The following is a 144,179-nucleotide window of genomic DNA, read 5'->3' on the forward strand; positions in this document are numbered from 1 at the left end:
GGATAGTACCTCTGATGCTGCATATTAGTTAACAAAATTTATCTAGGGGGATTGTGAAGTACAGTATTTAGAAATAAGGGACATCTTGTTCTCCAGACCTCCATTTTTGTGCTTGCGACGCTATTTTGTTGTTTACAAGTTAAATTTTGTTTACTAGGTGAAAGTTTGTGGTTGTTATGAAACCAGACTGTTCTAGTCAGCACAAGCTATGATATATGAGACCCTGATGAATGTGCTATTGTTATATTCTCTACGTCACGTAGCTAGGGACATATTCCGATTTTCTTGCAATACTATTGGCTTATAAAGTAAATGTGTCACGACGATGCTATTGGTAGCTGAGTACTTTATATAATTAAGCAAAATACTATAAAAAGGTGACATAATAAATGGGGTTAGTGATCTGCCGTGATCCTCCCATACAGAGGCACACGTCTCCGTCTGATCATTCCCAGTTGCTAGCAACATCTTGTGGATTAATTTGGAAATCACTTGGTCAACCATTAAGGGTTAATTTAGCCCTATCTCAATAGCTACCCGACAAATAATGAAGATTTTTGGAGTTATACAGGGGCATATAAAGGGTTGTAGGAACCTAAAGCTAAACCAAAAGAAATGAACTGGAGTATAAGATAACATTTTTGCACTCATTGCATGCAAGGGCAGTTTTAGCTTCCCACAGCTGGGGGGTCCATAGTTGGGGCCTAAGTCCTGCTCTGCCCTTATTCACATTGAGGTCATTTTTGACACATGGTAAGGTTTTAAAACTAGAGGTTATGACCGTCCCAATTTAGTACACCTTGGCGCTGGTGTGATGGCTTTTTAACTTCTTACAGCAGGGTATACGTTCATTTTGTTTCCATCTTAGGTTTTGTCTGTTTAATGGCCAGTGTGAACATGCTCTTAAATGTTACATATATGCCAACCTATACTCCAGTTAATTTCTTTTTGTTTTGCTAAAAAATAAAAAAAAATATATAAATTTTTTTTGGAGTGGGGTTATAAAAGCCTTCATGTGGTCTCAATGTTAAGAATAAGCATTCATTGTCTCCTCTAAAGAGTGGCTGCATACTGTTACTTTCACTGGAGTTCTGGGTCCCTGGTTCTGAAGGGTATTTGGATCAGATTGCAAAGCAATTAATCTCTGTAAACTAGGTAGCTATATCTCGACAGGATAGCTAAACTTTTAAAAGTCTGGGTTAGCAAAGAATGTACTGTGTAACGACATTTATTCACAATTGTGATTTCAGCCTGTTACATTGAGGTGTAATCTCTACTGGGCCTGAGACAATAGTTCAGCGTCCTCAAATCTATAGCGAGATTGAAATTCTCACTAATCCTATAGACACCCTCCACCTTGTCATACACCATCCAATTTCAGCCTGTTACATTAAGGTGTAATCTCTCCTGGGCCTGAGACAATAGTTCTGCGTCCTCAAATCTATAGTGAGATTCAAATTTTCACCAATAGTAGATACATCTTCTACCTTGTTTTACAGTAAGATATAGCTGGTGGTATTTTGGGTACATTTTCACAAAAATGAGGAAGTATGGTGGAAGATGCCATGGAAGTGGGCGGGGGTTGCCAGCTGGTCCCGATGGTGGTGTTGCATTTGTTGGTAGTGGCAAAAGCAAAATAGCACCTAAGGCAGGAGGTGTTGAGCCTGCGTCATCGTCTGGCTCCACAAGGCCTCGAAGGCTCTCTTTTCTGGGAGTAGGTAAACCACTTTTAAAGCCGGAGCTTCAGGAACAAGTTTTTGCTTACATTGCTGACACAGCCTAAAGCTCTCTCGCCTCCTCTTCTGAAATTTCAAAAAATAAAAGCACTGAGTGGTCAGTGGAGGCTCCTGGTCAGGAACAACACCTTTCCTTGTGTCCTTCACCCCTACCAAAAGTGAAGGATGTGGCAGGCCACACTACCGATTACTCCATGGAGCTCTTTTCACATACCATGCCTGGGTTAGCAAGTCAAATCGTGAATTCCCCAGTCCAAGATGAATCTGACATGGAGTGCACTGATGCACAGCCACTGCTAGATTTTTCGGCTGGTACATTCACTCAGAGCACTACATTGTCCTTGCAGTGTACTGAGGCAGAAGCAGACCCTGATGAAACTCTGGTGCCCCTTCCCGCATACTATACCACCTTACACGGTGACACAGAGGAAGGTGCACAAGAAATTGAAGAGGAGGTGATGGATGACCCAGTTGTTGACCCAGATTGGCATCCATTGGAGGAAGAGGGTGCTGCTGCCAATAGCTCAGAAGAGGAGGAGGAGAATCCGCAGCAGGCAACGACATTGCAACAGCTGTTATCTGGCATGACCGTAGCAGTCCAAAAACGTGTTACAAAAACCAAAAGAGTTGCAGGACAGCTTGGCCAGACAGTCAAATTAGCACAGCGTGCAAGGTCTCAAAATGTCTTCCATAGTAGGAAGAGTGCAGTGTGGTACTTTTTTGAACAAAATCCTAATGATCAGGCAAACGTTATCTGTAAGGAGTGAGAAAAGACCTTTAGCCGAGGGAAAAATCTGAGAAATTTGAATACCAGTTGCATGCTTAGACATTTAACTACCATGCACTTGCAAGCGTGGACGACTAACAAATCTCACGTACCACATGTGCACCTGCACCGAATGAAGGTAGTCAGCAACGCTACATCGTTTCCCCCACTGTAAGCCCACCGGTTAGCACACCACCAGCAGCAAATGTCGAGGTGTCGTCGCAAGGCCAAAGCAGTCATGGAATCACAATGTTCTTGCTATGAAAGACTGAATCTAGGCCATCAGCAACACCACCACCAACACCATCACCATCACCAACCCTCTCTCAGTCCGCCATGTCCACCGCTAGTTCCACCATATGCAGCTCTCAAGTCCAGCTCGCCCTGCAAGAGACTCTCAGTAGGACAAGAAAGTACTCATCCTCTCATCCGCGTACACAGGCTTTGAACGCCCACATTGCCAAACTAAACTCATTAGAGATGATGCCCTACCGGTTGGTTGAAAGCAAAGCTTTCCGCGAGCTCATGGCTTACGCAGTACCACGCTATGACCTACCCAGTCGGCACTTCTTTTTGCGAAAAGCCATCCCAGCCCTCCACGTGCATGTGAAAGACCGCATTGTCCATGCACTCAAGCAATCAGTGAGTGGAAAGGTGCACCTCACAACAGATGCATGGTCCAGTACTCATGGCCAGGTCCGTTACGTGTCCATCACTGCGCACTGGGTTAATGTGGTGGATGCAGGGTCCACAGGGGACAGCGGCGGTGGGACAGTGCTGCCTAGCCCACGGTATAGGAAGCAGTTGGCTGTAGGCGTTCGAACCTCCTCCAGAAGCGAAAGCTCGTCCACAGAGCGCAGTCGCACGAGCACTCCATCCGCAGCTGCCAGTGTTGCACACGAGGTGTCCCACTATCGAACAGCTAGTGGTAAGCGTCAGCAGGCTGTGATGAAGATGATGTGTTTGGGCGACAACAGACACACCGCGGAGGTACTGGCCGACTACTTGCAGTGACAAACCGAGTCATGGCTGAGCAGTCTACATCTTGAGGCAGGCAAGGTAGTTAGTGATAACGGCCGGAATTTTGTGGCAGCCATAGCCCTTTCAAAACTCAGACACATACCTTGCTGGCTCACACCTTGAACCTGGTGGTGCAGTGCTTCCTCAATAATTATCCGGAGTTAACATCCCTGCTCCATAAGGTGTGAAAACTGTGCTCGCACATCCGCCAGTCGCCCGTACACTCCAGTCGTATGCAGAAGCTGGAGCGATTGCTCCACCTTCCCAAGCACCGCCTAATTATCGACGTTGCAACAAGGTGGAACTCCACCCTGCACATGGTTCAGAGGCTGTGCGAACAGAGGCAGGCTATAATTCATTTGTGGGAGGATACACGGGCAGGCAGTTTGCAGGCAGACATGGAGTTGTCTGGTGTGCAGTGATCAAAGCTGAAAGACCTCTGTAAAGTCCTTCAGTGTTTTGAGGAATGCACACGGCTGGTAAGCGCAGACGATGACATCTTAAGCTTGAGCATCCCACTTATACGTCTGCTCATGCAAACTTTGACGCACATTAAGGAGCAGGGGTATGCAGCCGAGGAGGAAGAGGAGGAGGGAAACCTTGATGACAGTCAGCCATTGTCTGCTCAGGGAAGTCTCGTGGACGAAGTGGAGGAAGAAGAGGAAGAGGAGGAGGATGATGGGGATTATTTTGATTATTTTGGGGAGGAGGATGCTTCTCAGGGGGCAAGAAAAAATTTTGGCGTGGCAAGGTCAGGTACAGGGTTTGTGCGTGACTGGAGGGATGTTGATTTGCCAGAAAGTGCTCCTCCACCCAGCACTCGCAGTGCATCATTGACACCTGGAACATTGGCCCACATGTCTGATAATGCCTTGCAGATCCTAAAAAGGGACCCCCGCATTGCCAAAATGATGAACGATGACGACTACTGGTTGGCCAGCAATTCCAAAACATCATGCCACAGGAGAACCTAGAGCTAATATTGGCTAACAAACAAGCAACTCTGGTAAACCGTTTGTTTGAGGCATTCCCAGCACACAGCGGCGGTGATGTTTTTCCAACGAGCCGTAGGGGGCAACATGGAAGAGGTATTCGTGGTGCACACAGCCGAAGTGGCGTTGGACACAGGGGTTTCATGACCAGGTTGTGGACTGATTTTTCAAGTACCTCTCACACGAATGGTAATACTGCATCGATCGAAAGTGACAGGAGACAGCAGTTATCAACTATGGTAACAAACTACTTCTCCTCCCATATCGATGTTCTCCCTCACCAGTCATTCCCCTTTGACTATTGGGCCTGTAAACTTGACACCTGGCCTGAATTGGCATAATATACCTTACAGGAGCTCGCTTGCCCTGCTGCTAGTGTGTTATCTGAACGAGTCTTCAGTGCTGCTAGATCAATCCTGACAGAAAAAAGGACCCATCTGTCAACCCAAAATGTTGATGATCTAACCTTCATTAAAATGAACCATGCATGGGTTTCAAAGGATTTTGTCCCACCCTCCCCTGCTGGCACGTAGGTTGCCAGAAAAATGGCTTGCTTTTGTCCTCCTTTTCCGCGGACTTCTCCAATTACTCCATTTGCAGCTGCTGAATGTCCAACATCAACATATGCCATTTTTTCCACCTCCCTAACTGGGCTGCCTCCCCCCACAGGGCCGGGGTTACCACCTGGCGCACGCACCCGTGCGAGTGCCATTGCCCTGGATAGGTGGGTGGGTACACTCTTTGGCAACGGTACTGGCACAAGGTCCTTCATGGTAGAATCAAGTGTCTCTGACGGTGGGGGTGCACACCCGCCGTCAGACACACCGGCGTACTATGAGGGGCCTTGTGCCAGTACTGCCGCCCACGAGTGGGCCCCCCTGCTTGCTCAGGGCACCAGCACTTGCAATACTTACCTCTCCCTGCTCCACCACTGTGTAGTCTGGCCTGTTAAATACTTCACTGGGACTGCCAATACAAATTTGGTGAAATGATAGATGATGGTTAAGACGTAGCTATGCCCTGTCCTGCTGTTCTCTATCTTCAGATGATCAATGGCTTCCATTTGTTATGGACGTCGACTTACAATGAGATGCATTGGTGGTTTATCATCAGCTTTCACGGTTTTCCGACTCACAGACGTGTGACATTCCTGCCCACATCTTTAAATGTGTCCTCTCATGCCAATCAAATAGAATCGCCTATGGCCTGTGGCTTGTGTCTTTTGCACTCCAAAGTTGCCTGACAGATCATGATAGGCAGTGAGGACAATGTCTACATCTGTCCCTGTGATCACAATTTGATGGAGATGAGTAACGGTGATGGGTTCCATGGTACTGCGATACAGTAAACCTTTCTTCACAAGAACTGTTTTCGCTGTCTCCACAGACAAAGTAATTGAGGGTCAGCATTGCCTCTGAGAATTCTCCCGGGAGTTTTTACTGTGATTAGTAAATCCAAAATTTCTGCAATCAGTCGACTTTCCGTCTGTACTTGTATCCATCTCGTTTCCTCTTGCAGAGAGTCTGGACTGTCTTACTGAGACTGAAATATATATGAAGATTGAAAAATACCCCAACAGTGTATACTAGTGTACGCTTCGAATACATAACCCTTTTTCTACTTTTTAGATTCTTATCTAATCCATACTGAGGCCGTGAGTGTCTTTGTTGGACTCCGGAAATATACACGCAGATTTTTAATATTTAAACTATGCTATATATACCTCTTATCTGGTGATACTGTACCCTTTCTCAACTTTGTACAATCACGTCAAATCCATACTGGGCCTGAGACCCTCTGAGTCTGCCTCCTGACATATAGACATAGGTTTTTCAGGTGTACACTATGCTACATATATACCGTATATACTCGAGTATAAGCCGACCCGAGTATAAGCCGACCCCCCCTAATTTTGCCACAAAAAACTGGGAAAACTTATTGACTCGTGTATAAACCGAGGGGTGCACAGTGAGTGGCCCCAGATAATGCTGCACAGTGAGTGGCCCCAGATAATGCTGCACAGTGAGTGGCCCCTGTTATGCTGCACAGTGAGTGGCCCCTGTTATGCTGCACAGTGAGTGGCCCCTGTTATGCTGCACAGTGAGTGGCCCCTGTTATGCTGCACAGTGAGTGGCCCCTGTTATGCTGCACAGTGAGTGGCCCCTGTTATGCTGCACAGTGAGTGGCCCCTGTTATGCTGCACAGTGAGTGGCCCCTGTTATGCTGCACAGTGAGTGGCCCCTGTTATGCTGCACAGTGAGTGGCCCCTGTTATGCTGCACAGTGAGTGGCCCCTGTTATGCTGCACAGTGAGTGGCCCCAGTTATCATGCACAGTGAGTGGCCCCAGTTATGCTTCACAGTGAGTGGCCCCTGTTAAGTGCACAGTGAGTGGCCCCTGTTAAGTGCACAGTGAGTGGCCCCTGTTAAGTGCACAGTGAGTGGCCCCTGTTAAGTGCACAGTGAGTGGCCCCTGTTATGCTGCACAGTGAGTGGCCCCTGTTATGCTGCACAGTGAGTGGCCCCTGTTATGCTGCACAGTGAGTGACCCCTGTTATGCTGCACAGTGAGTGACCCCTGTTATGCTGCACAGTGAGTGGCCCCTGTTATGCTTCACAGTGAGTGGCCCCTGTTATGCTTCACAGTGAGTGGCCCCTGTTATGCTGCACAGTGAGTGGCCCCTGTTATGCTGCACAGTGAGTGGCCCCTGTTAAGTGCACAGTGAGTGGCCCCTGTTAAGTGCACAGTGAGTGGCCCCTGTTAAGTGCACAGTGAGTGACCCCTGTTATGCTGCACAGTGAGTGGCCCCTGTTATGCTGCACAGTGAGTGGCCCCTGTTATGCTTCACAGTGAGTGACCCCTGTTATGCTGCACAGTGAGTGGCCCCTGTTATGCTGCACAGTGAGTGGCCCCTGTTATGCTTCACAGTGAGTGGCCCCTGTTATGCTTCACAGTGAGTGGCCCCTGTTATGCTGCACAGTGAGTGGCCCCTGTTATGCTGCACAGTGAGTGGCCCCTGTTATGCTGCACAGTGAGTGGCCCCTGTTATGCTGCACAGTGAGTGGCCCCTGTTATGCTGCACAGTGAGTGGCCCCTGTTATGCTGCACAGTGAGTGGCCCCTGTTATGCTGCACAGTGAGTGGCCCCTGTTATGCTGCACAGTGAGTGGCCCCTGTTATGCTGCACAGTGAGTGGCCCCTGTTATGCTGCACAGTGAGTGGCCCCTGTTATGCTGCACAGTGAGTGGCCCCTGTTATGCTGCACAGTGAGTGGCCCCTGTTATGCTGCACAGTGAGTGGCCCCTGTTATGCTGCACAGTGAGTGGCCCCTGTTATGCTGCACAGTGAGTGGCCCCTGTTTTGCTGCACAGTGAGTGGCCCCTGTTTTGCTGCTGCTGCCCCTGACTCCCTTACAAAAAAACTGTATACTCACCTCCGTCGCTGCCCCCTGCTCATCAACGTTGCGCTCTGCAGTGACTGTGCAGGCAGGGAGTGATAGCGCTCTCTGACCTGAATGTCACTGCAGAGGACGCAAGACAGCAGAGCGCAGGGACAGGTGAATATGCCTCCAAACCCCCCGTTCATACTCACCGGGTCCTGGCGCTTGTCTCTGCAGCTCCTCTGCTTGTTCCATGTATGTCGGCGCTGCTCTCTTCCTGGTTCAGCGGTCACGTGGTACCCGCTCATTAAATATGCGCATATTTAATGAGCGGGTGCCATTTGACAGCTGAAGCAGGAAGAGAGCAGCGCCGACAAACATGGAACAAGCAGGGGAGCTGCAGAGAAGGGTGAGTATGATCTGACACCCCCGCTCCCCCTTCCCCGGCCGACCCCCGGTATATGACTCGTGTATAAGCCGAGAGGGGGACTTTCAGCCCAAAAAAATGGGCTGAAAATCTCGGCTTATACACGAGTATATATGGTACCTGTTATCCGGTGATACTGTACCCTTTCTCAACTTTGTACAATCACATCAAATCCATACTGGGCCTGAGACCCTCTGAGTCTGCCTCCTGATATAAACATAGGTTTTTCATGTGTAAACTATGCTACATATACACTCACTGGCCACTTTATTAGGTACACCATGCTAGTAACGGGTTGGACCCCCTTTTGCCTTCAGAACTGCCTCAATTCTTCGTGGCAGAGATTCAACAAGGTGCTGGAAGCATTCCTCAGAGATTTTGGACCATATTGACATGATGGCATCACACAGTTGGCGCAGATTTGTCGGCTGCACATCCCTGATGCGAATCTCCCGTTCCACCACATCCCAAAGATGCTCTATTGGATTGAGATCTGGTGACTGAGGAGGCCATTTGAGTTCAGTGAACTCATTGTCATGTTCAAGAAACCAATCTGAGATGATTCGAGCTTTATGACATGGCGCATTATCCTGCTGAAAGTAGCCATCAGATGTTGGGTACATTGTGGTCATAAAGGGATGGACATGGTCAGCAACAATACTCAGGTAGGCTGTGGCGTTGCAACGATGCTCAATTGGTACCAAGGGGCCCAAAGAGTGCCAAGAAAAAATTCCCCACACCATGACACCACCACCACCAGCCTGAACCGTTGATACAAGGCTGGATGGATCCATGCTTTCATGTTGTTTACGCCAAATTCTGACCCTACCATCCGAATGTCGCAGCAGAAATCGAGACTCATCAGACCAGGCAACGTTTTTCCAATCTTCTACTGTCCAATTTCGATGAGCTTGTGCAAATTGTAGCCTCAGTTTCCTGTTCTTAGCTGAGAGGAGTGGTATCCAGTGTGGTCTTCTGCTGCTGTAGCCCATCTGCCTCAAAGTTCGACGCACTGTGCGTTCAGAGATGCTCTTCTGCCTACCTTGGTTGTAACGGGTGGCAATTTGAGTCACTGTTGCCTTTCTATCAGCTCGAACCAGTATGCCCATTCTCCTCTGACCTCTGGCATCAACAAGGCATTTCCGCCCACAGAACTGCCGCTCACTGGATTTTTTTTCTTTTCGGACCATTCTCTGTAAACCCTAGAGATGGTTGTGCGTGAAAATCCCAGTAGATCAGCAGTTTCTGAAATACTCAGACCAGCCCTTCTGGCACCAACAATCATGCCACGTTCAAAGGCACTCAAATCACCTTTCTTCCCCATACTGATGCTCGGTTTGAACTGCAGGAGATTGTCTTGACCATGTCTACATGCCTAAATGCACTGAGTTGCCGCCATGTGATTGGCTGATTAGAAATTAAGTCTTAACACACAGTTGGACAGGTGTACCTAATAAAGTGGCCAGTGAGTGTATACCTGTTATCGGGTGATACTGTACCCTTTCTCTACTTTATACAATCTATACTGGGCCTGAGAATGTCTGAGTCTGCCTCCTGATTAGAGATGAGAGGTGTTCGAGTCGACCTGTTCGCCAAGTTAAAATTCCAGCTGTTTTGGGCGGTGTTCGAACCGTTCGTCGAACTCGAACACTTTGCTTAAAATTCGGCTGTTCGAGGTTCCATTTGAGAACGGTTCGTTCACCAAAAGCGTAACTTCATTTTCACATTAATAATGGTTTTCAATGTTAATAGACTGTTTCACGGCATAGTAGCGGTGTGTGGTAGCAAGCGGTGTAGTACACCTGTCAAGGAGCTACACCGTGTGCGTTTCTAATTATTTTTTACCACACCTTGTCCAGAAAATCCTTTTGGGCCTTGTAGCACTGTCTGCTACACAGCAGAGGAGCCCACCAGTGAACCAAGCTATGCCGCCTGTTTATGTAAGAACTGCATGCTACTCAGCATAGGAGCCCAGCTGTTAAGCAAGCTACAGCACCTGTGGTTTGGACACTTAAATTTTTTCATTTTTTCTGGAATGCCAGTTTGGCCTAATTCTGGAATTCCGGTTGACCTGCACTTACTGGGAAATCCTCGTTCGCGGGGAAGAATTGTAATCCCAGATCTCCATCACTAACGGGGTTCAGCGGGTTATCTGCACCAGTAAGCGACACACGCTGGACCTTTCAGTGTAGCGCGCATGCAGCCCCGGACATGTAAGGGCATGACAGACCTGTTATTGATCGATCTCGCGTGCCAGAGCCTCGCATGTCCTTCTAGTAAGCTTGACGCATACTGCGGGGACATGCCGGAGTCTCGTTCATTAACGAAATTAAGCTGACAAATCGCTAGCACAACTAAAAACTGACATCCACCACCACCCACAGAATCAACAAAGCTTGCAATCTGTCAATCTTTTCTGTAGCTGGCTTTGTTGAGGTTTCCCGGGTGGAGTCAATTTAAGCCGCAGGCTCCACTCCTGGTGGTGCCCTTCTGGACATTCCTTTAAGGTTCAGCTTTGCAACCATACTGCCCCCGGAAACCAAACACTTTGCCTTCATGGACGCTGTTTGCAGGTTCGTGGGAATAACGCCGCCCGATCAGCAGTTGGCCTAATTTATGGTGGGAAGTCCGACGGTATATGATCGTCTTCGATTTCAAATTTTTACTGTTTTTTGGTATTTTACATTTTTATTCCAGCCTTTCTTGACTTCATAAGGGCATGACATGCCTATATCTGTGTCTCCTCCTCCTCCTTTTAGTCCTCCACCTCTTTTCTATATGTAGTTGCCGTTTTCCATATGTTATTTTTGTATTCTGGTTAAAACTAAAAGAGAGCGCAATAGGGTCTTACCCAAGTAAAATGGATATAAATCAAGCTATTATACTCACCAATAACAGGAGAGTTTCAGGCACAACGGAATAGAGGTCAAGCTGCTGCACATCCAAATGGCCACTCAGTGACCATAAATCATTAGATTTACAAAGAAAGAATTTTTGGAATTAAACGTGCGCTGCTAGACAAACGACTCCTTGCAGATAATATACTTATATACTTTTAATTCCCTAATAAGTATATAAGTTGGGAATTAAAAGTATATAAGTATATTATCTGCAAGGAGTCGTTTGTCTAGCAGCGCACGTTTAAATCCCAAAATTCTATTTTTGTATTCTGAGCATTTTGTCTGCTTTGGGACACCTTTTAAGGTGTTTAGTAATTGGTTTCTATGTGTTTGTATGTATTTGTGTTTGCCTGCCATTGTTTTCAATGATGTTCGACGTTGTTCATCGAACGTTCGACAAACATTCGACGAACTTGCCTCGTGTTCGACGAACCAAAACGAACTGGAACACTAGCGGGGTGGCTCAACACTACTTCTGAATATATAGACGTACATTTTTAATATTTAAACTATGCTATATATACCTGGTATCTGGTGATACTGTACCCTTTCTGCCAGGAAGTCCTCCTCCACCCACCACTCTAAGTGTATCATTGACACCTGGAACATTGTCCCACATGTGTGATTATTTCTTGAGGATCTTCTTGTTATATTGTGGTGTGAGCCATCCTGAGCGTGTGACAGTCTGTGGGTTACTCCTGCAATTTAGATGTACATTTAAAAATTACCCCAACACTAGTGTATACAGCTCTACGCTTGTGATACATTACCCATTTACTGCTTTTTATATTCTGGTCTAATCCAAACTGACAAAGTGAGAGTTATTTTCTAACTGTGGAAATAAATACTGAGATTGACAACAATGACCCCTACACTGTGTACAGCTGTACTCTTCAGATCCATTACCGTTTTACGGCTTTTTATATTGTGTTGTAATCCATACTGAGCCTGAGAGCGTCTGTGTCTGCTTCCTGAAATATCTACGGAGATTAAGAATGTTTAAACTATACTATATATACCTGCTATCTGATGATACTGTACACTTTTTCTACTTTTTATATTCTTGTCTAATCCATACTGAGCCTGTGTGCATCTCTGTGTGACTGATGGTATATATAGGGAGATTCACAATCATCCTTTGACTGTATAGAGCTGTACGCTTCTGATACAGTACCATATATCTGATGTTATTTTGGGTTCATGTTCTGCAACGTTTTGAAGTTTGGTGGAAGAGGCCGCGGACGTGGGCATGGGGGGCCAGCTGCTGCTGATGGTGGTGGTGCATCTGCTGGTAGTGGCAGAAGCACAATAGCAGCTAAGGCAGGAGGTGTTGAGCCTGCTTCATGGTCTGGCTCCGGAAGGCCTGGAAGGCTACCTTTTCTGTGAGTAGGTTAACCGCTTTTAAAGCCGGAGCATTAGGAACTGGTTTTGGCTTGCATTGCCGAAACAGACTCCAGCAAATATGCCCTCCTCTTCTGAAGTTTCAAAACATGCAAGCACTGAGTCATCAAGCGCTGGCTCCTGGTCAGGAAGAACCCCTTTCCTTGTGTCCTTCAACCCCACCAAAAGTGAATGATGCAGCAGGCCACACTTTACATTAGTCTATGTAGCTCTTTCTATCATACCATGCCTGGGTTATCAAGTCAAATCGTGAATTCCCCAGTCCAAGATGAATCTGACATGGAGTGTGGGTGGCCAGCCAGGGCAGTGGGGTTAATCGGTACCTGGCCAGTGTCTCAGAGGGATGTGTCACGTTGGTGGTGATGACCTGTTCCGTGGCCCTGGGCGTCCATGCAAAGGGGTGAATAACGTTTATAGGTGAATGATCCGTGATGCCACCTGTGGTTTCTGATCAGATTGACCCGCGCTGCAGTGTCGCTTCTCTTGGACAGATGTTGTGGTGCAGCTAAGATGTAAAAGCCCTGCACAGGTAGGGCCGTAGTCACAAGGCAGATGAAAGAGTTGGTAAATGGTGTGCAGTGCAGGATGTAGCAGAGCCATGCGCCAGGTGCAGGAGAAAGATGACAGACACAGTCGTGCAGTTCCTTTACCTGTACTTGGTAAGTGCCGTCCAGGACCAAGAGTACAGATGGAGAAGGAATTGGTCAGCCTGGAAGCAAATTTGGAATTCTCTCTATGCAGATAGGTAGTGTGGCCTCCGTTCTAGCGCTTATCTGAGGTACTCACAGTACTGAGTTCACTGAAGTTCCCCCTGTTGACTCTCTTTTGGAACTTTCTCGTATGGCAGGCAGCCGTAGCCTTTTCCTTCTGGCTCACACACGTTGCTGATGGGGCCTCCGAGCCTTTGTTGGGAACAGAGCATTTACAGCTGCTACTTCCTCTGGTTTCTGCTGCAGGACAGTCAGTGTCCCTACAAACTCGGAGACCGGAATCCCGACCATGCGCACCAGCTAGGAGTGAGCCTTAACTCTGCTCAACCTCCAGCTCCCCTTCTCACTTTGACACACTTCCCCTTCCCTTCACAGTCTGCCCTAACTTACCTCCTCCCGACCACAGAGAGCAGCTCCTCAGCAGTCAGGTTCAGAGGTCTCCCTGCTGGCCTGGAGTGGAAACTGTGTTGTGTGTTGGTTTAACTGCTAAAGAGATCCTTCGTTGCTCCCAAGCATGACATCACACTCCGTAGGAGGAAGGTAATGCCACTGTGGCGACCGTACTCCTGGGGGCGCCACAAGTGCACTGATGCCCAGCCACTGCTAAATGATTCTGCTGGTACATTGACCCAGACCACTACATTCCCCTCGCACTCTACACAGCCAGAATCTGACCCTGATGAAACTCGGGTTCCCCTTCCCGCATACTATACCACCTTACATGGTGACAAAGAGGAAGTTGCAGAAGTAAGTGCAGGTTCCTTGAGCAGGTGGGGGGGCATACTCATGGGCGATGGCACTGGCACAGGGCCCCTCATAGTACGCAAATGTGTCTCTGCCGGTGGGAGACACACCACCACACACCGCCGTACTATGAGGGGCCCTGTGCCAGTGCCGTTGCCAACGAGTGGTCCCCCCCTGCTTGCTCAGGATCACAGCACTTGCAAAGTTGAAATACTTACCTCTCCCTGCTCCACCGCCGTGACGTCTTCCGCGTTTCCTGACATTCTGGTCAGAGAGCGCAATGACATCACGTCTGTACGCCCTCTGCCTAAACAGTCCAAGTGGAGTGAGATAGAAGATGGGGACAACGAGGAGTCCAGACTAGTACAGGGATTCCCTAGCGAGGAGACTTATTTAATTGTTTTCAATGTTGGGACAGCTATTTTTGTCGAGCACTATACTCTGGAGAATGATACAGTTCGGTCCATATATATTTGGACAGAGAAAACCTTCCAAATGAAAGCACCATACCTCAAATCAACTCCAGGCCTTTTATCTGCTTAATTGAGAATGACATAACGAAGGGATTGCCCACACCTGTCCATGAAATAGCCTTGGAGTCAATTGTCCAATTGCTTTTGGTCCCTTTAAAAACAGGGTGGCACATGTTAAGGAGCTGAAACTTCTAAACCCTTCATCCAATTTTAATGTGGATACCCTCAAATGAAAGCTGAAAGTCTGAACTTCAACTGCATCTGAATTGTTTTGTTTAAAAGTCATTGTGGTAATGTCTAGAACCAAAATTAGAAAAATGTTGTCTCTGTCCAAATATATATGGACGTAACTGTATATTAGGCGCATCATACACTGGAGCATTTCAAAGGTGGACATCAGACACTGGAGCAGCATTTACAGGGCCCTTTATGCACAGGAGCATTAGAAATGGGACCCATTATATATGGAGCATTATTTGGGCCCATAACACAGTGGAGGTTCATTCATGGGGACCAACATATACTGTAGCATTATGTGGAGCTCATCATATACTGTTTCAAACATTATATGGGACCAATGATTCTGTATGGAGAAATATATGGGCCTCATTACTCTGTATAGCGCACTATGCGGTGGCCATAATACTGTATGGAGTAATATACTGTCCATTTTTGGAGCTGTTGGAGAATTTAAAATGGATATCAGTCAAGAGATGTAAGAAGTGAAGTATTTTTCATTGTACTATACCGCTATTTCTCTGCCGTATCAGAGGATCATGAATTGTGGCATGTGTTAAAAGAGCCCAGTGACACTCTTTGGCCCAGGGCCCACGAAAATCTGGAGCCAGCCCTACCCCCCCACAACTTTAGCCAAATAACCCCCAGTTTTCAATGCCTAACTATTATTATAAAGTAAATTAAGGTTGGCAAGCTTAAGTAATAAGAATTGATGTTTTTGGCATTAAAATAGGCACTGTAGGTGTGTTTCCTGTCCTCCGCTCCCTGCCAACCTTGGTTCCCCATTGACTTGCATTGGGTTTCGTGTTTCAGTCGGCCTTCGACTTTTCACGATAATCGGCCGATTTCGTTCGACCCGACTTTTGAGAAAGTCGGGTTTCATGAAACCCGACTCGACCCGAAAAAAGGCAAAGTCGCTCATCTCTACTGGTAACTAGTGATGTGTGAGTGTACTCGTTGCTTGGGTTTTCCCGAGCATGTGTAGGGAAGGTGACCTGATGGCCGGACTGACTGGTCAGATTTCAAAAGGGAAAACAGCTAGGAAAGTGTAGATGACGTGCAGTACTTTGAACTGACATTAGAGGGCAGGGAGGAGTGTGAGCATAGGACTTGACATCAGCTTAGGGCTAAGAAACCGTTGGTCATGGGAGGCGGAGTTATAGGGAATCGGGAAAGCTATAAATTTGACAGGAGGGTTCCAGAAAGTTCCAGTCCCCAGGGGGGCTCAAGTGACGAGGAGACTGTGACAGTTGCTGCACTGTGAGGAAAACCCAACCAGGGGGATTGAGGAGAAAGGAAGACAAGGGGGTGGTCCTGACACGAAGTACCGCAGTATAGACGAGGTTCAGGGTGTGGGACACCGTATTGGAACGACGCTTGACCAGTAACATTACTGTTGGTGTATAGGCCTAAGGCAGCCACAGTGACGGAGCTGTCAGAGCGTCACTGAGTGTAAAGGGGACGGTACGTAAATATACATCCCTGGAGAAAGTGTGTCACCCTGTGTTCTGTAACCGGAGAACTGTGAAGGAAGGTGCGGTGTGCTGTGAGGCAGTCTGGTGGACGGCGAGAGAAAGAATAAACTTGGACCTGTTGCACCCGAAACTTGCCTCCAGCTTGTGTCTGTACATTACTGCGCGGTATCTAGAGGGACCACCCCCCAGCCTGGCCCACCGACCCTACACTTGGCGTAGTCGGCAGGATCAACGCCGCTACTACAATATCTTCTGCGGCAGGCCTGCCTCTGAGGAGTGGGAACGGACTTGGACTACACTGTGTGGATTATAAACACCTGTGGATTACAAACTACCAACCTGGGGATTACAAATTGGGAGCGCTGTGGCGTACCAGCAGAGGATCCGGAGCAAGATGGCGGTGCTGCTTCAGCGCAGAGGAGAGATCCAGGTGTTTGCCGTTGTCTCCAATGGACTGGGGCACCCTCCCACGTACCCTTGGGGACGGCGATATGTACCAGGAGGCCGCTGCTCCCACATACTGGACCCTGACAAGTGGGTGGAAAGGCCTGCCGTCGCCCCACCCAGCAGAGGGATTGGCACAGAGGAAAAGATTGTCTGCGGCTGTTTGGCGTCATTCAATTGCTGCCCACTGGACGGGATGCGACGCTGCGGTTGTAGAGGCATCAGCCGCCTGGAGTGGCGGTGGCGGCAGGAGGTCAAGCTCCGCCAGAAGATCTATACCTCGGAGTCACGAACAGCCAGTCCGGTCTCGGGTGGAGGAGCGGAGCCATGGCGGATCCCACGGGAGCGGCCGCCCAAGATACCAGCAGAGAGCCCCTCCGAGGGACCTCTGGACCTGGAGGCCAGTCTCACCGGTTGCTGGAGTGAAGAGCAGAGACTGCAGGAGCAGCCGCGGGAAGATGTGACGGAGACCGCGATGCCGGGGAAGGTGAGAGTTCCCCTGGCTCTGCCAGCGCCTCCGCAAGCGGCCCCCACCACTCAGCCGCAGCACGCGGCCTCCTGTGATCCCGAAAGGCTGGCCAAGGAAGACCCCACTGTCTATGAGGAGCTGAGTGGGCCCTCCACTCCCATCCCCGAGCCACCCCGCCCGGTGACGCCACGCCCGGTATCGCCGGTGCGGAGCCTGTTTCCAGAAGACGCTGTTGCGTTCCCCCCTGCAAGGGGTGACATCCGCCCGAAACCAGCTGTTACTCCGGTCATGACAGCTCCGGCTGAAGCTCCGGATGCAGCCCACCCTGCGGCCGCGGTTATGCCGGAATTGGAACTGGCTGCAGCCTATTTATCAGGCCCTGTGGCCCAACATCCGGAAAACCTGTCTGCCCCTATCCGCCACCCGGGCCCAGCGGCTGCTGGGCCGCAGACATCACCAGCCGCCTCTGCCCTGTTTTTGTCCCCGGCTAAGTCCCGCCCACCGGACTCCCGGGCTCACATCGGACCCTCCGTTTGGGTCGCAGAAGTGGTGAAAAAGAAGAAAGCCAGGGAACAGGAAGTATGGAACCTGCTTCATGCAAAGGGGGAGGCTGGCATGGCGGCGACACGATCTATAGGACGGCTCGTGTATACGAATATACCCAGGGGGTATGGGTTCATACACGCTCTGGCTACCGGCCAGAAGGTTTATATTAATGTGGCCTCTATTCGTCACGGCCAGGCTCTACACGAGGGGGACTTGGTGTCGTACTACAAAGAGTACTGTCCCCGCGGCTACTATGCGGTAGCTGTGATTGCTGAGTCCGAAGGTCACGAGCCCCCGTAGAAAGAACTCACAGGACACTCCTTACATCCCGGGAGCTCCACGGCTGTGGGGCCCCTCGCTGCCGGCCACTAGGAGGTGGCTTGAACTTTCGAAAATTCGTTGCACTGTTGTGCAAATCACAAGGACAGTTTGCGTCCAAGTTAATGAAAAAAAAGTTTAATATAAAAATTGAAGTTTTTGGTGTGTTAAGCCTGACAAAGCAGGGATGTAAGGAGAGGGGAAGTGCCCATGTTAAAGGAAGGTGGAGGAGAAAATCTGTTATGTTTGTTATTTATATGTTGGTTTTAATAAGCAATAGTAAAAAGAAAAAAAAAGTAAGAAAATGGGGTACTTGTGATATTATAGAGTTGTTCTGATGTATGATATGCACAAGAAAATGCGACAGGTCCGGGTAAGGGAAGGTCTGTGTGACCAAAGGAAGCGTGAGACCGAAGGGGTCTATGAGTTGAGAGGGTCTGGGAGACCGGGACGCTGACCATGAATGGCAATTAAGAGAAAGAAAAAGAAATGGAAGATGTGAAGCAGACAGTAGTCCTAGGTCAGGTCCCAGACACCATGGACACCCCAGGAAGAGGAAGGCGGGCGCCGGCGATGATCTGGTAGGTGTAAGGCCTCGATCATGGCGTACCGGATTGTGAAAAGTGACAGAAGGGTAGAGTAGGAGAGTAAGATTGTCGGGGACGACAATAGACAAAGGAAGGATGAGTGTAGGGAAGGTGACCTGACGGACGGACTGACTGGTCAGATTTCAAAAGGGAAAACAGCTAGGAAAGTGTTGGTGATGTGCAGTACCTTGAACTGACATTAGAGGGCAGGGAGGAGTGTGAGCATAGGACTTGACATCAGCTTAGGGCTAAGAAACCGTTGGTCATGGGGGGCGGAGTTATAGGGAACCGGGAAAGCTATAAATTTGACAGGAGGGTTCCAGAAAGTTCCAGCTCCCAGGGGGAGCGTAAGTGGCAAGGAGACTGTGACAGTTGCTGCACTGTGAGGAAAACCCAACCAGGGGGACTGAGGAGAAAGCAAGTCAGGGGGGTGGTCCTGACACGAAGTACCGCAGTATAGACGAGGCTCCGGGTGTGGGACACCGTATTGGAATGATGCTTGACCAGTAACATTACTGTTGGTGTATAGGCCTAGGGCAGCCACAGTGACGGAGCTGTCAGAGCGTCACTGAGTGTAAAGGGGACGGTACGTAAATATACGTCCCTGGAGAAAGTGTGTCACCCTGTGTTCTGTAACCGGAGAACTTTGAACGAAGGTGCGGTGTGCTGTGAGGCCGTCTGGCGGACGGCGAGAGAAAGAATAAACTTGGACCTGTTGCACCCGAAACTTGCCTCCAGCTTGTGTCTGTACGTTATTGCGCGGTATCCAGAGGGACCACCCCCCAGCCCGGCCCACCGACCCTACACATGCTTGGTGTCCTCCGAGTAGTTTGGCGTGCTCAGAGACTTAGTTTTCGTTGTCTTATCTGCATGATTTGCCACTTGTAGACAGGCTGAATACATGTGGGAATTCCCTAACAAACAGGCATTCCACACATGTATTCAAACTGTCTAGCAGTCGCAAATCATGCAGATAAGATGAGGAAAACTAAATCTCCGAGCATGCCAAAATACTCGGAGGACATCCGAGCATGCTCGGAAAAACCCGAGCAATGAGTATACTCGCTCATCACTACTGGTAACACAATGGTAGTATTCTCAGCACATTTTGTCTTCTTAGAAAAAAGACTCCTGGTTTTCTGCGCTGTGTCCCCACTCCCAAATTATGCACAGCATTGCTCTAAAGAAAAATTCATGGCTAGTTAATTACAACATCTACTGGACAGGTTAATACAGGAGGTGCAGTCAGAGAAAAATCAACAATCAAATTCGATAAATCCCAGTTGACTTATTCTCTATAGTCATTCACTTTCCAAATCTATTTCCATCTGGCCCTGGTCAGCATGAATACTTCTAGCCTATATTTGCCACAGTTTGCTTCCCAGGTTATCAGCTGTTACTCTATATACCTTCCATGACAACAACAATTTCTCTTATTCTAGCCACAATGGCACCACAAAATCCATAATTAATGCCCCTAACAATATGGCTGGAATTTAAAGCGCTATGTAAATCCTCGTCTTGGTTACAATGCAATATTAGTTTGAGAACCATACTTGCCAATGTAGAAATTAATTATGAATGAATTCTGAATAAAAAACGATCACTTAGTTCAACTCCGTATTCAGGGTAGTCTTGTTGCCCTCCATAGCAGTCTTGGTGCCCTACATAGCAGTCTTGTGCCCTCCATAGCACATGAGACATTTGTTACTGGCTAGGTAACTCTGAATCTCTGATAATTTTCAACCTAGTTTTTGTACATTCAAGCTGATCAGACAATGTAAGGTTCCAGTCAAAGAAATCTGATTTATCTCATAAATAAGTGAAAAAAATTGAGCACAGTCTATGCAAATTAATCTTTCCAGGTTTGAGAATGACAATAAACGTTAAGGTTGCTTGACATGCTGGTGGACACCACCGTTTCCCTCATCTATACTATGACTTTCGTCCATGGAATTAAGGAATTTGTGATTACATCCTTAATAGTTTCCATAAGTTTATGAGTTTCTTTCATGTTACACATAACCATGGTGCGCAGAAGGGATGTACTGGAAAAAACAGAGGATTGAGTCTCCAGTGGAAAAACAAGAGCATAGAGTCTCCAGTGACCTCTGCTCCTTGACTCACAGTAGTGATGGAAATCGGTCACACAGATGTAATCTTGCCATTTTAGTTAGAAAAAAAAGGGGACCCTTGTGTGTTGAAAACTCTGGTAACGTATAAGCTAAATCAAAACTGTATAACGCTAATTTCTAAATACAGAATGAACCATTGCTATTAAGCAAAAAAATTCTGTATTTCATATTTGTAATTCAATATTAATTACTGTATACAGTATATAATATGTGAAAAATGTGTGTAGATATGTAGTTTAAAAAAGGTAAGCTCTAAATATGTATATTTAATGTGGTTGTCCACACAAGATACGATATTGATGGCCAATATCCAATACCCACACCGACCGGCTGTTACAAGCTCTGACAGCAGGATAAGAAATGGCCGGAGTGAGCCTCCTGACCCCTGGAGGAGGCGTGGGCAGAGGCCAGCATGACGGGGGGGTTGGAAGTTAGTGAGGAAAGGGGAAGGGTTAAAGGGGAGGGGGAGCTAGGGGGTATTTAAGACAGGGTCTGGGGGTGCCCGCCCTCTGTTCCTGTTTTTCCCAGCTCCAGAACAGTACCACAACTTACCGGGATGTCTGGAGTGGATCAGGCCCTGGACAGCCTGCGGGCGGCAGCGGCGGGGCAGCCTCCCGGCTGGCTGGAGGCGCAGGTGGCTGGCCTGCTTCAACGAGTGCCGGGGCAGGCCGAGGTGAGGGAACGGAGGTCCAGGCGGGCACGGCCTCCAGAGCGGTTATCCCCCGACACCGCTCCCCGGGCCTCGCGTCGCCGTCGGAGCCCCTCCCGGGACCCTCCAGGCCGCGCGACGCTGCCTTCCCCATCCGGGGGTGCGCGGCCTGGGAGGAATCCTCACACGTGGCGAGGCCCTGCGGCGGCGTCCGGACCTTCGCCCCGGGGCAGGAAGGGGGTGGGGCCGGCGCGCGCCCGACATCCAGCAGCACCAGGTTCTTCGGGGGGCCGCGGCGGTGGTGGACATGCCGCGTGGCCTGCCTCAGCCAGCATTTCGGCCGCCGGCAGAGTGGCGGCCTCCAGGCGGCAGGGCCGGGTCACGTCGCGTCCCCCAGCGGTGGGGGGGAACTGGCTGGAGCGGGGGGGCGCTGCTGCGGTGCCCCTGCAGCGGCGCTTGCTTCTGACCCCCCGATTATGTGCCACAGCCCTATGGCTGCAGCGGGACCGGGATGCAGCCCGGCGGAGTCGGGGCCGGCTGCCAGAAGATTGGAGCGGAGGACACTGTCGGGCTCCCAGTTGCCGTGGGGGGCCCCGAGCAACCAGGTGCCTCGCGATGGCTTGGCTGAATTGACTCTCGGCGGGGGGGCAGGAACCTTCGTATGTGGGGGTGCCGCTGCCCAGTTCCGTCAGGGGGTTCAGGCCTCCCACCCCGGCTCAGGCTGCAGGGGTGTTCAGGCCGCAACAACGAGGCGGTGAGTTCGCCGGCCGGAGGCGCGAGGTCCATGAGGCGTCAGGGGATCCAGGATTTCCGTCTGGAGGGCACACAGCCCCCTCGCAGCCCGGTGAGTATGCGTCTATGTCCCCTGTTTGTCACCTGCTTTTGTCGTCGTCAGTGGTGGTAGGGGGCCCCTTAGCAGGGTCCAGGGGCGGTGGGGTTGAGGCTGGGTTGAGCAGTTCAGGGTCGGCCGGGGGAGTATGTGATATGTTGGCGGATGTGCGTAGCTTGCTTTTATGTTTGGAGCAGGGTTTTGTGGGGTCGTCACCGGTAGCAGCGTGGGTTGGGCCACAGGAGGGCGGGTTGGCGGGTCAAGGCGCGGCTGCGTCGGGCCCTTGTGTTGACGAGCCGGTGTCAGTGTCGGTCCAAGCCGACAGGGAAAAGGAGTGTCGTGTGCATCTGGATGATCGGGTGCATGGCGAGGTGTATGTGTGTTTCGAAGGTTCGTTGGGGGCCCATTTGAAAAAGGAGGTGTAAGAGCGGATTTGGAAGGATGAATATGTGGAAATATTTTCGCTATTGCCTCTTGAGAAGTTTAATTTGGATAAAAGTAAGAAGGAGGATAGCAAAAAGGAAGAGGAAGAAAAGCGGAGGTGGCGCTTGATTCCTCAGACATTTGTAAATTGGCAGCAGGCTTTTGCCATTTTGGCCAGTGTTATTGGGGAACAGGCCCCTGACAATTGCTCCGCGTTATTTTGTTATTTGGATGCTATTGGGGAGGCTTATAGAGTATATGGCGGTCAGGCGTGGCTGCGGTATGATGAACAATTCCGTCAGAGGAAAGCTGTGCGTCCGGCTATCCGCTGGGACCAAAAAGATATTGGTTTGTGGATGCGTGTGATAGCACAAAATAAGTCTGGGAGTTCCTTTCATGGGGGGGCTGGAAGCACCAGCCAAAATAGCGGCACTTCCGGCTCTACGAGTGGCGGGGGTCAAGGGCAGTCGGGAACGCACAAGGCGGGGGTGTGCTGGCAGTTTAATGACGGCCAGTGTAAGTTTGGGGCCAACTGTAAATTTAAACACCTCTGCTCAACCTGCAATGGTGCCTCAAAGTGTTTCAAGAAAGGGAAGTCCAAATCGGGTGGGGGTAATTCACAAGGGGGAGACTCCAGTGAATCTGGAAAGGATGGTCCCCTATCTAAATAGATACCCTGATAGGGTAAGAGCGGGGCTGTTGTATTCAGGTTTTAAGGAGGGTTTTCGCATTCCGTGTCCTCCGTTTGAAATCCCGTTTGTTTTAAAAAATTTGCGCTCTGCTTTGGAGCATCCATCAGTTGTTTCGGAGAAGATCCGGAAAGAAGTTTCGTTGGGTCGCATGGCGGGCCCTTTCGTGTCTCCTCCGTTTCCGAATTTGGTCGTCTCCCCGTTGGGGGTGGTTCCGAAGAAGGAGCCCAATAAGTTTCGGCTTATTCAGAATTTGTCTTACCCACATGGGAGGTCGGTTAACGACGGTATTGATCCGGAGATTTGTTCAGTGGTATACTCCTCATTTGACGAAGCGGCAAGTTGGGTCAGAAAATGTGGTCGCGGTGCCCTTATGGCTAAGACTGATGTTGAATCCGCTTTTCGTTTACTTCCGGTCCACCCAGAAAGCGTGAGGTTGTTGGGCTGTTTTTGGGAAGGCAGGTTTTTTGTAGATAGGTGTTTACCTATGGGTTGTTCATTGTCTTGTGCGTATTTCGAGGCTTTTAGTTCTTTTCTTGAGTGGGTCGTGTGCGACGTCTCTGGTTGTGATTCGGTGGTTCATTATTTGGACGATTTCTTGTGCATTGGCCCGGCGGATTCTTCACGGTGTCTCAGGATTTTGAAAGCGATTGAGTGGGTGGCGGATCGGTTCGGGGTTCCGTTGGCGCCCGAAAAAACTGAGGGCCCCAGTACGTGTTTGCATTTTCTGGGGATCGTCATCGATACTGTTGAATGGGAATTTCGGTTGCCGGAGGACAAGCTAGAAGACTTGAGGTCTGAGATGGTTCGTGCACGTCGGTTGCGTAAAATATCGTTGCGGGACCTTCAGTCGCTTCTGGGAAAGCTTAACTTCGCTTGTCGGGTGATGCCGATGGGTCGAGTTTTTTCACGTAGGCTGGCTAGCGCTACTTCGGGGGTTCGGGCTCCTCATCATTTTGTGAGATTGTCGGCGGAGCTCAGGGCCGACTTGGTGGTCTGGGAGTCCTTTTTGGAGGAGTACAACGGTCATTCGTTGGTAATGGCTGATGTGGTTTGTAACGATGCTTTGGATTTGTTTACAGATGCGGCAGGTGGATTCGGTTTTGGTGCCTATTTTGGAGGGCAATGGTGCGCTGCTCAATGGCCCGCTGCTTGGGTTTCGGCGGGGTTGGTGCGTAACATCACGTTGTTGGAGATTTTTCCGATTTTGGTGGCCGTACATTTGTGGGGTCAGGATTTTCGGAATCGGCGCGTTCGTTTCAATTGCGACAACATGGGGATTGTGAGCGCGATTAATGGTCTTACTGCATCGTCCCCTCCAGTGGTCAGAGTTTTGCTGAAGTTGGTGCTATCATGTTTGTCTTTGAATTGCCATGTGACGGCGACGCATGTGCCTGGAGTGAAGAACGAGATAGCTGACTCTCTTTCTCGCTTGCAGTGGGATCGTTTTCGTTCCTTGGCCCCGGAGGCAGAGTGCGAGGGTCTGATTTTTCTGGAGGAATTGTGGAGGGTGGCTTACGAGCCGCGGAGTCACTGATCGTATCGTCTTTGGCACCAAAAACCTGGGAGGCCTACCGGAATGTGTGGTGTATGTGGGAAGAAGTCCTTACGGCTGGCCCCACCAGTGGGGTCAGGCTTGAGCAAGAGGGTCTGTTGTTGCCATGGTTGGGGCAGGGCACAAGCGAAGGTTGGTCTCGTGCAAAGGTGACACGTTTGTTGGCTGGATTGTCTTTCGGTTTTCGGTTGCGCGGGTACAGGGATTTGACGAAAACATTTTTGGTTAGACAGGCGGTAAAAGGTTTTCACCATTTCCGAGGGGGGGGTGATTTAAGGCGGCCCGTGTCGTTTAATATGCTTGAGCAATTGGGACTGGTTCTGGGATCGGTATGCGCAGATGGTTATGAGGTTGCGTTGTTTCGTCTGGCTTTTTCCTTTGCATTTTTTGGGGCACTGCGGATTGGGGAACTCGTGTCTCACAATAAAGAGTCTGTGGGTGGGTTGTTAGCCAGGGATGTGGCTTTGACTTCTCAGGGCGTCGAGTTTTGGCTACGTAGGTCACAAACGGACCAGTCTGGAAAAGGCCGTCGAGTTGTGTTGGGTGTTGTGTCTGGTTCTGGAATGTGCCCGGTTCAGTGTTTGCGTAGATTTTGGGACCTTCGTCCCAGTCTGGGCGGATCTTTGTTGTGTCACGCAGACGGTGGAAGTCTGTCTCGGTATCAGTTTGACGCAGTGTTTAAGAAGTCAATTCGGTGTTTGGGGTTGCATGATTCTAGGTTTGCCTCTCATTCTTTTCGGATTGGTGCGGCGACTGAGGCAGCTGAGCGTGGTTTGGGACCATCTTTCATACAGCGCATCGGCGGGTGGAGGTCTAATCATTATCGTAGTTATGTTCCACCTTCAGGTGTGCAGGAGGTGGGCCTGGTTGGTGGGGTTCATGGGGTTGATTAAATGTTGCAAGGATGGAGCGTTATATTTTGCGATATGCTTTCTGTGAGTGTTATTTTGTGTTTTAGGTACGGAACCGCTGCTGGTCTGGATATTTGGTCACTCCTTTGTTTACTGGGGAGCGGTGAGAGCCGATGTCAGGAACGACGGCAGACAGTTCGGAATTTCCAGAACGGCGGCGGTGGTGCGGTGGATCGGTTTTAGGGGCCTGGTGTGGCGTCGGGTGTTGCCGGAAATTCATGAGTGTGTCCAGTTGGACCGGGCACCGGATGTTCTCGTTATTCATGCTGGCGGTAACGATCTGGCTGTTCGTCCCTTCCGGGAATTGATCAAGGACATTAAGCAAGATTGCTTGCGGTTGTGGGTAACCTATCGTGAAATCACGATTGTGTGGTCGGAAATTGTGCCACGGAGGCGTTGGCGGTCCATGAGATCGTTGGAAAAGGTCAACCGGGCCAGGATCAAGGTCAACAGAGAGGTGTCCGCTTTTATAGTTAAAAACGGGGGAGTTGCCGTGCGACACTTTGATTTGGAGAAGGGTGAGGGCGACTATTGGTTGGCGGACGGGATTCACTTGAATGCAGTGGGTTCTGATATTTGGGCTCTCGCCCTTCAGGAGGGTATAAAGAAGACTGTCGCTTGGCGGGTTGTGGGGGTCTCAGGTCATTGAGGCGTTCAAAGGCCCCTCGTTGTGGCGGTTTTGGGGGAGGTGGGAGTCCTTGAAGTCGGTGGAAATTGGTTTTGGAGACTCTGTGGGTAGGGTCTCCTTCGTTTAAAGGTATGCTGGTCGTGATCTGGTGAAAGGTGGATGGGGAGTTTTCCGTCGGAAGAGGGCGGATCTCCAAGGAGTTTGTGGACAACATCTATTGGTGTGCTGGTGCTCCCGAGTCTGTGGGGTAACGGCTGGGAGCAAATGGTCGGGGGTTGTTCACAATATTTTGGACTATTTCACCATGATCTTGTGGCTTCAAGGACTTCTCCTTCCAAGGTTAAATTCATTGTACTCATGTTATTTATGATACAGTGTTTATTGTTTGTTTATTGTTATAATAAAAGGCTGCTGTGGCCATAAAATTCCAAAAAGTAATACCGGTGTCTGTGTATTAGTTGGCGCCGAGGTGGGGGTGGTCATTTTATGGTCACGGTGGGGTTTTTGGGGGGGTAAAGCAAAATGCTTGTTACCCCTGTACGAGGTAAAGGCTTGACAATACCAACGTCATGAACATTTTGAACAGAACTGTGATGCACAGCTTCATTCAATGTGTAGTGGTCACTGCTGAGTGCGGCACATCAGCGCCAATCATCAGCAGCTTGCTGACAGTTTCCAGTAATCGGAAATTGATGTAGAAAAAAGAAAAACAACGTAAGGTTGTAATGGAACTCCCACTATACAATTTATCCTCAAGACTGGTGCGATAAAATTATAACTGGTTCAAGCTCATTTGGCCATTTTGTTTTAACTCTTATAACCATAAAAAGAGAGATTTGCTCTCCTTTCTATTTAATCTTCTTCTGCAAAAAGGTTGCTGCAGGCCAACTTAGCTTAAAGAATCGGGATCGGGGTATGCCCATTCTCGCAATAAGTCGAGGCTAGATTAACATCTTTCCTATACTCATGGTGAATTATGTTTATTATCATGAAAGGCTTTGTTGCATTTTAGAAAAACTTGCCGGTAAAAAAAAAAATTGAATCACACTTTACTTAGCCTCCCAGAGTTCTCCGGCACAGCTCTGGTGATTGTGAATAGGCTGCAGCATTGATGTCACATCACCAGCACTGCAGCCGATCATCAGCTCATGAAGATAGCACAGATCATTGTGCTCAATGATTGGCTACAGTGCTGTCAATGTGACGCCAAAGTTGCAGCCAACTAACACAGACAGAAGCAGCCATGAACAGTGGGGAGGTTAAGTAATGTGCGGTTTGTTTTTCTATAACAAAATCAGCCAGTAGGTAACAGTCTTCTAACAAAGAACTGTCAGGAGTGCTTCAGCAGCACCGCCACCTCAAGTAACAAGGACACAGAGTGCACATGGAGGACTCTTACCCGCAGCCACGGACGTCCTGGCATCTAACGTGGGTAGGAGCAGAGTAGCTTGAGGACCTGCGGGAGATGGAGCACCAAAGCAGAGCTAGGTGCGCACAGGACCTACGATCATGTGACCGCAGGGGGCGGGGCTTAGCATCCTCCTACTGCAGATGATGTAGTATACTCGCTACAGGAATACTGAAGAAGAGGAGAGGGGAACTCAGGTCAGGCAAGCCAGGAGGTCATACACAGAGCGGCAGCGAGGTACAGGAGGGATAATCACAGAAAGGTCAATACGTAGCCAGGGGTCATACACAGAGCGAGCAGCGAGGTACAGGAGGGATAATCACAGAAAGGTCAATATGTAGCAAGGGGTCATACACAGAGCGGGCATAGAGGTATAGAGTCAGAATACAAGAGACGTTAACGGTGACAGGACCGAATCAAACACCAAGCAAGCATATGAAGAGAGGCATGAAGCACAGACAGAACAGGGTCAGGCACACTCAGCTAGGAGTATAAACGACAGGGGACGGCGCCTCCATGAGGCTATAAGAACCCTCCCCAGATCCATAGAGAAGCTTCCCAGATTAACGTCTGCACCGCCTAACCTGGAGCCTCAGTAAACCATGACAAGAACCAACCCCTTTCACTTTTATATATTAGACTTCTGTGAGAGATGCATACGTGCCATGAGTTTTACCAAGTCCTGACCAACCCCAAGAAGTCTTTTTTTCTTCAGAGGAAGTGAACCTTTGATCATGGTTATGCTCAATCCTGTGGTTTTCCTTGCATGTCACAAGAGCAGGAAGCTGCTGTTTTCCAGGAAATGTACAGAACGTATAGGATGCATCAACCTTAGAGGGACCTGATGACAGGTACACGATCGTGAGCAATTTTATATTGCCATTAATGTAAATGCAAGTCAGGGCAATAACAGTCGCACCTGGGTCCTGACATCAGAGGGACAGAGGTGACAACTCTCCAATACAAGGTAATACCAGTGTGTATTCTCTGTACTTTGGCATCGTCCTTTATTGCCCCTGTACTGTGACATCACTGAGTGCTGTGACATTACTGTTGTCATTAGTCATTAGCTCTGACATCACTATTTATTATTCCAGCTTTGTGATATTAATGTTCACATTTTTCCCATACTGTGACATCCTTGTGCACAATGACCCATTACTATCACTCTACAGTATTTAATTACATTACTTCAACATGCCTAATAAAAATTTTTATACTTAAAATATGATTTTGTGCAATGTCCTTCTATTGTGCTATAGTTTGTTCATGATTAGTGATGAGCGAGCGTGCTCATGTGCTAAGAGAGTATCTTCGGCGTGCTCGAATATTATGTTCGAGTCACTATAATTGCAAGTCTCGCGACTAATCGACAGCCACAACACATGCAAGGATTGTTACTAATTGCTATTAGTAAGCGATGTGCGAATCTGTCAGGACAGCCTACAATCACTCCAGTAAGGCGGTTAAAAGTGGGCAACATTGTTAACAACGTTCTGACACACAGTTAGGAAATGTAATACAAAAAAATGGGGCTAAGTGCTCCTTGTATAAGTTTGTGGCTCTAGTTTGAGTAACAACAGGTCATGCACTGGTCGCCTGAAGAGGTTGTGTATAGGAGGCACAATACTGGAAAGGGCGTTTGTGTCCACTAGAAACTGTTGCCGCTCTCATCGCTTGTTCCTAGGCATATACTGCTGGAACTGGAATGGCTACATAGGAAAATCAGAAGAAAAATTTGCGGGACATTCCGGGTGCTGTCGGTGGATGATAGATATTCAAAACCAGGTAGGTAAAGAGTCTTTATTATATTACGTGTTTCAGAGTTGCTTCAGCTCCTTCCTGAGATGCCTCAACTCTGAAACGAGTAACACAATAAAAACGATTCATCTACCAGATTTTAGACATTCTTCATCCACTGGCATTCCCCAGAAAATCCCACAAGTTTTTTCTGTTTCCCATATTTTGCCAGAAAATGGGACTAAGGTCTATAAGTAGGACTCTATAATAGTGAGCTTACCTTATGTGGATGCGAAAGGGCGAGGTAGGAGGGCGGGAAGTTCATTATCAGTACTAAGAGGAAAAATCCACGAAGATACTGCACATGGATTGGGCTTTCAATCTGAGAATGAGACAAGATGCGAATAATAATTCCCTTATATGTCCCAACTGTAGTGACGTGAATGCAACCAGATCAGAATAAAAGTAAGAAGCCTCAATATACATTGGTGTACAAGGTGAGGAAAAAATTGTAGTCCTGAAATGACGAGCCGAGCCATGATATTTTATGACTGTGTGCAGACCTAGCACATCATAACTAAGTCTATGGCAGATTTTCTGATCTGAGAGAATTGGTCCATTCATGCAAATTACACTCCGATGCAACTCTGATCACAGTGTGAGCATAGTGGTATCCGATTCTCTCGGATGAGAAGATGGAGAATTCTTTTTCTCCATCTTCTCCATTCTGTAAGCGCGCAGAAATCGGACTGCATTCAGGTGTTATCCAAGTTTAGTATGATTTTTTCCATGCACTGATTGACTCACATCACCAGGTTTGATCCAAACATCTTCTCAAACTCGGACAAGCAGCAATTTTTCCTCAGACAGTCTCTGTCCGAGAAAAAAATCGGACATGTGCATGGCCCCATAAACTAACATTGGTCCTAGGGCAATCCGATGCTTTATAGGGTCACACTCGAACCAAAATTATGCTTGTCTGCACCTGCCCTAAAAGGTACATGGTGATCTGAGGGAGGATGATTAATGCATCTGTGTAAAATAGGATGCACAACCTATAATGGTACTATGCAGGTATAAAGTGGCCATGAGCGGTAGTCATGACCAAGCTGCAGTTTGGTTACGCTCTGGCACTTTAAAGAAAAAAAGTGTTCCAGTATGCTGTCAGCTGTGGGGTGCACCACATTCACTTGTAAGCCACAAACCTCTACTGTCTCCAGGCCTCCATCTTCAGGGACCACCGCAGACAACTCAGGGGAAACCAAGTTCATTGCAACAAGCAAGCGTTTACTAGTCAGTTCAAGTTCATCAAGTGTTAAGAAGTGGTATAGGGCACATCACTTTGTATTTCTTACTTCCTTAGCACAACACATATTCAGCTCTACCATTCGCTCTTCCTTGAGCATCCCTTCGCCCACTGGCGCTGTTAGCCACAGGGATCTCCCTTCTTGTTCGGCAGTGCACCCGAGATCCATTACCTTCTGTCTTGGTGGCTGTCTGTCCATCTTCCAGCATAGAATGGGGCACGACAGGAGAGTCCGGAAGTGATTCTAGTATGGCATCACACTGCCTTGAATAGTAGACACACACTGAGTCTAGCACCCCACTGGACTTAAACTTGGACTTGTTACTACACTTCTCTATCTCCTATACTATCAGGGAGTGCCCAGCATTTATTATTACACTAGTGCCCACCCATTGGACTAGTTCTATCATTAGCTATGTCCTATCGTTTAAACCAGACCTGGGCAAAGTGCGGCCCATGGGGCTCATGCAGTATAAGGAAAGGCTGTGTGGGGCTCATGCAGTATATATAGGGAGGCTGTGTGGGGCTCATGCAGTATATATAGGGAGGCTGTGTGGGGCTTGTGCAATATATGGGGAGGCTATGGGGACCTCATGCTGTATATGGGGAGGCTGTGGGGGGTTCATACGATATACAGAAGGGGATGTACTTGAGTTCAAAGATATATAGGGGGTGTCAACATGCTTAATTCTGCTCAATATTAAGTGATACAATTAATAAATTAATATTTAGTTGAATTAATTTCAAGCTATTAGTTCGGCCCTCCACAATAGGCATAGACTCTCATGTGGCCCCTTGTGAAAATTAATTGCCCACCCCTGGTATAGACTAAACCTATTGCCCTTATCCTATGCCCTATACCATTACTAAACCACTTAGTATATAAACAATACATAGTCTAACCCTGTGCTTACCCTGCACTAGGAGCTACTCACATTGCACATTAACACGCGGGTAGGACTGTCCAGGAAGGTGCTTTACTCCTCACAAGGTACTTGCATATTATCATGTTGCGCTAATAGTTGGTGATGGATGCGGCTTTTGCCTGGTCCCTAACACATGTGCATGACTTATTTGCCCTGTATGGGTTTGCTACTATGCACTTGTAGAGGAGTTATGTGATATGGTTGTACATTTTAATATCATGATGATTATGCACGCTTGACCCGTGGCAGGCTTATCCTGAGCCTCTTGCATGTGGTTGGAATAATTATGTTCCATCTTCTAGCCCTATTTTGCCTGTCTGTCTGTATAATTTATATATCAATAAAGTTGTTTTTATCTGGTTTTGACCTTATGACTGTGTTGCTCTATTTATTGTGATTGTATTACTACAGTTGGTCATATATTGTCCTGACTTATGGTGGCTTTGTGGGAATTTTTTCTCTACCCTGCAAAGTTTTGGTTAACCTTTCCACCAAATATGTTCATTGGATCTTTCTTATATTACTTATATACTGTACATCACCATCACACAATACAGAAGACGCATAACACTTGTACACATAGTGCGATTATTGTCTTCAGGGGCAGGAACACAGCAGAACTGTCCATCATTATTACACAGGTCAGCCATCCTATGTGGTGTAGCTGAAAGTCACCATTCTAAGAGGATAGAGCTGTTTAATTTTGCTACGGTGCTCTTCCTCCCACATGGTTACCTCTGTTGTAGTAATAATAGCAGTTTTTACTATATGTCGTCATTAGAAAATTTTTCAGACCATTTTCTACTTCAGGATGGACATTATAGTAACTGGAGAGGTGAACAACGCTTGTCACATCCCCTGACAATATTCAGATCAGTGAGGTCATTGTCTCACAACAGAAAACCTTTGGCCTCCTGTCAAAAACTTGCATCCTCTCTCCATCCGTCAGAGGAGCGCGCATTTGGGTCCAGCAGCTGGACTCAACCCATACAGCTGGAGTGTGGGAGACTTCCCCAGCACACCCTGAGGAGCGCAGCAATACTATTAACCCTTCTAGTGACACCACGTATATTATTCTTTTAGCCAATGGCCCATACTTCTACGATACCGATACATATATTTGCTTAGGTGGAAGATGAATCCGTTCTACAATGGCGTGAAAGCTGAACATTCTAATATGGTTTTGCAGCTGTAACCCTTTAGGTTAAATAGGGCCTCACTAGTGCAGTGAATGTTTTAACAAGCCCTTCCTTAGTATCCAGTAGGAAAACACTATATCACATGTAGTCGAGAACGTTCCGCTGCTGTTCCCCAGCATCCTGTTGTTTGTGGAATGCACTGTGACCAATTGGAACGTCAAATGCTTTATAAGGAATGTTTATAGGAGTTTGTATTCTTCACTGCTGCTCTCCGAGACTATCACTGGCCATTTATTAACAGGAAAAATGAGAAGACACAGCTCAGAAGCATTTCCTTATGGTTTATGGCTTGATGGTCCTATCTGGGTGGCTTAATTTACTTTTTGAGTTTTGTAAACAGACAAGACAGTATCAGTTACAAGTGGTGCAATTGGTTGGGTGGTGCTGGACCCGCACATAAATTAGATATTTTCTATAAGTATGTAATTTAGACGTGGCTCAATAAAGAACATTGAGTAAATTAAAAAATCCATGACACTGAATGTTTCTAATTTTACAAGCTGTTTTTTTTGTCTAAAGCAGAATATATATTACAATATTCCGTTAATGCCAGATGTGTAGACGCACGAACTCTCTATTTATATACACTATAAATGGAAACTAAAGAAAAGAAAAAAAAATATTCTGGCTATAATTTAAGGATTTTGTATAGCTGGTAATGACTCATTTGTGTCTATCAGGTATGTGTGAACATGACCACAGGGGGATCTGGCAATACATAGTGACTAATAGATCTCTGAAAGCCAAGAACAGCATATGGAATTTATGAAACCATGGTTATAGCACAAGTAACGTAAAATCTCAGGAGAGAGTTCAGTGTACCTATAAAGTATAAAGTTTAGAGAATAAGTCCTTTCATTAAGGCTGAGAATATCACTCCGTGTAGTTTTAGATCAGATGCTGGCACTCACCTGATTATGCATAGCGGAAAATACTGCATTTGCTCATGTTAAACAGAGAATGGCAAATCAGCAGGAGGAGGTGAAACTTTTCTACGGTTACACATTTATCATCACAATCACATATAGTACGAAAAAAATCTCAATGTGAAGAAACTTTTTGACATCTTTCAGGAGGCTATATAGTAACACATCTACATCTGTATAATGGCTGCAAGTCCGACCTGATTGTGAGTTTGTTGACTCAAACTAATAGCTTTAAACATCTATGGTACTGTTACTTTACATGATAAAAGTAGGACTTGATCCATAATATACACCAGTTATCACCAGTCTGTATCTACTCTGCAAATATGCCATCTATGTACGTGAGCTATGCAGTCCAATCACTCAGGTAAGTATTGATTATGTTTCTATCTTGTCAATCCCAGAAAACTACTTTAAAGAGGCCCTGTGACCATGTCAAAAATGACTAGTTTTTATTTATTTATTTTTTATTCCTGTTGGTCCCCTGAGCATTCTGCTTTTTCTTTTCTAAAATCCACCATACAGTTCCAGAGATTTGGATTCAGTGTATTATTTTTCTTCAAGCAAGTAACCAGTTTTCCTATTTATGACTTCTGCATTTGTTTGCAGATTGGCTATGTCTCTGCAATTGACCATCAATCTATCGATAGAATCCAACTCTGCAGTTAACCATTTGTTTGCAGATTGGCCATGTCTCTGCAATTGACCATCAATCTATCGATAGAATCCAACTCTGCAGTTAACCATTTGTTTGCTGCAAGTTCCGAATTGATCACACTTCTTAAGTTCCAGTCTATATCCACACTACTGGTTATGTGTTTCCTGGGGTTTCCTGATCTATCTGTCTGCCTGCCAACCTGCATATAGTGCTGTCCTGGTCTTTACTGATCCGTGTGCCGTTTGACAAGACCTGCCCACTAAGCCATCGCTTTTAATCCATGTTGCTCACCCTGACCTACGGCTTAAGGCTCATTCTTACTTGCGAGAGACTCGCACCATTGTCGTGCGAATCTCTCGCATGAAAACCCAGCACTGCTGCCGGCACTTGGACCGGAGTATGCGGTGCATAGAAATACATGTCGCCGCAAGCTCCAGTCCGAGTGCCAGCGGGTTTTTCATGCGAGAGACTCGCACGAGAATCGTGTGAGTCTCTCGCAAGTGAGTTTGAGCCCTTAGAGAATCCACCTCACCAAGTAAGGCCATAAAACAATTAATTTTCATATGGTAGGATTAGGTAACATTAGTTTTCTTCCAACACTTATCGCACGTCTAGGAACAGCACCATACATGGAAAGATCATCTAAAGATTGTATTATATTTTCAATACGCTTCAATGGTAAATTCTTGTCAAATTTTTTGATTATAGTCAAGAGGCTGACAAATGTGTAGTGGGAGGTTGATACAGCTGGCATTGCAAATCAATTTAAAACTATCATCATATAGATTACGTGTGAAATTAGGATCTTCCCTGTTTAAGGATACATTCCTTGTGAAACGAATACGATCATTACCTAAAGAGTATCCCGTCATCTGAGACATCAACATGATTACCGCACGCCATCTCTTCAGCTGTCACTAAGAAATCATGCCGATACAAGGAATCTTGATGCGTTAACCTACTACAGTGCCAGCATTCGATAATACAAATCATGTCTAAACAGAACAGCCTCTACGTATCATCATCCCCTGAGATTAGACATTTATACCTAGGAAAAATGTGCCAGATTTGAGATATCTTGAATGTCTAGCTATCACATTGTCTGTTTGTAGAGATGTCATAAGAAATTATCAATTACAAAGTAATATAAGGGATATAAGCAAATTGTACAAAGTAGCTGTGACAATGTGCTTCTATCCCAGAGTTAAGAAAGTACAAACAATGACAGATATTGGAAACCTAGTGAAGTCCTCAGTGGTCAGTGTACAATAAGTAAAAACTGGAGTATTAATTAATACAGCTAAAGCTATAATAAATACTGGAAATCTGAAAAAGATGGCAAATTAGACAAAATAAAATTCATAGCTTAAAGGGAATCTGCCAGCAGGTTTTCACCCCCCCAAACTATTTATATGTGCATGTTGCTCTTTCAAAGACAAGTTCAGCAATACCTTTACATGACCTGTCTGTTTCTCCATTACTGAGAAATCAGCATTCAAATGTATATGCAAATGAGGCTGAAGATCTGAAGCCTCTTGCACACCAGCTCTATTCCACACCCACCGCCATCTCCTCCTGCTTGACTGACAGCCTCTTTGCTGTGTGACTTACAGCAAATCAGCAAGCAGGAGGAAGTGTCCCTCGGGAGGTAATAGAGATGGAGTGACAGAGGCTTCAGATCTACAGCCTTATTTGCATATTATTTGAAATGCTGATTTCTCAGTAATGGATAAAAAGACTGGTCATGTAAATCACTTTGTGTTGGTAAGATTTAAATACTAGAGGTTAGTAGTACCTTTCCAATTGTGGCACAGCTTGATGCTGGTGGCATCCCTCCTGCGTCCAGCTGTGCCATAATCGGTAAGGTACTTTACGCTTTTTTTAAATTGAAAACTGTGCTTACTAAGTAACCTACATTATTTATATGCACTATTGCTTTTGCATATTTACTTACAGCAGGGTATTTGTTCATTTTGTTTCTGTCTGAGGTTACAGCTATAACTCTACAGAGAGCATTAGGGCTGGAATCAACTCTAACATGCATAATAGTAAAACAAGTCTATGTGAAGCTTTGCATGCCAAATTATATCCAAATCTTGGGGAAATGGACTGAACGGCCTTTTGCCATCTCTGATCCATTAAAACCAGGTGGGATATTTTATACAGAAACAAAAGACAATTTGCTGAGAACAGATGCTGTAACTGTATTTGTTATATCTAATTTGGATGTTATAGTGTACTCCTTAAGCTTTCCTCTGCTGCGCACAGGACTGGAGGTGAAACAGACAGAACTCAGGATTGAGCAGCTACTGGAGGATTTGAAGTTGAGAATCTATGTTAACAGAAAGCTAATTTAAGTATTATTTTCTTTAGAAAACCTCATTTAAAGAGAACCTGTCATTTGGCCAAAATATGTATTTTTATACTTGGTGTATTTGAAACTGGTTTACGCTCTAATAAATTTACTGTTTTTTGATGTGCTGCTTTTTTTTTTTTTGTTCTTGTGCCTCTCTATTCCTCTGTTCTGGTCCTTTCTTCCCTGTTATTTTATCCAACTGTATGTAGTCCTCAAGAAGACTTCTACAGAAAGAGATTGGGAATACGTCCCCTTAGCAAACAAGAATAGATTTACATACAGGAATGGAGTGGAGTGGTGCAATAACAAAAGAAAAACAAAGCCTATTTACCAAAAAAACAGTGATTTCTGAACGTTTGTTTGTTAGGCAATCCCTGCATGTGTAGCTGCTGTCAAACAGCGGCAAGACATGCAGCTGCGGGAACTTCAACATATTTTTTGGGCACGCCGAAGACACTCGGTTGTCATACAAGTAGGCTCGGATAACAAATTATCCAAGAAAGAAGCAGATTTCTCTGATAAAATATATTATAAGGTTGCGTATTCTCCTGTGTACTATTGATTTATGAAATAAAAATTGAAACAGCTACTTTTTGAAGTATATAAAAAGGGGATACCTAATGATTCTGTACATCCCTTATAACAAGTCTAACTTTTTTACATTATATTTTGTCTTAACTATCTTTAGTGAATCAGACTAACAAATTATATCATCATGGGTATAAGGGAATATTTTATTTTAGCAAACGTAGTTTATTCCAGAATAGTCATGATTCCTATACAAATTTTTTTCCTGATGGTGATGTCAGCTTTCTTATGTCAATGCCAGACAGCATGCAGTTTTAGTGATTCATTTTTATTTACTTCTTCCAAATATACACAGACCACTTGGATTATGTCTGACTTCTCCCCCTATTTGGATATAATCTTTAGAACAGCAACATGCTATCCCACAGAAAGAGGGCAAAGGTGGAAACAGAAAGTGTGGCAGAGGCTGACAGCTGATGGAGTGACTCACACAGCGACTTGTTTAACTGTTTTACAGATTACACCAAATAGTGCATCAGTGATGTAAAAGGAAATGATTAGTCAGTAAGATCTGCTCTTTGCATCCTAACTACTTCTAGGTACAAGAAAGGGTATAACAAAATGTCATATATGGACTGTAACAGCTGAAACTGTTACATTTACTGTACATGACATAGAGATAGCAAGGAAAAGAAACCAGGAAAAGGAGCTTCCAACAAAGCATGACACCTGATGAAGGCTGGTTGTAGCCAAAACGCATTTTATGTACATTTTTCAACCATTGTTTTTATTAAACTAATGGTTGGTTGAGTAAACTGCTCTGTTACCTATAATTTCCAGGATATCCATATGCTTTGTGGTAGAAACGCCTTTTCCTGGTTTCTTTTCCTTGCTGTTCATTGATGTTGGAACTTCCCTGGAGGAATCATCCATGTTCCACCAGGCCGGCTGCAGTTCACAGCAAAAATGATGCCTTGGATCCATTCAATTCTAGAGTTGTATCTTAGCACACAGGTGTGCACATGTAAGAAGAAGGACCGTGCCACGGGTACTTGTTCTGCGCCAGTTCCAGAACTGTCGGGGCTGTCTCCTCTGTTGTCCGGGGGAAAGCTTAAGGGACCGGACCAATACTTGCATGCGGAAGCAGAGGGTGTGGTTAAGGGGGTACAGCATCAGCGCGCGGAAACAGGGAGACGTGGCGGGAACAGACAGCGTGCAGCAGGAACCAGTGAGTGCCACGAAGTGAGGTGCCAAATGATCCGGGCCTGTGAGTACAGTGCACATGCCACCTAAGAGAGACCGGGTGCGGTACCGTCATTTGTGCCCTGATACATGTGGTGAATTCTCTCTCTGGCTTTATTGAAGGTAGTGGAGCTGGTCAGATTGACAGAGGGGTTGTGAGTTCTCTTTCTGGGTTCCCTCTGGTGGTTACTGGAGGTAGTGGAGCTGATCTGATTGACAAAGGCTTGCCACCTGATAATGAGGAAGAGATCTGGGGTTTCTGATTGGGATTTAAGACAGCTGACTCCCTCTATCCCTGCTGGTGATTTTTTTCCTGTTCCTTCTGAGGTCTGATGTCTCCTGCTCTTTCGCTGCATGGTTCAGCTAAATGGTTCATTTGCTATTCTGTTTGCAATGGATTTTATTTCTGATCTTCCTGTCTCTCAGAGAATGACTGTTATCTGGGTGATCTGTGATAGATTTTCTAAGATGGTCCATCTTGTATCACTCCCAAAGTTGCCATCTTCTTCTGAGTTGGTACCCTTGTTTTTACAACAGGTGGTTCGGTTGCATGGGATTCCTGAGAACATTGTGTCGGACAGAGGAGTGTTGTGAATTCTCTCTATGGCTTCCCTCTGGTGATTACTGAAGATAGTGGAGCTGGTCAGATTGAGAGTTCTCTTTCTGGGCTCCCTCTGGTGGTTACTAGAGGTAGTGGAGCTGATCTGATTGACAGAGGCTTGCCACCTGATAATGAGGAAGATGATTGGAGATCTGGGGTTTCTGATTGGGATTTAAGACCGCTGACTCCCTCTATCCCTCCTGTTCCTTCTGAGGTCTGATGTCTCCTGCTCTTTCCCTGCATGGTTCAGCTAAATGGTTTATTTGCTATTCTGTTTGCATTTCATCTGGTTTTGTTTATCTCTGCTTTGTGCGGGTCAGCCAGCTCCGGCTGGGGCTGTGCTGAGTCAGCGCCCATATGTTACTGCTTGTTCCAGTTTGTTTTGTCCCCTGTTATATTGATCTCTTTTTGCTTTGCTTTCAGAATATACCAGAGTGCTGATATAGGGGGGGCGAAGTCATGCGACTTCAGTGTTTTTTGTGCATCAGACGTGTTGGACTTTTTGCAGGGTTTTTTGCGTGATTGCAGACAGTGTCTTTCCTTTCCTGTCCTGTCTAGTCAGTGTGGGCCCCATCGTTTGCTCAGTCTATTTTTCTGCCTGCGTTTGTGTTTTCATCTTGTCTCACCAACAATATATGTCTTGGGGGCTATCTATTCCTTTGGGGTCTGCTCCGGGGTAGTTTAGATTTCCCCTTTCTTGCTTTAGGCTTACTTAGCTCTCCGGCTGTGCCGCGGCATCTAGGATCATCGTAGATATGCTCCACGGCTACTGCTAGTTGTGTGGACAGGATCAGGGGTCTGCTATCCACTTAGTTTCCAACCTCTCTGGTTTTCTGTGGCTTAGCCTGGGCCTGCTATTCTCCTTGGTGACTCATTCATAACAGATACCCCAGTGTGTATATCTTTCAGACCACGGTGGGTGCAGACAGTGTGGTGGCCTGCACTCTCCCGACTATATCAGTATGTGGACTAGGGGCAGCGGAAGGTACCAGAGACCAACCGCTGCTGCCAGAAGACGGATCCGCGTTATCTTCAGGACCCCCTCCGGACAAGTGTCACGCCAGCCTTTTTTGTCATCATCACTTGCTCTGTATTTCATCCCATCCTGGGAAATGTCTGACAGGATAAGTTACCCAACAAGAACTGTTGATACCCTTTCTGCTGTTCTTTAACTCTGCATACTATTTACACTTTGAACTGCTTACATCCCCGTTAATCATTTGCCTCCCTGCGTGGAGTATTCCCCTTTTAAAGTTATTAACTCTTGCTCTGCCTTCTGTCTGTCACTGCATCCCGCAACCTGCTCACACTTGGCATAGTCGGCAGGATGCAGTCTACAAGTACAGAGGGGACAGACCAAGCACTCATGGGTGCCCCAAGGGCTAGTATACCACTGGGGGGAATGTTAAGCAACCTCCCGAAGTTTACAGGGAGCAACACTTTTCTATGGGACTGGATGCACCCCATTACTCCCGCGATGGAGACAAGATATTGCTATAATAGTCCTGGACGGAGAAACAAGTGCTCCATCACATTTTGACCCCCACGAACTAGATACCTTTGCCAAAGTACTACACATCCTAGAAGAAATGCATGGAGACCCTACGGATGTTGGAGAGTTGCGCATGCGTTTGTTTAGCCGTGTCCAAAGGGAGAGGGAATCCATGACCCAGTACATGAACAAGTTGCAGGAGATCCACGCCACAATTGCTAAGTGAGATGGCATAGGTGTAGGACCCCCTGACAAAGTTCTGAGAGATCAGCTGGTAGCAGGATTTAGAAACACGCTGCTTAACCCCTTAACCCCCAAGGGTGGTTTGCACGTTCATGACCGGGCCAATTTTTACAATTCTGACCACTGTCCCTTTATTAGGTAATAACTCTGAAACGCTTCCATGGATCCCAGTGATTCTGACACTGTTTTCTCATGACATATTATACTTCATGCTAGTGGTAAAATTTGATTCATATAGCTTGCGTTTATTTGTGAAAAAAACGGAAATTTGGCGAAAATTTTGAAAATTTCGCAATTTTCCAACTTTGAATTTTTATGCCCTTAAATCACAGAGATACGGCACACAAATAACTTAAGTAACATTTCCCACATGTTTACATTATATCAGCACAATTTTGGAACCAAACTTTTTTTTTGTTAGGAAGTTATAAGGGTTAAAAGATGACCAGCGATTTCTCATTTTTGCAACACCATTTTATTTTTACAGACCACATCACATTTGAAGCCACTTTGAGGGGTCTATATGATAGAAAATACCCAAAAGTGACACCATTCTAAAAACTGCACGCCTTAAGGTGTTCAAAACCACATTCAAGACGTTTATTAACCCTTCAGGTGCTTCACAGGAATTTTTTGAATATTTAAAAAAAAATGAACATTTAACTTTTTTTCACAAAAAAAATACTTCAGGTTCAATTTTTTTTATTTTACCAAGGGTAATAGGAGAAATTGGACTGCAAAAGTTATTGTGCAGTTTGTCCTGAGTACGCTGATACCTGATATGTGGGGGGAACCACTGTTTCGGCGCATGGCAGAGCTCGGAAGGGAAGGAGCGCCGTTTGACTTTTTCCAATGCAAAATTGGCTGGAATTCAGATCGGATGCCATGTCACGTTTGGAGAGCCCCTGATGTACCTAAACAGTGGAAACCTCCCACAAGTGACCCCATTTTGGAAACTAGACCCCCAAGGAACTTATCTAGATATGTGGTGAGAACTTTGAACCCACAAGGGCTTCACAGAAGTTTATAACGTACAGCGGTACAATTATAAAATCATATTTTTTCCACAAAAATGATCTTTTCACCCCCAATTTTTATTTTCCCAAGGGTAACAGGACCCTAAAGGTTATTGTGCAATTTGTCCTGAGTACGCTGATACCCCACACGTGGGGGTAAACCACTTTTTGGGCGCATGGCAGAGCTCGGAAGGGAAGCAGCGCCATTTGACGCTTTTGGCTGTAATTGAGATGGGACACCATGTCGTGTTTGGAAAGCCCCTGATGTACCAAAACAGTGGAAACCCCCCACAAATTACACCATTTTGGAAACTAGACCCCCTAGGAACTTATCTAGATGTGTGGTGAGAACTTTGAACCCCCAAGGGCTTCACAGAAGTTTATAACGTACAGCCGTACAATTAAAAAATCATATTTTTTCCAAAAAATGATCTTTTCACCCTCAATTCTTATTTTTTCAAGGGTAACAGGACCCTAAAAGTTATTGTTCAATTTGTCCTGAGTACGCTGATACCCCACATGTGGGGGTAAACCACTATTTTGGCGCATGGCAGAGCTCCGAAGGGAAGCAGCGTCATTTGACGTTTTTGGCTGGAATTGAGACCGGACACCATGTCGCATTTGGAAAGCCACTGATGTACCAAAACAGTGAAAACCCCCCACAAATAACACCATTTTGGAAACTAGACCCCCAAGGAACTTATCTAGATATGTGGTGAGCACTTTGAACCCCCCAGTGCTTCACAGAAGTTTATAACGCCCGGGCGTGAAAATAATAAAATCATATTTCTTCAGCAAACATGATCTTTTAGTCACCAATTTTTTTATTTTCCCAAGGGTAACAGGAGAAATTGAACCCCAAAAGTTGTTGTCCAATTTGTCCTGAGTACGCTGATACCCCATTTGTGGGAGAAAACACTGTATGGGCACACGTCGGGGCTCGGAAGGGAAGTAGTGACGTTTTGGAATGCAGACTATGATGGAATGCTCTGCGGGTGTCATGTTGCCTTTGGAGAGCCCCTAATGTACCTAAACAGTGGAAACCCCCACAAATGACACCATTTTGGAAACTAGACCCCCTAAGGAACTTATCTAGATGTGTGGTGAGCACTTTGAACTCCCAAGGGCTTCACAGAAGTTTATAATGCCCGGGCATGAAAACAAAAAAATCGTATTTTTTCCACAAACATGATCATTTAGTCCCCAATTTTTTTATTTTCCCAAGGGTAACAGGAGAAATTGGACCCCAAAAGTTGTTTTGCAATTTGTCCTGAGTAGGCTCATACTCTATATGTGGGGGTAAAACACTGTTTGGGCGCATGGCAGAGCTTGGAAGGGAAGGAGCACCATTTGACTTTTTCAACGCAGAATTAGCTGGAATTGAGATCAGACGCCATGTTGCATTTGGAGAGCACCTGATGTGCCCAAACAGTGGAAACCCCCCAATTATAACTCCAACCCTAACCCCAAGACACCCCTAACCCTAATATCAGCCCTAACTCTAGCCCTAACCCTAGCCCTAGCCCTAACCCTAGCCCTAACCCTAGCCCTAACCCTAACGGAAAAATGGAAATAAATACATTTTCTTTTAATTTTATTATTTTCCCTAACTAAGGGGGTGATAATGGGGGGTTTGATTAACTATTTATAGTGGGATTTTATTTTTGGCAGCTGTCACACGCTAAAAGACGCTTTTTATTGTAAAAATAGTTTTTGCATCACCACATATTGAGAGCTATCATTTTTCCATATTTTGATGCACAGAGTCATGTGAGTTCTTATTTTTTGCGGAACGAGTTGACGTTTTTATTAGTATCATTTTCGGGCACGTGACATCTTTTGATCGCTTTTTATTCCAATTTTTGGGATGCAGAATGAACAAAAACCAGCGTTTCATGAATTTCTTTTGGGGGTGCGTTTACACCGTTCCGCCTGCGGTAAAATTGATAAAGCGCTTTTATTCTTCGGGTCAGTACAGTTACAGCGATACCTCATTTATGTCTTTTTTTATGTTTTGGCGCTTTTATGCACTGAAAACAATTTTATATAAAAAATAATTATTTTTGCATCGCTTTATTCTGTGAGCTATATCTTTTTTATTGCTTTGCTGATGATGCTGTATGGCAGCTCGTTTTTTGCGGGACAAGATGTCGTTTTCAGCTGTACCATGGGTATTTATATCCGTCTTTTTCATCGCGCGTTATTGTACTTTTTGTTCGGCGGTATGATAATAAATCATTATTTTTTGCTTCGTTTTTTATTTTTATTTTTTAAGGGGTTCACTAAAGGGGTTAACTAATGGTACAGTTTTATAGGACGGGTCGTTATGGATGCGGAGATACCACATATGTGTACTTTTATTGTTTTGTTTTTTTTTCCAAAAAATGAATTTATTTGGGAATTTTTTTTTTTTTTAAATTTATTTAGCGATTTTTTTTAAAATTATTTTTACACTTTTTTTTAACTTTATTACATTGTCCCAGGGGGGACATAACTGTCATGTGACAGATCGCTGATCTGTCACATCACAGATCACTGTGACAGATCAGCGATCTGTCACAGGCACTGCACAAGGCTTCCTCCTTATCTGCGCTTTGCATGCATGAGGAAGCCAGCTCCCTGCAGGGCCCTGAAGGTCCCCATCGCCATCTTGGATTCGTGGACCTGCAGGGATGGAGCACCCCGCAGCAGCGCTGCACATTGCGCTGCTGTGGGGGGCTCAGGGAAGCACGGAGGGAGCCCCCTCCCTGCCGATGCTTCCCTTTGACCCCCGGTACACCGCGATCGTGTTTGATCGCGGTGTGCAAGGGGTTAACGTGTCGGGGGCGGTCTGTGATAATCAGCTGACACCCGGCCGCGATCAGCGGCGCTCACCACGTGGGAGCCGCTGATCGCTGTGACGTACTATCCCGTCCTTGGGAATTAAGTCCCAGGGCACATGGACGGGATAGTCCGTCACATGACAGAAAGGGGTTAAACAAGCATTGCTGGAGCAATTGCAGGTTAATCCGCGCATGTCATTTTTGGAAGTAGGCGCCAAAGCGGGCACGCGTGAGCAAGAGCAGAGGGTGACAGTCTCGGCAGGGAAGGTCTGGAGTGGAGAGGTGTCCGTCCCCTTGGCAACTGAACCAGGCTGTGTGAGATAACTTCGGAAGGAAATCCATGACATGTGAGAGGAATGGTTAGACCTGAAGAAGATACTACAAGCTCAACCACTGTTAGGTGCTCAGCCGTAAAAACAATAAGACAATACAAAAGCTCAAGCCCTGGCACACTCCAAAAAAGTGAAGAGAGATCTTGTTGTTTTCAAAATTTTAATTATGCATCAACAAAGGAAAAAAGGGAAGCTCTGTGCCATAAAAATTCAAGAATTTTATTCAAATTAATTTAAAAAGACAGTGCAGATAAAATATTATGAACAGGGATAACAATACAAAAATGCAGCCGCAAAGAAAGAAGGTACAGTGTAAAAGTAATATATTCCTATTGCACAATAAGTTTCAATACCATAAGGCCAAATAATAACGGATGAGCAAATATAAGGAGAAAAGTAAAAGCTTCCAAAATTTTAATTAGTTTATCTTGTGCAAAAAAAGTAGTTTCCAAACAACGTTTCTGCTCAGGCATGAGCCTTCATCAGGAAAACAATCTGTTCATACATAACAAAAAGCAGTGTATATTATAATCAAAGACAAAGAAAAATAAATAGAAAAAGCACATAAGTACATGTTTACATTCTATCTCGTATTCTACATTGGATAATATTATATAGTGCTTTCTGGTGTACATACCGAAACCGCTTGTGCAATAGTTTTATGGTGATAGGATGGGGGAAAGAAGAGAATAGAAAAAAATGAAAAATAGAGAAATGGGTAATAGATTATAAGAAATGGTGTTGAAATGGAGCAGATATAAAAGCTCAACTGAAGAGGTGAGGGAATATAGAGTGTAGTCCACCTACTAGTAGTTATAACGTGTGTTGATCCTGAATTTTCGGATTATCCTATAGATACTGTCAGAAATGGTCTATTAGAAATAAAGAGGGTTACTTATCCATATATTTATTCTGCATTGTTTCCATTAATCTCATAACTACCAAATTGGGTCAGCAGGATTCAATGACATAGAGCTGTTCATACCCATATACTCTACCCTGTAATAAAGGGTGAGTGGATGATCTGATCTCTAGTTTTTTTTGAGGGTGTCTACATATGAGAAACTGATAATTACGTTTTTACCAATTTCCTAGGAATACATATGTATTTAGGTGGACATAGCCTTTGTATCTAGAGATTAAGTAAATATCATGTAAATATAGCAGTCAATAGATATAGGGTATATAGTCAGTATACTATGGGTTAGCAAAAAATGGATCAAGTTATCTATCGAAAGTAATGAAATAAGTATTTAAATAGGTAGTTAGACCACAATGAGCCTTATTCCCTATTCTGTATAAGAAAAGAAAAAAAAATAACTTGGTGGATGCCTCCAGATTATGAAGGTGTTGGCTGCCTAGTAGAAAAAATGGTCTCCATATAACCCCTCTATAATCTGGTAGGTGTGGGATGGCTGTTTTTATCAGTAATTTGCACTTGTGTTGCCTCTTGCATTTATTAATGGAGTCCTGCTGCATCCTGCTAGATGTGCATTCGTCATCAGATAGGGTTTTGGAAAGGCCGTATCTTATGGAATGTGTTTTTTTTATTTTTCTATGTTAGCTGTTTTTGATATTAGTGTTAGGACTAACAAGTATGGGGACCCTTGACGTGAGTTGCGAGCTTATCTATTTTGGCCAAAATATTAACCAATACTTCATTTAATGTATTTATCATATTCATTAATTTTTTGCACTTTTTATCATATCATTTTTGCAGAATGCAGCTAGGCCTCTTTTTGTTGGCTTGGTCTATTAGGATGTCTGTCCCTGTGTGTTGCATAATATAGTGCTGGTGCAGCCTGCCTGATAATACAAGGGCATCATTAATAGGCTGCAAGCCAGACACACTGCGTCACACTTACCTGTGTGACTGGCATCCTACGCAATCCATATCAATGTGCAATTTTTTCTGCTAGGCAGACAACCCTTCCATAATCTGATAGGTGTGGGGGTGGCTGTTTTTATCAGTAGTTTGCACCTGTGTTTCCCCTTGTCTTTATTAGTGGGGGCCTGCTGCATCCTGCTAAATGTGCATTTGCCATCAGACAGGGTTTTGGGAAGGCTGTATCTCATGGTATGTTTTTTTATTTTTTTATTTTGCTATGTTAGCTGTGTTGGGGAAAACCACTGTCAAGATTGTCTTCCAGCATGTTTTGGTACAGCAGCATGGGCGTGTCTCTTTCTAGGTTCGGAAGCAACAGGCAAAATTTACTTTTGCATTGTGGCTAGAACACACTGGCAACCCAGTAGTCAGCAATATTTGTAATCATAACTGTACGGGTAACAATCATGCTGCAGATAGTGCTGCAAGAAAGCGCTCATGGGTCGGTCTCTTTCTTGAGGTCCAACTCTGCAGGGTGGTATAACCCTCAAGCTTTCTTGCTCCATCCCCTCCTAACAACCACAGAAAACATAGAGGTAATCATTATCATCTTCATCTCCTAACTGTTGCGCGTCCAACACCTCTTCCTTCTCGTCCTTTTCATGGTCCTTCTCCATTTGTTTCTCCCATGGCAAACGTCTGTGAGATGACAGACCTGAACATATAGATATTATTAACCCTAAAGGTATCCTCCTCTGCTTCCTTCTCTTCCCCCAGGACCACTGCCACCACCTGCTCACCCACACTATTTACAGTAAAGTGGGCTCCAGCATGTAGATGTCAGTAATGCCGGAGTCACACTAGCGAGAAATACGGATGAGTGCGAAGCACAAAAGCAACGCATTGCACTCGGACCAATGTTTATCTATGGGGCAGCTCCCATCAGCCAATTTTTTCTCTGTCGTATTTTACGGGCTCAGAAAATCGCAGCATGCTGCGATTGTCAGCGTATTACTCCCAAAATACGACCCAATGCAAGTCTATGGGGGTGAGAAAACGACGGATTACACATGGCCCAGACGTGTGACTTGCGAGAAATACGCACCAGTGTCCTTTACCAAAAGCCGGCAATTCATTTTGCAATACAGTAAAATCACACTGACATGTTTAATAAAGAAGAATATATATATATACATATAGAATACATATATATATTTATATATGTCATTGAGACACACATATATATATATATATATATATATATATATATATACAGTATTTATATTTCATAGAGTTCTACATAGCATAATAGCCGCTAAATCAATTGCCGGCTTCTGTAAAATCATTACAAAACCCGACATGAAATGACACATGGTTTACATACAGTAAACCATTTCGTTTCATTTATTTTTTTTTATATGTCTTTGACTAATAATTAGATTAGGGTATGTGTGTAAAATTTTGGACATATAGGTGTTAAATTAATGGGTAAATTCATTGAAAAATATTGCGTGGGCTCCCACGGTTATTTCTCCTCCAGAGAGGGAAAGCCAGTGAGTGAGGGCAGATATTAATAGCCTAGAGAGGGACCATTGTTTTTGCCCCCCTGGCTGAAAAAATCTGCCTGAAGCCACCCCTGAAAAGGCGCATCTATAAGATACGCCTTGTCTGGCACTTAGCCTCTCTATTCCCATTGCCCTTAGCGGTGGCTTATGGGTTAATAATGGGTTAATGTCACCTTGCTATTGAAAGGTGACATTAAGCCAGGTTAATAATGGAGAGGTGTCAATAAGACGGCTGAACACAGGAAGAGCTGCGGTGCCAGAAACCACCGGAGAAGCAGGGACTGCAGAGACCGTGCCAGGAAGGGGTGAGTATGATCTGACAGCCATGCTCTCCTTCCCCCGCTGACCCCCAGGACATTGACTCGAATATAAGCCGAGAGGGGCACTTTCAGCCTAAAAAAATGGGCTGAAAATATTGGCTTATACTCGAGTATATACAGTAAATAAAGTTTATTATTAGTAGTAGATTGACGATGGTGAAATTCAAGCTGTTAACTGTGCCATGTGTAGGAGTGAATAATTTTTTACGTAAGCACAACTGCACAAACGAGGGTTTGCTGCTGTGCCGACACAGGATGAAGTAAAGTGAACACGACTAGCTGCTGTGGACTGTGAGAGAGGTGCAGGCGGGGATGTTACGGTGGAATGAGAAAGATGGGGTGTGCTTAGTATGTAAGATCAGTCAAAAACAGCAGGCATGTCCAATTCCGTATCAGCTGAATGGCTCTCAAGCGCCCCTACTGTAGGAGGTAAACAAGTGGAGGTTCATCGGCTGGAGACTTGTGAGACAACACGTGCCACGGTGAGGGGGAGGAAGAATCAGAAGATGCGGTTGATGGTGTGGACCCGCTAGTCTGCATTTTAGCACATTCCCAGGTTAATCGCCACATCATGCATGTAGTACTAAAATTATTTCATTTTTTTACTGTACTAGGTTGCTTTTAAAAACAAGTTGACATACAACATGATTTTTTAGATTTTTGCAGGTCTGAAAAAAAAGAACCAAGCTAGAAAACTGTAGAACCGCGAACGCTGCTGTCCAGTGCCAGAGTTGGGCCTCATGATGCCTTGGTTGTCACGGTTGCATAACTCTGTGTCTACATAACCTCCTCATCTTCCTCTGCTGAGCTACTCAGCTGCATACCTCGTTTACACCAAGTGTAATCTACTACCTCATTGTCACCCTCTCTGTTCTCCCACTCCTCTCCCTGAGAGTCACCCTCCTTCTCTTCATGCCTTGACAGCACAGTACAGTCCACAGGCGCCTCAAATATCTGAGTCTTGTCATAAATGGTCACTTTCACCCAACGGGGCTAACGTCTGTTGTCGAAGGTTTGGTTTATCCTCGAACAAAACTTCGTCCGGCCGTAGATTTCAGTCAGAAAAAATTTGGCTAAAGGTGCAGATGATTTCCTCCTCTTGACTCTGTGAATCTTTAGAGTACCCTTCCTATGCTCATTGCATGCAATGTGTGAAGAGATCTGCAGACTCAGTCATCTGTGGTTCCCAACGGTCAGTTGGGCGCTTGGAGAGTTGTGATGTGGGAAAAAAAGGTTAATTGGGGTGGCACCTCTGAGGACTGTACTGTGTGTGATGTTAAGGTGGAGGAAGGGGAGTAGAGGCCACTTGATGTAGCACTTTCCATCTACTGGAGCACATGTTCTTTCTGGACCTCACCTACAAAGCGTACCATTGTACAGCTGCCAAAGAAAGGAAGCGGAGTTGCCCATCCAGTAACAGAAGTTGTAAAATTGCTGTGCAAATTCTGACTTCAGCGAAACAAACCGACTTCTCATCCCTCATATCATACCTGTCTCACAACCCGAAACAGCTATTCAGTACTTTCAATTATTCAGCTGAATTCTTTGCCTCACCACCTGTGAGCTAGACACAATAACGTCCCACAGTCTTCATCACAAGCCTAACCCACCTCTTCAACCTGTACTAACTGGTGCCTTCCACCCTGGTTGAAACATATCTCAATCACACCCATCCTCAAAAAGCCCAAACTTGACCCATTCTCTGTGTCTACCTATCGCCCCATATAATTTCTCCCCTATGCCTCCAAACAACTGGAACAGCACATCCATTTAGAACTGCCCTCCCACCTCTCCTCTTGCTTCTTCTTTGACCGCTTACAATCTGACTTCAGACCTCACCATTCCACTGAAACTGCCCTGACAAAGTCACCAACGAAATACTAACCACCAAATGAAAGCAATGCAAGTTTGTCCTCCTCCTTCTCCTGAACCTAGCATCTGTCTTTGACACAGTGGACCATTCCCTCTTACTACAGACTTTCTGATCTGTTGACATTACAGACTTGGCCCTTTGTTGGATCTCCTCGTACCTAACAGACAGGACATTCAATGTAACCCACTCACACACCACCTCCTCATCTCACCCCCCTATGTGTCGGTGTCCACCAAGGTTCAGTTGTACTACTGGGAACTATGCTTAGAGGGTGCACGTGCGCACTCCCTCCCTCTTAAAGCGACCGCCCACATCAACCTAAGGTATTCCCAACCTATAGCTGGGCAAACTTATATTTAAGGCTTCTCCTCCATTATGGAGGTGCCTGAGCTACGTTGTTAGTTTACCTTGCATGTTTGTTAGTTGTCAGGTTCCCCAGATCCGCCTGTCTGCTTGTCTACCCTGTACCCATCTGCTCCTATTTGTGCCCATCTGCTCGTACCTGTCTGCGCTCTTCTGTGCATCAGCCGGTCCAGATCGCACCTGCCAGCGCCCATCTGGTCCAGCCCGCACCTACCAGAGCTTTTCTGTTCCTCAGCTGCTCCCATCTGCATCCGTGGTTCTAGAGCCCCCACAGTAACTGCCTGCATTTTTCATCCCTCCCTTGGGCCATAGCACACTATTTGGCCAAAGTTTGTGCTAAGCGACTCATGTATATTTTTCCTAAATTTCAAAAGTCATTTTGCGATTCACACTTCATGTATTTCACATTGACGTACTTTAACACGATTGAGTGCAACCAATTTCGTATTTTGATATGTAAGTTGCTTATTTTGGTATGCACCTGTTTAGACTAGTTCTTGATGTTTCAGTCAGTTTTTCTGTTATTTATATTCTAAGCTTTCTGACTGAGCACTCCGCCCTTCACCAGGTGGTGATTTTAATTACATCTAATCACATCAGGTTCCGACCAACCCATAAATGTAGGCTTTACCAAGAGAGGTATTTAGATTCACCATACATTCAGGTATTAGCCATAGGTAAGTGTTCACACTGGGCAGTTAGGTCAGTGACCCATCAGATTCATGAGATCACCTTGACCATGCTTGATGGGCTCACACTATTTGGCTAAATTTGTATGCTAAGCGTCTCATGTATATTTTTGCTAAATTTCAAAAGCCATTTTGCTATTCACACATCATGTATTTCACATTGACATGCTTTAACACGATTGAGTGCAACCATTTTCGCATTTTGATATGTAAGTTGCTTTTTTTGTATGCACCTATTTAGAGTAGTTCTTGATGTTTCAGTCAGTTTTTCTGTTATTTTTATACTTAACTGCTGGATGAGACTACTCTTCTGGGCAGGACTGCCCTGCTGGGCAGGGTGACAACCTATTCCCCACTCTCTTGGTTTGATTTTTTTCATATGAAAATGGCAGTCATTCTGAAATTTCTCCAGGAAAGGACCCAAATTTCTGAGGATTCCCTCTCCCCCACCTTCAACTTCTCTCTCAGGGTTTTCACCCTGGATTCCACATCCAGAAGGGCCTTTTCGGAAGCATTGTCATTTTCAAACCTTGCATCCTTTTATTTCCCCCAGAGTCAGCACTCTTCCCTGCTCATCTCTTCATATGTTTTAATCATATGTGTTACATGGCCCATAAAAGTGTCCACAGTTTCATGAGGATCCATAACCCCCAGTTCCTTTCCAGGATCAACCTGCTGGTCCCCCCACTAGTCTCACCACTGACCATATCCAGGGCAGATATAAGCCCCTCACCACGCTGCTGGTGGGTAGATTCTTCCTTGAGAGCTGGACCTGTGGACACCATCCTTCTCACACTGGCAGATCTCCTCAGGGAGTTCTCAGCTTAAGACGTTGCCTCCTTGCTCCCGCTGGTGTAGACCGGGGGGCAGAAGCCTGATTCTCCATGAGCCCTTCCCAGGATAACCTGCCTCTTCCTGGGGAGTAGAGAGGCAAGACACATTCTTCCTTCTTGATTCCTGGAGAGCAACACCTCCAGCAAACACTCAGCACAAGCTCTGCTCACAAGCCACATCCACAAACAGACTCTTCCTGTGGCTGCTGGCAGTAGACCTTCCTTGGATATTGTGAGGGACGAGGAAGAATCCATTTTGAGTTTATTAATTCATAGAATCATAGAATCGTAGAGTTGGAAAGGACCTCCTGGGCCATCTGGTCCAACCCCCTGCTCAAAGCAGGATTCGCTAAATCATCCCAGTCAGATGTCTGTCCAGCCTCTGTTTGAAGACTTCCATTGTAGGAGAACTCACCACTTCTCGTGGCAGCTTGTTCCACTCATTGATCACTCTAACTGTCAAAAAGTTTTTTCTAATATCTAATCTGTGTCTCCTCCCATTCAGTTTCATCCCATTGCTTCTAGTCTTTCCTTGTGCAAATGAGAATAAAGTTGATCCTTCTACAATGTGACTGCCCTTTAGATATTTGTAGACAGCTATTAAGTCTCCTCTCAGTCTTCTCTTTTTCAAACTAAACATTCCCAAATCCTGCAACCTTTCCTCATAAGACAGGGTTTGCAGACCGGTCACCATTCTGGTCGCTCTTTTCTGAACTTGCTCCAGTTTGTTGATGTCTTTTTTAAAATGTGGTGCCCAAAACTGGACACAATATTCCAGATGAGGTCTGACCAAAGAGGAGTAGAGGGAAATAATGACTTCACGTGATCTAGACTGTTTGCTTCTGTTAATACATCCTAGAATTGCATTTGCCTTTTTTGCTGCTGCATCACACTGTTGACTCATATTCAGTCTGTGATCTATTAGTATACCCAAGTCTTTTTCACATGTGAATCATAGAATCGTAGAGTTGGAAGGGACCTCCTGGGCCATCTGGTCCAACCCCCTGCTCAAAGCAGGATTTGCTAAATCATCCCAGTCAGATGTCTGTCCAGCCTCTGTTTGAAGACTTCCATTGAAGGAGAACTCACCACTTCTCGTGGCAGCCTGTTCCACTCATTGATCACTCTAACTGTCAAAAAGTTTTTTCTAATATCTAATCTGTGTCTTCTCCCATTCAGTTTCATCCCATTGCTTCTAGTCTTTCCTTGTGCAAATGAGAATAAAGTTGATCCTTCTACAATGTGACAGCCCTTTAGATATTTGTAGACAGCTATTAGGTCTCCTCTCAGTCTTCTCTTTTGCAAACTAAACATTCCCAAATCCTGCAACCTTTCCTCATAAGACAGGGTTTGCAGACCGGTCACCATTCTGGTCGCTCTTTTCTGAACTTGCTCCAGTTTGTTGATGTCTTTTTTAAAATGTGGTGCCCAAAACTGGACACAATATTCCAGATGAGGTCTGACCAAAGAGGGGTAGAGGGAAATAATGACTTCACGTGATCTAGACTGTATGCTTCTGTTAATACATCCTAGAATTGCATTTGCCTTTTTTGCTGCTGCATCACACTGTTGACTCATATTCAGTCTGTGATCTATTAGTATACCCAAGTCTTTTTCACATGTGCTGTTGCTTAGCCCTATTCCTCCCATTTTATATATGCTTTTTTCATTTTTATTGCCCAGATGTAGTACTTTGCATTTCTCCCTGTTAAAAACCATTCTGTTAGTTGCTGCCCACTTCTCCAGTTTATTTAAATCTTTTTGAATCCTCTCTCTCTCTTCTCTAGTATTAGCTATCCCTCCTAGCTTTGTGTCATCAGCAAATTTAATCAGTTTACCCTCAATTCCTTCATCTAAATCGTTGATAAAGATGTTGAACAATACAGGGCCCAGGACAGAGCCCTGTGGTACCCCACTTGAGACATTCTTCCAACTGGATGTGCAGTCATTTACGACCACTCTTTGGGTCCGATCACTAAGCCAGTTATGAATCCACCTAACAGTTGCCTTGTCCATTCCATACTTAGTCATTTTTTCAATAAGGATTGTATGAGAGACTTTGTCAAATGCTTTGCTGAAGTCAAGATATACTATATCTACAGCATTTCCTTGATCCACCCAATCAGTGATACTGTCATAGAAGGAAATTAAGTTAGTCTGACATGACTTATTAGTTACAAACCCATGCTGACTCTGTTTAATCACTTCATTCTTATCCAGGTATTGACATACATGTTGTTTAATAATTTGTTCAAAGATCTTTCCTGGTATAGAAGTCAGACTCACCGGCCTATAGTTGCCTGGGTCCACCTTCTTCCCCTTTTTGAAGATAGGAACAACATTTGCTCTTCTCCAGTCTTCTGGCACTTCTCCTGTTCTCCAAGAATTTTCAAAGATTATGGAGAGGGGTTCAAAAATTTCTTCTGCTGTTGCTTAGCCCTATTCCTCCCATTCTGTATATGCTTTTTTCATTTTTATTCCCCAGATGTAGTACTTTGCATTTTTCCCTGTTAAAAACCATTCTGTTAGTTGCTGCCCACTTCTCCAGTTTATTTATATCTTTTTGAATCCTCTCTAGTATTAGCTATCCCTCCTAGCTTTGTGTCATCAGCAAATTTAATCAGTTTACCCTCAATTCCTTCATCTAAATCATTGATAAAGATGTTGAACAATACAGGGCCCAGGACAGAGCCCTGTGGTACCCCACTTGACACATTCTTCCAACAGGATGTGCAGCCATTTACGACCACTCTTTGGGTCCGATCACTAAGCCAGTTATGAATCCACCTAACAGTTGCCTTGTCCATTCCTTACTTAGTCATTTTTTCAGTAAGGATTGTATGAGATACTTTGTCAAATGCTTTGCTGAAGTCAAGATATACTATATCTACAGCATTTCCTTGATCCACCCAATCAGTGATTCCGTCATAGAAGGAAATTAAGTTAGTCTGACATGACTTATTAGTTACAAACCCATGCTGACTCTGTTTAATCACTTCATTCTTATCCAGGTACTGACATACATGTTGTTTAATAATCTGTTCAAAGATCCTTCCTGGTATAGAAGTCAGACTCACCGGCCTATAGTTGCCTGGGTCCACCTTCTTCCCCTTTTTGAAGATAGGAACAACATTTGCTCTTCTCCAGTCTTCTGGGACTTCTCCTGTTCTCCAAGAATTTTCAAAGATTATGGAGAGGGGTTAAAAAATTTCTTCTGCTATCTCCTTCAGTACTCTGGGGTGTAATTCATCTGGACCTGAAGACTTGAATTCATTTAGGTTAGCTAAGTGTTTCCTCACTATCTTTCTGTTTATAGATATCCTGGATTCTTCTATTCCCTTAATAGGACAGTGAAGAACAGTTGATGTTACATTTCCTTTCTGAGAGAAAACAGATGCAAAATAGGAAGTTCGGCCTTCTCAACATCCTGTCTTACCATTTCATCATTTTCATCCTGTAAAAATCCTATAGCATCTTTGACTTTTCTTTTACTTTTGACATATCCCCCAAATCCTTTATTATTGCTTTTGACATCTCTTGCAAGCCTCAATTCATTTTCAGCTTTAGTAATCTGATTTGTGCCCTGCAGGTTCTGCAGACAGCATTATATTCTTCTTTAGATATGCCTCCCTCTTTCCATTTTATAAACATTTTTTTCTTCCTTTTTAGCATGTGCTTAAGTTCTGTGTTCATCCATCCTGGTTTCCTTAAATGCTTGCTATTCTTCCCTCTTTTCGGAATTGTTAACAATTGTGCTTTGAGAATTTCACTTTTCAAGATTTCCCATCCTTCCTGGACATTTTTGTCTTTAAGGATATCCAGCCATTGGATCCCTCCAATTCTCTTTCTGAATCCCTTAAAATCTGCCTTTCTGAAATCTAACCTTGACGTCTGAGTCTTCACAGGTCTTCCTCCTCTAGTTATCCAAAATTCTAAAATAGCATGGTCGCTACCTCCTAGGGTCCCAGCCACTTTTACCTCCTCAACCATTTCCTCCCTGTTTATAAGGATTAGATCCAAGGTAGCAGTTACCCTTGTTTTCTCCCCTACCTTTTGGAAGATAAAGTTGTCAGCAAGAGAGGATAAGAATTTCCTTGACCTGTTAGTGTTGCCTGAGAGAGATTCCCAACAAATGTCTGGATAGTTGAAATCTCCCATGACAACTATGTCATATTTTTTGGAGAACTTGGCCATTTGATGCATAAAGAGTTCATCCATATCTTCAGCTTGCACAGTCGGCCTGTAGTAAATGCCTACAATGGTGTCCTTTCCATTGTTCTGTCCTTGTATTCTTACCCAAACAGTTTCCACAGAGCTCCCAGTCTCTGAAGCTTTAATCTCTGTGCAGATATACGCGTTTCTAACATACAATGCAACACCTCCTCCTCGTTTATCAAGTCTGTTTCTTGCAAATAAGTTGTATCCTTCTAGTCTTGTATTCCAATCATGTGTATCGTCCCACCAAGTTTCAGTGATTCCAATGAAAGTAAAGTCTTCTCAACGACAGTCTTTAATTGTTGTGATTTTATTGATTGTGAAAAAAAAGGGTGGTGTTACAATCCAAAAAAGGGTGGTGTTACAATCCAACGTTTCAGCTCTACATCTCGAGCTTTCATCAGGGATATGACTACAATATATACAATAAAAGAACAAAAATCAATAAATAAACTTTATAAAGTATTATAAAACCAAAAATCTAGTGATAGGTGATACATAAGGTGGGGACAGTGTCAAACATCCTTTGTGAAGGTGTGTATGGATCTATAATGATGTGAGGCCAGTGAGTATGTATTGTGGTGTGATACGGTGAACATGTGAGAGGTTGAAAAGAGGAATAGAGTGAAGGTGTAAGGAGTTGAAAAGCATGAATGTGTGTGTGTAACCACTGAAAAAGGGTATAGGTTAAGGAATAGCAAGGTATATAGAAAGAAAAGATATAAAAGAAAGTTTTAGGGGTCACATACCGATGTGTAGGGTCAGCACGTGACTCCCGTCCTAAGGACAAAAAAGCAGGTCAATAAGCTGAGATGAGCATGTTTTGACTTGACAGGAAGTGATGGTGGCAGTCGCCATCTTGGTAAGGTCAAAAAATGTCAGAATGAATGTACTGAGCATGTGCAGGGCGGGGATAGAGAATGAACATGCTCATTCTCTATCCCCGCCCTGCACATGCTCAGAACATTCATTCAGACATTTTTGACCTCACTAAGATGGCGATGGCCCTTCCCCCCATTCCCGCCCCTTCCCCACCCAATCAGGAAGTGCTTGACAGTATTTAACATCACTGCACTAAGCCACATGCACTTCTGGCCTCCTCCACACCTGACTAGATTTAGGACACAAGGCAATGGTGCCCTACAGTCTTCATAGACTGGGTTTCCTTTCTCCATCTCAGCTTATTGACCTGCTTTTTTGTCCTTAGGACGGGAGTCACGTGCTGACCCTACACATCGGTATGTGACCCCTAAAACTTTCTTTTATATCTTTTCTTTCTATATACCTTGCTATTCCTTAACCTATACCCTTTTTCAGTGGTTACTATAGGTACCGTTCCAGCAGCTGGATTACAAAGGCAAACCTATACCACTTATACACACACCTCAAAACCAAGGATCTAGGTATTTATACCTTATGCCTTAACATTTCCAAGAGCACCCCTTACACACTGCCTCCTTAGATGACCTCACCTTTATTCCCACTCCACTTCACTGTCCCCTAATGCCCTTTCTCAACACTACCTACACATTCATGCTTTTCAACTCCTTACACCTTCACTCTATTCCTCTTTTCAACCTCTCACATGTTCACCGTATCACACCACAATACATACTCACTGGCCTCACATCATTATAGATCCATACACACCTTCACAAAGGATGTTTGACACTGTCCCCACCTTATGTATCACCTATCACTAGATTTTTGGTTTTATAATACTTTATAAAGTTTATTTATTGATTTTTGTTCTTTTATTGTATATATTGTAGTCATATCCCTGATGAAAGCTCGAGATGTAGAGCTGAAACGTTGGATTGTAACACCACCCTTTTTTGGATTGTAACACCACCCTTTTTTTTCACAATCAATAAAATCACAACAATTAAAGACTGTCGTTGAGAAGACTTTACTTTCATGTTATTAGTGTGCCGGGGTTACTCCTATACTTTAGTCTTGTTTTTTCCCAGAGCACCTAAGTTGGGGTTTGAGCCTGTCATATCTACTTTATATTTTATCAGTGATTCCAATGACATCATATTTCTTTTCCTGTGTTAGTAGTTCCAATTCTCCTTGTTTGTTGCCCATGCTTTGTGCATTAGTATAGAAACATTTTAGTTTGTGATTGGTTTCTCTTTCTCCAATTTTTTTATTAATTAGATTCTTTTGTCTTTGTTCTTCCTTTCCACTTCTAATAGCAGAGTTCTCAATAGCATTTGTCAGGTGTATGGCTTTTTCTGGTCTTTTGCTTCCCTTCCCATGTTGTTCTAGTTTAAAGCTCTCCTTACAAGTGTAGCAAGGCGACTTCCAAATACATGTTTTCCAGTCTTCGTAAGGTGCACCCCATCTCTAGCAAGTAGTCCATCGTAAAGGTAATTCATTCCGTGATACATAAATCCAAATCGTTGCTGACAGCACCATCGACATAGCCAGTTGTTCACCTGCAGAATCTTATTCCACCTCCTTGTTCCATGGCCATCCACTGGGAGGATGGAAGAGAAGACCACCTGCGGTGATCCAATTCAGGCCCAATATATTGTCCAGAGATCTTCCTCCACTCCTGAAGTGGCCCCCACCCTTGGGATAAGTACACAATTCCAAAAAGAACAGAACTTCGCCATTAGGGCAGAGAATAAGAGGTCACGTGTTAATGAAATCAAGAAGGAGCAGAGCTGGGACCCCCTGCTGTCTTTTGCGCAAGACGGCCAGCATCAATTATCTATCAATGGAAACTCTAGACCGAGCGTCACCGACATCTATAGATGAATTATGAGAGTACTGTGAATCATATGGTTAAGTCCAATATACCACCAGAACCCTGGGAGCCCTCTGCACGCACCTCTGCATCTCGTCTCTCTCTAGCGGTCAAGGATACTGAGCTATCGAGACTGGCTCTCCAGAACCACTTAGCCAACCCAAGTTTGGATTCTCCATATCAGTCCAGCCCCAACTAACCCATTGAGATGTCAATCGTCCCGTTTGGACCGCCCACTAGGAAGTTATGACCCATCCTAGATATTGATACTTATTTCAGCTAGAAGGTCAATGGAGGAGAATTCAGCCCAACCCAGAGGAGCGGTGGGAAATATGGGAGGGGGTGAGCTAGGGGTTAAAAACTAGCTACACACCTTTAGACTTTGTCTTTGTTTTGCCATGGAAGGTGCCTGAGGATACGAGAGCTTCCCTTTATCCACAAGTTATAAGAAATGGTAATGTGACACATACAGCTAACTGCCATCCCCAACCTGTACCCTACTTTGATCTGTACTTCTGGCCGTAATATCTGTATATTACTCTGTATATATTTGTAGTATCTAGTGTGCCTTTTGGCAATTAAAATATCAATTAATTTTGGGCTGCTCTTTTATCTCAAAACCCAATTTCCCACATCCGTGAGTCCGACTAGTACTGCTACCTGGGGTTGGTTTCTGACCTGATATAAGCCTTGTTAATGGACTGGGTATATAACTAATGAGGAACTGGTGGTAGCATACTGTTCTGATGTTATTGGGGTATCCTGGCAGTGATGGATCAGAGGTTTATATATATATATTCCCGGCCTGGGACTCATGATATATATGCTGTCCTCACTGCAGAGTGCCCCAATAACCAGTACGTGACGGGACAGTGTCTCCGGGGACTACTTATCCTGGGTGCAGTTCCCTGACTGACCTGAGGTTACAGGGGGCACCGGAGAGATGTGACTGTGTACGCTCCGTCACAACTTGGTGACGGCGGGGGGATATCCGTATCCCCCGGCTCTCTCCTTGTTTGTTTTCCTAAAAGATGTGATAAAAGTTTATCAAGCTTCCAATCCATGAATTTACCATGGAACGAGGTCTATACAGCATGAGGTAGTAATTGGAACGGAGAGCATCTCGCTGTGCACTCTGGTCCCAAAAGCTTACTTTTGTGTTATAGGTTAAAAAAATGTTGTAAAAGGCTCATTGGCAGTTATGGCAAACACTTGAATGCAGTTATTGCGGCTAGGGGTGGCCCAACCAGTTATAAGGTTTAAGGGGCAATCTCTTTTTCACACAGGGCCCTGTAGGTTTGGATTTCTTCTTCCCTTAAAAATAAAGCCCTTCATTTAACAACTGCGTTTTGTGTTTACTTGTGTTATTTTTGTCTAATATTTAAATTTATTTGGTGACCTGAAACATTTAAGTGTGACAAACATGCAAAAGAACAGGAAATCAGGAATGGGTCAAAAACTTTTTCACACCACTGTATATAGTGGTGAAAATAATTATTTGATGTACTGCCGATTTTGTAATTTTTCCCACTGTAACGGGATTACCGCAAATGTGTGGAGCCAGGAGATCGCAGTGTCTGATTGCTCCTACTCTGGTGCTGAGAAGAAGCACTTCTCTATCACGCTGCTACAATGCAGATAGAAGCTAGCTCCGCTAGGTGGAGAAAGAGTGGAGAGGGATCCAGCACACAGGTGAAGCAGACCTGCCGTGCAGCAGTGAAGCTACCACCAGGTAGCAGTAGAGAAGTCAAACAAGCCGGGTCAAATCCTAGACTCTAGCGCAGTACCAAAGGAATAAGCAAACTCAGGGTCAGAGACAAGCCAGGGGATCAGTAACAGTCGGGAGCGGATATGCCAAAGACAAGAGACAAAAGCAGGTCAGGGTCCAAGCCGAGTTCAAGTACCAAGAAGTCCAGACACAAAGAGAACACACAGAGTCGGGACAGGGAACAGGGAATAACACAGACACGGGTTGAGTCAGGAATAACAGCAGAAGAAGTCAGGGTGTATAACAGAGTCAACTACTCACGCCAGAGGCAGAACTATAACTGACATCGCCTGCAGGAAGCAGTGGTGATAAATAGCAAACCTGAACCCAGACAGAGGCTGAGAAAGGTTAACCCCTGAAATGACCAGACCTGGAACATGGAAAGACAGGACTCAAACCCAGTCTGGATCATGACATTCTCCTTAATTTTAAATGTTTATTTCTTCTGGAAGAACAGGGGTTAATCGGCCATGCTGGAAATCCCTGTGCTCACAGCTGAGCTCTTTTCCCTTTATTAATCTGGGCTCTGTTGCAAATCCTTGTCAGAGCAAGCATTTGCTGCATGGCTAACGGAGGGAGAGAAGTTCATTTGAGAAAGAGAGTTGGAAGAGTTATCTGTGACTGTTGCTTAGTTTGTATGTGTGGTGATTCTCTATCCTTCTCTGTGTTGGTTTGTTCCCCTACCTCCACACCCCAGTGCATTCTTCTGTTATATGTGAGTGAATATTAACCCTTGCTTGTGTTGCCTTGTTTTTTGGGTTGGTATATTACGGTGCACAGTAGTGCTCCTCTTCCCTGGGTGGGGAAAGAGAACAGACTGAGGGCTAACTCAGGAGATAAAGCAAGGGTTGAGGTCCTGGCATTTTCACCTTCAGAAATATCCCGGGGAGTAGGGCGATCTAGGGTGCCCCCTAATGTCACTCAACAGCTGTGTTGTGACATCCACCTACAAAGAATGAGGATATCTGTAATTTTTATCATAGGTACACTTCAACTAGGAGAGACAGAATAATAAAAAAAATCCACAAAATCACATTGTATGATTTTAAATAATTTATTTGCATTTCATTGCATGAAATAAGTATTTGATTGATGCAATGGAAAAACAGAACGCCGGTGCTCAAGAAAGACATTACTGAACTTGAAAGGGTTCAAAGGCGGGCTACTAAAATGATAAATGGAGTTGGTTCACTACAATACCCAGAAAGGTTATCAAAATTAGGTCTATTTACTCTAGAAAAGAGAAGACTTAGGGGAGACCTAATACATATGTACAAGTATATCAGAGGGCAATACAGAGATCTCTCCAATGAACTGTTTGTACCAAGGACTGTGACAAGAACAAGGGGGCATTCTCTTCGTTTGGAGGAAAGACAATTTCTGCACCAGCATAGAAGAGGGCTCTTCACGGTAAGAGCAGTGAGGCTCTGGAATTCTCTTCCTGAGGAAGTGGTGATGGCCAACTCACTGAATGAATTTAAGAAAGGAATGGATGCTTTTCTTGTGAGTAACAGTATAGAAGGTTACGAATAGCATAATATAGATGGTAGATGGTTGACCTAGCTTAGGGGAAGAAATTTTTCTCCCTATGGAGAAAATTGGCTTCTACTCTGTGGGTTTTTTGCCTTCCCCAGGATCAACAATGCAGAACAGCTGCACTAAAAATAGGCTGAACTAGATAGACATAAGGTCTTCCTTCAGCCTTCAAAACTATGTTACTATGTTACTATGTATTTGGTACAGAAAACTTTGCTTGCAATTTCAGAGGTCATACGTTTCCTGTATTTCTTGATCAAGCTTGCACACACTGCAGCAGGGATTTTGGCCCACTCCTCAATACAGATCTTCTCCAGATCTTTCAGGTTTTGGGGCTGTCGCTGGGCAACATTTAGTTTCAGCTCCCTCCAAAGATTTTCTATTGGGTTCAAGTCCGAAGACTAGCTAGGCCACTCAAGACCTTTAAATTCTTCTTACAGAGCCACTCCTTAGTTGCCCTGACTGTGTATTTCAGGTCATTGTCATGCTGGAAGACTCAGCCACGACCTATCTTCAATGCTCTTACTGAGGAAAGGAGGTTGTTGACCACCAAAATCTTGAGATACATGGCCCTATCCATTCATCCTTCCTTTAATATGGTGAAGTCGTCTTGTCCCCTTTGCAGAAAAGCACCCCCAAAGCATGATGTTTCCTCCACCTCCACCATGCATTACGGTTGGGACGCGTTCTTGGGTTTTGTACTCATCCTTTTTCTTCCTCCAAAAGCAGCAAACCTAGTACACGGAGCCTCCGACAGAGGAAGATTGACAGTCATCTTGTATTTCTTCCATTTTCTAATAATTGTCCAACAGTTGTTTGTCATGATCTCAGTGTGGGTTTGACTCGCACACGTGGGGTTAATGTTTGGAACCAGTGCTGATGACTGGCATTTCTGGGGTTAAAGGTTGTGATCCTGATGCAGGCTTACCTGCACACCTGGGGCTATGATTGTGGCCTCTCCCTGGTTCTGGGGAGGCTTCTTATAGCTTCAGGACGCTCCCATCCCTGTCAGTTATACTCTTGCCCTTGGCATTGTGTGGTGACCCCTGAGTGTGTTAGTGCTGTGTTCTGGTTGCTTGATTCTCTGTGTATGACTCGGTCTGTTCCCTGGATATCGCTTGGATTGTGCCTGGTGCCTCCTATGTCTGTTTGGTTTTGATCTCTGCTTGGCCCTGATTATCCGCTCTGTCTCATCCCTGGTACTGTACTGTGATCCTGTGTATGACCTTTGGCTTTGTCTGACCTCCCGTCTGTTTGTCCCTCCTGTACTCCGTTTGCCCGTACTGTTGTGACCTCCGTTTTGCCTGACTCTGAGTTGTACTGTCATATCTGAAAGCAGGATGCTAAGCCACGCCCCCTTGCAGTCACATGACCATAGGTCCCGTGCAAGCTTGTTCATTGTCAGTGTCCGCAGGTCCCGTGCCTCCTTAATTTCCAGCGCTGACTGGACCCTGACACTATTAGCTTGTAGCACGCATTGTCACCTCTGCTGCCCTGCTCCCCAGGTAACTCTTAGCACTGCTTCTGTACTCAGGACATGCGCACTGGCTCTATGAGCAAGTGTAGTGCGGTGTCTCTGACATTATAACTGACCATTTCAGTTTTTTTTTTTTTTTCTGAAGAAAAAAAAAAGTGTGTTATCCTCATGGATCCCATACAAGCCTTGTCTGATCAGGTCAAGCACCTGACCCAAATGTTCCATAAGCTCAATGTGGAACAACGCACGATGGCCCAGACCCAGCAACAGTTGGTGGTTACTGTGCAGGGGGCTGTCGATGCAGGGGCTTCTGGTTCTGGGGGTAGGGATGTGTCATTAGCTTCCCCCGAATCTCCGGTCAAATTACCAGACCTTTTCTCAGGGGATAAAAAGGAGTTCAGGTCTTTCAGAGAAGGATGCAAGCTTTTTTTTTTCTCTAAGGCCCCGCTCCTCCGGGGATGAGTTCCAGAGGGTGGGGGTCATTATTTCCCTACTTCGGGAGGCTCCGCAAGCATGGGCTTTCTCTCTGTCTTCCTCTGCTCCTGAACGTATGTCAGTGAACGCATTCTTTGAGGCCCTCGGGCACATTTATGATGAACCTGACCGAGTGCGATTGGCAGAGGACATGTTGATGAGTGTCTGTCAGGGGAAACACTCAGCTGAGTGGTTTTGTTCTGAGTTCCGCCGCTGGGCGGCAGAGGTCTCTTGGAGCGACGCCGCACTCCGAGGACTCTTTCGCAGAGGCTTGTCCGAGTGGCTGCAGGATGCCTTGGCGTTACATCCCCCACCTAACTCTCTCGAGGACGCCATGACCCAGGCCGTCCGGATGGACCGCAGGCTGCGGGCCAGAGGGGTGATGCAGGTGGATACTCCATTATTCCCCAGTGGAAAAGAGACTTCCCCTGAGCCCATGGATGTAGGCGCCCTCTCCCTGAAGGATACGGAGAGGAAACGCCGGAAGGACATGCAGTTATGCTTTTACTGCGGTAAAACGGGACATTGGAAAAGGGAGTGCCCGAATTGCCCGTCTTCAAACCCGGTCGGCGGGAAACGACTAGGTCTGGGTAGTCAACGGGGAGGCTGCTCAGACCCTCAGGTACCATTTTCCTCGTTTTCTAAAGTAGTACTGCCTGTGGAACTGTTTGTGGATGGTAGTTCTTTTTCCTCTACAGCCTTCGTGGACTGCGGATCATCTATTAATCTTATTGACTCCCAATTGGTCACACACTGCAAGATAGGGACAGTTAGGCTCAAGGTTCCGATCAAGGTGATGGCCATTGACTCATCTCCCCTCACTAAGGAGGGAATTCGCTTTATGTCTGATGTGTTTTCGCTCAGAGTGGGCACTACTCATATGGAAAACATAAGTTGTTTTGTGCTGGACAATCTACCTGCAGGGTTGGTGTTGGGCATGCCCTGGTTACAACACCATAACCCAGTTATTAACTGGAAAACGGGGGAGATTGTACAATGGGGGTTTAATGATTTTGAGTTGTATGATAAATCCGCACTGCTGGTTGAACCTGTTAAATCTGTGTCTGTATCATCTGTCGAGCTGGAAGGTATTCCGGAATGCCTGAAGGACTTCGAAGATGTATTCTCCGAAAGCGAGGCCGAGACGTTACCGCCACATAGACCCTTTGACTGCGCTATTGAGCTGGTCCCGGGGGCTAAATTACCCAAAGCCCGTCTGTTTAATTTGTCCGGTCCTGAGCGCTTGGCTATGAAGGAGTACATTACTGAAAGTCTGCGCAAAGGACACATACGTCCTTCAGTCTCACCTGTGGCGGCAGGTTTCTTTTTTGTGAAGAAAAAAGATGGCAGGTTACGTCCTTGTCTCGACTTCCGGGAGCTTAATCAAATTACTGTACGGAATACGTACCCCCTTCCGTTGATTCCCGATTTATGTAACCAACTATCAGGGGCAAAGTGGTTTTCTAAACTGGACCTTCGGGGGGCATATAATTTGATAAGGGTCCATGAGGGGGATGAATGGAAAACCGCGTTCCTCACGACTGAGGGACTATTTGAAAATTTAGTCATGCCGTTTGGTCTTACCAACGCCCCTGCCATATTTCAGAATTTCATCAACGTGGTATTCTCGGATCTCATTGGTCGTTTTGTCGTTATCTACTTAGATGATATTTTGATATATTCCCCCGACAAGTATTCTCATTTGGAACATGTACGAACTGTGCTCCAAAGGCTGAGAGAAAATCATTTGTATGCCAAATTGGAAAAATGTGTATTCTGTGTATAAGAGTTGTCCTTTTTGGGGTTAATTGTATCCGGTGAGGGTTTTCGCATGGACCCCAAGAAGGTGCAGGCCATTGCGGATTGGGTGCAACCCCGAGATCTTAAGGGTCTTCAGCGCTTTTTGGGGTTCGCCAATTATTACCGCAAATTTATCCAGGGGTTTTCGCAAGTGGTCAAACCTCTCACGGATCTAACATGCAAAGGTGCGGATGTGAGAAATTGGTCCTCGCTCGCAAAAGAGGCCTTTGCGACGCTGAAAAAATGTTTTATGTCTGCTCCTGTGTTAGTGCAGCCAGATCCGTCCAAACCATTCGTCGTCGAAGTGGATGCCTCTGAGGTGGGGGTGGGGGCGGTGTTGTCCCAAGGGTCTGCCACTCTAACCAACCTCAGGCCATGTGCTTTCTTTTCCAAGAAGTTCTCTGCTGCGGAAAGAAATTGCGACGTAGGCAATAGAGAGCTTCTTGCGGTCAAATTGGCGTTTGAAGAATGGAGGCACTTTTTGGAGGGGGCCAGTCACCCGGTTACGATGATCACGGATCACAAAAATTTGTCGTACATTGAATCTGCTAAAAGACTAACGCCCAGACAAGCCCGTTGGTCACTTTTTTTTTCCCGTTTTCAGTTTACGATTACATTTCGTCCAGGGTCCAAGAATGTCAAGGCTGACGCCTTATCACGCAGTTTTCAGCCGGTGTCGCCCCCTGAGCCACCGTCCTCCATTCTTCACCCTGGGGTTGTGATAGCAGAGGTCTCATCTGAATTGGAACTGGAGATTCAGGGGGCCCAGTCGCAGGCCTCGGCGGCCAAGCCAGAGGGGAAGTTGTTTGCCCCAGAGCAACTTCGCCTGAAACTCTTGCAGGAGTTCCATGAATCCAAGCTGAGTGCTCACCCTGGTATTTCAGCCACACGTCTGGCGGTGGCTAGGATCTTTTGGTGGCCTACCCTTGGTTCGGACATAAAAAAATTCATTGCTGGTTGTGGGGTCTGCGCTCGTTCTAAAAGCTCTCATAGCCGGCCAGCAGGGGAGCTGATACCCTTGGCAGTGCCCGAGAGGCCATGGACTCACTTGTCCATGGATTTTGTTACCAATCTCCCTCCATCTAAGGGTAATACAGTGGTATGGGTAGTGGTGGACAGGTTTTCTAAGCAGGCTCATTTCGTACCCCTGTCCGCACTACCGTCAGCTGAGACTTTGTCCAGGTTGTTTGTGCAGCATGTGATCCGGTTGCATGGGGTACCCCTGAATGTGGTGTCTGATCGTGGTGTGCAGTTTGTGGCTAAGTTTTGGCGTGCTTTCTGCAAAAAATTAGGTATGTCTCTGTCCTTTTCGTCTGCATACCATCCTGAGAGCAATGGGCAGACGGAGCGCACTAACCAGTCCCTGGAACAGATCCTCAGGTGCCTAACCTCTGCTAGACAGAGTGACTGGTGCGATGCACTGCCGTTGGCTGAATTTGCCTTCAATAGTCGGGTGAGTCAATCCACTGGTAGGTCCCCTTTCTTGATTAACTATGGGTTCAGTCCTCATTTTGGTGAGTTTTCTCGTCTGGATTCGGGGTGCCCCGGGGCTGAGGACTCTGTTCAGCAGTTAAAAGATACATGGGCAGAAGTCCAGCGGCGTATATCCAGGTCTCAAGGCAGGTATAAGTTTTTCGCGGACAGGAAACGAACACCTGAACACGTTTCAGGTTGGAGAGAAAGTTTGGCTCTCCACGCGAAACATTAAGTTAAAGATTCCGTCAGCCAAGTTAGGACACAAATTCATTGGCCCATACAAGATTGTGGAAAAAATCAATCCAGTGGCGTATAGGCTGTGCCTTCCATCCTCTTTCAAGATCCCTAACGTCTTCCACAAATCTCTACTGAAACCTTTTGAAGCAGTCCGGGGAGACTCAGAGTCTGCTGCTTCTCCTGTTTTGGTCGAGGGGCAGGTGGAGTATGAGGTTTGTCATATCGTAGATTCCAGGTTGGTACTGCGGTCGGTACAGTACCTGGTTCATTGGAAGGGGTATGGACCGGAGGACAGGTCCTGGGTACCGGCCCGGTTGATGCATGCTGATCGCCTGGTACGGGCTTTCCATGCTAAGTACCCGGGCAAGCCTGGGGGTCCATAGGCCCCCCGTTGAGAGGGGGGTACTGTCATGATCTCAGTGCGGGTTTGACTCGCACACATGGGGTTAATGTTTGGAACCAGTGCTGATGACTGGCATTTCTGGGGTTAAAGGTTGTGATCCTGATGCAGGCTTACCTGCACACCTGGGGCTATGATTGTGGCCTCTCCCTGGTTCTGGGGAGGCTTCTTATAGCTTCAGGACGCTCCCATCCCTGTCAGTTATACTCTTGCCCTTGGCATTGTGTGGTGACCCCTGAGTGTGTTAGTGCTGTGTTCTGGTTGCTTGATTCTCTGTGTATGACTCGGTCTGTTCCCTGGATATCGCTTTGGATTGTGCCTGGTACCTCCTATGTCTGTTTGGTTTTGATCTCTGCTTGGCCCTGATTATCCGCTCTGTCTCATCCCTGGTACTGTACTGTGATCCTGTGTATGACCTTTGGCTTTGTCTGACCTCCCGTCTGTTTGTCCCTCCTGTACTCTGTTTTCCCGTACTGTTGTGACCTCCGTTTTGCCTGACTCTGAGTTGTACTGTCATATCTGAAAGCAGGACGCTAAGCCACGCCCCCTTGCAGTCACATGACCATAGGTCCCGTGCAAGCTTGTTCATTGTCAGTGTCCGCAGGTCCCGTGCCTCCTTACTTTCCAGCGCTGACTGGACCCTGACACTATTAGCTTGTAGCACGCATTGTCACCTCTGCTGCCCTGCTCCCCAGGTAACTCTTAGCACTGCTTCTGTACTCAGGACACGCTCACTGGCTCTATGAGCAAGTGTAGTGCGGTGTCTCTGACATTGTTGCTTTCTCACCAAGTTGCTTGCTTATTGTCTTGTAGCCCATCCAAGCCTTGTGTAGGTCTACAATTCTGTCCCTGGTGTCCTAAGCTCTTTGATCTTGGCCATTATGGAGAGGTTAGAGTGTGATTTATTGAGTGTATGGACAGGTGTCTTTTATACAGGTAGCGAGTTCAATCAGGTGCATTTAATAACAGGTAATGCGTGCTGAGTAGGAGGGCTTCATGAAGAAAAACTCAGAGACAGAATTCTTGCTGGTTGGTAGGTGATCAAATACTTATTTCATGCAATAAAATGCAATTTCATTATTTAAAAATTATACAATGTGATTTTCTGGTTTTTATTTTTAGATTGTCTCTCACAATTGAAGTGTACCTACGATAAACATTACAGACCTCGACATTCTTTGTAGGTGGGAAAACTTGCAAAATAGGCAGTACATCAAATACTTCTTTTTCCCACTTATATATACTGTATATATAGTGCTCAACATAAATGAGTACATATATTTGCGGTTTGACCTAACATTGGCCAAAATATAAGGCATCAGACTGTCTGTGCCTACAGTCTCTAGTGATATACTGTACACTGTGTACTAAGTATGAGACTTGAAATTGTATATTCAAAGCTTAGTACTCTAATCCTGAACATAGGGGTGACATCAGCATGTGACTAATGTAATTTAAGTTTTGTAATAGTTGATAGCTCATGTCTGTCTATAGTTAAAATTAAGCATAAAACAGACTGGAGACCTCACTGTGAGACATCATATCTTCACTTCACATGAATCATCCACAAATACAGATAGGCACAGGAACAATTATTTATAGCACACTCCACTATCATCCACTTTTCTTCCAGAATTTCCAAATACTATTTCAATACCATGTATAAAGTATCATCAGTACATACTGTATGAGGTCTTTTGGTGTATGTTCAAATGAAAACTCAAATGAATGGAAAGCTTTTTGCAAGCAGATTTGAGCAGATTTGAAAAGGGTTGTCCACTACTTCTGAAATTGATTTTTTTGTGGCATATTGTACTTTATGTGTGTGTGGTAAATTTATGCAATTTTTTTTTTCCTTACCTGTGAACGTATCAGAATTTTGGTGAATATTTTGCATTTTTCAAACTTTTCATTTTTATGCCCTTTAACCAGATAGTTATGTGGCGCCCCCAGGAGCATGGTCGCCATGGTGGCATTACCTTCCTCCAGGGAGGGTGATGTCATGCTTGGAAGCAATGAAGGGTCTCTCTGACAGTTAACCATGTCATGCAACACAGTTCCCACTCCAGACCAGCAGAGGGAGCTCTGATCCAGAATTGGGGGAGGAGTGCTCTCTGAGGGCCAGGAAGGGAAAGGAGGAGTTAGTGTGAGGAGGGCAACGTGTGGAGACGTGTGGAGAGAAGCTGGAGGTTGAGCTGAGGATAGAGAGCTCTCTCACAGTGAAAGCGCATGATCTGGAGCCTGGTCTCCACGGTTGTATGGATACTGAAGGTCCTGCAACAGAAACAAGAGGAATAGGAAGCTGTTAATGCTCTATTCCCAACTAAGACTCAGATGCACAACAGCGACGGGTGAGCCAAGACAGATAGAGGGCTACAGCTGTCTGCCATACGAGGTAGTTCTAAGAGACAATAAGAAGGAGGAACTTCAGTCTAACACTGTACTGCATGTACCTCAAGCCAGCGCTAGGAAGGAGACTACACAACCCATCTGATAGAGAGATTCCTGAGTTGCTTCCAGGCTAGCCTGCTCCTGTGCCATCTGTAATCAGTTCCCTGGACAGCGTTTGCCAAGTAAAGGTAAAGAAACTGCACCCTGTTGTGTCCTTGCCTCCTTCCTGCAACATCCTCAGCACTACTACATCTCTGTGCCAAACACTGCACCTTCTTCCTAGCCCTTTATCTACACTGCCCTGGGACAACAGCCCTACCTGTGGAGGGCTACAACATCATTGCTGCACTACACCATCTGTCCCAGAGGATCTGCTTGCAGCGTCGGCTTAACACCTCCCTTGCCGAACACCACAGGTGGCATCACGAATCACTTATAAACTTTATTCCCAACTCAACACCTTTTACATGGGCGACCAGGGCCACGGACCGGGTCACCGCTGCTGTGACAACCCCCTCTGAGAGACCGGCCCAGTACGGAGTACCCCACAGCCCTGGAAGGGCGTCCCATTTTTGGCGTCAGGTTTACAGAGCCCGGTATCCCCGGGTCCTGTGTGCCAGAGACTGTTGTGTGCTATAGACTGTGCGCAAAATTGGCGCCATTGCCGCCATTATCCAGCTGATTGGCGTGTGTGGGAAGAAAAGGGGCAGGCCTTCGTTGGCGGATCCTGCCGCAGAGCGCGAAGAAGTGAAGTGCCGCGCGGGAAGAGAGGACAGCGAGTGAAAAGGGGAGGAGCTGAGGCCTATAACCGGTAAGCCGCTCAACCCCGGGGCCTGGCAACCGTTAACTAGGGGGAAGGAGAATGTCTCAGGCAAGCGCTGATGCAGCGGCGGACGCCCCCGCCAGCCCCTCAGCGCTGCAAGATGCAGTGCCCAACGTGGCTGCGACTCCGGTAGCACCCATCATGCGGTCCCCATCATGCCGCTGTCTATGCCCTACATACCGGGAGCGGCCTGGCTACCACAGTACTCGGGTGAGTCCCATACCCTGAGTGAATTTAAAGAGAGACTGTGTAGTTTGTTTGAGGTGTATCCTCTATCTGAAAGCCAGAAGGTGAACATCCTGATTGGGCAGCTAACAGGTGCAGCACAGAGAGAAGTAAAAGCCTGGCAGGACACTGATAAAGAGACTGTTAAAAAAATCCTGGCTAAGCAAAGGAGCACCTTTGACACTCGCACTGCCGCTGAAATCAAGATGAGATTCTTTGGATGTAAACAAAGTGCAGGACAGTATAAGGGACTATGCTCTTAACCTGCAGGAGGCACTGCGAGCCATCAAGCAAATTGATCCTGACAGTGTGAAAGAGGAAGACAAACTGTTAAAAGAGCAGTTCATTGAAGGACTGCTATCCAGTACCCACAGAGCGCAGCTGCTCATCGTAATCCTACAAAACCCTAACCTGGACTTTGCTGATTTCAAGGACAGGGCTATTCGGGTGCTGCAGGAATCAACTGTCAGCCGTCCAGCGCCCCCTAGGCACCCAGCGATCACCTACCACCAGGAAGCAACATGTTTCCCTTCCATCCCTGTGGAGGCTGATGCACAGACTCTGGATAAAGATCCAACAAAAGAGCTGTGTCTTCAAGTCCAGGAGTTGACTAAAGGTATGGCTTCACTTACTAAAACGGTGTAGTCCCTGCAGGTGTCCTCCAAGGAGAAGATCCAGCTTGCTTCCAGTCCAGAGGATGTCCCGTGGCTCCAGAAGAGGAGAACCCCGCCACTCCGAGGGAGGAACAACGACCGCTATGACCAGGACAGACGTCCCATCTGTCGTCGCTGCCACAAGGCAGGCCATCTTGCAAGATTCTGTCATTTAAACGAGTAACCCCTGGGGCAGAGGGCCAACCCCCAGGAGTAGGACCACAAGGCCCAAGGAACTGGCGAGCCAAGTATGTGGGAGGGAGACCGATCCTTCCAGTGGTGATTGATGGAATCCCCATGAACGCTTTGCTGGACACTGGCTCCCAGGTGACCATTATGCCCTATATCCTCTACAAGCGGTATTGGGCTGACTCTGAACTCACCCGTGGCCCAAGGGATGAACTAACAGTAGTTGCCAGTAAAGGTCAGTCTTTACAAGTGGGATGTAAAGAAATTACTGTTAAAGTGGGGAGGGAGGAGTTAAAATCTCAAGGTCTGATAGTGGTGGATATTGATTGACGAGAATGCAATCCCATGATGACTCTTGGCACAAATGTAATTGAAAATTGTCTTTCCGAGGTTATTGTGTTGTTGGAACAGGTGGCTAAGACTGCTGGTTCCAGTGAACAACGAGTCCTGCAGAAGAAGATCATGACCCTGATGCAAAGACAGCAGGTAGACCTCTCTGGCAGAGAAATTGGCAGCGTCAGAGTGAGTGATGCTTTTCCCATTGCAATACCCCCCAGATGTGAAATGTTGATTTGGTGTCGGGCAGCCATAGGCCTCAGAGGAAAGGATTACCAGGCATTGGTAGGGCCAGTGGGTCGCCCCTCACACCCAGGTCAGTGGGGTACTCGGTACCGGGCCGGTGTCAGGGGGAATGTGTGTCACAGCAGCGGTGACCCGGTCCGTGGCCCTGGGCGCCCAATATCAATGGCGGTGATGTTAACGGTATAATAGTTTATTTGGATAGTTCGTGACGCCACCCGTGGTGTTTGGCAAGTAAGATGTTGAGCCAACGGTGCATGCAGATCCACTGGGACTGATGGTGTGGTGCAGCAAAGATGGTGTAGCTCCCCACAGGTGGAGCTGTAGTCCCAGGGCAGTGTAGGTGCAAAGGATGAGGAGAGGCGCAGAATGGTATAGAGGCTGGTACCCAGGTGTAGCGGTGCTGGAATAACTGGAGGACACCAGAGTATGCAGTTCCAAAGCTTTACTCACTGTTTGCAGTTCACACAAATGCCTGCCTCCGCCCTGTGTTCTTCAGGTCAGGGCCCCAGCCAACCTCCAGGCAGGATAGGATTCTCCCCTCCACACTCCGCCAATATGCACCTTACTGAATGACTCCTCCAATGCGCCTTTAGGTGCGAAGCACTCCAGTACTTAGTTACCCTGGAATGCCTCTCTCTAGGTGTTCCTAGTCTCTACTTGTATGACAGACTGTAGCCTGCTTCGGGGACTCCTCTCTGCGTCCCGGCTCTCTATTCAGTTGCTGTTGTGTCCCAAGTCTATGATGGGAGTAATGCGTTAGTGGCTCACTACTCCTCCGGTGTCTGTTGCCGGACATAAAGATCCAATCAACCTCGGGGACCGGGCCCCGGCCTTTGCGCTCTGGACTGGAAGGGTTCTCTCTATTTCTCAACCTGCTTCCCACCTTCCTTCGTTACGATCTGTTCTATCTCTCCTATGGAATCTGTAGTCTCCAGTCTATGTCTCTTTCTCCTTCTCTTCCTTTCCCATGCCAGCTAGCTCAGGTCACTGAGGCAGCTGCAGCACTCCTTCCTCCATCCCTCCTTTCAGGGATCCCCACTCCTCACCGAGTGGCTGTCCTCTCCTATTCCGCCTGCCCTCTTCTGCAGACTGACTTGAAATCCTACACCTTCCCTCTCTTTTATATCTAACTCCACCCGCCTCCCCAGCACCTCCCGTGTTACGAAGCCAGGGACCACAAAAGGCATCCTATGACCTTTCCAGCATAAAGCATGGATGGGTCCCTGCTGAACTATCCTGTGTGTGGGGTGCAGGTGTTGGAATGTGAAAGGGAGTTCCCACCCTACCTGGATGGTGGGGTACCACACCTTAGGAGAAGGTGCAGTACCTCTGTGGCGACTGAAGCCTCAGGGGCGCCACACCAGTATACTCTGATAGCAGGCCCACTGTCCTGACAGCCAGAGGGGTAGTTGATGTACGAAAGAGGAGAGTACCTTTATGCCTTTTGAATTGTGGGGAGGAGGAGGCCACAATACCTCGGTATGCCACAGATGCTAAGCTGCTCACTGTCAGTAATAATGCAATGCATGCAGCAGAGCCCTTGGTCTCATCCGACCAGGTGGAAGACAATGGCTCTGTAAAGCAGCTGGAGGAGTGGTACCAGCAACTGCGGGTGGGAACTGTCTCTACACCTTCATACCAGAAAAATGTGGTTTACAGGGTGACCCAGGAATATGAGCAGGTATTCAGTAAACACCCTCTAGATTTTGGGAAGGCAAAAGGGGTTCAACATCATATCCCCACTGGAGATCATCCACCCATTAAAGAAAGGTAACGGCCTATACCCCCAACACAATACCAATGTGCTAAAGGTATGTTGAGAGAGATGAGGGAAGCAGGGGTCATCAGAGACAGTTGTAGCCCCTGGGCAGCTCCAATAGTTTTTGTAAAGAAAAAGGATGGTACCATGAGCGTTGATTACAGGAAAATTAACAGCATTACACATAAAGATGCCTACCCATTACCCAGAATTGAAGAGTCATTAGCTGCACTTAAAACTGCCAACTAGTTTTCCACCTTAGATCTCACTAGTGGGTATTGGCAGGTTCTCGTGGCAGAAGCAGACAAGAAGAAAACAGCGTTTACCACTCCAATGGGTCTCTGTGAGTTCAACTATATGCCATTCGGGCTCTGCACTGCCCCATTGGAACATTTGGAACATTTCAACGACTGATGGAGTGCTGTCTGGGACACATGAACTTTGAGACAGTCCTGTTGTACCTTGATGATGTCATTGTTTTCTCCAAGACTTATGAAGACCATCTGGAGCACCTGACTGAGGTGTTTGAAGCCTTGTCCAACTTTGGCCTGAAGGTGAAGCCTTCCAAATACCAACTCCTGAAGCCCAAGGTACAGTACCTCGGTCATGTAGTGAGTGCAGAAGGTGTGGCACCAGATCCTGACAAAGCCACAGTCATCCGGGACTGGCCGAAGCCCAGCAACCTCCATGAAGTACGCCAATTCCTCGGGTTGGTAGGCTACTACCGAAGGTTCATCAAAGGCTTCACTGAAATAGCCACTCCTATGCAAAATCTCCTGGTGGGACAGTCCAAGAAAGCCAAGCAGAAGAATTTCACATTTGAATGGACTGAGGAGTTGGAGAGGTCCTTCACCCGACTGAACATGGCTCTCACAGGAGATGAAGTACTGGCCTACCCAGATTATGACCAGCCATTTGTGTTGTATACTGATGCCAGCAACGTGGGACTGGGAGCAGTACTGTCACAGGTACAGAATGGCAAAGAAAGAGTGATCTCCTACGCCAGCAGGAAGCTTCGTCCCACTGAAAGGAACCCAGACAACTACAGCTCCTTCAAGCTGGAGTTCCTTGCCATAGTCTGGGCTGTGACTTATAGATTCAAGCATTACCTAGCTTCAGCCAAGTTTACCATCTTCACGGACAACAACCCGTTGACTCACTTGGACACTGCAAAACTAGGTGCACTGGAGCAGCGATGGATGGCTCGGCTGTCCAACTATGAGTTTACCATCAAGTACTGAGCAGGGCACAAGAATGCCAATGCTGATGCACTGTCCAGGATGCCTAATCTGCCAGATGCAGAAGACCCTGAGGCTCTTGAAGAAATAGAGTTACCTCCCTTCCACCGGCCAATTGCAGCCCAATGTGCTCAAGGAGTGAGTTAGTTCCAGAAAGAAAAGAAACCACAAAATCAAAACGTGTAAAAAACAAGGCCCACCTAGCCTGTCTAGGGTTCAAGCGCTTAGCCGACTCTAGGTAAATCAAATTCTTGTGGTCAGTGAGGACCACAACTTGATGCTTAGCTCCCTCCAACCAATGTCTCCACTCCTCAAATGCCCATTTCATGGCTAACAGTTCCCGATTCCCCACATCATAGTTACGTTCAGATGGAGAGAACTTTCGGGAAAAGAAAGCACAGGGATTCATTTTAGATGTTACAGGATCCTTTTGGGACAAAACAGCTCCTGCACCAATCTCAGAAGCATCCACCTCTACCTGGAACGGAAGTGAGACATCAGGTTGCCGCAAAACCGGGGCGGAGGTGAATCTTCGCTTCAGCTCCTGAAAGGAAGAAACAGCCTCCGGAGACCAATTTAACACATCAGCACCCTTCTTAGTCAAATCAGTCAATGGCTTGGCAATACTAGAAAATTTTGCTATAAATTTCCGATAAAAATTAGCAAAACCCAAAAACTTCTGGAGGGCCTTCAAAGAAGTGGGCTGAACTCAATCGTAAATGGCCTGTACCTTGGCCGGGTCCATTTCAATAGTTGACGGGGACAAAATAAATCCCAAAAAAGAAATCCTCTGTACTCCAAAAAGGCATTTAGATCCTTTGACATACAGGGAATTCTCCCTCAAGATCCGGAACACAGTCCGAATATGTTCCACATGAGAATCCCAATCCTTGGAGAAGATCAAAATATCATCCAGATAGATAATCAAAAATTTATCGACAAAATCTCGGTAAATATCGTTCATTAAGCACTGGAAGACAGAAGGGGCATTAGTGAGCCCAAAAGGCATCACCAGGTACTCAAAATGTCCCTCCGGAGTATTAAACGCCGTCTTCCATTCATCCCCATGCTTAATGCGAATAAGATTATACGCCCCCCTGAGGTCAAGCTTGGTAAACCAGCAAGCACCTTTAACTCTGGAGAATAGATCAGAAATCAGGGGTAACGGATACTGATATTTAACAGTAATTTTGTTGAGAGCACGATAATCAATACAAGGTCTTAATGATCCATCCTTTTTGGCTACAAAAAAAAAACCGGCACCTAAGGGTGACGAGGATGGTCTAATATGACCCTTCTCCAACGCCTCCTTAATATAGGATCGCATAGCCTCGTGCTCGGGTACAGATAAATTGAAGAGCCGACCCTTGGGAAATTTACACCCCGGGCTCAGTTCAATAGCACAGTCATAACTCCTATGAGGAGGCAGAGACGCAGACTCATTCTCACTAAATACATCATAAAAGTCCGCCAAATAATCAGGAACATCATGCGACTGAGGAGAGGTGGAAAACACCAGAGCCTCACTAAAGGCACACCGACAACCCCAACTCACCACAGACACAGATTTCCAATCCAAAACTGGATTATGAATTTGTAACCAGGGAAACACCAGAACAATAGTATCATGCAGATTATGTAACACCAAAAACCTGCAATTTTCTTGATGGTCTGGGGCGACCTGCATCACCAACTGGGTCCAAAACTGAGGTTTATTTTTAGCCAAAGGAGTAGCATCAATCCCCCTCAAAGGGATAGGCATCTGCAGAGGTGTCATCGGAAATCCACAACGTTTAGCAAAATCCAAGTCCATTAGGTTTAGAGCTGCTCCCAAATCCACAAAAGCCTTGGCGGAAAATGTGGACAGGGAGCAGATCAGAGTAATAGCCAGAAGAAACTTAGGTTGAACACCACCAACAGAAAACGTGTGTGCAAAGCGTTTCTCGCGTTTAGGACAGACAGAAATAATATGCGAGGCATCTCCACAGAAAAAACACAACTTATTACGCCTTCTGAACTCCTGACGCTGCTCTCTGGAAAAAACTCTATCACATTGCATAGGTTCAGACATCTGTTCAACAGGTGGCAACACCTCTCGTGCAGCTCTGCGTTCGCGTAAACGGTGATCAACCTGAATAGCTAAAGACATAGAATCATCAAGACCAGAGGGAACAGGAAATCCCACCATAGTATCTTTTTCGGCTTCTGACAACCCCTTCCGAAAGAGAGCAGCCAAGGCACTATCATTCCAGGTAGTAAGTACCGCCCACTTTCGGAACTTTTGACAGTACAACTCTGCAGAATCACGACCCTGGTTCAATGCCAGCAGGGTCTTTTCAGCCTGATCAATGGCATTAGGTTCATCATACAACAATCCCAAGGCCTGAAAAAATGCGTTCACATTAGTCAGAATAGGATCATCTGGTTTCAAAGAAAACGCCCAATCCTGGGGATCGCCACGCAGCAAAGAGATGACAATTTTAACCTGCTGCGCGGAGCTCCCTGACGAGTTAGGCTTCAAGGCAAAAAATAATTTACAATTATTTTTGAAATTCAAAAATTTAGACCGATCCCCAAAAAATACATCAGGTGTAGGAATCTTTGGTTCAGCAGCATGTGAATGAGCAAGGTAGGCGGAAATTCCCCGCACTTCCGCAGCGAGCTGCTCCACGCGATCAGACTATTGCTTTATCTCCATTGAGAGAAAAAAAAATTCCCCCTACGGCCTCAGAGATATAGAGGAAAAAATATACACACTTTTTTTTTATACAATTCTTTCCTGCTATTGAGTACCCTAGAATCTGCGGTATGGCGGGTGATTCTGTTATGATTGAGTCACCGTAGGAGGCAAAAATAGTAATGCTAGCTAAGTCCAGAAAACCAGAGAAGTTGGCAGCTATCGGATTGCAGACCCCTGAACCTATCAACACAAATAGCAGTAGCCGTGGGGGGCTCCTACGATGCCCTAGGCCCCTCGATCACAGCCGGAGGACTACATAGCCTATAGACAGAAAGGGGAAATCTAAACTGCCCCAGAGCAGACCCCAAAGTAAAAGGCAGCCCCCAACATATAATGACGGTGAAGCAAGAAGAAAGAACAAAACACAGACAGAAAGATAGACCGAGCAAAGATGGGGCCCACGCTAGCTTAGATAGGAAAGGACAGGAAGGCTGCTGTCTGCAATCCGTGAAAAGCCCTATGAAAATAAGAGCCAACAAACTGACAGTAAAAAAGGCCCTGAAGACGCTAGGCTTCAAAACAGCTATGTCAGTACTCAGGAATATTCTGAAGACAGAGCAACAAGCAAAAGGAGATTCAGCTCATCCCAGCAGGGAATGGCAGAATCCAGAAAAGCAAGGAAAACAAAAACACTAATGCAAAAAGGCAAAGCAGAAATCTTAGCTTTAGATGAGCAGGAATCAGACTGGTTTCCTAGAAGTCCACAGAGAAATCACCCGCAGGCCAGAAGGGCGTCAGCAGCCTTATATCCAGTCATCAACTCCACTCAGCCAGTCATCATCATCAGCCCCAGGAGTTTGACAATCAGGCTCACTACCTTTCTTCACCAGAAGAGGGAGTTCCTCGGGCCTCAGTAGTGAAGGGGAAAATGAACTCACAACACTCAGCACTACTACATCTCTGTGCCAAACATTGCACCTTCTTCCTAACCCTTTATCTACACTGCCCTGGGACAACAGCCCTACCTGTGGAGGGCTACAACATCATTGCTGCACTACACCATCTGTCCCAGATGATCTGCTTGCAGCGTCGGCTTAACACCTCCCTTGCCGAACACCACAGGTGGCGTCACGAATCACTTATAAACTTTATTCCCAACTCAACACCTTTTACATGGGCGCCCAGGGGCACGGACCGGGTCACCGCTGCTGTGACAACCCCCTCTGAGAGACCGGCCCGGTACCGAGTACCCCACAGACCTGGGAGCGCGTCCCAGTTATATCATGCAACATAGCTAATACAAAACATTTACCACAGGTCTACTTTAAATCAGCATCATTTTTTAAACACATTTTTTTTGTTAGAAAGTTGGAAGGGTTAAAAGCTTATTAACAATTTCTCATTTTTCCAACAAAATTTGCAAAACCAATTTTTTTAGGGACCACATCACATTTCAAGTGACTTTGAGTCGCATATATGACTGAAAATACCCCAAAGTGACACCATTTTAAAAACTGCTCTCCTCAGAGTGCTGAAAACCTCATTCAAGAAGTTTATTAACCCTTCAAATGCTTCACAGGAATTAAAGCAATGTGGAAGACAAAAGTGAACATTTTAATCTTTCCCACAAAAATATTGCTTTAGCCCCAAAGTTTTCATTTTCACAAAGGTGACAGGAAAAAATCAACAGTACAATTCATTGTACAATTTCTCTTGAGTACACAGATACCCCATATGTGGTGGAAAACTACAGTTTGGGCGCTCAGTAGGGAAGTAGCCTCAATTTATTTTTTACTGCAAAATTGACAGGAATAGACAGCGGACACCATGTTGCGTTTGCAGAGCCCCTGATGTGCCTAAACAATGGAAACTCCCCACAAGTGACAACATTTTGGAAACTACGCCCCTCATGAAACTTATCTAGAAGTGTTGTGAGCACCTTAAACCCACAGGGGCTTCACAGAATTTTATAACATGCAGTTGTGAAAATGAACAAATACATTTTCACACAAAAATGTTGCTTCAGCCCCAAATTTAACATTTTTACAAGGGTAAGACCTCCTACACACTTTCTATTGATTCCATCACTGGAAAAAAACAATACTGGTAAGATCTGTTGTCCGTGCCAATGTGCCATCCATATGTACGTATGTGACTTCCATATGACATCCATATGACATCCGTGTGTCCGTGTGCTGTCAGTGTGACAAAGTGTTATGCATTAAAGATGTTCAATGTTTGATATTGATGAGGAACAGATAGATAGATAACATTTCTTGTCAATCATTTGCATCCTATTTGGCATGAGATAATAAAACCCCATTCGTTTGTGCAGATGCAATAGGACACCTAGCTCGTAGTATAATATAATCTCGTTAACGGATCAGTCATATATCTAATAAGGAACTGGTGGCAGTCCTACCAGGCTGACCTGGCACTGTTCCACTGGTACTAGTGAAAAGGCCTCTCAGCCTATCAGGGTTGTCAGCAAGTGTGGTGCCACGTCAGTGACTGTGCGTGTTACATTCTCTCACTTCCCATGCCTTCCTGGGCCCATGTGGACAGGGGGTGTCTTGGTAAAACTGTGCCAAGCTGACCTTAAGTGTCCCCATGGGGTGCGAAATGTCACGTGGGTGCAAGTGAGGATAGCATATCACATTATCCCTCGGATGTAATAGTGACATCATTTGGGGTGGCGAGGTGCGGGCTCATCGCAGAAGGTAATGGGCCATGGATATTGGCCCCCTCCCAGACTAATAACATCAGCCCTCAGCCACACCAGATTTGAACCCATTTTGGAAACTACACATCTTGAAGAATTCATCTAGTGGTGTAGTGAGCATTTTTAAGCATCTGGCGATGCAAAGAATTGTATAACACTGGGCTGAGTCAGTGGAAAATTACCATCTTTTGCACTAAAATGTTGTTTGGCCCCAGTTTATAATTTTCAAAAGGAATAATAGGAGAAATTGAACTGTACAATTTGTTATGCAATTTCTTCTGAGTGCACCAATACCCCATATGTAGTAAAACAAAACTACTTTTGAGGCACAGTGCAAAGGTAAGAAGGGCCACATTGTGTTTCAGATGTTGCTGGAATGGTTTGAGGGTGCCAAGCAACATTGGCAAAGCCCCAAGGTGTCAAAACAGTGGAACCCTCATAAGTGACTCCATTTAACAAACTATACCTCTCAATTAATTCAACTAGGCGTTGTCACGATCCATTTTTGGATCTGTGGCAGATCTGGATTCTCACATATAAACTTGTTTCCTTTCAGGCCATCAGGGGTTAATGTCAGTTTTTCCCCCCGGTGGCCGCTGGAGTAATTACATTGCTGCTGAATTTGCTGATGCAGGTGATGACCACTCCTACCATCCTTTAAAGGGTCTCCTGATGCATCAGCTGACCGTCGGTGTTAGAGTTCATGCTACAGCGACCGAACAGGAGGAAGGAGCTTGCTGGGAGCGGTGGTGCCTCAACTGTTTATGGTGTATCTGGTGTCATGATCCTGCTGTGCGGTGCTTTACAGCAGAAAGCTAAGTGTTGTATTTTTGTTACCCTGTTCCTTTTACTGTCAGTCTATCCTTACCTTGTGTTGCATTAGTGCAGCGGTGGGACCAGTGTCTTCACTTGCCAATTCCCTACTTAGGGATAGGTGCAGGGCAAGCAAGGGCTAAGGTATCCTGCTTGGCAACAGGTTGAAAGAACCTGTATAGGGACGCTAGTAAGAGCATGGCATATCCTCTGGAGAGTGTAGGAGGTGTCCGTTTCCCTGTTCCCTATTGCAAGGCCCACCGTTGTAATTGTGTCCCCGGAGTTCCCTTGTTTGTTTGCTGTTTGGTGACCGTCAATCGTTGAGTCGTGTCGCACTGGTCAGTCACTCCATGATATTAACACCGACCTTCCCATTTTTTCTGGTAAGCCATGGCCCAGATGCTCCAGACCCTCACCGATGAGCTTAAGGTGTTACGTGGTGAGGTGGTGCAGCAGCTGCAGCAGTTGACAGGGATCTGGGCCTCAGCTGAGTTGCAGGCTCTACCAGAACCCAAAATCTCTCTCCCTGACTGGTTCTCTGGAGATGAGATACATTTTTTGTTTTTAAGGAGGCCTGCAAGCTATACTTCACGCTCCGCCCTCGTTCATCTAGGAGTGAGGAACGGGTGGGAATCATCGTTTCTCTTCTTAAGGGTGATCCCCAATACTGGGCCTTCTCCCTACCGACTGGTTCTCCATCTTTATGGTTGTTAGACAATTTTTTTGCGGCATTGGCGCTGGTGTATGGGGATCCAGAGGTGTCTCTCTGGTGGAATCTCGGCTCCACAAAATTAAGCAGGGGGGCCGGCCAGCTGAGGAGTACTGCTCAGAATTCAGGAGGTGGGCCACTGACATGCAGTGGAATGACCCTGCCCTTAGGAGCCACTTTAATCAGGGTCTGTCCCCTAGGTTGCAGGATACTCTGGTGCAGTACGCCGCCCCCAGGTCGTTGGAGGCCGGCATGTCCCTTGCCATCTGGGTAGACAGATGCCTCAGGGAGAGGCATACGCCAAATGTGCCCCCAGTGGTCTTTGTTAGGGAGGAGGACACACTGGTGCAGATGGACGAGCCTATGCAGGTGGGAGGAGTTGGTTCACAAACGGTGTTGCCTGCGGTTCGTCGTAGTGTGGGGGCATGTTTTTACTGTGGGCAGACTGGTCACTTCATCAGTATCTGCCCAGCTCGCGCCAAAATATCTGTACCACCTAAGAAGCCGCGTCTCCCTGGTCGTGTGGAGGGAGGCGACCGGGGAGTGTATATTTCCTCTATTTTTTCTCCTCAGTGTACCTTACCTGCTGAAGAGGTGGTTGACGGGGTAACTGAGGGTATACCATCCTTTAAAAGGTCCTCTGATGCATCAGCTGACCGTCGGTGTTAGAGATCATGCTACAGCGACCGAACTGGAGGAAGGAGATTGCTGAGAGCAGTGGTGCCTCAGCTGTTTAAGGTGTATCTGGTGTTGTGATCCTGCTGTGCGGTGCTTCACAGCAGAAAGCTAAGTGTTGTATTTTTTTTACCCTGTTCCTTTTACTGTCTGTCTATCCTTACCTTGTGTTGTATTAGTGCAGCGGTGGGACCAATGTCTTCACTTGCCAATTCCCTACTTAGGAATAGGTGCAGGGCAAGTGAGGGCTAAGGTACTTGTTGCCCCTCTCCAGTGGCCGTGGGCTGGAGAGGGGCAACAAGTCCCGGATAGTCGCCTCGGTACTGTCCTTCTGGAGTCCTCGGTGAGCGTCCTCCCTGGCACTGGTGAGTCACTCTCCCTTTCAGCCGCTCCCACTGACTCCTGCTCTCTCTGTGTCGGTCTGCTGACTCATCGCCCTGGGAATTCCCCACCTTTTTTATATTGGTCCCACCCCCAGCCCATCTGTCTGTCACAGTGGTCCGTCCCTGAATCCTGTCCCCTGGGGACAGTTTCCCCCGGAACCTAGCTGACGGCTCCCATGGTTCTGGCCCGGACACTCGACGGGGGCTGTTCCTCCCACACTCCCCACCATGTATGCTCGCCAGTCCTCAGGCGAGGGTTATTGTAGACTCGGGCTAGTCTTTCGGGACGCCAGTCCTTGTCACCATATGAACTGGTCATGTTCGTAACGTTCTGGGGGTTTGCCAGCTGTTGACCGCCGGAGCGTCGAAGCTCGGGTATCGTGGAGTCTTCTGGGGTGGTGGAGGGTGGTCGCATAGTGGGTTCAGGTGGGATGTCCAGGTCTACTGGAGTGCCACTGCTGGGGCAACCCGCAGATGTGACGGGGGAGTCCTCTTCGTCATCCAGGTCCCAGACTGTGGTTCGAGCCGCGGGGGATCGGTAGACGTACAAGGTTGTAACATGTTGCGGTGCACAACTCGAGTGAGAGGCGCGTTGTCTCCTGATTCTATTTCGTTCACAGGCCCGTCGGGGCTTATTCGGCGCAACACTCGGTACGGATTCACCTCCCACCGTGGCTCTAACTTGTTTTGGGGACGTTGATCAAGTATGAGGACCCGATCTCCAGTCTGAAAGTCAATGGGTGGGGGCAGTGCTCCCCCCGGGTGTTCTAGATCCTGAAGTTTCGTGAGGACGATACGGTGAAGGGTCTGCAGCCGGTGCCGGTGGTTTCGGACCCACGAGGATACCCCGGTCCAGGGTAGGGGCTCCTCCGGGTTCAACTCCACCTCCGTAATTCCTTTGCCTTCCCGTCTGAACAACAATGAGTAGGGGGTGTAACCAGTCACTCGATGCATCCGATTGTTGTATACCCACACCAGCTTGGGGACATATTCAGGCCAGCGGGCCTTGCGGTCGCTCTCTAGAGTGCGCAGCATTTGGATTAGCGTGCGATTGAATCGTTCGCAGGCTCCGTTTCCCTGCGGCTGGTACGGCGTTGTCCGCGACTTATTGATGCCGTAAAGATGGTGTAGCTCTTCCATGACTTTTCCTAGGAAGCATGCTCCTTGGTCCAAATGTATCCGTTGTAGACAGCCGTACACTTGAGTAAAGTTCCTACAAATCGCATAGGCGGCCGACTCCGCTGTTTGGTCTCGAGTGGGGGTGACCACGGCGAATTGCCCACACCACCGCGAGGAGCTCGAGGAGCTGTAATTGTCCGGGTTACGTTCTGAGTCGTGCAGCGACCGGCTACCGCAGGCGATCACTTTCTCCCGGCCGTCCTGCACCTGTGACAACACAGCTTCTAGTCTCTGGAGGCTCCCGTCGGTATGCAGGATGAACGGTTGCGAGAAATCCGCATACGCCAATACCGAGGCATCCGAGAGAGCAGCTTTGAGATCTTGAAACGCATCCTCTTGCGGTTGCTGCCACTGGATCTTCCGTCCATTCGCCCCGGCGGAAGCCCCCTTCAGCAGGTCCTGCAGGGCTCGAGCTCGGTGTGCAAAATTCTTCATGAATCAATGGTAGTAGCCGGCCAACCCCAAGAAGGCCCGCACGTCCTTTACTGTTTCGGGGGTAGGCCACCCTTGGACGGCAGTGACCTTTTCCAGCGATGGTCGGATGCCTTCTGCCGAGACGGTGTGCCCCAGGTATTAGATCTGGGTGCGGAACAGGTGGCATTTCTGGGGCTTTACCTTTAACTCGTATTTCTGCAGCCGGCGGAGCACCTGCCCCAACCGCCTCAGGTGGTCCTTGAACGTGGTGGAATAGATGATAATATCGTCCAGGTATATCAACATGGCTTCAAAAGCTGAGGTCTCCTAGACACCGCTCCATCAACCGCTGAAAAGTTCCTGGGGCGTTGGCCAGCCCAAACGGCATCCGATTGAACTCGAACAGTCCCATGGGAAGGATGAATTCCGTCTTGGCTCTGTCTTCCTCCGACATCGGCACCTGACAGTACCCATTGGCCAGGTCTAGGGTTGAGAAGTACGTCGCGTTCCCCAGGGCAGACAGAGACTCCTCTATGCGGGGCAATGGATACGAATCCTTGATGGTGCAGGTGTTCAACTTCCGATAATCCACGCAAAAAAGCAGAGTGCCATCTTTTTTCCGAACCAGGACAATAGGGGCCCCCAAGGGCTCTGGCTTTCTCGTATGATGCCCTTCCAGAGCATTTGGGCTAATAGAGTCTTCACTTCCTGGTAAAGCTGCGGTGGTATTTGCCGATATCGCTCCCGGATGGGGGCCGCTCCTGCCGTGGGGATCCCAAGTGTGATGGCCGTGGTACATCCGAAGTCATCCTCGTGGCTGGCGAAGACACAGTAAAATTGTCCGAGAAGTGTCTCTACCTGGAGAAGTTGGGCTGGCGCTAGGCCAGAAAGTTTGGCCCGCATTCTCTCCAGGATGGCTCGACCTTTCTCCTGGGTTGAGGATGCGGCAGTCTGTTGGGTTCGCACCGTTACTGCCCAAGGATTTTCGGGTTGTACCTTAAACTGGACCGCGGGGTCCGGCAGCATCTCCTCCAATGGTCTTACTACTTTGGCCATTTTGGCCCGGGGCTTCAGGGCGATATCCTAATCTTCCAGGTTGACACAACGTACCAAGACAGTCCCCTCCCGCACTGTGGCCAGGAAGCGGGCCACCAGGATGCCAGGGTGCAGGCGCTCCGCCTAACATGGTTCCACCTGCACCTCCACGCCCTCCAGTGGTATCGGAGCGAGGATCGGCAGAGCTACCACCGTCTGCCCAGGAGGAAGCACGAGCGGGGGGCCCACCGGCGCGATGACCTTGCCCAGCGCCTCACCCTCCTGACACTCCTGGAGCACTCGCGCCTCCCACACCAACCGCTGGAAGACCTGCCCCTGGGCTGTGTGAGAACCCCAGTGGCTCAGAGTCTCTTGTGTGGGTTCATTGAGGAGGAGGTTGCCGAACTCTCGTAGTATGTTCATACCCAGAATAACCGGATGTTGGCTGTTTGTGTCTCCCTGGGTCAGGACCACTCCCCGGCGGCCGAGTGATTTGCCGCTTATTGAAATCTGCATCCAGGCTACTCCGATGACAGGAACTGGTAGCTGGTTGGCGGCTACCAACTTTATCACTGTCCCCCACTGAGGTCTCACTGCTTTGGGAAAATGCTGCAGAAAATAAGTCTCTGGCATGGTCATAACTTGCGATCCTGTATCTACTAGGCATCGCACGGCACGGCCTTCGATCTCTGCCCATACCACTGGGCACCGCGCGACCAGGTCTTCGTGACTTCCTCCACCCCATGTGATGGGCTCCAGCTCCGGGCGGCATCTCCACAGCTCAGGGTCCTCTGCTCTTCTTGACCAGCGGGGCAAGTTTCCCCTGGACCGTGGGCACTCTCGGGCGGAGCGTCCCAATTCTCCACAATCGTAACCGGCGAATGGTCGTGGGGACCGACTTGGGTGGGGGCCGCGATGGTTCATGCTCCCTTTACCCGGCCCTGGCCGACTCCTTGTGGCCGCTTTTTTGGCTTTGGCCAGTTCACCTTTAATACTCTGTATCTCTCGCTTCACCTCTTGTACCCAGTGGGGTTCGCTCAGGGCGCTTACAGATGCCTCGATACTCCGAGCCATCCCCACGGGGACGTCATCTCTTGCTCCTGCTCCCGAACCCGTGCCTCCTTCCCTATCTCTGAAAAGGTCAGATGTGGATCCACCCGCACCCGCTCTCGCAAAGCCTGTCTTGTCAGGGTGTCTCGTAACCCGGTCACTAACAGGTCACGTAATGTTACGTCCACGGTCCCCACGCCAACTCCATCCCTCCTTTCAATGGCTAAAAACAGTTCCTGCAAAACATTCATATACTGGGTCACTGTTTCCCCCTCTTTCTGCATGCGTCTAAACATCTGGGTTCTCAGTTCCCCCACATCGGTCGGGTCCCCATAGGCCTCTTCTAAGATCTGTAACACCCTGACGAAGGTGTTTCGCTGCCCCCGGGGCCTCAACATTACGGTATCCCTGGCTTCCCCATCCAACGCCATCAGGGCCACTTCTGCCTCTAGATCAGGGGTAATCGGATGCATCCTGAATAACCCACGCATTCGCTCCGTCCAGTTCCACAGCATAGTATTGCTGCCGGAGAACCTGGGTAGATTGCTTAGCATGGCCCCCAAAGAAATGCTGGGCTGGGGGCCCTCGTTGTCCACGCTCGGAGACTGCATCCTGCCGACTACGCCAAATGTGGTACTCGCAGGTGCGCAGGATGCAGTGACGAGTTGCGAGACAAGTAAGTGCTTTCTGTATTAACGTTTATAGGGCCAGAGGGAACTTTCCTCAGTCCCGGCCTGATCACCAAAAACTGGGGTAACAAGGGTTGCCCTCGCATGGGCTCTATACAGGCACACACAAAATGGTAGAACATGACTACTTCCGGCAACAGCCGATCACTATAGGGCCGCGGTATGGCCGACTACGGGTCCTTAATTATAAAGTCAACTTAGCCGTCCAGATGTCCCTCACCGTTCGGGTTGGTTGTCTTTCGGCGTAGTAGTTGCTGGGCCCAGTTGCTGAGATGATGACGAAGTCTTCGCGCACTTCGGTGCGCTGATGACACTGGAGCCCCACAGCCCCTGGACGGTTGAGCCACAGCCCCTGGCCTGGGGCAAGCGGCAGCGATGTGTGGTGGCGAAGGGCAGGCCACCTGCGCAGCTAACAGCTGCGACAGGGGGTCTGCGGTCAGCGGAGGCCCGGCCTCTGCTGCTGACCGGAGTGGGACAGGGATGGCCGTCGGCGGTGCGGTACTTGCCGCGGCCACTCGTGAGAACAGGGAGGCTGTTGGCGGCGGGGAACAGGCCGCAGCCGCGGGCTCGGGCTGGACAGCAGCGGCCGCGGGTGACCGCGAGCAGGCCGCAGCCTCGGGCTGAGGGGAAGCGGCAGCGGCCGCGGGTTGAACTAGGGCCGCAGTGGCCGTGGGCTGAAGCGGGGCAACAAGTCCTGGATAGTCGCCTCGGTACCGTCCTTCTGGAGTCCTCGGTGAGCGTCCTCCCTGGCACTGGTGAGTTGCTCTCCCTTGCAGCCGCTCCCACTGGCTCCTGCTCTCTCTGTGTCGGTCTGCTGACTCATCGCCCCGGAAATTCCCTGCCTTCTTTATATTTGTCCCTCCCCCAGCCCATCTGTCTGTCACAGTGGTCTGTCCCTGAATCCTGTCCCCCGGGGACAGTTTCCCCCGAAACCTAGATGACGGCTCCCATGGTTCCGGCCCGGGCACTCGCCGGGGGCCGTTCCTCCCACAACAGGTTGAAAGAACCTGTATAGGGACGCTAGTAAGAGCAGGGCACATCCTCAGGAGAGTGCAGGAGGTGTCCGTTTCCCTGTTCCCTATCGCATTGCCCACCATTGTAATTGTGTCCCCGGTGTTCCCTTGTTTGTTTGCTGTTTAGTGATTGACCAATCGTTGGGTCGTGTCGCACTGGTCAGTCACTCCGTGACAGGCGTGCAGTGAGCACAGAAATGGCAAAAGGTGGACACTATATGTGGTTTAGGCACACTGGAGCACAGAAGAGAGAGGGTCATTTGGATTTGAGAGTGCAAAGTTCACTGAATCAGCTGGATCAGCTGTTATTACCTCTGGCAGTGGCCGGATATAACCATTGAAGGAAGATGAACAGCATAACTCCATTCATTCTGCAGCAGGTGCTGCCAAGTACTGACAACATCTGCCAGGAGTTTGTATGTTCTCTCCATGTTTGCATGAGTTTCCTCCAGGTTACTCTGGTTTCCTCCCATGCTCCAAATACATACTGATAGGGAATCTAGATTGTGACTCACATTGGGGACAGTGATGATAATATATGCAAAATGCTGCAGAATATTATGGCGCTATATCATATACAATCTGTTTTTCTACATAGCAGCTATTAATCATTTGCAAGACCATTTACAGTTTCCTATGTTACAGAATTGCAAAGTATTCGTAAAAATCAGAAGTTATACTGTAGCATTTGATATTTTTCTCACACCCATAACCTTGAATGGGTGATTCTCATCCTATTTTCAGAGGAAAATCTTGCATGCTGCAATTTTATTCACTTACATATTTAGACAGTGAAAAAAATCATTCAAGTGCACTGCCCCATTGAATAATATTGTTCCGAGTGCGGTCCATTTTTAACAGATAGTACTTGGATTGAAAATGCGATCATGTGCACGAGCCCTAAAACTGAGCGTGGGTCCCTGTATTGCCCTGTATATAGACTTCAGTATTTGACTTATATAATTCAAAAGTATAGTAGGTAGGCTTACAACTGTCCTGCAGCAGAGATCAAGAAGAGACCACACATGAAGAAATTTATAGTATCCTAATAATTACAGGAGATTGGGCAGTTAGTCATATTATCCAGCCTTTAGCATTTCTTAATCTTCTAATTTGACAAGGAATCCTTCATAAAGATCCTTGTAATGGGGGTTTACTGGCGAGCACATGTGGTAAAAACTACTGGCCCTGGGTCTACAGCCTATAATTGTGGCTACAGTGTATGTCCATAAAACATTGCTTCCAGCCTGTAATTACTTCCTTGCATGAGATACTTTGGTGATGACCTTTAATACTAAAATGGGTTATACAATCTGGCTGTAAGATGTAGCATTCCAGTATTCATATATGTATCAGACATAGCGGAGGACGGAGGCGAGGTGGATTTAGTTCTTGATACTGTTACTGTAGAAAAAGCATTGAGAAAATGCAGCAAGTCCCACAATAAATAAGAGAAAGTGATATACGGCGCAAAAGCTGAAAATAAACACTTCAATTTTATGGAGTCAGACACCAACTGGTATATTCAAATGTTCAATCCTGTCCAAAATCCTCAACCCTCAAAATGAGTGACATTTTCCAAAAGGTATTTGATGTTTAAATGCACCTACAGTGACGAAAAAAAGTATTTGATATACTGCTGATTTAGTACATTTTACCACCTACAAAGAATGGAAAGGTCTGTCATTTTTATCGTAAGTACACTTCACCTGTGAAAGACAGAATCTAAAAATAAAAAAACAGAAAATCACATGGCTTCATTTTTAAATAATTAAATTGCATTTTATTGCATAAAATAAGTATTTGATCACATACCAACCAGCAAGAATTCTGGCTCTCACAGACATGTTATTTTTTCTTTAAGAAACCCTCCTACTCTGCACTCATTGTCTGTATAAAAGACACCTGTTCACGGAATCAATCAATCACACTCCAACCTCCTCACCATGGCTAAGCCCAAAGAGCTTTCTAAGGACACCAGGGACAAAATTGTAGACCTGCACAAGGCTGGGATGGGCTACAGGACAATATGCAAGTAGCTTGGTGAAAAGGCAACAACTGCTAGCACAATTATTAGAAAATTGAAGAAACAAAGGATGACTGTCAATCTTCCTCAGTCTGGGGCTCCGTGCAAAATCTCACTTTATAGGGTAAGAAGAATTCTGAGATGAGGAATCAGCCCAGAACTTCATGAGAGGACCCTGTCAATGACCTGAAGGTAGCTAGGACCCAAGCCTCAAACAATGACATTAGTAACACACTACGCCATCATGAATAAAAATCCTACAGAGAACGCAAGTTCCCCTGCTCACGAGAGTGCATGTCCAGGCCTTTTTTAAGTCTGCCAATGACCATCTGGATGATCCAGATGAGGCATGCGAGAAGGTAATGTAGTCACATGAGACCAAAATAGAACTTTTTGGTATCAACTCCACTCACCGTGTTTGGAGGAAGAAGAAGGATGAGTACAACCCCAAGAACACCATCCTAGCAGTGAAGCATGGTGGGGAAAACATCATACTTTGGTGGTGCTTTTCTGCAAATGGGACAGGACGACTGCACTTTATTGAAGGGAGGATGGATGGGGCAATGAATTCCAGAATTTTATCCAACAACCTACTTCCCTCAATAAGAGCTGTGACAGAGTCACTGGTGAAGCGATGGAGGGAGATACGTGTCACTGCGTATGATGGCGTCAGTTATTCAAAACTAGAATCGTTTCCCAAAGCACACTATGTGTTGGGTCTTTTTATTGAAAGTAATATTATGGGCTGGTTTTAGTGGACCTTGTTAACCCTGAGTGGGCTGACCCCCACTAGTGCAAGGACTGCATGGAGTGCTACCATTTTGTTTTGTTTTGCTATTTTGCAAATTTATTTTTGTGCTTAAGACCTTGGTTTATGCTGTACTAATAACCAAGTGCATCCTTAAAGGCGCATAATTTCCTTTGACTACCTCCAGGTGCAGCCTAATGAGCTGATCTACCACAGAGCATTGAAGATGGGTCATGGCTGGGTCTTCCAGCAAGACAATGGCCCGTGTAGGAAGGAGGACCCCCATAGATTGTCTGGGCCTGAACCAATGGGACCGCCATCTGGGTTCCTAGGGAAACAGTACCCGGGGAACAAAGGAGGAGAGCAGATGACTGAGCGTGACTGGGCAGCAAGGGGAGGGGTGAGTATAAAAGGAGCAGGGGACCCGCAGGGGAGAAAGTTGGTGGCACGCCAGACACTGAACAAGAGGCTGTGGGACTGTGAGAGAGCTAGAGCGGCCGACGGTGACCAGAGGGGAGAACGGCAGCAGAGACGAGATTCTCAGTGCCTGTCAGAGAGGAGGTACCGAACTTACCTACCAGAGACTGTCACCCTCCGCCAAGTCGGGGACATGACCTGCCCACGGTTGTCCGCAGCCGGTACCGCTGTGTTCCAGCCCGTTGCGGCCTGTCCGCTGTCTCCCGCAGCCGCCGCTTCAATCCTGCCCGCAGTGGCGGCCTGCCCGCTGCCGCCCCACTACAGTCCGCAGTTGCGGCCTGTGCATCACCGCCCAGGGCTGCCATTACCCCGCTACAGTTGGCAGTTGGGGCCTGCTCCTCGCCTACGAAGAGACTCTTTGCACAGGCCCAGTCCGTGCGCGTGTCCTACCAACCGCCACTCTTCCAGACTACGTCACTACCCTGCTTGGGGGGACTGGAGTCCCCGTGGACCCGCTAACGAACGGGACCCTGCTGTGGCTACAGGGGGTTACAGCCACGAAAGACTCCCTTAGGGCCTGTTGTGCCCCAACTTCTCCTGGGTGCTGGACACCTGAAGACTACGACAGTTCCTCAACAGCTTGGCACAGCGGCTGCGACGTCAAAGCAGCCACATCAGCTACATCAAAGCAGCCACATCAGCGAAACCAAAGCAGCCACACCAGCGACACCGAGGGATGTCAGGAAGGATAAGTTGACTTTAGGAAACAAGGACCCGTAGTTGGCCGTTTCGTGGCCCCATAATAGCTGGCCTTGCTGGGTCAGTCACATTCTCGTTAAAGAAAAGTGTTGTTATTGTTGTTGAGTCCCTGCGAGGACAATTAGTGTTACCCCTTTTTGGTTGCTCAGTACAGCCCTAGCGGCTCCAAGTCATAAAAGTTATTTTCCAAAACAACACTCAGTCTTGTGTCTCATCACTGCATCCTGCGAACCTGCTGTTACCTACATTTGGCATAGTCGGCAGGATGCAGTCTACGAAGGCGGACAATGGTGCCCCAGACCAGGGCAGGGCTGTGAACTCTACAGATAATGAGGGCCCCCATTCCAGCATTTCATTGGGGGCTATGCTGAACAACCTGCCTAGGTTTTCCGGCTCCAATACTATGCTATGGAGCTGGACAGAGCGGATGCAGGGGCTTTTTCGGATGCACCCAATGACTCCTGACCTGGAAGTCGAAGTAGCTCTCATGGCATTAGACGGGGAGGTTCAGAGGTCAGTGATGTTGAGGCCCCCGGAAAACCGCAAAACCTTTGATAAAGTTTTGCAGATAGTAGAACAGACCCATGGGGACCCAACTAATGTGGGAGAATTAAGGACCCGGTTGTTCAGTCGAATGCAGGGAGAGGGGGAGACTATCACCCAGTATATGAATGTCCTCCAAAAATTGCATACGGCTATTGAAAGAAAGGACGGCGTAGGGGTAGAACCTATTGACATTACCCTACGCTACCTACTGGTGATTGGACTGCGAGACCCGTTAATAAAACAGGCATTACGGGAGCAGATCAGAATGAATCCCCGTATAGACTTTTCAGAGGTGGGAAGTCAAGCACGGGCTGGAGAGCAAGAGCATGGGATGGCGGTTCCCATGGGGAAAGTCCGGAGTGTGGAGTGTTATGAACTCATTTTCGGCTCCACCAGTTGAGAGTTCCCCTTCTGCTCTCCCTCTGGTGGTGACAGGAGGTAGTGAGGTTGGTTTAAGTGGTAGTGATCTGCCAGCTGATGAGGAAGATAACGATTGGATCTCTGGAGTATCAGACTGGATATAAGACAACCGACGCCCTATCCTGGTGCTGGTGATTCAGTCTGCTTCTCAGGTCCTGGACTTCAGCTCTCTTCCAGTCTTCTCAAGTTAAGTTTGTTTTTTGCTAATGTTCACACTTGCGCTTGTTGGTCAATTCAGTTTCTTGTGTAATCAGCCTGCCCCTGCTGGGGCTATGCTGAATTTCCACTCCTATTTATCAGTATTTGCCAATCTGCTTTTTGTCCCTTATTAGATTGGCCTCTTTTTGCTCTGTCTCAGAATATTTCAGAGTGCTGATATAGGTGTTGAAGTCTAGTGACTTCAGGGTTAATTTTGCTATCAGAAGTGTTGAACAATATTTTTGTAGGCTTTTTTTGGCAGATTGCAGACAGTGTCTTTCCTTTCCTGTCCTCTTTATTTAGCCGGGCCCCATCGTTTGCTCAGCCTATTTTCCTGCCTTTGTTTGTATTTTCATATTGGTTCACCGTCAATACATGTGGGGGGCTGTCTTTCCTTTGGGGTCTGCTCTGGGGCAGTTAGTTTTCCTCTTTTCCTGCTTTAGGCTTATGTAGCTCTCCGGTTGTGACGAGGCGTCTAGGACCATCGTAGGAACGCTCCACGACTGCTGCTAGTTGTGCGGTTAAGATCAGGGATCTGCAATCTGCATAGTTACCAACTTCTCTGGTTTTCTGAGACTTAGCTTGTTGTCTTTTTTTCCCTCCTCGGTGACCCATTCATAACAGTGGAGGCTTCCGTGAACGCAGTCGATGAGCCTCAATGGGTGGAAGAGATGAAACAAGAGTTGAAGAACATTAAGGGCGAGTTAGCCGAAGTGAAGAGAAGGACCGAGTCCGGGACTGGACGGCCTATTTTTAATTCCGGCCCCTGGGGGTCCCTCTCCCCACGGGGTGGGTGGTCTGTGCAGGCCCGGTGTTATGAGTGCGGAGAACCAGGCCACTTCGCCCGAGAGTGTCCACGGCATGGGAAATACCAACCCCGGCGGCCATTAAACTAGAGGGCTCCGGGCTGGGGGGACGCCGCTTGGAGCCAAAAACCACAGCTAGGGATGGTGGAAGTCCCGAAGATTTGGTCACAAAATGTCCGGTGGTTTGGGCAGAAGTGGAGGAGGGCCGGGCCGTCCGGTGCCTGGTGGACACGGGGTCACAAGTGACAACTATGCCTGCAACTTATTTCCTGCAAAATTTCTCCGAGGCAGCGAGACCCCAGTGGGGACCCATGATCAAACTAGTAGCCGCCAATCAACTACCGGTCCCTGTTGCCGGGGTGGTCTGGGTGCAGGTATCGTTGTGCGGTAAATACCTCGGTCGCAGAGGAGTGGTACTGACCCAAGGAGAAACCGATAAGCAGCACCCAGTTATTCTGGGCATGAACATACTACGAGAGTTCGGCAATCTGCTCCTCAGTGATCCCACGCATAAGATCCTAAAGCAGTGGGGTTCCCGCACGGCCCAGGGACAGGTATTCCAGCAGTTGGTACGGGAGGCGCGAGTACATCAGGACTGCCGGGAAGGTGAGGTTCTGGGCAAAGTCATCGCCCCAGCGGCTCCCCTGCTTGTACTGCCTCCTGGGCAGATGGTGATGGCCCTGCCAATTGGAGCCTCGATGCCCTTGGAGGGCGTAGAGATGCAGGTGGAGCCATGCTACTCGGAGCGCTTACCTCCTGGCATACTGGTGGCCCATTCCCTAACTACAGTGCAAAAAGGGACCATCCTGGTGGGCTGCATCAACCTCGAAGACCTAGACATCGTCCTGAAAGCTCGGACCGAACTGGCCAAGCTAGTAAGGCCTTTAGAAGAAGTGCTGCCGGCTCCTGGGGTTCAAATGAGTGTGCAATCCGAGGATCCTTGGGACGTAATGATTCGGACTCTGCAGGCCACCGAAATCTCGGCTCAGGAGAAGGGTCAAAACATCCTTGAACAGATGCAGGCTGAGCTCTCCGGACTAACTCCAGCCCAGCTCTCCCAGATAAAAACACTGCTCGGACAGTACCATGAAGTATTTGCTAGTCACGAGGAAGATTTTGGATGTACTACCACCATCATTCATGAAATTCCCATGGCAGGGGCGGCCCCCATCCGAGAACGATATCGACAGATTCCTCCACAACTCTACCAAGAGGTGAAAACTCTGTTGGCCCAAATGTTGCGAAAGGGGGTGATACGGGAAAGCCAAAGCCCCTGGGCGGTCCCCATTGTGTTGGTCCATAAAAAGGATGGTACCTTATGATTCTGTGTGGATTATCGAAAGCTGGATGTTTGTACAATTAAAGACTCATACCCACTGCCCCACATAGAAGAGTCCTTGTCAGCCCTGGGGAAGACGAAGTACTTTTCTACTTTGGACCTGGCCAGTGGGTACTAGCAGGTGCCCATGTCAGAAGAAGATAGGGCCAAGATGGTGTTCATACTGCCTATGGGACTATTTGAGTTCAATCGAATGCCGTTCGGACTGGCCAACGCCCCGGGGACCTTTCAGCGTTTGATGGAGTGGTGTCTGGGAGATCTCAATTTTGAGGCCACATTGATATACCTGGACGATATCATCGTCTATGCTGCCACATTCGAGGACCACCTAAAGTGGTTGGGGCAGGTGCTCGGCCGGTTGCAAAAGTACGGGTTGAAGGTAAAACCCCAAAAATGCCACCTATTTCGCTCCCAGATTGAGTATCTGGGCCATGTCATCTCGGCAGAGGGCGTGAGGCCGTCCCGGGAAAAGGTTGCTGTTATTCAGGGATGGCCTACCCCCGAGATGATAAGACGTGCGGGCCTTCCTGGGGTTGGCCGGATACTATCGTCGTTTCGTAAAAAATGTTGCATCTCAAGTTCGAGCCCTGCACGACCTGCTGAAGGGGGCCCCCGCTGGGGCAAATGGATGGAAAATCCAGTGGCAACACCCTCAAGAAGAGGCCTTCCAAGACCTTAAGGCTGCGCTCTCGGATGCCCTAGTGTTAGCGTATGCGGATTTCTCACTACCGTTCATCCTACACACTGACAGGAGTCTTCACGGGCTGTGGGCTGTGCTGTCACAGGTTCAAGACGGCCGGGAGAGAGTGATCGCGTATAGAAGCTGCTCACTCCATGATTCCGAGCGCAACCCTGACAATTACAGCTCCTTTAAGCTCGAGCTCCTCGCAGTGGTGTGGGCCATGACGGAGCAGTTCGCAGAGTACCTGGCGGGCTCCAAAGTAGTGGTGCGCACCGTCAATAACTCACTGGCTCATTTGGAAAACGCCAAACTGGGAGCTCTGGAACAAAGATGGGTGGCCCTGATGGCGAAATTCAACTATAAAAAATCATCTATAAAAGAGGGGCCGAGAATGTACATGCTGACACCCTCTCCAGAATTCGACATACAACCCCAGGGAGGAATCGAGATGACAAACTAGAAGGGGAAGAGATACCGTTCATCCTCACCGCTGCCGTGCTCACAGCTGCCACCCAGAAAGTATCTCCCTCGGAGACCCAAAGAGGCATGTTGTAACAATTCCGGGACCAGTGGATCCAGCAGCAGCAAGAAGACGAAGAAATTAGACTTCTCCGGACGTGGGTCGCTGCTGGCAAATTGCCCACTGACCCCCAGAGATGAACTTTGACTCAGGACATGTCGCTGATGTTACGACAATGGGAGAGGCTCGTAATCCGAAAGGGACTATTGTATCGTAAAAAGACATCGCGAACAACCTCTATGACAATCTGGCAGGTAGTTACGCCCGGAGCCCTACTCCACAAACTGGCTCGAGAAGCCCACGAAAAAGGGGCTCATTTCGGGGCTCAAAAGACTTGCAATGGTTACGACAGAAAATTTACCATCCACGCTTACAGGCTGTTGTGGACGAGACTGGCCGGATCTGTCGCCCATGTGAATTAGCTAAACCGCCCGCACAGCGAACCTCAGTACAAACAATTGTGACCTCAGCACCCCTCGAGCTTCTGACAGTGGATTACCTGACCATTGGTCCCGCATTCCAGGGGTACGAACACTGCCTCGTCATGGTGGACCATTTCACTAAGTTCGCTGTGGTCACCCCCACTAGAGATCAGACCGCGGAGTGGGCCGCCTCCGCAATTTGCAGAAACTTCATACAAGTTTACGGCTGTCCTCAATGGATACATTCAGATCAAGGAGCATGCTTTTTGGGAAAAGTTATGGAGGAACAACACCGTCTCTATGGTATTGACAAATCCCGGACCACGCCATATCACCCGCGTGGAAATGGGGCCTGCCAACGATTTAATCGGACATTAATCCAAATGTTGCATACTCTGGAAAGTGGCAAGAAGGCCCATTGGCCCGAATATGTCCCTGAATTAGTATGGGTCTATAACAACCGAGTACATCGAGTTACTGGCTACACCACCTACTCTCTGTTGTTCGGACGAGAGGGCAAGGGGATCACGGAGGTAGAGTTGGATACGGAGGAGCCCCAGCCCTGGACCGGAGTATCTTCATGGGTCCGAAATCATCGACACCGGCTGTAAACTCTTCATCGAATCGTACATAACAAACTCCAAGACTTAGAACATCCAGGAAAGAATACAACTTCACCTCTCAACCTCCAAAGCGGAGACCGAGTACTCGTACTAGATCAACGCCCCCAGAACAAATTAGAGCCACGCTGGGAAGAGAGTCCCTATCGGGTCCTACACCGTATAAATCCTGAGGGACCTGTGTACGAAATACAACCCGAGAAAGATGGAACGCTGCCTACTCGCATTGTGCACCGTAATATGTTACGTCAATGAATCTCGATCTACCCGGAACAACCTGAACTTGCCCCTCCAGTCTCTGAACCGTTGCCTGTGTTCTGGGACCCGGACGACGAAGAAGACTTTTCCCCAATAACCAGGGGCTCTCTACTCAATGACGAACCAACTGACACAATTAACCTGCCCGAACTAGTTAAGGCTAGTTTCACATTAGCGCTTTTGAGCGCAGCGACGGCTCACGCACGGCTGCCGCTAAGCCCCGCCCCCTGCCGCGCCTCCGCCTGTAGCTCCGCCTACCGGCGCATGACGCTGCATGCGTCCCCTAACTTTATCACTGGGGGCGCAGGCCGTGCGCAGTATGCGTTTGGCGGCGCATGCGTCCTTTTCACGGTGCGCTGAGCACAACCAAACTGCAGCAGGTTGCGTTTGGCTCTGGTCGGCGCACCGTGAAAAGGATGCATGCGCCACTAAACGCATACTGCGCACGGCCTGCGCCCCCAGTGATAAAGATAGGGGACGCAGGACGCATGCAGCGTCATGCGCCGGAAGGCGGAGCTTAGCGGCGGCCATCACTGCTCTCAAAAGCGCTACTGTGAAACTAGCCTAACTCGCCACCGTCCACCACCCCAGAAGACTCCACTCCAGTCGAATTAAGACGCTCCGAGCGGTCAACAGCCGGCAAACCCCCCCGAACGATACGAACAAGACCAGTTCATATGGCAACAAAAACTGGCACCTCCGCAGATCAACTCAAGTACACTGAAGCCCTCACGAGCTTACAGAGTGGGGGAGTGTAGGTGTTAGGCATCGGATTCCTGCAGCTGCACAGCAGGAATCCAGAGCCATACATCCAGCGGTCTCCCATTCCTTTCCGACCGCTCAGAGACATGCACAGCAATCTCGGCGATCCAGGTGCCCTGCTCAGACCAGCTCTCTGGGTCTGGATGTTGCTGCCACCTCTGGACCAGCAATGGTAGCGCAACCTGCTTTGCAGGAAACCACTCCAGAGGCTAAGTCCTCTCGCCGTGCTACTGGGCATGCCCACGAGACGATCTCCCAGTGGAGATCGTGGGTCACGGGCTCAGGTCCTTGTCCTGATCTGACTGGCCCATCTCAGAGGTCTGGAAGGTCCCGGAAGCGCATAGCTATGAAAGGTCCGCATGGCCCCTCGCCCATGCGCTAGTATAGGCTATACTTGCTATGTGTGAATGGTGACAGATGTATGATTCTGGAGACTGACTCAATTGAAACCCCTTCCCTCAGATATTACGCATGTGGATAGGGAGCTAGAGAGATAGTCAGCGCCAGTTAGTGGCAAGCTAAAGGCCACAGTGCATACCGCACCTCTGCACTGGCGTCCGATGGTGTCACGCCTCACGGCACTATCGTATAGCGTCAGTAGTCACCGCCGCGCTGCAGTTAGCAGCACTTACCGGCGTCCGCGGTAGCGACGCCGCACGCACGGTAGGTCAAGATGGACACCGACCTCTGTCTTGGGCCGTGTCCTGTGACCATATACCGTGTGTGCACGCCAGCTGAGACCTGTGAAGCTAATAGGTTCGGCGTTTATGCTTTAGGGCCTCTGTGAGTTTAACATAATCCGCTCTGCGCACCCGGGTGACGTTTAACCCGAGTGCAGTATACCGCCATATAGCGAGTCCGCCATTACTCAGCAGCGGTTGTTACACCTACTGCACGGTGGACCCTGGGCGGCGAATGCACTTCCTATTATTTATATTTAGTGCGTTCCGCCATCCCTAACATTATACTAGCGCCAGGGTCTGGCTAGTAATGGCGGACCTGCAGCAGCTGCAGCGGTACATTCGGCAGCTGGAGAGCAGGTTGGCGACTATCGAGAGCTCCACCTCAGTTGCGAATGCTACGGTAGCCGCTGCTCAGGCAGTCGCAGAGGCTGTCTCACGCGTGCCCACACTCACGCCTATGTCGACAATATCTCGCCTCCCGCTCCCCGACAAGTTTTCGGGTGACAGCGCCACCTGTAGGGGATTCGTGAGTCAGTGCTCTATCCAGCGTGAGTTACTGGCTGCACGGTTCCCTACAGAGCGGGCTAAGGTGTGGTTTATTGTTTCTATTTTATCTGGCAGGGCATTAGAGTGGGCTACGCCATTGTGGGAGCGTGATGATCCCGTGGTTCAGGGGGCTGCTCAGTTCCTCGCGGCTCTGAAGCAGGTATTTTTGGGGCCACGGATCATGCACGACACCTCTCTCCAATTATTGGCCCTCACACAGGGGTCTCTCTCGGTCAGCCATTATGCAGTCCGATTCCGTACATTGGCTTCCGAACTAGAGTGGCCCGATAAAGCACTCATCCCTGTGTTTTGGAGAGGGTTAGCAGAGCATGTCAAAGATGCTCTAGCAACCAGAGAGATCCCCACAAGTCTGGAGGAAGTGATTGCCATCTCCACCCGCATTGATCTCCAGTTTACGGAGCGCGGGCTGGAACGTGCGCAATCCAGACGAAGGGTTAACTTGGCTCCCACCTTCACCGAGCCGCTAAGATCTTCCGCTCAGGAGCTTACATCCCCTGAACCTATGGAGGTGTCTCGCACCGGCTCCAGGCCACGTCCAGTGCGAAGCTCCGCACGTTGTTACCAGTGCCTGCAGTTTGGTCACTCGGCTAGCACGTGTCCTCTGCGGTTGGAAAAACGATCACGTCCAGTGGTCGTAGGTGGTGGCCAGACAAATATGAAACCCTTTTCTCTCAAACCGGCATTCCGAGGGACATTAGATAGTGGGGCCTCCACCTGGGAGGTAGAGGTTACCGTGGATTCCAGGGCTGAGGGGAACTTTATGTCCTCGACCTTCGCCAAGAAACATGCTATTCCACTGGTGTTACTGCCCCAACCTCTGACCATCAGGGTGGTTAATGGTGCACCTTTACCATCTCAGGTCTCCCCACCAGACAGCCCCAATCGGGCTCTCAATCTCACCCTCTCATCGTGAGATTCTGTCCTTGTTCATTTTGCCAGATGGCATCGACCAGGTGCTTCTCGGAGTTCCCTGGCTCCGTTGTCACTCCCCTCATATTGATTGGGCTTCGGGGAATATACTGGGTTGGAGCAAGGACTGTGAAGGAAGGTGCCTGAAGGGCAGTGTTCAGGTAGCTTCCACTGAAGTGCCCGCGGATCTCTCCGCGCTTCCTAAACCTTACCACCAGTACGCGGACGTCTTCTCTAAAAAATCTGCGGAGACGCTCCCGCCGCACAGTCCTTACGAGTGCACGATAGATCTTCTGCAACGCACAGAACCTCCTAGAAGCTGTCTGTATCCGCTGTCACTTCCTGAGACAGAGGCTATGTCTCAATATATCCGGGAGAACCTGGCCAGAGGTTTTATCAGAAAGTCGGTGTCACCGGCTGGTGCAGGGTTCTTCTTCATGCAGAAGAAGAGCGGAGAGTTATGTCCCTGCGTTGACTACAGAGATCTCAACGCCATTACAGTAAAAAACAAATACCCTCTCCAGTTGATCTCTGAGCTATTTGACAGGTTGCGAGGGGCCCGGATCTTTACGAAATTAGATCTACGGGGGGCATACAACCTGATCCGCATTCGCGAGTGGAAGACAGCCTTTAATACCAGGGATGGCCACTATGAATATCTGGTCATGCCCTTCGGCCTTTGTAATGCGCCTGCTGTCTTCCAGGATTTCGTCAACGACGTCGTCCGTGATATGCTCTCCACCTCTGTGGTGGTCTATCTGGATGACATCCTCATCTTCTCGCCAGATTTGACCTCCCACCGGAGAGACGTCTGCAGGGTCTTCGACCGTCTGCGGGCGAACTCTCTTTTCGCCAAGCTGGAGAAGTGCCAGTTTGAGCAAGAGTCCTTGCCTTTCCTGGGCTACATCATCTCGGCCCAGGGGTTGGCTATGGATCCGGCCAAACTGCAAGTGGTAATGGACTGGCAGGAACCACACTTACTCAAAGCGGTGCAGCGCTTCCTAGCGTTCGTCAACTATTACCGACAGTTCATACCTCACTTCTCCACACTGGTAGCTCCTTTGGTTGCTCTCACGAAGAAAGGAGCTAATCCTAACGCTTGGTCTGAACAGGTCTCCAAGGCCTTCTCGTCTCTAAAATCCCATTTTGCTGGCGCTCCCATCTTACACCGTCCCGATGTGGATAAACCGTTTATCCTGGAGGTGGATGCCTCTTCCGCTGGTGCAGGAGCAGTCCTTTTCCAGAAGGATGCTCAAGGTCGGAAGCATCCCTGCTTCTTCTTCTCTAAGACCTTCTCACCGGCGGAGAAGAATTACTCCATCGGGGACAGGGAGCTGCTAGCAATGAAGTTGGCCTTTTCCGAGTGGAGACATCTCCTTGAAGGAGTCCGTTTTCCCTTCCAGGTGTATACGGACCATAAAAATCTGGTCTATTTACAAACGGCCCAGCGCTTGAACTCTCGTCAAGCTAGGTGGTCGCTCTTCTTCTCCCGCTTCCGCTTCACCTTGCACTATCTCTCTGGAGAGAAGAACGTCCATGCGGATGCTCTCTCGCGCTCGGTGGTCTCATTGGAGGAAGGGGAGGCTGAGCCATGGTTAATTCTCCCTCCAGAGAGCTTTACGACCGTGGCTCCAGTTGCTCTCGAGTCAGTGCCACCAGGCAAGACCTTTGTTCCTCCTCAGCTATGGCCGGAGGTTCTTGCCTGGGCACATGCGTCCAGGGTGGGTGATCACTTTGGCAACAAGCGGACCACAGAACTCCTGGCAAGGTCATATTGGTGGCCGCACATGGCTCGAGACACTAAGGACACTAAGGAATACATACAAGCATGCGTCTCGTGTGCACGGAACAGGTCCTCTAGACAGAGGCCGGCTGGGTTATTGTACCCTTTGCCGGTGGCGGATAGACCTTGGGAGATGGTTGGCATGGATTTTGTGGTTGGCCTGCCCAAGTCTGGTGGCAGTACGGTCATCTGGGTGGTCACCGACCATTTTCCTAAAATGGTGCATCTGGTGCCACTCGCACGGTTGCCTTCCGCTAGTGGTCTTGCCACACTGTACATAAAACATGTATTCCGTCTGCATGGCATGCCGGACAAAGTTGTCAGTGATCGAGGTCCCCAGTTCGCGTCCCGGTTTTGGAGGGAGCTCTGCAGCCTACTCAGCATTGAGCTAAACCTGTCCTCCGCTTACCATCCCGAGACGAACGGCTTGGTTGAGAGAGCCAACCAAACCTTGGTCACGTACCTGCGGCATTTCGTCTCTGCCAGGCAGGATGACTGGACATCCTTGCTACCGTGGGCAGAATTTGCCCTGAATAATGCAGTGGCTGATTCCACTGGTCAGACGCCGTTCCTTTTAAATTACGGCCAGCATCCGCGCGTCCCTGTCCCGATGCCAGTGTCAACTGCGGACTCCAGGGTGGCAGACTGGGCAGTGGAGGCTCGTGACATTTGGGATCGCGCTCAGGATGCTATTCGTGCCTCTAAAGAAGGAATGAGGGCATCCGCTGACACACATCGGCGACCCGCTCCAACCTTTTCCCCCGGCGACATGGTGTGGCTCTCTGCTCGAAACATCAAGCTGTGGGCCGAGTCCTCCAAGTTCGCGCCGCGATACATCGGACCTTTTAAGGTTCTCGAGCGAATCAGCTCGGTGGTCTACCGCCTGGCTCTTCCTCCACGTTTAGCCATTTCTGACATTTTCCATGTGTCCCTTCTCAAACCTGTTCACATGGCCCGGTTCTCTGAGTCATCTGCCGGGTCATCAGACTTGTCTTCGGACGAGTTTGAGGTTAACGCCATTGTGGGATGCAGGATTGTGCGTGGCAAAAAGTTTTATTTAGTGGACTGGAAGGGTCATGGTTCAGAGGCCTGGACCTGGGTGCCGGTGGAGAACATCCACGCTCCGCTCCTGATCGTGGCCTTTGAGTGTAGAGAGGCTCGGGGGGGGGGGCAATGTGAGGTGTCAGATTCCTGCAGCTGCACAGCAGGAATCCAGAGCCATACATCCAGTGGTCTCCCATTCCTTTCCAACCGCTCAGGGACCTGCACAGCAATCTCGGCGATCCAGGTGCCCTGCTCAGACCAGCTCTCTGGGTCTGGATTTTGCTGCCACCTCTGGACCAGCAATGGTAGCGCAACCTGCTTTGCAGGAAACCACTCCAGAGGCTAAGTCCTCTCGCCGCGCTACTGGGCATGCACATGAGACGATCTCCCAGTGGAGATCGGGGGTCACGGGCTCAGGTCCTTGTCCTGATCTGATTGGCCCATCTCAGAGGTCTGGAAGGTCCCGGAAGCGCATGGCTATAAAAGTCCCGCATGGCCGCTCACCCATATGCTAGTATAGGCTATACTTGCTATGTGTGAATGGTAATGGATGTATGATTCTGGTGACTGACTCAATTGAAACCCCTTCTCTCTGATATTAGCATGTGGACAGGGAACTAGAGAGATAGTCAGCGCCAGTTAGTGGCAAGCTATAGGCCACAGTGCATACCGCACCTCTGCACTAGCATCCGATGGTGTCATGCCTCACGGCACTATCGTATAGCGGCAGTAGTTACTGCCGCGCTGCAGTTAGCAGCACTTACCGGCGTCCGCGGTTGTTACACCTACTGCATGGTGGACCCCGGGCGGTGAACGCACTTCCTATTATTTATATTTAATGCGTTCCGCCATCCCTAACAGTAGGGAGGAGGACCCCATAGGTTGCCTGGGCGAGGACCAAGGGGTCCGCCATCTGGGTTCCTAGGGAAACAGTACCCGGGGAACAAAGGAGGAGAGCAGATGACTGAGCATGACTGGGCAGCAAGGGGAGGGGAGAGTATAAAAGGAGCAGGGGGCGCGCAGGGGAGACAGTTGGTGGCACGCCAGACACTGAACAAGAGGCTGTGGGACTGTGAGAGAGCTAGAGCGGCTGACGGTGACCAGAGGAGAGAACAGCAGCAGAGAGGAGATTCTCAGTGCCCGTCAGAAAGGAGGTACTGAACTTACTGACCAGAGACTGTCACCCCCGCCAAGTTGGGGACAAAACCTGCCCACGGTCGTCCGCAGCCGGTACCGCTGTGCTCCAGCCCGTTGCGACCTGTCCGCTGTCTCCCGCAGCCACCGCTTCAATCCTGCCCGCAGTGGCGGCCTGCCCGCTGCCGCCCCACTACAGTCCGCAGTTGCGGCCTGTGCATCACCGCCCAGGGCTGCCATTACCCAGCTACAGTTGGCAGTTGGGGCCTGCTCCTCGCCTACGGAGAGACTCTTTGCACAGGCCCAGTCCGTGCGTGTATCCTACCAACCGCCACTCTTCCAGACTACGTCACTACCCTGCTTGGGGGGACTGGAGTCCCCGTGGACTCGCTAACGAACGGGACCCTGCTGTGGCTACAGGGGGTTACCACAACAAAAGACTCCCTTAGGGCCTGTTGTGCCCCAACTTCTCCTGGGTGCTGGACACCTGAAGACTATGACAGTTCCTCAGCAGCTGGGCCCAGCGGCTGCGACGTCAAAGCAGCCACATCAGCGACACCAAAGCAGCCACACCAGCGACACCAAGGGACGTCAGGAAGGATAAGTTGACTTTAGGAAACAAGGACCCGTAGTTGGCCGTTTCGTGGCCCCATAATAGCTGGCCTTGCTGGGTCAGTCACATTCTCGTTAAAGAAAAGTGGTGTTATTGTTGTTGAGTCCATGCGAGGACAATTAGTGTTACCCCTTTTTGGTTGCTCAGTATAGCCCTAGCGGCTCCAGTTCATAAACGTTATTTTCCAAAACAACACTCAGTCTCGTGTCTCGTCACTGCATCCTGTGAACCTGCTGTTACCTACACCCGAAACACATAGCAAGGGCAACTAAGGAGTGGCTCCATAAGAAGCATTTCCTGGAGTGGCAAGCCAGTCTCCAGACCTGAACCCAATAGAAAATCTTTGTAGGGAGCTGAAACTCAGTGTTGCCCAGTCACAACCCCAATACCTGAAAGATCTGTATGGAGGAGTGGGCCAGAATCCGTGCTGCAGTGTGTGGAGACTTGGTCAAGAGCTACAGGAAATGTCTGACCTCTGTAATTGCAAAGGTTTCAAATACTTATTTCAAGCAATAAAATGCAAATTAATTATGTAAAAAATATACAATGTGATTTTCTGTTTGTTTGTTTTTTACTTTTAGACTCTGTCTCTCACAGGTGAAGTGTACCTACGATAAAAATTACAGACCTCTCTATTCTTTGTAGGTGGAAAAACTTGCAAAATTGGCAGTGTATCAAATACTTATTTTCCCCACTGTATATATCTTAGATAAGTGTCAACCAAACAGCTGACAGCTATTTTTACTGAGAAGAGGAGAGAAAGTGGCTGACAGTGCAACAACCCTGTGACCCTCTTCTCTATGAGCTAAAAAAGAAAGCTGCTGACTATTTTTATTTATTTTACTCACTTATACAGCACAATTAATTGCACGGAGCTTTACAGACATTTACCATCACCATCCGCATTGAGACTCACATTATTCCCTATCAACATGTCTTTGAAGCGTGCTAGTAAACCCACACAAACATGAGAAGAACATAACATCTGCAGTGGGACTAATAGAATAGTTGCCATCGGTAGCGCAGCTACTGGGGGGGCAGAGGGGGCCACTATCCCTGCCCCATCACATGAAGGGTCCCACTTGAATTCACTGCTGTTTCTATCAGGCACAGGCAAAAGGTGGCGCTCTGTGATTACAGAGACAGGGCAGCAAAATGCCTGGTCTCTTGTCTGAGTGAGACTCTGCACAGTGGCCAAACGCAGAGTCTCACTGCAGCGTGCGGCGCGGGCTGGAGCTTCTTCCTACAGGCTGGCAGCACTGCGGTTAGCTCCACCCCATGCATGCGCTCTGATTGGCCCCCACACGCTGGACTTCCTCTTGGTCCTAGTGCCCTCCGTAAGCTGAATTAAGACATTTTCTGGCACTGAGCTTATTTTCTTCATCATAGCCACCCATCAACTCTGAAGGGGAAATTTACCTGCCTGCAAACTTAATCTGTAAGGATTACTGGAATCAATATTTATTAAATTCAAGCATGGCTGCTGTAGGAATGGGGAGGATGTGAAAGGAGAGGTAAGAGGGGGAGCTGAAGGGGATCGTGGTGGTGGCATCGGGGGCCTAATTACTATAATGCTTATTGTTGGGAGATTATATGCAATCTCATGTCATAGCTGCTGTCTGGGGATTGTGAAGATGGGGAGGTAGGGGGCTGATTATATTTACAGCTTAGGTTTTATTATAATCCCCAGCCTGCTGCTATAACAAGCCCCCAAACAATAGCTATGGCATGAGCGGCACTGTATTTAAAGTGGTTGTCCTGTCTTAAACAACAAGTCACTCTATGTGACTGAAGACTTCGCCATTGCTGAGGAGCAGGCATTACAAGATTGTGCTATCCATACTCCCGGTCACGTAATGTCAGAATGGGCACGGCCTTGCTCAATACACATGTATTGAGCGAGGCTGGAAACTGCCAAGTTGGAATGTGGCCTTAAGTTTGCATATCATACTGGGTGGGCCATTTATATGGATACACTACCATATTTTTCACTTTATAAGATGCACCTGATTATTAGACGCACCCCCAAATTTGGTGAAGAAAAAGGGAATTTTTTTTTATGTTAAATGGAGGTGTGTCTTATAATGCCAGTGTCTGTCTTTCAAGTCATATACCGTATATGTCCCTCATCCTGGTATCTATATTATCCCTATCCTGGCACATTGCCCCCTTGTGCTGGCACATAGCCCCCATCCCATTGAGGATATGGCCCCCCCCGGTCGCTATATGCCCCTCTGCTGATGCTGACACACACATGGCCCCCAGTCACTATATTCCCCCCTGCTGGCACATATGGCCCCCCGTCACTATATTCCCCCCTGCTGGCACACATGGCCCCCGTCACTATATTCCCCCTGCTGGCACACATGGCCCCCGTCACTATATTCCCCCCTGCTGGCACACATGGCCCCCGTCACTATATTCCCCCTGCTGGCACACATGGACCCATCACTATATTCCCCCTGCTGGCACACATGGCCCCCGTCACTATATTCCCCCCTGCTGGCACACATGGCCCCCGTCACTATATTCCCCCTGCTGGCACACATGGCCCCCATCACTATATCCCCCCATGCTGGCACACATGTCCCCCCTGTCACTATATTCCTCCCTGCTGGCACACATGGCCCCCCTATCACTATGATTTTTCATGAATGGCCAGATATTTAGTTGGAATAAGCAAAGGGTGAATGCACATACTGGACAGTCGGGGAAAGGGAAATATAAGCGCCATTATCAGAAACAGAACCTTTAAGGAGAGATTATTTGACAACGGACTCTGATTCCAGTATGGGAAAGGGAGCAAGTTCATCCACAATTCCACCTGATCAGCAAGCATTATCAGAAGCAGGTGTGTCTGGATCTAATATCCCTTTAGGCGGAGGATTAGAAGAGGAAGGAGGAAGACTGTATGGTCGGAATAGCAAGAGAAAACAGGTCTCATGGAGATCAAGACAATAATGGACACATCGTCGTATGCAGTGATAAATTTAACTAATCATGTGTTGAAAGATTCCCATTATGCATTATTAGCAAAAGGTCTGAATTTTTGCATACCAGAGAATTTTGATTTGACAGAATCAATTTATTTAAATCTATTAGGAAGATTCATTTGTATAAGCATTTTTTACTTAAACCTTCTAATGATACTCCATTATCAGGGGAAGTCCAATGCGAGGTGGGTCCCTTGGGATTTATGGCAGGAGTAGGCACGTTAGCGGAGGTGCATGAAGATGCTGCATTATTGTTGAGTATTACGGAACCCAAGGTTGATAATTTTGATCCACAAATGACAAATACACCTTTTTTAGGGGGGGTAACATCACAATATATGCCCCCTGTCTCCCCCGGTAATCTCATTAACTTATTTGAGATGCAAGTCATTAAAGATGTAGAGGCATTAATATACCCTATTGCTCCTTCGAATGTAACAGTGGCAGAGAAGCAAGCAATGAGAGAAATTAGAGGTTGGGCAGACACTGTAGTGAGACCATCAGACAAAGGAGGGAACACGGTGTTTTTGCCTAGAGAAATGTATTTAGCAGAAGCCCATCGTCCATGATCAGATACAGTAACATATACCAAATTGGCGGCGATCCTACCCCCAAATTTATAAGAGACTTGAGGTCCTTACTTAGGCAATATGTCATAAAAAATATTATTTCTGAAAAAAAGGCAGAAAAATTATTACCTGAATTTCCAACGTTCCCACATTGGTACCATGTACCTAAGATACATAAATCCTTATCTTGTCCTCCAGGCCGCCCCATCGTATCTGGGATAGGATCAGTTATGGAGGCGCTGCCACAATATGTAGATTGGCTATTACGACCGCTGTTAATTCAGATTCCGTCGTATATAAGAGATACGAAAGCTTTTTTACAAGTAATTCATGAGTTTGAGTGGCAACCTGGTTTTTTCTTAACATCAATAGATGTAGAAAGTCTCTACACAAGAATTCCCCAACAATTGGGAGTAGACACTATATTCCCCCCTGCTGGCACACATGGCCCCCGTCACTATATTCCCCCTGCTGGCACACATGGCCCCCGTCACTATATTCCCCCCTGCTGGCACACATGGCCCCCATCACTATATTCCCCCCTGCTGGCACACATGGCCCCCATCACTATATTCCCCCTGCTGGCACACATGGCCCCCCTGTCACTATATTCCTCCCTGCTGGCACACATGGCCCCCCTGTCACTATATTCCTCCCTGCTGGCACACATGGCCCCCCTGTCACTATATCCCCCCTGCTGGTACACATGGCCCCCCTGTTACTATATCCCCCCTGCTGGCACACATGGCCCCCCTGTCACTATATTCCTCCCTGCTGGCACACATGGCCCCCCTGTCACTATATCCCCTGCTGGTACACATGGCCCCCCTGTTACTATATCCCCGCCTGCTGGCACACATGGCCCCCCTGTCACTATATTCCTCCCTGCTGGCACACATGGCCCCCCTGTCACTATATCCCCCCTGCTGGTACACATGGCCCCCCTGTCACTATATTCCTCCCTGCTGGCACACATGGCCCCCCTGTCACTATATTCCTCCCTGCTGGCACACATGGCCCCCCTGTGACTATATCCCCCCTGCTGGTACACATGGCCCCCCTGTCACTATATCCCGCCTGCTGGCACACATGGCCCCCCTGTCACTATATTCCTCCCTGCTGGCACACATGGCCCCCCTGTCACTATATCCCCCCTGCTGGTACACATGGCCCCCCTGTCACTATATTCCTCCCTGCTGGCACACATGGCCCCCCTGTCACTATATTCCTCCCTGCTGGCACACATGGCCCCCCCTGTGACTATATCCCCCCTGCTGGTACACATGGCCCCCCTGTCACTATATCCCGCCTGCTGGCACACATGGCCCCCCTGTCACTATATTCCTCCCTGCTGGCACACATGGCCCCCCTGTCACTATATCCCCCCTGCTGGTACACATGGCCCCCCTGTCACTATATCCCCCCCTGCTGGCACACATGGCCCCCCTGTCACTATATTCCCCCCTGCTGGCACACATGGCCCCCTTGCCACTATATTCCCCCCTGCTGGCACACATGGCCCCCCTGTCACTATATTCCCCCCGATGGCAAGCACATGATAAAATAACAAACACTTAACTCACCTTACGATGATGGCTCTGTGCTCCCAGCTCCCCCATGGCTCTTCCTGTGTCTGTGCTGACATCCTCACCAGACTGCATTCATCCTTTCACTATTGCCATTTCCCCTTTGCAGGAGCTGCTCTTACAGGCACTTCATCATTGCTTCAGGACCTTCCGTCACATGACCGCACTAAAACACTGGGAGTCACGTGACCCCAGGTCCTAGAGGTCACGTGATGGAAGGTCCTGAAGACACGATGAAGAGCCTGTATGAGCAGCTCCTGCCGTGCGCCCTCGCACAGGGGAGAATTTGGGGGAACAAAAGTGCGTCTTATAATCTAAAAAATACGGTAAATAAAATGGGAATGGTTGGTGATATCAACTTTCTGTTTGTGGCACATTAGTATATGGGAGGGGGGGAAACTTTTCAAGATGGGTGGTGACCATGGTGGCCATTTTGAAGTCAGCCATTTTCAATCCAACTTTATTTTTTCCAATGGGAAGAACACATCAAAATTATTGAGAATCTCACAAGAAAAACAATGGTGTGCTTGGTTTTAATGTCATTTTAATGAGTTATTTACATGTTTATGACCACTTAAAAATGTGCTCAAAGTGCTGCCCATTGTGTTGGATTGTCAATTCAACCCTCTTCTCCCACTCTTAACACACTGATAGCAACACCACAGAAGAAATGCTAGTCTAAGGGGGTCAGATTCCTTGTAGGTATGCTCGGACCTGACACCTACAATGTGGTGGTGCACCATCTTGCTGGAAAAACTCAAGGAACGTGCCATATTCAGTGCATAAAGAGGGCAACACATCATTATGTAGCAATTTCAGATATCCAGTGGCATTGAGGTTTCCATTGATGAAGAATGGCCCCACAATCTTTGTAACCCATATACCGCACCATACCATCAATTATGAGTGTCAGGTCCGAGCATTCCTACATGAACAGTTTCCTGGAAAGTGAATTGGTTATTGTGGGCCAGCTGAATGGCCACCAAGGTCTCCCAATCTGACCCCCTTAGACTTTTATCTTTGGGGTCATCTGAAGGCAAATGTCTATGCTGTGAATATACGAGATGTGTAGCATCTGAAACAATGGATACTGCAACCCTGTGCTAGCATTTCTTCTGCGGTGCTTAATTATACTCACCGGGCAGGGGGCAGTCCGGTGCGGTCCGGTCCAGTCGGTGTCGCAGGTCTTGGTCCAGCACCTCCCATCTTCTTGCGATACCACCCTCCTGCTTGCTTCATTGTTCCCTGGCATCACACTCCTGCGCAGGCATACTTATCTGCCCTATTGAGGGCAGAGCAAAGTACTGCAGTGCGCAGGCGCTGGGAAAGGTCAGAGAGGCCCAGTGCCTGCACACTGTTTTTAGTGAGTAGGGCCTGGGAGCCCAGACAGGGCAGTTGTGCCATGTAACGTTGTAAGGAAATGAGCTCAGCTTGTCCAGGGTCTAGGAGCAATGGACACTGTTAACCCCTTCCTGACATCAGATGTACTATCCCGTCCATGGGACCCGGGCCCCTATGCCCATGGATGGGATAGTACATCTCAGCGATAAGCGGCGCTCACGTGGTGAGCGCCGCTGATCGCGGCTGGGTGTCAGCTAATTATCACAGCTGACACCCGGCACAATGTGTCAGGGGTGGTCACGGACCGCCACGACACGTTAACCCCTTGCACACCACGATCAAACAAGACGCATATAAATATCCATGGTACCGCTAAAAACGTCATCTTGTCCCGCAAAAAACGAGCTGCCATACAACATCATCAGCGAAAAAATTAAAACGTTATTGCTCGCAGAATAAAGCGATGCAAAAATAATTATTTTTTATATAAAATAGTTTTCATTGCATAAAACCGACAAAACATAAAAAAACGACCTAAATGAGGTATCGCTGTAACCGTACTGACCCAAAGAATAAAACCACTTTATCAATTTTACTGCATGCGGAACGGTGTAAACGCACCCCCCAAAAGAAATTCATGAAACGCCGGTTTTTGTTCATTCTGCGTCCCAAAAATCGGAATAAAAAGCGATCAAAAAATGTCACATGCCCAAAAATGGTACCAATTAAAACGTCAACTCGTCCTGCAAAAAATAAGACCTCACATGACTCGGTGGGTGAAAATACGGAAAAATTATATCTCTCAATATGTGGTGATGCAAAAACTATTTTTAAATAAAAAGCGTCTTTTAGCGTATAACAGCTGCCAAATATAAAAACCGCCATAAATAGTAAATCAAACCCCCCATTATCACCCCCTTAGTAAGGGAAAAATACTAAAATTAAAAGAAAATGTATTTATTTCCATTTATCCATTAGGGTTAGGGCTAGGGCTAGGGTTAGGGTTGGGGCTAGGGTTAGGGCTAGGGTTAGGGCTGAGATTAGGGTTAGGGGTGTGTTGGTGTTAGGGTTGGAGTTAGAATTGGGGTTTTCCACTGTTTGGGCACATCAGGGGCTCTCTAAATGCAACATGGCGTCTGATCTCAATTCCAGCCAATTCTGAGTTGAAAAAGTCAAATGGTGCTCCTTCCCTTCCAAGCTCTGCCATGCGCCGAAACGGTGTTTTTTTCTCCCAACATGTCATATATATCAGCCTACTCAGGACAAATTGCAAAACAACTTTTGGGGTCCAATTTGTCCTGTTACCGTTAGGAAAATAAAAAATTGGGAGCAAAAATATCATTTTTGTGGAAAAAAATGATTTTTTTATTTTCACGCCCGGGCGTTATAAACTACTGTGAAGCACTTGGGGGTTCAAAGTGCTCACCATACATCTAGATAAGTTCTGTGGGGGTCTAGTGTCCAAAATGGGCTCAATTGTGGGGAGTTTCAAAAGTTTAGGTACATCAGGGAATCTCCAAACGCACATGACACCCACAGACCTTTCCATCAAAGTCTGCATTCCAAAACATCACTACTTCCCTTCCGAGCCCCGACGTGTGCCCATACAATAGTTTTCTCCCACATATGGGGTATCAGTGTACTCAGGACAAATTGGACAACAACTTTTGGTGTCCAATTTTTCCTGTTACTCTTGGGAAAATAAAATAATTGGGGACTAATTGATCATGTTTGTGGAAAAAATACGATTTTTTTATTTTCATGCCCGGGCATTATAAACTTCTATGAAGCCCTTGGGGGTTCAAAGTGCTCACCACACATCTAGATAAGTTCCTTAGGGGGTCTAGTTTCCAAAATGGGGTCATTTGTGGGGGTTTCCACTGTTTAGGTACATTAGGGGCTCTCCAAAGGCAACATGACACCCGCAGACCATTCCATCAAAGTCTGCATTCCAAAACGTCACTACTTCCCTTCCGAGCCCCGACGTGTGCCCATACAGTAGTTTTCTCCCACATATGGGGTGTCAGCGAACTCAGGACAAATTGGACAACAACTTTTGGGGTTCAATTTCTCCTGTTACCCTTGGGAAAATAAAAAAATTGGGGACTAATTGATCATGTTTGTGGAAAAAATATGATTTTTTTATTTTCATGCCTGGGCATTATAAACTTCTGTGAAGCCCTTGGGGGTTCAAAGTGCTCACCACACATCTAGATAAGTTCCTTGGAGGGTCTAGTTTTGTTTTGGTACATCAGGGGCTTTCCAAACGCGACATGGTGTCAGATCTCAATTACATCCAAAAACGTCAAATGGCGCTGCTTCCCTTCCGAGCTCTGCCATGCGCCCAAATAATGGTTTACCCCCACATGTGGGGTATCAGAGTACTCAGGACAAATTGTACAATAACTTTTAGGGTCCTGTTACCCTTGAAAAAATAAGAATTGAGGGTGATAAGGTCATTTTTGTGGAAAAAATATGATTTTTTAATTGTACGGCTGTATGTTATAAACTTCTATGAAGCCCTTGGGGGTTCAAAGTTCTCACCACACAACTAGATAAGTTCCTTGGGGGGTCTAGTTTCCAAAATGGGGTCATTTGTGGGAGGTTTCCACTGTTTTGGTACATCAGGGGTTTTCCAATCGCGACATGGTGTCAGATCTCAATTCCAGCCAAAAATGTCAAATGGCGCTGCTTCCCTTCCGAGCTCTGCCATGCGCCCAAATAGTGGTTTACCCCCACATGTGGGGTATCAGCGTACTAAGGACAAATCTCAAAATAACTTTTAGGGTCCTGTTACCCTTGGGAAAATAAAAATTGGGGGTGAAAAGATCATTTTTGTGGAAAAAATATGATTTTTTAATTGTACCGCTGTACGTTATAAACTTCTGTGAAGCCCTTGTGGGTTCAAAGTTCTCACCACATATCTAGATAAGTTCCTTGGGGGGTCTAGTTTCCAAAATGGGGTCACTTGTGGGGGATTTCCACTGTTTAGGTACATCAGGGGCTCTCCAAACGTGACATGGCGTCCGATCTGAATTCCAGCCAATTTTGCATTGAAAAAGTCAAACGGCGCTCCTTCCCTTCTGAGCCATGCCATGCGCCGAAACAGTGGTTCCCCCCACATATCAGGTATCAGCGTACTCAGGACAAATTGCATAATAACTTTTGCAGTCCAATTTCTCCTGTTACCCTTGATAAAATAAAAAAAATTGAACCTGAAATATTTTTTTTGTGAAAAAAAGTTAGATGTTCATTTTTTTTTAAATATTCAAAAAATTCCTGTGACGCACCTAAAGGGTTAATAAACTTCTTGAATGTGGTTTTGAGCATCTTAAGGGGTGCAGTTTTTAGAATGGTGTCACTTTTGGGTATTTTCTATCTTATAGACCCCTCAAAGTGGCTTCAAATGTGATGTGGTCCATAAAAATAAAATGGTGTTGCAAAAATGAAAAATCGCTGGTCAATTTTTAACCCTTATAACTTCCTAACAAAAAAAAATTTTGGTTCCAAAATTGCGCTGATGTAAAGTAAACATGTGGGAAATGTTACTTATCAAGTTTTTTGTGTGCCGTATCTCTGTGATTTAAGGGCATAAAAATTCAAAGTTGGAAAATTGCGAAATTTTCAACATTTTCACCAAATTTCCATTTTTTTCACAAATAAAGTTATTTGAATGAAATTTTACCACTAACATGAAGTAGTACAATATGTCACGAGAAAACAATGTCAGAATCACCGGGATCCATGGAAGCGTTTCAGAGTTATTACATCATAAAGGGAAAGTGGTCAGAATTGTAAAAATTGGCCTGGTCATGAACGTGCAAACCACCCTTGGGGGTGAAGGGGTTAATGTGAAAAAATGCAGGGCAGCTTCAATATGGTGGCAGTCAGCTAGGTAGGAAGACGCCTGAATGTCTGGGGCAAAATGGACAGGGAACTCCTAAGGCTAGTCAGACTGGCCAGACAGAGCACTGCGGTACCGTATGCAATGGTACGACCCTGCGATATTCCTAAAGAAGTGAGGGACAGCACAGGGAAAGAAAATGCTATGCTTTGTGAAGACTCTTGTGCTGTACCTAAACATGGACAGGATGATCTGAGAAAAGAACTGAGTAAAGTTGTTTGTTTTAAATTGGAACTTGACTCTGCCTGTCTTTATATGGGACTTCAAGAACGGGATTCCCAGCAGACCAGAGAGGACCCTGATGGACAAGAAAGCGGACAAAAAGGTACTCTGCAAAAGGGACATTGTGTGTATGTGGCGGGAGACCAGGGTGTGCCAGTACTGCCACCATCAGCCACGACTACCCCCGTTACATGACTGTCTGGCAGGCATTGAAGGTGTATAAGCACCTTAAGATGAAGCATATGCCACATAGCATGCATTTCGAACCACATGCCATCTATAGGATCTTCAGTCTAGCTCCAGTCCTGAAGCCTGATTTAGAAGGAAAGTAGTGGCTCGGTCATACAAGTTGCCAGCTTTTCTTGCTAGACGTTCAGGCCACCGGTCATGTTAATATAGTACTGGCTAAAGGAAGAATGCTTCATCATGTCAAAAATCTATTACCACTGTCTGTCCCAAGGGGACTATCATATTGGCTGCCGGAATGAAAACGGATGCTAGCAGTGACTCTTCATGTCCCTACAACGAATATCAGAGCATGGCAGCTGCTGAGAGCAGGCTGGGGATCAAGGTCAGAATGTTTTCTTCTTTTGCTTCTGCCAATAATTCATTTGAGACTGGTGGTCACACATCACCTCATGGAAAAGTAAAACATTATGTAGACTCTAAAATGAATCTGATGCTTTGATTGCCTGTTATTCCCTAAAAATAATCTCTAAGGCTATATGCCCACAATCAGGAAATAGCCACGTTTCAGACTCAGCATATTTTCACGGAGTCCAAAATGCTGCATTCTAATCACTCAGTTAAATCCGCATTTGTTCAGGAAGCCATGCGGATTTACCGCATCTAGTGAATGGCTATGGGTGAGACTACACAGTGGATACTGGAGTGTTCGCTGCAGATAATTAGCATGCTGTGGCTCATAAACCAGCACTGAGGGTGAGTTTACGCAACAATAAATAGAAGCACAGTGGGTATGGGATTTCTATCAATCCCATCCACCGTACTTCTAATGTAGAACACAGCGTTTTGGAAGCAGTGCAGGTGAGCTGCGTCCAAAACACTGCTCTTCCTGATCGTGGGTACATACCCTAAATCCACCATTGGCAACATCAATATGTTAGAAAACTATATGAATATGCAATTAAGATAAGGTCTCTTTCAGAAGTCCACTTTTCATGTACGTGACCACATACCCATTATGGCTGGTGGGGCCATTCACAGTAAGGCCAGTTTCACACGTCCTGACTCCTGTTATTTCTGATACCAGAAAAAATGGTACCATATGTCGGTGTGTCCATTTGTCACATCCGTGTGGCATCCATGTGCTATCCATGTGTCTGTGTGTACCATCCATGTGTGATCCGTGTGCTGTCTGTGTGGATATGTACCAGAGCCTAGTATTGAAACAATTTGTTTCAATTTTAACCCTATGACTTTAAAAAAGCACACGGACGGCACACGGACGGCACACGGACACCATCCGTGTGCAGTACATGTTTACATGGACCCATTGACTTGTATGGGTTTGTGTGATCCGTGCAGATGCACAAAAACGGACATGTCGACGTGTGGAGCACACGGACACATGGTCCGTGAGAAAACACGGATATGTGCACAGACCCATTCATTTGAATGGGTCTATGTGTGTCAGTGTCTCCGGTACGTGTGAAAACTGTCACTACATGTACTGGAGACACTGATGCGTGAAAGAGGCCTAATGTGTTTTTTCATGTATCTAGCGTCCTCAAAATATATACATAAATAAAAAACAAAATTATATCTGATTTTTATCTGAGTGATGAATTAATATCCCACATTCAAGTCTATAAATCGATGAAAATTTTGGACAGCACAATGATGTCCAAGTGTGTCATCAAGTGATGTCCAATTAGGTCTGGTGTCCTAATTGCATACAAGTGCTGTCTGTTTTTCACTGACTGTTGGCTAGGAGAAGCTTGAGAAACTTACAGTATATCACTTTTTTTGAATGGTAAAAAAGCTGCTGAAAATGTGATCGGAAACACTGATGGAAATTGGTCTGTTTTTTTACATATGAGAAAAACATGACAATCTGAGTTTCTTAAGTGATTTCGGTAAGAGTTTCTCCATATTTTATCAGAATTTGGTCCTGGTTTGACCCAAGTTTAATCGGTCTTTCTCATACGTGGAAAAAAAATGTTTCTCCATCTTCTCCATCTAATAGCCTGAGAAAATAAATCACACTCAGATTACTTCAAAATGCTGTCCTTTTTTCATGGACCCATAGACTTGTATTGACAATTTTGATCTGACAAGCAGATCAATATCAGACATGTCTCCACGATTTTGCCAGGACTGCTAAGTCCCCGAAAAATAACAGACATATAAACAGTCTCATTTACTATTAGGCTAATCTCACAATAGCTGAAACACAACAAGAGAACACAAAATGACAAATTTGCAAAAATACTCTGCAGTAAAAAACATGACAGTAATCAGCAAGTGCTGTATAACAAATACAGGGTATTTAGTCGATACGTTTTTTGCAAAAAAATGTATACCAAGCCGCTTCACCACGTCAAGGTAACCCTTCACGAAGCAGTCCCTATATATCTATTTAAAACCTGAACATGTGAACAGTGTCTACTGACCTGAATACAAATGGTGATGTGCGCGCCGTGCCAGGATTGCGTGGTGGACGCGGTATCCACCGCTAGTCGATTATAAGTAAGCACTATGATGGACAGAGTAAAATAAGGAAGGGGAGGGAACAAGTAACTGCTTAGAGCCAATGAGCGTCTGATATGTGAATCAGGATGTAACGTTGCCGGATACTAATGGTTGTGCATGTCAGCGGTAGCTGGAGCGTTCCACCTGCATTATTTTGAATTCCACTGCGTGCCAAGTGATGGAAGACAGCGGCGATGTATGTCTAAGAGGAATAGGAAGATATTTTTGCGTGTGAAGAAATGAATTCCAAATTCAGGAAAAGAGGGTACCCACTCAATAAGTACAAAACAACAAGAACCAACACAGACCAGAGAACAGAATCGCTTTTGTTCACTCATATCATCCATTTGCATACATAATCCATAAGTCCATCCGTAAAAACTGGCCACTCCTCCACAAGGCACATCCGGACATTCCTGAATTTTCGAGACCATTTCTACCTTGCTTCAGACGGGCCCCCAATTTCAGGGACTCTTTGGTCAGGGCAGACATAGGGCCCAATAAATCTACTACAGCACAACGGTTCCTGCAATGCCCTAAGCTAGGTACTTTTCTTGTCTCAACTGCACACAATGCAGTAATGTACAAAAAGGTGACTGCATCCATCACCCCTACACTGGCAAATCTTACAAAATTCAGGGCTTCTTCACTTGCGACAACTCTTTCCTGTGGGCTATTGTAGGTTGGGGAAGCGACTCAGTCTGTTAAAGATCGCATATCAAATCACAAGTCCACAATTCTGTGCAAAAACCTATTACTCAACATTCCACATCATTTCATCACCTCTGGACATAAAATAGCCCAAACTCAAATTCCAGATTCTAGAACAGGTACCACAGCCTAGACAACTCAAGTGACATGAATACGATTGGATTCACACCCTTGACACTTTGACACCAAAAGGTCTTAACAGAGTTTACGATCTCCTTTCGTTTATATGACTGTAATTACATATATTTTTATGTGTGGTTATTACATGTAACGAGTTATTGGCCATCAGGTATTAGTTACGCTTTATGAACCACCATTCTTGTGATATTTTTGTGGCTTGCTCTCATTAGATGGTTAAGTGTAACTATTATATGCTATTGTACTATGTTCAAACAATAACTCTGTTTTTTTCTTCTTGTCTCTTCTAGAGCTATTTGTATTAGATACAAGTGCCTTATCCACTCTCTGGACGCCCTGTTCTCTCATCTTCACATGCAAAAGTATCTTCCTATTCCTCTTAGACATACATCGCTGCTGTCTTCTGTCACTTGGCATGCAGTGGAGCGCAAAATAATGCAGGTGAAATGCTCCAGCTACCGCTGACACGCACAGCCATTAGTATCCGGTGATTTCACATCCTGATTCACATATCAGACGCTCATTGGCTCTAAGCAGTTACTTGCTCACTCCCTTTCCTCATTTTACTCTGTTCATCATAGCGCTTAGGCTACTTTCACACATCAGATTTTCGCCGTCAGGCGCGTTCCGGCGTCATGCCGGAGCGCCGGATCCGGCAAATGTTTTGTAAAACCGGATGTGACGGATCCGGTTTTCTGCCGGATCCGTCTTGCGCATGACAGCCAAAAATGGATCCGTCTCATCCAGTTCATCCGGTTTTTGATCCGTTTTTCAACGGATTACGCCGGATCCGGTTTTTAAAAACGCCCCTTGTGGCCTTCCGAACGGGATTGGCTACTGAAAAACTATATATACCGTGTTCCTACAGCCCTTTTTTGACAGGTTGTAGAGGAGAAAGTGCAGGTTGGAGAGAAGAGCAAGTGACTGGCGAAGATGGATGTTGTGATTGGAAATATTTTGAAGAATTTGGCGGATTTTACAGCGGAGGCGAATCGTTTGAGGGTGATTGTTCTGGAGAAGGAGAGAGCGAGACAGCAGCGCATCAGGCATCGTAGACGACGTTTGTGGATCCACCCCATCACAGCCAAGAGAATGACGCGTGGGGTCTATTCTACACTCTGCATGGACCTTAGACGAAACCCGGAGAAATTTTTTGGATATGTTCGGATGAAAATGGAGAATTTTGATTACTTGGTGGAGCGCATTGCACACCTCATAAGAAAAGCGGACACCTATTGCCGCTTCTCTGTTTCACCCGCAGAGCGTCTGATGGTGACTTTAAGGTAAGCCACATTTATTGGATATGCTCGCATCAGAGCACACTTTCACTGCAATCTTGTTGGTGGAAGTTTGTATCTCCAAGTGTTATAGCTGAGTTTTGGTATGTAGTGCTGTTATTTTAAGCTAATTGATTTTTTTTTTAATTCCCCACAGATTTCTTGCAACTGGAGAATCCCTTTCGTCACTGCATTTCCAGTACAGACTCGGGATTTCCACCATATCTGGAATAGTGAAGCACACATGCCGTGCACTGTGGGACTCCTTAGCTGAAGAGTTTTTACCCGAGCCCACAACAGAGAGGTGGATTTAAATTTCAGAAAAGTTTCAACAGATAAGTCAGTTTCCTAACTGCTTGGGCGCTGTGGACGGGAAACATATCCGCATTGTAAAGCCAGCCGGATCGGGATCGGAATATTTCAATTACAAGAAATATTTTTCAATTGTCATCATGGCCATCACTGACGCGGAATACAAATTTATTGCTGTTGATATTGGGGCCTATGGTCGCTCAAATGACTCTCAAGTTTTCAAACTGTCTGCCATGGGCGTAAACTGTATGGAAACACCTTCCAGTTCCCATCTCCTAGACCGCTGCCGCAAACATCTGGTCCACCTATGCCATTTGTCTGTGTAGGGGATGAAGCCTTCCAGCTGTCAGAACACCTTTTGAATTTGTGCCCTTAACCAAACTTGTGTACCTTCTGTACCAACAGTATATACCTTTGCCAACAAAAGTTGGCTATCTTGTCATCGTCTTACTATTTTTACCTTTAGGCCACAGGTGTGTACCTGGTTGTGTTTTATGCAAAGTATTTCACTAGAGTTGAGCGAAACGGGTCGAAAAAATTCAAAAGTCGCCGACTTTTGGCAAAGTCGGGTTTCATGAAACGAAACCCGACCCTAGGATGAGGTCGGCCACGAGGTCGGCGACTTACGCGTCAAAGTCGCGTTTCAAAAGTTTGTTTTGCGCTCTTTTTCAGCCAATCAGGATCCACGGACACTGTGGGCAACGTGATGACATAGGCACGGGTCACCACCATCTTTCAGAAGGGCATGCAAGTGATTGGCTTGCTTTGGTGGGCGTCACAGGGGGTATAAAAGGGCGTGCACGCCGACCGCCATCTTACTTCTGCCGATCTTAGTATAGGGAGAGGTTGCTGCTGTTTCTGTAGGGAGAGCGTTAGGCAGGGAAGAAGACAAAAAAACTGCTTCTGCTGCTAGCGATTTGGCCTGCACAACACACAAGTCACTGTGTGTGCAGTGCAAGGGGAGGCTATATTGTGGTGTATCAGTGGTGTTGGTTGTTGGGCTGCCTTTTAAGGCTTCCTGACACGCTGGCATTGCTGTTTACCCACTGCTCCGCAAACTGCTTTTTTAAAAGCAATCCAATCTCCCTTATCCTCTCGTCACTTTGGTCACAGGCAGCTGTGCCATCGAGCGTGTCACATAGCGCTCAGATATCAGTGGGCCGCACACAATCCACAAGTGTCCAGTGTCCAAAAGTGTACGCAGAGATTCAAAATCTCCATTATCCTCTTGTCACTTTGGTCACAGGCAGCTGTGCCATCGAGCGTGTCACATAGCGCTCAGATATCAGTGGGCCGCACACAATCCACAAGTGTCCAGTGTCCAAAAGTGTACGCAGAGATTCAAAATCTCCATTATCCTCTCGTCACTTTGGTCACAGGCAGCTGTGCCATCGAGCGTGTCACATAGCGCTCAGATATCAGTGGGCCGCACACAATCCACAAGTGTCCAGTGTCCAAAAGTGTACGCAGAGATTCAAAATCTCCATTATCCTCTCGTCACTTTGGTCACAGGCAGCTGTGCCATCGAGCGTGTCACATAGCGCTCAGATATCAGTGGGCCGCACACAATCCACAAGTGTCCAGTGTCCAAAAGTGTACGCAGAGATTCAAAATCTCCATTATCCTCTCGTCACTTTGGTCACAGGCAGCTGTGCCATCGAGCGTGTCACATAGCGCTCAGATATCAGTGGGCCGCACACAATCCACAAGTGTCCACTGTCCACAAGTGTACGCAGAGATTCAAAATCTCCATTATCCTCTCGTCACTTTGGTCACAGGCAGCTGTGCCATCGAGCGTGTCACATAGCGCTCAGATATCAGTGGGCCGCACACAATCCACAAGTGTCCACTGTCCACAAGTGTACGCAGAGATTCAAAATCTCCATTATCCTCTCGTCACTTTGGTCACAGGCAGCTGTGCCATCGAGCGTGTCACATAGCGCTCAGATATCAGTGGGCCGCACACAATCCACAAGTGTCCAGTGTCCAAAAGTGTACGCAGAGATTAAAAATCTCCATTATCCTCTCGTCACTTTGGTCACAGGCAGCTGTGCCATCGAGCGTGTCACATAGCGCTCAGATATCAGTGGGCCGCACACAATCCACAAGTGTCCACTGTCCACAAGTGTACGCAGAGATTCAAAATCTCCATTATCCTCTCGTCACTTTGGTCACAGGCAGCTGTGCCATCGAGCGTGTCACATAGCACTCAGATATCAGTGGGCCGCACACAATCCACAAGTGTCCAGTGTCAAAAAGTGTACGCAGAGATTCAAAATCTCCATTATCCTCTCGTCACTTTGGTCACAGGCAGCTGTGCCATCGAGCGTGTCACATAGCGCTCAGATATCAGTGGGCCGCACACAATCCACAAGTGTCCACTGTCCACAAGTGTACGCAGAGATTCAAAATCTCCATTATCCTCTCGTCACTTTGGTCACAGGCAGCTGTGCCATCGAGCGTGTCACATAGCGCTCAGATATCAGTGGGCCGCACACAATCCACAAGTGTCCAGTGTCCAAAAGTGTACGCAGAGATTCAAAATCGCCATTATCCTCTCGTCACTTTGGTCACAGGCAGCTGTGCCATCGAGCGTGTCACATAGCGCTCAGATATCAGTGGGCCGCACACAATCCACAAGTGTCCACTGTCCACAAGTGTACGCAGAGATTCAAAATCTCCATTATCCTCTCGTCACTTTGGTCACAGGCAGCTGTGCCATCGAGCGTGTCACATAGCGCTCAGATATCAGTGGGCCGCACACAATCCACAAGTGTCCACTGTCCACAAGTGTGTGCAGAAATTCTAAAACTCCCCTGTCCTATAGACACCTTGTACCTTGTTTTACATTACTATATAGTTTGTTGGATTTTGTCTACATTTCTACCAAAAATGAGGAAGGCTGGTGGAAGAGGCCGTGGAATTGGGCGGGGGTTGGCAGCTGGTAATGATGGTGTTGGTGGTGGATCTGATGGTAGTGGCAAGAGCAAAATAGGACCGAATGCAGGAGGTGCTGACCCTGCGTCATCGTCTGGCTACATAAGGACTCGAACGCTTAGTTTTCTAGGAGTTGGCAAACCGCTTTTAAAGGCAGAGCATCAGGAAAAAGTTTTGTCTTACATTGCTGACTCAGCCTCCAGCTCTATCGCCTCCTCTTCTTCAGTTGTAAAAAGTAAAAGCACTGAGTCGTCATTGGAGGCTGATGTTCATGAACCACACCTTTCCTTGTGTCCTTCACCCCAACCAAGATTGAAGGATGACGCAGGCCATACTACTGATTACTCCATGGAGCTGTTTTCACATACCATGCCTGGATTATCAAGTCAAATGGTGAATTACCCAGGCCAAGATGAATCTGACATGGAGTGCACTGATGCACAGCCGCTGATGGATGATTCTGCTGGTACATTCACTCAGAGCACTACATTGTCCTCGCAGTGTACAGAGCCAGATTTTGACCCTGATGAGACTCAGGTGCCCCTTCCCGCACACTATACCACCATACACGGTGACACAGAGAAAGGTGCACATGACATAGAAGAGGAGGTGATGGATGACCCAGTTGTTGACCCAGATTGGCATCCATTGGGGGAAGAGGGTGCTGCTTCCAATAGCTCAGATGAGGAGCATCCACAGCAGACATCGACATCGCAACAGCTGTTATCTGGCAGGCCCGGAGCACTCCAAAGACAGGTTCCAAACATCAAAAGAGTTGCTGGACAGCTTGTCCAGAGGGTCAAAAGATCACAGCATGCTAGGCCGCAAAATGTCTGCCAAAGTAGGAAGAGTGCAGTGTGGCAGTTTTTTGAACAAAATCCTCATGATCAGGCCAAGGTTATCTGTAAGAAGTGCGCAAAGACCTTTAGCCGATGGAAAAATCTGAAAAATTTGAATACCAGTTGCATGCTTAGACATTTAACCAGCATGCACTTGCAAGCGTGGACACAACACCAAACCTCAAGTGCCACATGTGCAACTGATCACAACGAAGGTAGTCAGCAACGCTACATTGTTTCCCCCACTGTAAGCCCACCGGTTAGCACAGCAGCAAATGTTGAGGTGTCGTTGCAAGGCCACAGCAGTCAGGGAATCCCACTGTTATATCAACGAAAGACTGATTCTAGGCCATCAGAAAGAACAACAACTCCATCACCATCATCAACCCTCTCTCAGTCCGCCCTGTCCACCGCTACTTCCACCATATGCAGCTCTCAAGTCCAGCTCACCCTCCCAGACACTATGAGTAGGTCAAGAAAGTACTCAGTCTCTCATCCGCGTACACTGGGTTTGAAAGCCCACATTGCCAAACTAATCTCGTTTGAGATGATGCCCTTTCGGTTGGTGGAAAGCACAGCTTTCCGCGAACTCATGGCCTATGCAGTACCACGCTATGACCTACCCAGTCGCCACTTCTTCTCTCGCAAAGCCATCCCAGCCCTCCACCATCATGTGAAAGACCGCATTGTCCATGCACTCAAGCAGTCAGTGAGCGGAAAGGTGCACCTCACAACTGATGCATGGTCCAGTCGGCATGGCCAGGGCCGTTACGTGTCCATCACTGCGCACTGGGTTAATGTGGTGGATGCAGGGTCCACAGGGGACAGCGGTGGTGGGACAGTGCTGCCTAGCCCATGGTATAGGAAACAGTTGGCTGTAGGCGTTCGACCCTCCTCCTCCAGAAGCGACAGCTCGTCCACAGAGCGCAGTCGTACGAGCACTCCATCTGTAGCTGCCACTGTTGCACACGATGTGTCCCCCTATCGAGCAGCTAGTGGAAAGCGTCAGCAGGCTGTGTTGCAGATGATGTGTTTGGGCGACAGACACACCGCCGAGGTGCTGGCCGAGTACTTGAAGCGACAAACTGAGTCATGGCTGGGCAGTGTACATCTTGAGGCAGGCAAGGAAGTTAGTGATAACGGCCGTAATTTTGTGGCAGCCATAGCCCTTTCAAAACTCAGCCACATACCTTGCTTGGCTCACACCTTGAACCTGGTGGTGCAGTGCTTCCTCAAAAATTATCCGGAGTTAACAGCCCTGCTCCAGAAGGTGCGAAGACTGTGCGCGCACATCCGCCGGTCGCCTGTACACTCCGTTCGTATGCAGAAGCTGCAGCGATTGCTCCACCTTCCCAACCACCGCCTCATTATCGACATTGCAACAAGGTGGAACTCCACCCTGCACATGGTGGAGCGGCTGTGCGAGCAGAGGCAGGCCATAATGCATTTGTGGGAGGATACACGGCCAGGCACTTTGAGAGCAGACATGGAGTTGACAGGCGTGCAGTGGTCGAAGCTGAAAGACCTTTGTAAAGTCCTTCAGTGTTTTGAGGAATGCACACGGCTGGTAAGCGCAGACGACGCCATCCTAAGCATGAGCATCCCACTTATGCGTCTGCTCATGCAAACTTTGACGAACCTTAAGGAGGAGGCGTCTGCAGCCAATGTTGATGAGGAGGAAGAGGAGGAGGGAATCCTTGATGACATTCAGCCATTGTCTGCTCAGGGACCTCTCCTGGACGAGGTGGAGGAAGAAGAGGAGGAGGAGGAGGAGGATGATGGGGATGATTACTTAGGGGAGGAGGATGCATCTCGTGGGGCAAGTGAAAATGTTGGCGTGGCAAGGTCTGGTACAGGGTTTGTGCGTGACTGGAGGGATGTGGATTTGCCAGAAAGTGCTCCTCCACCCTGCACTCGCAGTGCATCATTGACACCGGGATCATTGGCCCACATGTCAGATTATGCCTTGCGGATCCTAAAAAGGGACCCCCGCATTGCCAAAATGATGAACGATGACGACTACTGGTTGGCCAGCATCCTGGATCCACGCTATAAAGGCAAATTACAAAACATCATGCCACAGGAGAACCTTGACCTAATATTGGCTAATAAACAAGCAACTCTGGTAAATCGGTTGCTTGAGGCATTCCCAGCACACAGCAGCGGTGATGGTTCTCACACGAGCCGTACGGGCCGGGGGCAGCTTGGCAGAGGTGTTCGTGGTGCACACAGCAGAAGTGGCGTTGGAGACAGGGGTTTCATGACAATGTTGTGGACTGATTTTTCAAATACCGCTCACACAACTGGTAATACTGCATCGATGGAAAGTGACAGGAGACAGCAGTTGTCAACTATGGTTACAAACTACTTTTCCTCCCATATCGATGTTCTCCCACACAGGTCATTCCCCTTTGACTATTGGGCCGCTAAACTGGACACCTGGCCTGAATTGGCACAATATGCCTTACAGGAGCTCGCTTGCCCAGCTGCAAGTGTGCTATCGGAAAGAGTCTTCAGTGCAGCTGGATCAATCCTGACAGAAAAAAGGACCCGTCTGTCAACCCAAAATGTGGATGATCTAACCTTCATTAAAATGAACCACGCATGGGTTTCCAAGGATTTTGTCCCACCTTTCCCTGATGACACATAGGGTGACAGAAAAATGGCTTGCTTTGGTCCACCTCTTCCTGGTACTTCACCTATTTCGCCTTTTGCATCAGTTGAATGTCCAACATCAACATATGCCACTTTCTAAAACTCCCTAACTGTGCTGCCTCCCCCCCCATGGCCGGGGTCACCACCTAGCGCATGACACCGTGCGAGTGCCGTTGCCCTGGACAGGTGGGTAGGACGACTCTTGGGCGCGGGCACTGGCACAGGGTCCCTCATAGTGCAATCAAGTGTCTCTGACGGTGGTGGTGCACACCCGCCATCAGACACACCGCTGTACTATGAGGGGCCCAGTGCCAGTACCGACGCCCACGAGTGGGCCCCCCTTGCTTGGCCAGGGCCCCAGCATTTGCAATCTTTACCTCTCCCTGCTCCTCCGCTGTGTAATCTGGGCCGTCAAATCCATACTGTGCCTGACACCGTCTGAGCCAGCCTCCTGAGACATATATTTTGAATGTGTACGCTATCCATACATGTTATCCAGGGATACGGTACCCTTTCTAACCTTTGTGCAATGACGTGCAATCCATACTGGGCCTAACACCGTCTGAGCCTGCCTCATGCTGTATAGACATATATTTTGAATGTGTACGCTATCCATACATGTTATCCGGGGATACGGTACCCTTTCTAACCTTTGTGCAATGACGTGCAATCCATACTGGGCCTAACACCGTCTGAGCCTGCCTCATGCTGTATAGACATATATTTTGAATGTGTACGCTATCCATACATGTTATCCGGGGATACGGTACCCCTTCTAACCTTTGTGCAATGACGTGCAATCCATACTGGGCCTAACACCGTCTGAGCCTGCCTCATGCTGTATAGACATATATTTTGAATGTGTACGCTATCCATACATGTTATCCGGGGATACGGTACCCCTTCTAACCTTTGTGCGATGACGTGCAATCCATACTGGGCCTAACACCGTCTGAGCCTGCCTCATGCTGTATAGACATATATTTTGAATGTGTACGCTATCCATACATGTTATCCGGGGATACGGTACCCCTTCTAACCTTTGTGCAATGACGTGCAATCCATACTGGGCCTAACACCGTCTGAGCCTGCCTCATGCTGTATAGACATATATTTTGAATGTGTACGCTATCCATACATGTTATCCAGGGATACGGTACCCTTTCTAACCTTTGTGCAATCACGTGCAATCCATACTGGGCCTAACACCGTCTGAGCCTGCCTCATGCTGTATAGACATATATTTTGAATGTGTACGCTATCCATACATGTTATCCGGGGATACGGTACCCCTTCTAACCTTTGTGCAATGACGTGCAATCCATACTGGGCCTAACACCGTCTGAGCCTGCCTCATGCTGTATAGACATATATTTTGAATGTGTACGCTATCCATACATGTTATCCGGGGATACGGTACCCCTTCTAACCTTTGTGCGATGACGTGCAATCCATACTGGGCCTAACACCGTCTGAGCCTGCCTCATGCTGTATAGACATATATTTTGAATGTGTACGCTATCCATACATGTTATCCGGGGATACGGTACCCCTTCTAACCTTTGTGCAATGACGTGCAATCCATACTGGGCCTAACACCGTCTGAGCCTGCCTCATGCTGTATAGACATATATTTTGAATGTGTACGCTATCCATACATGTTATCCGGGGATACGGTACCCCTTCTAACCTTTGTGCAATGACGTGCAATCCATACTGGGCCTAACACCGTCTGAGCCTGCCTCATGCTGTATAGACATATATTTTGAATGTGTACGCTATCCATACATGTTATCCAGGGATACGGTACCCTTTCTAACCTTTGTGCAATCACGTGCAATCCATACTGGGCCTAACACCGTCTGAGCCTGCCTCATGCTGTATAGACATATATTTTGAATGTGTACGCTATCCATACATGTTATCCGGGGATACGGTACCCCTTCTAACCTTTGTGCAATGACGTGCAATCCATACTGGGCCTAACACCGTCTGAGCCTGCCTCATGCTGTATAGACATATATTTTGAATGTGTACGCTATCCATACATGTTATCCGGGGATACGGTACCCCTTCTAACCTTTGTGCAATGACGTGCAATCCATACTGGGCCTAACACCGTCTGAGCCTGCCTCATGCTGTATAGACATATATTTTGAATGTGTACGCTATCCATACATGTTATCCGGGGATACGGTACCCCTTCTAACCTTTGTGCAATGACGTGCAATCCATACTGGGCCTAACACCGTCTGAGCCTGCCTCATGCTGTATAGACATATATTTTGAATGTGTACGCTATCCATACATGTTATCCAGGGATACGGTACCCTTTCTAACCTTTGTGCAATCACGTGCAATCCATACTGGGCGTGAGAACGGCTGGCGAGCTGTTAATGTGGAGCTCATCATATACTGTTTCAAACATTATATGGGACCAATGATTTTGTATGGAGAAATAGATGGGCCTCGTCATGAGATGTAAAAAGTGAGGTATTTTTCATTGTACTATACCGCTATTTCTCTGCCGTATCGGAGCATGATGAGTTGTGGTATGTGTTAAAGGGACGCTCTTTCGCCCAGGGCACATGAAAACCTGCAGTCAGCCCTCCCCCCCCACAAATTTAGCCAAATAACCCCCATTTTTCACTGCGTAACTTGTATTATGAAGTTAATTAAGGTTGACAAGCTTAAGTAAGAAGAATTGATGCTTTTGGCATTCAAATGGGCACTGTAGGTGTGTTTCCTGTCCTCCTCTCACTGCCGACTTTTATTCCCCATTGACTTACATTGGGTTTCGTGTTTCGGGACGACCCGGACTTTTCCCTATAATCGGACGATCTTGCTCGACCCGACTTTTGGAAAAGTCGGGTTTCACGAAACGAAACGCGACCCTAAAAAACCAAAAGTCGCTCAACTCTATATTTCACCTTTTAACAAAAGTTGTGTACATTGTTAGGAAATCACCAACAATAAACACAACTTTTTAGGTGAAATACTTTGCTTCAAACACAACCAGGAACACAACTGTGGCAAAAAGCTAAAATTTACCCACGGTTATATACCTGGTTTTGAATACCTTTTTACCTTTTAAATACCCTGTATTTAACCTTTTTTTTAAACATATTTCGCCGCAGAGAGAAATGACAGACAACCAGTGTAAACGATAATTTAACTTTTATTTAAAATTTTTTTTTTTTTGTAAACTGTTTTTAAAGTTAAAAAAAACTTTTTTAATAAAGGTTTGAAACCAACTGGTCATTTTTATTAAAATACACACATTATAAATTGGTGTAGTGTGGGGTGGAAATACTGCTGGAGGGGCTGCGGGACACTTCGTCACTGGGAGTGTGGAGAGAGGACTGGGATGGTGGTGGGGAAGGAACAGTTAGAGGTGAAGGTGTGGAAAAAGCTAGAGAATGGGTGGACATGTGGGAGGCAGAAGAGGTGGTGGGTGGTGGAGTGGAGGGTTGGGCAGGGACTGTAGGAGCAGATGATGTTGATGGAAAGTTGTATGGGGAAGGAGTTTGGTACGGGGCAGGTTGCTGGAAGTGGGGAGATGTCTGGTACTGGGGAGGTTGCTGGTACTGGGGAGGTTGCTGGTACTGGGGAGGTGGCTGGTATGTAATAGGAGGGGGAGGATGGAAAGTGGCTGGAGGGGGTGCAGGTGGAGGAACTACTGAGGTGGGAGGAGGAGGTTGGGAGGTAAAGTGCTGAGAGCACCGTGGCACGAATGCATTACATGCATCTGCTGGCTAGGAGAGAGCGTTTCCATGCGCTCCACAACATACCTGAAAAAGGTGTGGTTTGGCGAAGATCTTGCTTCTGAATGCATGGTTTGCAGAAGTGTCTTCACCTCCAGAATGCTGGAGTTGATCTGCTGAAAGCCTGCGGAGATTTGCTCTGACAAGACTTTTAGACAGTTCTTGAAAGATGCATTCAGATGCAAGAACTCTGGCACATAAGTCTTTTCCTGACCCCTCTGTCGCTGCTGCCCAGTACCCGCAGGTGTACTAGAGGTGGCAGGGGCAGAAGGGTGGGGTAAAGGGAAAGCGATCTCCTCACCAGCAGCTTCATGTAATGTTGTCGGCCACGATGCTCCTGCGCTGGTGGATGGGACAGATGGCTGTAATGTGTGGGAAGGTGCAGATGTACCGGGGCGGTCGAAGTGTCCCTCGGTACCGGTCTCCTCAGGGATCGCCTCAGAAGGGTCCAATCGTGCAGGCTCCCGAGTGCTGCTCACCGTGCTGTGGAATAAAGAGAAAAAAAAACAATTAAAATAGTGACATGGCATGGCCCTGGCTGAAAAAAAATTGTTACATCTAAACATTTTTTTTTTACATGTGGAGTGTAATATTTACCTTCTGGTGACCATTGTACCCCGGAGGAACGACATGGCTCGTGCGTACTTGTACTTGCTCCTGCGTCCTCCAGATCCACTCGGGGCCCACATCTCTTTATTGAACTCCTTCTTGAAACGATCCCTCACAGACCGCCACCGCTTCACAATTCTGTCCCCTGAAACGAGAAAGGACAAAGTGGTTAGTATACAACATCAGTGTTTCCCAAACTCCAGTCCTCATGGTCCCCAGGGGTCATGTTTTCAGGATTTCTATAGTAAATAGAAATCCTGAACACATGACCCGTGGGGACCACGAGGACTGGAGTTGGGGAAACACTGGTTTACATCAAGCAACCGGTACGGTATATACTTACGCTCTTTAATCTGGGCCCGAGCATCGAGGTCCTCCCAGCGGTCCACAAGGAGCGAACAGATTTCCTCCCAGAGCCGTCAGGTAACAATCAGGTCAGCATGGCGGCGGTCAGCCATATTCCATAGCGGCTCCTTTTCTCTGACGAGATCGATGAGGTGGTCCACATCTATTCCTCCATCCTCACCGTCAGAGTCGGGAGCACGCTGCGAAGGCTGTTAAAGTAAAATAGAAAAATAGCAAATTAGTCACCACACTTTAAGACATGAAATAAAAAGTGTACCAAAATTTAACTTAGATATTATACTTACACGCTGGTGACCGCTGCGTTGCTGTCGCCGACGACCCTGGGAGGCACTGCGAGGACCTCTTGGCCGAGCACCAGATTGGGAAGACTAGAGAAGAAAAGAAAAAAATTTATGTGTTTGGATGTTGGCATATTTGTTTGCTGTGTGATGTCTGCAGTACATTGTTTTCTATGTGTTGTGTGTAGTGTGATATTGTGTTTCTGAGTTTGATGAAAAAATCTTACCAATTGTGAGCCCACTCCAGGTGTCTGTCCACCCCTTCCTTCTTCTTCTGGGAGCTCCTCTTCAGCTTGTGAGTCTTGTTTTGAAACAAAAAGGCAATGAATAGACATATATTACAGAGATGATGGATTTTGGAAATAAAAACTTACCATCAAACGCTGACGATGCGAGGGAGGGCTCCCAGAAGAAGATGTGGTGTCCTGTTGCTGGCCAGACTCCATGGCTGGGGGTGGTGCTGCTGCTGCCAGTGCTGCTGCTGCTGCATCTCTTGGGCGGCTGTTGAATAAAGAGAAACAAAGGGCCAATGAATATCTTGATATTCCATGGCCCTAGTTTTGAGGAATGGGTGATTTGATAACTACCGTCTCTCATCTGCTGCTGGACTCCCCTCCCGTTGTTCAGCATGTTCCCTTTGCTGCTCCATTTGGGGTGGTGGTGGTGCTGATGGTGCTGCAGTGGTCTCCTGCCTTCTCCTGCGCTTGGTTCCTGTCTTGGGTGGCATGTTGGGTGTGGCTGAGGGTCCCACTGTCATGCTTTTATATATGTGTGCTGTGGGCAGAGCTACTGAGCATGCTCAGACCCAAAAAAACGGATCCGGCCACCAGATCCGGCGCATTGCGGCGCTCATAGACTTTCATTGTGTGACAAAGCCGGAAGCGCCGGATCCGGAGGGTCCGTCTTTTTCGCCGGAGACAAAAAACGTTACAGTTGCCGTTTTTTCCAGACGCCGGATTGCGACACATTGCCGGATCCGGCGAAAACCGGACGAAACGCATGGCCATCCGGCGCAAATGCAAGTCAATGGGGGGGAAACCGGATCCGGCATTGCATTTTGCCGGATCCGGTTTTTGTCAAAGGAGCCGGATCGCGCCTAACGGCAAAAACCTGATGTGTGAAAGAGGTCTTAGTCATAATGGACTAGCAGTGGATAATGCATCCACCACGTCATCCTGGCACATCGCGCACCTCACCATTTGTATTCAGGTCAGTAATCTCCCTTCCCTTATCAGCGGCTAACCTGCTAGCCCCCCACAACTTAAACCTTATATATTTTCCCTCAGATTCACCATAACAATTGGCCATATCACCCTTGTATGAGGTGATAATCATTACTATTACCTGGTATGTTATTTTATCCAATTTTTCCTAACTCACTTCCGTTACCATTGCCTCCATATATTTCCTTTCTCCCATTACAGATTTATTACTATTGCAAGTGATTTTGTGGGTCCACCCATATCCCTGAGTAACAATAATTGGGTACGTCTTCCTCATACGTCTATTCCACAACCTAGTAGACTGTCTTCCATTTTTGACACCTCCTCTCTGATTCTGGTCTATGATGCTTGATTGCCAGCATTTTCTCAAAATGTCTAAATATTCAAACCGACCATTACTAATGTATATACTTTGTTTGTATTTATTTCACTTTTATTTTATTTTGAATCTATTTTGTAGTGACTGATGAAGGTCTTGATTTAAGACCGAAACGTTTCTGTTACTACGCTGTGGACATCATTAAATTTGCCATTTTGATCACTTTAAGTTGAGTGCTGAGTTTCTTGTTATACATCCGCAAGATAAATAGACATGCTGCGGTCTATAAAGATGCGCCGCATATCCGGTTACGCAGGTCTGCCACCTGTGTCTTTGTACGCATAGTGGAGATGGGATTTCATAAAATCCCCTCCACTATGTCTTAGGTCACGTTCACACGTTCTGTATTTTACATTAGTATTTGTAAGCCAAACCCAGTGGTGGTACCCAGCGTCCAACCTGCAGCGTCCAGATGTTACAGCATAGTGGATGGGATTTCAAGAAATCCCATGCTCACTATGTTTGCACAGACCTGCAGAGACGGACATTCGGCGCGTCTTTTCAGACCGCAGCATGTCTATTTATCTTGCGGAGACGCGAGCCTGCTCAAGATAAATTTCACTCGTACAATGTATTGGACGCACTAAATCCGAACGGTTCAGTGAACACATGGGGAGTCACCTGCGTTCAATAGTCGGCAGCGCTTTGGATGCAGCGGATATGTGCTACGTCCAAAGCGCTGCCAATCACTAAACATCTGGACATACCCTCAGAGAAAAGCATAATAGAAACACGTCAACACTTCTGCATTTATCACCCACTCCTGGTTTTGGCTTACAAATATGCAAAATAATGACCAAATATTGAACATGTGAATGTGGCCTCAAGGATAAAATCACAAGTGCAGATTTTGATGTAGTTTTAGGTATAAACTAATAATTCTCCTCTCCTTCATATCCACTTCCTTCAGCTTAAAACAGGCTTATATATCCCATTAGATGCATGGCTGTTCCGATAATATTTGGGTGGGTTTTCAAATTCCATGTTGCCAGTTTATCAGATCTTTATGTCTTTAAACTGTATCCTATTTACAGGCAGCTGAAATAAGCCAATACGGAACTTGTACATAACTTGTATAGTTGGATGGAGAAAACAGCAAAATCAGGGAGTACTCTACTGCTTCTAGTGGCTCCTATATGTACTACAAAATGCTAAAAGACTGACTTGTGAATTAAAAATTACAATTAGAGAACAGACCTAACATTATGTGGACCATGTGAATTGGAGAATCTATTTTAGGACATACTTCTCTTCAGTTGGTAATAAGTACAACATGGAACACAAGGGTTCTTCTGTAACGTTTCTGTTCAGTAATTTACACTGTGTACTAACACATTTTCCTTTGTACAGATCATTTTTCTTGCTCAAACAAGATAAGGCCAGCTGGCTCCTCGATTGTTGCTTGTATGAAGATGTTGCTTTATGCATTTGAAGAAGTTTATAAACTTATAAATCAGCTTCTAGAATCCAATAGAGTACATAATACAACTCTTGTGGCTGCTATAGGGCCCTGAGAAAGGAATGATCCAGTACTGATTTTTCCATCCATTGTGCTAATAGGTAAGGAATATCTGCACAATGCTACCCTCTTCAGAGGAATGGTACACTTTTAGCAAAAATGGAGATCAAGGAATTGATCCATGTGTCATGGAAAGGCCAGGGTATGGAGAATGGAAGTAGAAGTTACATAACCAGGCACCATGACGAGGCCCAATTTATTCTTTGATATGTAAATTCTTCTATTTTTTATTGTATTCTTTGATATGAAAAATGTAAGGATTTAGGAGGAGCTTATATAACAATCTTGGAATCAAAAGCAGGAGATTTTGAGAGGAAAATGGACTAACAGATCTCCAGCCCTTCTGTACTCAAACCTAGCACCACTTGTTGGTAATGGATAATCTGAATCATACTGTCCACATTAAGTCAAGCACACTGCAATCTCACAAACAATATTATTACACAGGTCCCAATACAAGTAAACAGGACAGAGAACTCAAAATTCAGTATACCACTATCAGGAATAGGTGAATAAACTACCACTAAACAGTATAATCCTTAAAATTCAGTCTTTATTAAATACAAATAGTATAAAGTTATACATCAGAAAGAACTACTGGACACCAGGTATACGAGGACAGGGTGTTACCATATCACCACACAATAAAGGGTTAAACCATACGTGACTAACATATTAGTATTACCTTAAAGAACTTTGCAAGTGACAATCCTTAGAAGAAAGTGCAATGTGCTAAAACTCTATAACATGGGCTTATGTAAGCACGCATATATGCAAAAAAGCAACTCATGTATCCATTGCATATGAATATGTGCAAACAATGCAAGGTAAATCTACTTATATAGCAGCATATGGAATGAGATGGAATAGCACTGGAGAGTAAATCTATTTGCAAAAGACAAGGTAGAAATAATAATAAACTTACTAAGAAAGACGTGGCTATGTGCTGGTAACACACTGTCCCCGCCACCCCAACGCACGTTTCGTTAATGACTTCCTCATTCCTTCTGTACTTGTCACGTGGACCCGTCCTGTGTGACATGACCCGTAGGCTAAGACAACAAGACACGGCACGTGTAACTGTCCTGTGTGACACGACCCGCAGGCCAGTAACTAAAACAACAAGACACGGGGGAAGGGGAAACAGTTACAACGGTGGGCCCTGCGATAGGGAACAAGGACGTGGAGACCTCCTGCACTCCCCTGAGTCAGTGTCCCTCACACTCCTAACGTTCCCTATACAGGCTCCTCACCTGTCGCCGAGCCGGAACCTGTCACCCTAGCACACCCTACACCTATCCCTTGCTAGGGAGCTGGGTGGTGCAGGCACTGGCCCCACTGCTGTACTAACACACCAGGGAAAAATACAAACAGGGAAACACCACTTAGCTTTGCTCTTTGCTATTGCTCCCAGCAACTGAGTCCACCACCAGAATGCAGCTTTCCTCCTGAATAGCTGCTACATCACCCACCGTTGTGAGAGCTGCAAGGAACTCTCTGTAGCTCCTTCCACACCAGGGCTTTGACTGTTCTGCAAGGAACTCTCTGTAGCTCCTTCCTCCACCAAGGATGGTTGGAAATGCCCAATATCACCAACAGTGATTGCAACCACCTGAACTCTTTTATAGGTAAGAGCCAGCAATCACATCTGCTTCATATCACGTGCACTAAAGTAACCAGATTGCAATGACCCTAACGGCCACCGGAGGCAAAACTAGAACTGAAACCACCACAGTGCAATGAACCTAATGGCCGCCGGGGGCAAAACTATCTTTAAGCACACAGCTTAAGGTAAAAAAAGGTTACTAGTACAAAATCTGTCATAATCCAGCCTGGATCATGACAGTACCCTCCATCAATGAGGGGCCTCTGGACCTTCAAGACCGCTCCTCATCAGGGAACCACCTACAGCGGGGATGCCCAGATCCAGAGTTCACCCCAGCAACTACCTGAACTTCAGGTTTATGGCAAACAAGCACCGCTGGTATCGGTAATGTATGTTCTGGAGGCACCACACATCTCCGAAGCACCGACCTGGGGAACGAGTTGTGTATGTGTTTGTTTGGGGGTAACTCGAGCTGGTAAGACTACGCAACACACTTCCACTGGATGTTTTTTGGTGTCCACCCATACATGCTCGTTCACACACAGGTCCGGACCTGAACATTTATTGCCACACACTCGTTTGTCACAATTAGGTGAACTCTTTCTTTGATTGACAACAGAGGTGTCCCCCTGTGTCACCACACTCACACCCCTGCAATTCACCACGGGGTACACCACCCCCCAACCCCTTCCACCACGAGGTCTGCGCCTCCCAGGGTTGGCTAATGGCGAGGGTTGAGACTTGTCCCTACTCTCCTGCAGCACATCTGCTGCTCTCACTGGACAGAAAGGGGTCAGTTGAAGAGAGACAGCAGAGACAGTAGTCCCTAGGCAGCATCCCTCACACGACTGCCTCCAGCTGACCACTTCCCTTGCCCACCAATCTAAAACCGGGTTGTGTTTTTTAGACCAAGGGGGGCCCACAACGATAGGTGCTGGATTTCCTTCCAAGATGTAGTATGACTGGGACTCATCATGATGTTCACTATACAGCACAATATCTTCTACGACTTGGTTTAACCCCCCCTGGCTCAGTGGGACAGAGTTAATGGCCTGGACGCTTATGGGTTTGTCCGGCGTCTCACCACTCAGACCATGAGTCTGGACAAACTGAGCATCCACCAGACTGACTTCTGCTCCACTGTTAACAAGTACCGGTATGCCCTCAGGTACCTCACCAACCATCACCTCCTCTGACATAGTACCTTCTGAGGGCGAGGAGGAAATATACACTCCCACGTCGTCTTCCTCCACACGACCAGGGGGGCACGGCTTCTCTGATAGTACAGAAATTTCAGCATCAGTGCCAAGGACTAAATCATTAGTCTGCTCACTACAGGGACGTACCCCTTCACCTTGGGGAACACCAGGCAGCACCATGGGGACACCGACTCCACCCACCTGCCTGGGTACATCCGCCTGTATAAGCAAGTCCTGCTCCTCAGCAGGAACTCCACGGCACATCCTCGCCAAAGTCGTATATGGACCCTCTAGTTGAGGCAGAGGAAAGGCCTCAGACCTATAATTCCGCTGCAGGTGCTGCTGAAACACATTATGCAGCTCCTCACTAATCTCAGTGAGGGCCAGCAGCAACTGCTCACTGGTCTGAACTTGACCCATGGCTCACCAGAGAGAAAAAAATGTTGTGGTTGGTGATAGTACTTAAACCTAGCACCACTGGTTGGTAATGGATAATCTGAATCATACTATCCAAATTAAGTCAAGCACACTGCAATTTCACAAACAGGCACGCAAGAGATACATCCTGCACAATATATTGCACAACTACAGAGAATCTCTGTCTGAGAAATGTCCAGGGTACCTAGGCTTCATTCAACATTGCTCCATGGATTATTGCCCTACAGTTTAATGAGGAAGTACCAAGTTTTTCATTATCCCCATCGACAAGTTAGAGGATAACTTACTGACTTCTGGGACGTAGTCTGACTGCTGGGATCCTCAGCAATACTAAGGGTACCGTTACACTTAGCGATGCACCAGCGATTCCGACCACGATATGACCCGGTCAGGATCGCTGGTGCATCGCTAAGTGGTCGCTAGTGAGCTGCCAAACAGGCAGATCTCACCAGCGACATAGCAGCGGTCGGCGGTCGCTACTTACATGTCAGACGAGGCGATGAAGACGTCCTCCCGCCCGCGTCCACGTGTCGCTAGTCTCCACAGCAGGAAGCCCAGCAGGAAGTGGCCGACGAGAAAAGGCCCAGGATGTTCTCGCGTGATCAGCGATAATCAGCGGGGGAGCCGGTAGGAGGTAAGTATCACACATAGCAATATCGCTAGCAATATCACTGCTGCGTCACAAAACCAGTGACGTTATAGCGATATTGCTAGCGATATCGCTTAGTGTAACGGGCCCTTAAGAATGGGGCAATGCAGCGGGAAATCAGCATTCAATAAGTACTCAGTTCTGAACGGCAGCTCAATAGAGAATGATTGGAGTGGTGGTACCCATACTGTATTCAACTTCTGCTACATTCACTATTTATGAGACCACCATAGATAGCTGAGTACAGTGCATGGTTATTTTCCAACTGTAGAGCCCTTTTCTTTGAATTGCTGTAACACCCCAGTGATCAGGAAGTCAATCCATATTGGGGAAGAGTTGTGATGCCAATTTGCACATTAGATGGTCGGCCGATATTACTGACTTTAATGTGTATGGAAACTTTTAGTGCATTCTAGAACCCATAACACCCAGGGACATTCTTCATCAGTCAACACTCTGCCTATGCTCTTATGTAAATGTCTTTATTTATTTTAACATTTTTTTCGGGTGCTAATCAAAATCCTTTAGCTTCAGTTAGCCTTTAATCTGTTTAAAAGTCATTATCACTTTTTAATCTAGAAATTGTTGCATAACTGATGCTTGAGGGATTATGATGACAGCGCTGCAAGTCAAGTACAATGATTTCCCTAGCAGCAAAGAAAAAAATACACGTATCTGTAAAGATAACACTATGGCAGTGAGGAGACCAACATTGGAGAAGCATGCTTCCTCTGCCTTTGGATTAGGGTTGCCAACTTGACTTTTCATTTTCTTTGGACATCTTATCAAAAAATCCGGGACATTACTATGATTACAAGTGATGTGGCATGTACCAGTTTGGGCACCCCTGGTCAAAATCACTGTTATTGTCAACAGTTAAGCAAGTTGAAAACTAAATGATCTCTCTCGCTCATCATTGCTGGTCAGACAGCCTCACTTAACACGCTGTCAAAAGACAGCATGAGCACGCAACTGTGATCCGAGGTATAAAGTTTACCTTCGGTCACTGATGTTAGCTGATGGAACTACTTCTCCCATCAGCCCATTAACTAGGGACCTTCCCAGTCTGAAAATATAAGCCAGCAGCTGTTGGTTTTACCTTGGCTGGTTATCAAAAATAGGGAGGACCCCACGTCATTTTTTTCATTCAGTTATTTATTAGGTTAATACATGTACAGTAAACTATACATGCAAGGCACTAATTATATATCTCGCGAATATTCATCTAGCTATCTGTCTAAACAATATATATCAATCTACCCCCATATTTATCTATATCTTTAAACATCTAATCTAACATACGAAAGAGAGACAAAATGGCATGAAAAAACATAAGGAAAAAATACAAGTGAGCTGAAGTTCGGGATTCATGTGGAAATTCAGCTGAACAAGCACCTATTGTGGGATTATAGCCTTAATGAATTAGGCAGTTCTCTTGAAAGGGTTTTCCCACAAACAAAGCCCACTCTAATTAATAGATGTTGGAATAATAATTAGTTCCACAATTGGAAATGTTTCTGTGCTGAGATAATGTTAAACATGTGCCCTGCTATATGCTATTATTTGCTGTGTCTGACTGTGCGAGCTGCTCTCGTTGCTGCTCCTGTTTTCTGAGGTAGCACATTTCCCTGACTGAGGTAGCACATTTCCCTGCCTGAGGTAGCATATTTCCCTGCCTGAGGTAGCACATTTCCCTGCCTGAGGTAGCACATTTCCCTGCCTGAGGTAGCACATTTCCCTGCCTGAGGTAGCACATTTCCCTGCCTGAGGTAGCACATTTCCCTGCCTGAGGTAGCACATTTCCCTGACTGAGGTAGCACATTTCCCTGACTGAGTTAACATATTTCCCTGATTGAGAAAATACATATTCCTGCCTGAGGTAACACATATCCCTGTCTGAGATAAGATATATCCCTGATAAGTTAACACATATCCCTGCATAAGGTAGCACATTTTCCTGCCTGAGGTAAGACTTTTATCACAGGAGGGAATGTGTCTGTTGAATCACGAAGCTCGTCATACATCAAGACAGTGACATATAAGCTCAGTGGCCACTGAAGCTCCTACGCCACTGATTTCATCTGTGATGAGCTTAGAAGGCTGAAGACTCGGCAGAAATACTCATTTCAGCATTGCCTCAGGCAGTGAAATTTGTCCGGTCCAGAAGGCTGGGATCAAATGGCTGAAATTCTGGCCAGTCGTGCCAGCAATTTGCAGATGCAACTGGCGGCGTGAGTCTGTCCGCATATTGGATAACTGCAGGAGCTGTCTGCTATTTACATACACTGGTATATCAGACCAAAGTAGGGCGTGCTGCGATTTTTTTTTTTCCACAGACTGTTGAGCGGTGTGGAAAATTGACCTTGTTCACTGGCACTTTGGATATAATGGGTGCATGTGCTCTCCATGCGGTGTCCGAGGTACACACAGCACACATCCATATAATACGGCATTCCTTGGATTCATATGGAAACACACATGGATAAGGGTAGCTTTTTAAAAGGTGATTCATTATACCATATCATCTTAGCAATTGTTCTGGTTTTATGTTCTTTTCATGGTTCATGGTTATTATTCTTTTTTACGTTGGCTTTAGATGCAATTTTTAAACAGTAGCCTTTTTATATTTTA

Source organism: Dendrobates tinctorius, unplaced genomic scaffold (genome assembly GCF_039654945.1).
Source record: "Dendrobates tinctorius isolate UK_male_01 unplaced genomic scaffold, ASM3965494v1 ptg000145l, whole genome shotgun sequence".
Taxonomy (NCBI): domain Eukaryota; kingdom Metazoa; phylum Chordata; class Amphibia; order Anura; family Dendrobatidae; genus Dendrobates; species Dendrobates tinctorius.